The sequence below is a fragment of the Pelophylax lessonae genome (genome assembly GCF_965119305.1).
Source record: "Pelophylax lessonae genome assembly, chromosome: 1".
Taxonomy (NCBI): domain Eukaryota; kingdom Metazoa; phylum Chordata; class Amphibia; order Anura; family Ranidae; genus Pelophylax; species Pelophylax lessonae.
The window spans coordinates 233,698,995-233,838,457 of NC_138768.1; the positions used below are offsets into that span (position 1 = coordinate 233,698,995).

Here is a 139,463-nt window from a genome sequence, read left to right on the forward strand (position 1 = left end):
GTTCAGTCACATTCTTAGGCTTGTACACTGCAACTGCTTTCTTTAAGTCCCACCAGAGGTTCTCAATCGGATTTAAGTCTGGTGACTGTGATGGCCACTCCAAAATGTTCTAGCCTTTAATCTGCAACCATGCTCTAGTGGACTTGGAGGTATGCTTGGGATCATTGTCCTGTTGAAAGGTCCAACGTGTCCCAAGCCTCAGGTTTGTGATGGACTGCATCACATTGTCATCCAATATCTCCTGGTACTGAAGAGAATTCATGGTGCCTTGCACACGTTGAAGCTTCCCTGTACCTGCAGAAGCAAAACAGCCCCAAAGCATGGTTGACCCCCCGCCATGCTTCACAGTAGGCAAGGTGTTCTTTTCTTCATAGGCCTTGTTCTTCCTCCTCCAAACATAGCGTTGATCCATGGGCCCAAACAGTTCTAATTTTGTTTAATCAGTCCACAGAACACTATCCAAAAACTTCTGTGGTTTGTCCACATGACTTTTGGCATACTGCAGTGGACTCTTCTTATTCTTTGGAGACAGCAAGGGGGTGCGCCTGGGAGTTCTGGCATGGAGGCCTTCGTTACGCAGTGTGCGCCATATTGTCTGAGCCGAAACTTCAGTACCCACATCTGACAAATCTTTTCTCAGTTCCTCAGCAGTCACACGGGGACTTTTCTCCACTCTACGCTTCAGGTAGCGCACAGCAGTTGAAGTCAGCATCTTCTTTCTGCCACCACCAGGTAGCGTTTCAACAGTGCCCTTTGCCTTGAATTTGCGAATGATGCTTCCTATGGTGTCTCTTGGTATGTTTAACATCTTTGCAATCTTCTTATAGTCATTGCCCTTCCTGTGAAGAGTAATCACCTCTTCTCTTGACTTCCTGGACCATTCTCTAGACTTCACCATGTTTGTAACCACACCAGTAAATATCTAGAAGGAGCTGAGTATCTCAGTCATTTTAAAGCTGCCTAATTGGTGCTTATTAGGCTTTATTGCTGCTCCCTGACATCCACAGGTGTTTTCAATACCTGATTGAAAACACTTCAATGAACCTCTGTTCTTCAGAGTGATAGTCTTTAAGGGGTTGAATAATTGTGTCAATGAAGAATTCACAAAAGAAACATTTACTACTGTATTACAAAACCAATTGATGTAATTTTAGTTGCATATGGTTCTTTAAGAAGTCCTTGTAGGATTTCATTCTGAATACAATTACAAATGTACACTAAATTCCCTAAAACCCTTTACAGCATTGGGGGTTGAATAATTTTGAACACAACTGTATATAGTGTTATATCTCCTCTAGGTCTGTCCCTTTAAAAGTGCAGCACAATACAGCACTGTTTTTCCTTACACTGTGCTGGGATTTGTAGCTCTGTATTCTCATTTAAGACATTCCCAGAGTAATATTTGTATTTTTATTTAACACCATGCGGTACAGTCCACTGATTCCCTTTCCTTTTTTCCTGTCCAGTGCATATTATTAATCCCAGTCCCAGTGACTCACCCCCGTTCTGCTTTCTCTCCAAGATATGCTCCTATCTCACTTAAGCTGTGGCTGCAGGGTATCCATCTGTGCAGCCCATGCCTACACTGGCGATCAGGAGATCCCGAGGCCGCTCCAGCATGTCTTTCTCCCCACCGGAGGGAACCCGCCACTGACCTCCTCTTCCTCTACTTGCCGTCCGCCAGCCATGGCCTCTCTGGAGACGTGTGTCGGGGGTGAGTCATCACAGGGGAACACAGCTGGACTCACGCCGGGTGAGATGGTTAGCAGAGGTATGCTGTACAAGTCGCTCATAACGGGAATCCTCGGAGCCCCTAGCACACGCTCCCTGCGTGCCATGATCCGGCCCCTCCCCTGACATTTAAGATAATGTTAAATAGGAGTCAGTACACACCTGCCATCATTTAAAGTGCCTCTGATTAACCCCAAATAAAGTTCAGCTGTTCTAGTAGGTCTTTCCTGACATTTTCCATTTTCTTTGTCGCATCCTACAGCAAAAGCCATGGTCTGCAGAGAGCTTCTAAAGCATCAGAGGGATCTCATTGTTAAAGGGTATCAGCAAGAGAACGGTATAAAAGAATTTCCAAGGAATTAGATATACCATGGAACACAGTGAAGACAGTCATCATCAATTGGAGAAAATATGGTACAACAGTGACATTACCAAGAACTGGACATCCCTCCAAAATTGATTAAAAACACGAGAAGAATACTGGTCAGGGAGACTGCCAAGAGGCCTACAGCAACATTAAAGGAGCTGCAGGAATATCTGGAAAGTACTGGCTGTGTGGTACATGTGACAACAAGCTCCCTTATTCTTCATATATCTGAGCTTTGGGGTGGAGTGGCAAGACAGAAGTCTTTTCTTATGACGAAAAACATCCAAGCCCAGCTAAATTTTGCAAAAACACATCTGAAGTCTCCTAGAAGCATGTGGGAAAATGTGTTATGGTCTGATGAAACCAGGGTTGAAATTTTTTGGCCATAATTCCAAAAGATATGTTTGGTGCAAAAACAACACTGCTTATCACCAAAAGAACACCATACCCACAGTGAAGCATGGCGGTGGCAGCATTATGCTTTGGGTCTTTTTTTATCTTTTAGCTGGAACAGGGGCGTTAGTCAATGTAGAGGGAATTATGAACAGTTCCAAATACCAGTCAATATTGGCACAAAACCTTCAGGCTTCTGCTAGAAAGCTGAACATGAACAGGAAACTTTATCTTTCAACATGACAACGATCCAAAGCATACATCCAAATCAACAAAAAAATCAACAAAAAAAATGGCTTCACCAGAAGAAGATTAAAGTTTTGGAATTGCCCAGACCTGAATCCGGTTGAAAATCTGTGGGGTGATCTAAAGAGGGCTGTGCACAGGAGATGCCTTCGCAATATGACAGATTTGGAGTGTTTTTGCAAAGAAGAGTGGGAAAATATTGCCAAGACAAGATGTGCCATGCTGATAGACTCATACCCATAAAGACCGAGTGCTATAATAAAATCAAAGGTGCTTCAACAGTTTAAGGGTGTGCACACTTATGCAACCATATTATTTTAGTTTGAAATCTTTTAGGAGGAGGGAAGTAAACATAAAAATGTGTTGTTCAATTGAGTTGTACAGTTTTATAGGTCACATTAACCACTTTAGGACCGGAGGATTTTCCTGCTTAATGACCAGGCCACTTTTTGCAACTTGGCACTGCGCGACTTTAACTGACAATTGCGTGGCAACACCGTACCCAAATGAAATTTAGGTCCTTTTTTTCCCACAAACAGAGCTTTCTTTTGGTGGTATTTGATCACCCCTGCGCTTTTAATTTTTTGCGATATTAATAAAAAAAAAAAGAGCGAAAAGTATGCAAAAAAATTGACATTTTCTACGCTGACAGATAAATATCCAATATATTCAATTTTTGTCATATATTTAGGCCAAAATGTATTTAGCTGCATGTCTTTGACAAAAAAATTCTCAATGAGTGTATTTTTAACCACTTTAAGGCCAGAAGATTTTACCCCATTCCTGACCAGGCTATATTTTGCTATTCGGCACTGCGTTATTTTAATGGACAATTTTGCGGTCGTGCGACGCTGTATCCAAATTAAATTTATGTCCTTTTTCCCCCCCACAAAAAGAGCTTTCTTTTGGTGGTATTTGATCACCTGTGTGATTTTTAATTTTGGAAAAAAAAAACAATATTTTTCACATTCTGATATATAACATTCCCCCCAAAAAATGTATAAATCAAAATTTTTTAACATATTAGGCCAATTTGTTCTCCGCTATATATTTCTGGTAAAAAAAAATCACAAGCGTATTTTGATTGGTTTGCGCAAAAGTTATATACTAACTACGGGAAAGATTTGTCATTTTTATTGTTTATTTTTTTTTACTAGTATTGACGGCGATCTGCGATTTTTTTTGCGGGACTGAGACATTGCGGCGGACAGATTGGACCCTTAACTGACATTTTTGACACTTTTGGGGGGACCAGTGACGTTACTACAGTCAGGGCCGGCCTTAGGTGTTCAGGCGCCCTGTGCGAGCTAATCCTGTGGCGCCCCCCGCGCATTTTCTTGCACCTTTTTTCCACTTTGACTTTTCTTTTTTATGATCACTAAAAACTTAGCCCCCCTTACATCAGAGACCCCCCACACAGAGCCCCCTTTACATCAGAGACCCCCCACACAAAGTCCCCCCTTAATTTAGAGCCCCCCTACATCAGAGAGCCCCCACACAGAGCCCCCTCACATCAGAGACCCCCACACAAAGCCCCCCTAACATCAGAGACCCCCCACACAGAGCCCCCCTCACATCAGAGACCCCCCACACAAATCCCCCCTCACATCAGAGACCCCCACACAAAGCCCCCCTTACATCAGAGACCCCCACATCAGAAAACCCCCACACAAAGCCCCCCTCACATCAGAGACCCCACACACAGAGCCGCCTTACATCAGAGACCCCCCACACATCAGAGACCCCCCCACACAAAGCCCCCCTAACATCAGAGACCCCCCACACAGAGCCCCCCTCACATCAGAGACCCCCCACACAGAGCCCCCCTCACATCAGAGACCCCACACAAAGGAGCCCCCTTACATCAAAGACCCCCCACACAAAGCCCCCCTAACATCAGAGACCCTCTACACACACCTTTCCCCCCTTACATCAGAGACCCCCCACATCAGAGACCCCCCTTACATCAGAGCTCCCCCACACAGAGCCCCCCTTACATCACAGACCCCCCACACAAAGCCCCCTTACATCAGAGCCCCCCACATCAGAGACCCCCTTACATCAGAGAGCCCCCTTACATCAGAGCTCCCCCCACACAGAGCCCCCCTTACATCACAGACCCCCCCACACAAAGACTCCTTACATCAGAGCCCCCCACATCAGAGAGCCCCCTTACATCAGAGACCCCCCACACAAAGCCCCCTTACATCAGAGCCCCCCTTACATTAGACCCCCACAAAAAGCCCCCTTACTTCAGAGCCCCCCCACACACATAGCCACCCACATCAGAGAGCCCCCCTTACATCACAGACCCCCACACAAAGCCCCCTTACATCAGAGCCCCCCACATCAGAGAGCCCCCCTTACACTAGACCCCCACAAAAAGCCCCCTTACATCAGAGACCCCCCACACAAAGTCCCCCTTAATTTAGAGCCCCCCTACATCAGAGAGCCCCCACACCGAGCCCCCTCACATCAGAGACCCCCCACACAAAGCCCCCCTCACATCAGAGACCCCCCCACACAGAGCCCCCCTCACATCAGAGACCCCCCACACAAATCCCCCCTCACATCAGAGACCCCCACACAAAGCCCCCCTTACATCAGAGACCCCCACATCAGAAAACCCCCACACAAAGCCCCCCTCACATCAGAGACCCCACACACAGAGCCGCCTTACATCAGAGACCCCCCACACATCAGAGACCCCCCCCCCACATCAGAGACCCCCCACACAAAGCCCCCCTAACATCAGAGACCCCCCACACAGAGCCCCCTCACATCAGAGACCCCCCACACAAAGCCCCCCTAACATCAGAGACCCCCCACACAGAGCCCCCCTCACATCAGAGACCCCCCACACAAATCCCCCCTCACATCAGAGACCCCCACACAAAGCCCCCCTTACATCAGAGACCCCCACATCAGAAAACCCCCACACAAAGCCCCCCTCACATCAGAGACCCCACACACAGAGCGCCTTACATCAGAGACCCCCCACACATCAGAGGCCCCCCCACACAAAGCCCCCCTAACATCAGAGACCCCCCACACAGAGCCCCCCTCACATCAGAGACCCCCCACACAGAGCCCCCCTCACATCAGAGACCCCACACAAAGGAGCCCCCTTACATCAGAGACCCCCCACACAAAGCCCCCCTAACATCAGAGACCCTCTACACACACCTTTCCCCCCTTACATCAGAGACCACCCACATCAGAGACCCCCTTACATCAGAGCTCCCCCACAAAGAGCCCCCCTTACATCACAGACCCCCCACACAAAGCCCCCTTACATCAGAGCCCCCCACATCAGAGACCCCCTTACATCAGAGAGCCCCCTTACATCAGAGCTCCCCCCACACAGAGCCCCCCTTACATCACAGACCCCCCCACACAAAGACCCCTTACATCAGAGCCCCCCACATCAGAGAGCCCCCTTACATCAGAGACCCCCCACACAAAGCCCCCTTACATCAGAGCCCCCCTTACATTAGACCCCCACAAAAAGCCCCCTTACTTCAGAGCCCCCCACACACACATAGCCCCCCACATCAGAGAGCCCCCCTTACATCACAGACCCCCCACACAAAGCCCCCTTACATCAGAGCCCCCCCCACACACACAGATCCCCCCACATCAGAGAGCCCCCCTTACATTAGACCCCCCACAAAAAGCCCCCTTACATCAGAGCCCCCCACACACACAGAGCCCCCCAAATCAGAGAGCCCCCTTACATCGCAGACCCCCACACAAAGCCCCCTTACATCAGAGCCCACCCCCACACCAGAGCCCCCCTTACATCACAGACCCCCCCCAAAAAGCCCCCTTACATCAGAGCCCCCCCCACACACAGCCCCCCTTACAAAGCCCCCCTCACACAGAGCCCCCCACATCAGAGAGCCCCCCTCACACAGAGCCCCCCACATCAGAGACCCCTCTAACATTTTTTTGAAGGAGACCTCACTTACCTTACCTCACGCTGTCTGCACTTTTCTTTAAACTTCCCGCCCACACATCCCCGGGGAGTGTGGGCGGGGCGGGAGGAGGAGGAGAAGGGCGGGGCGAGGAGGAGCTGACGATCCCTGCAGGGAGAAGGGATCTGTCACCGTGCGTGGATTTGTTCTCTGCTATATATTTTTGGTAAAAAAAAATCACAAGTGTATTTTGATTGGTTTGCGCAAAAGTTATTGTGTTTACTAACTACAGGAAAGATTTGTCATTTTTATTGTTTATTTTTTTTTACTAGTATTGACGGCGATCTGCGATTTTTTTTTGCGGGACTGCGACATTGCGGCGGACAGATCGGACTCTTAACTGACATTTTTGACACTTTTGGGGGGACCAGTGACGTTACTACAGTCAGGGTCGACCTTAGGTGTTCAGGCGCCCTGTGCGAGCTAATCCTGTGGCGCCCCCCGCGCATTTTCTTGCACCTTTTTTCCACTTTATTTGACTTTTCTTTTTTATGATCACTAAGCCCCCCTTACATCAGAGACCCCCCACACAGAGCCCCCTTTACATCAGAGACCCCCACACAAAGTCCCCCTTAATATAGAGCCCCCCTACATCAGAGAGCCCCCACACAGAGCCCCCTCACATCAGAGACCCCCCACACAAAGCCCCCCTAACATCAGAGACCCCCCACACACAGCCCCCCTCACTTTAGAGACCCCCACACAAAGCCCCCCTTACATCAGAGACCCCCACATCAGAGAACCCCCACACAAAGCCCCCCTCACATCAGAGATCCCACACACAGAGCCGCCTTACATCAGAGACCCCCCACACATCAGAGACCCCCCACACAAAGCCCCCCTAACATCAGAGACCCCCCACACAGAGCCCCCTCACATCAGAGACCCCACACAAAGGAGCCCCCTTACATCAGAGACCCCCCACACAAAGCCCCCCTAACATCAGAGACCCTCTACACACACCTATCCCCCCTTACATCAGAGACCCCCTTACATCAGAGCTCCCCCACACAGAGCCCCCCTTACATCACAGACCCCCCACACAAAGCCCCCTTACATCAGAGCCCCCCACATCAGAGACCCCCTTACATCAGAGCTCCCCCCACACAGAGCCCCCCTTACATCCCCCCACATCAGAGCCCCCCACATCAGAGAGCCCCCTTACATCACAGACCCCCCACACCAAGCCCCCTTACATAAGAGCCCCCCTTACATTAGACCCCCACAAAAAGCCCCCTTACTTCAGAGCCCCCCCCACACATAGCCCCCCCACATCAGAGAGCCCCCCTTACATCACAGACCCCCCACACAAAGCCCCCTTACATCAGAGCCCCCCCCCCACGCAGAGCCCCCCAAATCAGAGAGCCCCCCTTACATCACAGACCCCCCACACAAAGCCCCCTTACATCAGAGCCCCCCCACACACAGAGCCCCCCACATCAGAGAGCCCCCCTTACACTAGACCCCCCACAAAAAGCCCCCTTACATCAGAGCTCCCCCACACAGAGCCCCCCTTACATCACAGACCCCCCACACAAAGCCCCCTTACATCAGAGCCCCCCACATCAGAGACCCCCTTACATCAGAGCTCCCCCCACACAGAGCCCCCCTTACATCACAGACCCCCCACACAGACCCCTTACATCAGAGCCCCCCACATCAGAGAGCCCCCTTACATCACAGACCCCCCACACCAAGCCCCCTTACATAAGAGCCCCCCTTACATTAGACCCCCACAAAAAGCCCCCTTACTTCAGAGCCCCCCCACACATAGCCCCCCCCACATCAGAGAGCCCCCCTTACATCACAGACCCCCCACACAAAGCCCCCTTACATCAGAGCCCCCCCCCACGCAGAGCCCCCCAAATCAGAGAGCCCCCCTTACATCACAGACCCCCCACACAAAGCCCCCTTACATCAGAGCCCCCCCACACACAGAGCCCCCACATCAGAGAGCCCCCTTACACTAGACCCCCCACAAAAAGCCCCCTTACATCAGAGCCCCCCCACACAGAGCCCCCCACATCAGAGAGCCCCCCTTACATCACAGACCCCCCACACAAAGCCCCCTTACATCAGAGCCCCCCCCACACACAGAGCCCCCCACATCAGAGAGCCCCCCTTACATTAGACCCCCCACAAAAAGCCCCCTTACATCAGAGCCCCCCACATACACAGAGCCCCCCAAATCAGAGAGCCCCCTTACATCACAGACCCCCACACAAAGCCCCCTTACATCAGAGCCCACCCCCACACCAGAGCCCCCCTTACATCACAGACCCCCCCACAAAAAGCCCCCTTACATCAGAGCCCCCCCCACACACAGCCCCCCTTACAAAGCTCCCCTCACACAGAGCCCCCCACATCAGAGAGCCCCCCTCACACAGAGCTCCCCCCATCAGAGACCCCTCTAACATTTTTTTGAAGGAGACCTCACTTACCTTACCTCTCGCTGTCTGCACTTTTCTTTAAACTTCCCGCCCACACATCCCCGGGGAGTGTGGGCGGGGCGGGAAAAGGAGGAGAAGGGTGGGGCGAGGAGGAGCTGACGATCCCTACAGGGAGGAGGGATCTGTCACCGTGCGTGGATCGGAGGCTGAGCTGTATGTAATACACAGCTCGCCTCAGACAGGCTGCAGCGGTAGGTGAGGTGACCGAGGCACAGCCGCACAGCGGGAGGTAAGGGGCGGCCGCGGCCTGTGTTAACCCTGTCGAGGCCGCGGTCGCCGCTTACCTCCCCCTGTGCGGCCTGAATCGCCTGATCTTCTGCGAGCTGTGATGGCCGCGCGGCGCCCTTGTTGCCCATGGCGCCCTGTGCGGCCGCACAGCTCTCACACCCCAAAGGCCGGCCCTGACTACAGTAATCAGTGCTATAAATATGCACTGTTACTGTAATAATGACACTGGCAGGGAAGGGGTTAACACTGTTGGTGATTAAGGGGTTAAATGTATGCCTCATGCTTACTGACGTGTGTGGGGGGAGGGGATTGTGTGACACAGACCCAGATCGCAGGTTCAGCTATGCTGAATCCGGTCATCTGTCCCTGCCTGTCACAGAGGAGATCCGCCCGCTTTGTTTACACAAGTGGGCGGATTTCCTCACTCTGTCCCCAACGATCGGAGAAGAGCGGCGGTGATCACCGCTTCTCCTCCCCTGGCCCGACTCCCGCTGTGTCCGAATACAGCGGGAGCGAGCCTCCAGCGGCTCGCGCGCGCCGCCATCAGGGGCAGAGTCCAGCGACATAGGTCTACGTCGCTGGACCCAGGAGAGCCACTCTGCCGCAGTAGTCTCCATGTGAGCGGTCGGCAAGTGGTTAACCACTTGCCGACTTTACCTTGGCCTGGACGTAAAGCAGGAAAATCCTCCAGTGGTAAAGTGGTTAAAGGTGGAAAAAGTTCTGAAATGATTTACCTTTGACTTTTTACATCACAGAAACCTGACATTTTAACAGGGGTGTGTAGGTGTAAATGTTAATAGAAGACCTAAACCAGGCCTTTATTTTCAGGCTGTGTAATGACCACCATAACCCACCCAGCACCTTCCATCCTAGTATGGGCATCATGGAAATGCCGCCCCCTTTAGCTTTCTTTTTGGCTGACACCTTGCTGGATGCTTTGCAAGCAGCTGCACTCATCAATGACATATGTGCCAGAGATCTCCTCTCATAGCTAGACTCTGCTAGACAAGGAAGGAGCCCTGCAACAGTCACATGACTACAACTTTACACACCTAAAAAAAAAAAGTATGTCACAGACCCTCATTTAGGCTCCATGTGCACTAGCATTTTTAAGCTCCTAGAAGCTGTTTTTAGAAGGAACTGTAATAAAACGCTATGACCAGTGTTTTTTATCCAGCGTTTTTTCAGCTTAAAAAAAACTGGAGCCTTTAAAGTGATACTTTAGTAGAAGAGGAGGATAGTGGTTAAAAGGTTTTCATCATAGAGTTGATGGGCTATCCTGCTTTATAGTGCTTTCTTCTGCAAGATCTTCCATACAGAGATATGATTTACTTTTTACAACATAGCTCTTTTTATTTTTTTAAAAACCACAGTCATAAATTTAGGAATTTGTTTTGTAGCCTTGTTTACTGATTTTTTTTTTAAACTCACTTTGTAAACCGCACTAACCCTGCTGCATCACCCACAATGAGGTGCTGACAGGCTCCACTACATCTTGCCAAGATATGAGTTTGGAGTTTTTTTTTTTTTTTTTTACAGCAGAGAGGCTAGATCCTGGAGTGAGAGGCTGATTGTTTATGACAGAATACACATCCTCCAAACATCTGTGTCACTGGAAGTGACTTGGTGTCTTGCTTCAATACTGAGTTACCCTAAATGTTCCCCAGCCGACAAACCAAAAGCAATTCTCGGCAGCAAGAACCCTTCTGTAAATACTTAAAAGTGCTCAGCTCATCCTCTCAGTAACTAAGAAACCGAGAATACGTTAAACACTTTCTTCCTGCCTCTGTGCCAGCTAACTGGAATTTTATTACTAGAAACGTGTAAATTGTGCTATCCTGTCTGCGCTGGGACTCCTTATAGAACTCTATACTCTCATAATAAGTTAAGCGAAGACTTAGAATGAACATAGTACCAGCAGTGGCGGCTGGTGAAGTTTTAAGATGGTGGGGCGCAAGACCCCGCCCTTCCATTTTGACCCCTCCCATTTCTCAGAAGCCCCATCCCTTATAGACTCCACCTGTTTTGTCCCCTGTATTTTGCTTGTGTGAACAAATTCTCCCAATATATCACATATTAAGGGGTCCATCAGTACTAGTATATCCCATAATAGGGAGCAGGGGCACTATTATGGGATATACTGTGAGAGACATCCTATTATGGGATACATGGACTGAGAGTGGCACAAACCCCACAGTAGAGACCCCCTAGCACAAAACCCACAGTACAGACCCCCTAACACAAACCCCACAGTACAGGACCCCTAGCACAAAACCCACAGTACAGTCCCCCTAGCACAAACCTCACAGTACAGACCCCCTAACACAAACCTCACAGTACAGGCCCCCTAGCACAAACCCCACAGCACAGTCCCCCTAGCACAAACCCCACAGTACAGGCCCTCTAGCACAAACCCCACAGTACAGGCCCCCTAGCACAAACCCCACAGTACATGCCCCCTAACACAAACCTCACAGTACAGGCCCTCTAGCACAAACCCCACAGTACAGACCCCCTAGCACTAATCCCACAGTACAGGCCCCCTAGCACAAACCCCACAGTACAGACCCCCTAACACAAACCCCACAGTACAGGCCCCCTAGCACAAACCCCACAGTACAGTCCCCCTAGCACAAACCTCACAGTACAGACCCCCTAACACAAACCCCACAGTACAGGCCCCCTAGCACAAACCCCACAGTACAGACCCCCAAGCACTAATCCCACAGTACAGACCCCCTAGCACTAATCCAACAGTACATGCCCCCTAGCACTAATCCCACAGTACATGCCCCCTAGCACTAATCCCACAGTACAGGCCCCCTAGCACAAACCCCACAGTACAGGCCCCCTAACACAAACCCCACAGTACAGGCCCTCTAGCACAAACCCCACAGTACAGACCCCCAAGCACTAATCCCACAGTACAGGCCCCCTTGCACAAACCCCACAGTACAGGCCCCCTAGCACTAATCCCACAGTACAGGCCCCCTAGCACTAATCCCACAGTACAGGCCCCCTAGCACAAACCCCCCCAGTACAGGCCCCCTTTCAATGCAGTGACAAGTGTACATGCCCCCTCTCAATGCAGTGACCAGCGTACATGCCCCCTTTCAATGCAGTGACCAGCATACATGCCCCCTTTCAATGTAGTGACCAGCATACATGCCCCCTTTCAATGTAGTGACCAGTATACATGCCCCTTTCAATGTAGTGACCAGTATACATGCCCCTTTCAATGTAGTGACCAGCGTACATGCCCCCAATGCAGAGATAAGCGTGCGTGCCCCCAATGCAGTGACCAGCGTACATGCCCCCAATGCAGAGATCAGCGTGCGTGCCCCCTTCAATGCAGTGACCAGTTTACATGCCCCCAATGCAGTGATCAGCGTACATGCCCCCAATGCAGTGACCAGCGTACATGCCCCCAATGCAGTGACCAGCGTACCATGCCCCCAATGCAGTGACCAGCGTACATGCCCCCAATGCAGTGACCAGCATACCATGCCCGCAATGCAGAGATCAGCGTGCGTGCCCCCTTCAATGCAGTGACCAGCGTACATGTCCCCAATGCAGAGATCAGCGTGCATGCCCCCTTCAATGCAGTGACCAGTTTACATGCCCCCAATGCAGTGATCAGCGTACATGCACCCAATGCAGTGACCAGCGTACATGCCCCCAATGCAGTGACCAGCGTACATGCACCCAATGCAGTGACCAGCGTACCATGCCCCCAATGCAGTGACCAGCGTACATGCCCCCAATGCAGTGACCAGCATACCATGCCCCCAATGCAGAGATCAGCGTGCGTGCCCCCTTCAATGCAGTGACCAGCGTACATGTCCCCAATGCAGTGACCAGCGTACATGCCCCCAATGCAGTGACCAGCGTACATGCCCCCAATGCAGTGACCAGCGTACCATGCCCCCAATGCAGTGACCAGCGTACATGCCCCCAATGCAGTGACCAGCATACCATGCCCCCAATGCAGAGATCAGCGTGCGTGCCCCCTTCAATGCAGTGACCAGCGTACATGTCCCCAATGCAGTGACCAGCGTACATGCCCCCAATGCAGTAACCAGCGTACATGCCCCCAATGCAGTGACCAGCATACCATGCCCCCAATGCAGTGACCAGCGTACATGTCCCCAATGCAGAGATCAGCGTGCGTGCCCCCTTCAATGCATTGAACAGTGTACACATGTCCCCAATGCAGAGTTTAGCGTGCGTGCCCCTATCAATGGAATGAACAGTGTACATGTCCCCAATGCAGAGTTTAGCATGCGTGCCTCCATCAATGGAATGAACAGTATACATGTCCCCAATGCAGAGTTTAGTGTGCGTGCCCCCATAAATGGAATGAACAGTGTACATGTCTCCAATGCAGAGTTTAGCGTGCGTGCCCCCATCAATGGAATGAACAGCATACATGTTCCCAATGCAGAGTTTAGCGTGCGTGCCCCCATCAATGGAATGAACAGTGTACATGTCCCCAATGCAGAGTTTAGCGTGCGTGCCCCCATCAATGGAATGAACAGCATACATGTCCCCAATGCAGAGTTTAGCGTGCGTGCCCCCATCAATGGAATGAACAGTGTACATGTCCCCAATGCAGAGTTTAGCGTGCGTGCCCCCATCAATGGAATGAACAGTATACATGTCCCCAATGCAGAGTTTAGCGTGCGTGCCCCCATCAATGGAATGTACAGTATACATGTCCCCAATGCAGAGTTTAGCGTGCGTGCCCGACAGAGCAGTGCATTTACTTGGAGGCCGCTAGAGCCCTGTGAGTCACGGCAGCTTCTCCTCCGACTCCGTCCTCTTCGTTCTGCGGGAACCGGCGGGAAGGTGAGAGCGGCTTCTCCCTCTCCTCTTCTTCGTTCGGCGGCGGGCGGCGGGAAGGTGAGCGGCGCTTCTCCCTCTCGGCCTCTCCACTTCTGCGGCGGGTGGTGGGAAGGTGAGCGGCGCCGGCTTCTTGACTCTTCGGCGGCGGGAAGGTGACCGGGCGGTGACGGTGAGTGACTGATGCACGCACCGGCACCGCCCCCAACGAGGTCAGCATGGATGTCCTGAATCATGATTGGTCCAGGCTGGAGTCTGGACCAATCATGATCCAAGACATCACAAAAGGGGGGTGCTCTGCGCCACAGTTACGCCCCAATCGGCACCTCTACCGGGTGGAAAACCCCACCCCCCCCCCCCCATAGGCACCAATGAGGCGGGCAAAAAAATTGATTTTTTTTCTAATCTTTTTTTTTGGGGGGGGGGGGGCGGCGCCCCTGCGCCCCCCTATCAGCCGGCCGCCACTGAGTACCAGTGATTAGTCATGTAAAAATCATGGCTGGACTAGTACAATAGGACTGAGACTAAAAGAAACCCATCTTATCAAAAATATGCATGCTGGCATGGCCATTTACTGGCAGTCTCTGAATTACTATAATCTTAGGGACTGGCCTGGAACAAGCATACACCATATGAAGTCACAGCTTCTGATCTGCATGTTTTTTCCAGGTCAATGGCAGAGAATTGTTGCTAATGGTTCCACATAAAAGGCAAAAAAACGTTTTTTGTCAGAGAATTCTAGTTTTGTGATATTACTATTACAGAAGCTGTGTGGGGTGGCCATAGACGGTTCGAATCTCGGCCAGTTGGAACCATGTATGGGCGGGCTGAATGTACCAAGTTGATGTATTGATCAACTTGGGTACAACCAGCCTGCCAGATTTTACATATGATTATCGCTAGCAGCTGGTATAACCGCTAGCAATAATCACTGTCTTCTCCCGATGGGGGGCGGCTTCCCCCGTGGTTGCAGGAAAAATAAATTTGCTTTGTGTATGGCCTACCTAAATAAACCTCTGCAGAGCAACAGGTACCAAAAAAGAATAGTTCTTTTACAAAATAATTATATTAATATTCAGTTTAACTAATTAGTCAAACAAAGAGATGGTTACACCATATATTTATTATATAGTGTAAGTGAAAATCCAGACAAAGTAATGCATCAAAACTGTTACATAATTTCCAACTTTAGTATAACGTAAAAAAGAAAACTAAAATCTATAAGTCCTAATGGAAAAAGCCTAAAATTCAGGATTGCAGTATACAGTGGACTAAGGCTCGGTTTCCACTGCTGCGGCTACAGAGTCGCGCTACTTCTAGCGCGACTCTGTAGTGTACACTTGTTCGCGGCTTTCAGTGAGACTTGTCCCTCATTATAGAGGGAAGTCGCACTGAAGTCGGCCCAAAAGTAGTGCACAAATTACTTTTCAAGTCGCCGCAACTCAAGTCGCGGCAGTGAAAACGGGCCAAATAGAAATGAATGGCTTTTGACTTGCTGTGCGACTTGACATGTGTCAAGTCGCACAGCAAGTCGCAATAGTGGAAAACGAGCCTAAAACAAAGTCACCCAAGCAGGATATTGAAGAATACAAAGCATTTAATCTCATAGACAGTGGTTGTAAATTTACAGTATCTCACATAAGTGAGTACACCTCTCACATTTTTAGACATTAATGGCTGCTGTGTGTTGAGTTATTTTGAGGGGACAGCAAACTTACACTGTTATACAAGCTGTACACTCACTACTTTACATTGTAGCAAATTGTCATTTCTTCAGTGTTGTCACATGAAAAAATATAATAAAATATTTACAAAAATGTGAGGGGTGTACTTTTGTGAGATACTGTAGATCGGTCTGGTGGGCAATAAAGGCAGTTATACATTAGAGAAGAACTAGAATGAAAGCTTGAATTAGAAGAGAAAGGAAAAGGAAAAAAGCCAGGAAGAGAAGAAGGGGATGAGTCCTACCGGGTTAGAGACAGGGAATCACTTAAATCAAGAGAAGCTTGTTATCAAATCTAGAAGGTTGGGTATATGTTATAGTTCTGGTGGCCAGAACCTGAGGAATTTATCATGAGTGTCCAAAACCAAAGCCGTCGGTTTCTCATTTACCATGATATAATTCATACGGTTCTTAACTGCCTCAAAGCTAAGTGCAGGGGGTTTCCAAGCCTTTGCTATAGTCAACTTAAAAGATGAAGTAAAAATATGTAAAGCCAATTAGCGTTCTGGATGTAGCAATTCTGCAATTGGTTTACAAAAAATGGCCCTGTACGGGTCCCTTTTAATATTAGTACGAAACATATTACAAAGATGGGTATAAACTGAGAACATCCCGGAAGCAAAGAGGAGAATAAGATGGAATAAATCGGGCCAGCCTACCTGGTGTATAATACCATCTATATCGTACATTGTAGGCGTTCTCCACTATAAGGACATTTTTAGAACTTTTTGAAAGGGCTATGGTCCTGATCTGCTAGTCCTCTGGATCTAGCTGTCTCCCCATATCTTTCTCCTATTGTAGGTGATAAGGCTGCACTGGGGGTTTTCTGAAAGAGATAATCACCCCTTGGGAATGGGGTCGGGCTCTGCAAATGCTCTCTAAAGGGGTTTACGTGTGTAGCACCCTACAGGTAGGTGCTAGGTAAAAGTATAATGGGCCTTGGCTGCCTAACAGCAGGGCCATGATTTCAGCTTGGCTGTCATGTCTCCCAGGTGTGGTTACTGAGAGGGGAGTCTCCCCACTGGCTCTGTGAGAGGATTCTCATTGGGCAGTGGAGGAAATCCAATCAGTGGCCCATTCAGGCTTGTATCTACTCTAGAAGGCAGATTCTGCCACAGAGGTTTCTGGGAGTGGGTATAATTTTGAGGGAAACGCATGACGCAGAGTCCCAGTAGGGAGTACGGCTGTCTCTCCTCCTGTCAGAAGGATCGGGTGTCTTGGGTGGCTGCCTGAGTATCCAGAAGGCAGAGCTGAGCTGCAGAGAGGATCCGGTGTGCCAAGGACCAGTGGAGAAAGAGGGGTTCAGTTCCAGGAAAGCCTTCCAAGGTCGTGAGTACTGTGAACTGCCCCTGGGGTCTGCCTAGTGTAGAGGGGACCACTCCGTTAAAGGTCCCAGGGATCCTAGAGCCTGCAAGTGTAAAGGGGGTTGCCTAGGGAAAGGACCCTGAAGTGTAAAGGGGGTTGCCTAGTGAAAGGACCCCAAAGTGTAGAGGGGGCGCCAGCGAAGAGTTAAGTGTGCAGTGTTAAGAGTTGCAGCAGTACAAGCAGTTACAAGGAGCTACCTCAGTCAGTGAAGGGCTGGAGGGTGTCATACACAGGACTTTTGAGCTAGACAGAGTGTCAAGAGTCAAGGATCATTACAGTCCTGGATCTTCTGAGTTAACCAAGGAGTTAAAATCAAAGTTTTAGCACTTTCAGCAGAACAAGTATTTAAAAGCGTCAGGAAGCGCTGGTCGGCATTTAGCTGGCGTCAGGACAGCGCTAACAGGCATATTTCTACAATGTGTCCCAGTTAACCACTTGCCGACCGCTGCAAGTACATATACTGCGGCGGTCAGCCCCCCCTGGGCAAAGTGACGTTGGGTACGTCACTCGCCTGCGAGCCAATAGGGGCCGAGCGCGTGCCACCGGAGGTGCGCTTCCGCCCCCGCTCGTTCACTGCCATCCCAGCGCGAGTGACCGGCTGCTCCGATGTTCGCCGGTCACTCGCGATCTCCCGCTGGAGAGGGAGAAAGGCAGGCGGCTAATGTAAACAAAGCCACCTGTCATTCTCCCTGGTGAAATTGCAGAGATCATACGATCCTGCAATGTAGGATCATATGTCTCTTTGGTTACATCAAAAGCCACGCCCCTTTACAGTTAGAAGCACACCCCTAGGGACACACTTAACCCCTGGATGTATAATAAAGTGAACCACTTCCCTGCCAGTGTCATTTTTACAGTAACAGTGCATATATATAGCACTGATTACTGTAGTAATGTCACTGGTACCCCCAAAAGTGTCAAAAATGTCAGTCATAGGTCCGATCTGTCCGCCAAAAATGTCAGTCAAGGGTCCGATCTATCCGCCGCAAAGTCGCAGTCCCGCAAAAAAAATTGCAGATCACCGCCATTACTAGTTTAAAAAAAAACAAAACAATAAAAATGACATAAATCTTTCCCTTAGTTAGTAAACGCAATAACTTTTGCGCAAACCAATCAAAATATGCTTATTGCGATTTTTTTTCACCAAAAATATGTAGCAGAAAACAAATTGGCCAAAAATGTTAAAAAATTTGGATTTTTACATTTTTTTGGGGGGAATTTCATGTAAAAAAATGTGAAAAATATTATTTTTTCAAAATTGTCGCTCTTTTTTTTTTTTACAGCGCAAAAAGTAAAAATTGCACAGGTGATCAAATACCACCAAAAGAAAGCTCTGTTTGTGGGAAAAAAAGGACGTCAATTTCATTTGGGTACAGCGTCGCACGACCGCCCAATTGTCCGTTAAAGTCACGCAGTGCCGAATCGCAAAATAGGCCCTGGTCTTTGAGCAGCCAAATCCTCAATAAACAACACAAACCAAAGATGCCGGAATGGTCATCGTCTCAATTCTCACACTTGGGTTTTCAACTTAAATATGTTGGAAGTGTTTCCGGTAACAATGGCAGACCCACCTCAGTCAGGCCCAATGTCTGGAAATATTACTACACGTGTATGGAGTGGGACGTGATTTTATAAGTTGTTAAAGAAAATGCTTGAGTTGTAGGTAACTGTTTTTTTTTTTTTTTAAAGATATGTTTATTAATTTTTTAAAACAGATTACACAACACTAGCACAACGCAGTGTGCAATGTACAAACAAACCACAATTAAAAAAAAAAAAAAAACAGCCCCATCAATAAACAATTTCTCTCTCCGCTCCTCTCACCTGCAAGGTTATCTATGTGCAGTTTATAGTCAGTGATTACACAGAATGTACACAACTTCCCCTACAGTTTCACCATAAGCAAGTATGCCATTTGTCAAAGTGTGACATATAGGTAATGATGTATAAACACATTTTTATACTCGTGGCAATTCAGGAGAAAGGGTCAGAGGAGAGGCAATCCACCGATCCCATATTTTGTGAAATGTTTTATTTCTTTTCCTATTCTCCAAGGTAAGCTTCTACAGCGGAAGTGTCATTGACCAGTTTTAACCACAGACATCTTGTTAAAGATATCGATCCCTTCCATGATAATGGTAGGGACTTCTTTGGATAAAAGTAAAGAATACGGAGCAGTCTTTTAGCACTAGAAGGGATGGCCAGATCCCAAAAGATACCCAGCAGACAGTTTTTAGGGTTCACAATGTTTGGCAGACCCAGTGCAGATGAAATGAAAGAGTTTGTCTCTCCAGAACTCGTGGACTAAAGGACACGTCCAGAAGCAGTGGAGATAGTCGGCATCCCAACCGCAACCCCTAAAACACTCGGCCGACTGAGATAATCCCATCTTAAAAAGTCTAGCAGGAGTGAGATGTGAATGGTGGAAAATTTTAAGATGTATAATGCGATCTCTAGAGGATATCACTGAAGTACCATATGTATCACTGAGGAGAATATCCATCTACACATTTAGCCTGCACAGTTTGGAATCTAGAGTAATGGGCCATACACACTATCCAATTGTCTTTAGATTTTTTTCCTTTAGATTTACCAAAACCATATAATAGGAGGTCAAATCTATACACTTTCAATTTGTATGCAATCCGGCAGGCCCTTGTATTACATAGTTGAAGGTAAATCTAAAGGAAATCTAACAACAAAAGTTGTATAGTGTGTATCCAGCTTTAGAATCAGCAAAAAGAGCAGCATAATACGTAGAAATAAGCTTGGAGGGTCAGGATGTCTCAGCATTTTCTCCATGGGAGGCATCTGAATAGGGTTCTCCAATGCAGTGTTTCTCAACTCCGGTCCTCAGGGCACACTAATGCCCCGTACACACGTACTGATTGTTGGCCGTAAATATTCGGCCGACGACCGATCGGCCGATTGTAGGCTTGTTAGTATGATGCTTCCGACAGCGCATTTTCAGCCGAACAGAATCCGTCGTGCAAGCATTAAAATTTTTGTTGGCCAACACCAGAACGGCCGATTGTTCGCCAGTCAGTACAGATTTCGGCCGACAGACAGCAGATTTGCAAGACTGGGCATGCTCAGAAAAGAAAAAAGACAAGGAAAGTTAACCATCACATGACATCACTTCTGCAGTCGGCTGTTGTTGGCCGACAAAATTCGTGTGCAGTCTTTTGCAGTTTTCAACAGACACAACAGCCCTGGACAAAAGACGGCCGATCGTTTGACCGACGATCGGTACGTGTGTACGGGGCTTAACAGGCCAGGTTTGCAAGAAAACTGAAATACATCACAGATAATATAATTTTCTGCTCAGTGATTGCAGTATTCTACTCTGCATCTCCCCAAGGTAATACTTTAAGGCCTCTTTCACGTGGACATAATGCATGTCAATGGGATTGCGGATGTCAGTGGATGACCATCCGCTGACATCCGATTTGCGTCCTTTCAATTCTGTTCCGTTTTTTGGAACGGAACAGAACCCTATTTTTCTTCCGTTTAAAAAACGGAAAGGACGCAAAATAGGATGTCAGCGGTGTCATCCGCAATCCCATAGACATACATTATGTCCGTATATCATCCACAAACGGATGGGATGATATGCGGACATACGGACCGGATGACACAAGTGTCATCCGCGTCCGTAAAAAAAAAAAAAAAAGTGCCGGAGTGGATCGAAATACGGTCCGCTCCGTGTGAAAGAGGCCAAAATCTGGCCTTTTAGTGTGCCTGAGGACCGGAGTTGAGAAACACTGCTCCAATGAACCAAACTGCGCACGCAATGCATGTCTAATGCCCCATACACACGTGCAGATTATCTGCAGACTTTTGTCTGCAGACTTACCAAAACCATATAATATGAGGTCAAACCTAAACACTTTCAATTTGTATGCAATCCGGCAGGCCCTTGCACTACATAGAAAAGGTAAGTCTGCAGACAAAAGTCTGCAGATAATCTGCACGTGTGTATGGGGCATTAGTTGATAATAATAGAAGAGATATGTGCGGGGTAAATCAAAGTCCGTGCACATCTGGTGAAAGGATTTTAACCCCTGTGAGGTATATGAGGGGCACAGGTATTTAACTCCCCTAGAATACCACCGCTGTGGGTCAGGCAAAACATATAACTCTCTGAGATTGGGAATAAACCATAATGGACTATTGGAGGATCTGGACCATGAGTCTTTGAAAATTGTAGCTAATACATATTGAAACAGGACTAGGGATGTAGATCCAGAGTGCGCCCCCTATATATAATATTATGGAGAGTTTCCATAGAGGAGGCAATAGCCCCCTCTGTAGTAGTACAGGCATTGGCTGAATCTGGGTGCAGCAAATCATTAATGGGAACCAACTGGGATTCCAAATAGTATAGGTAAAAGTTGGGGAATGCCAGTCCCGCCAGCCGGGCAGGGAGTCGCAGTGTCTCCATTGCCACTCTAGGTGAATGGCCACTCCACAGGAATGCTGTGCAGATTATGTCAATACGTTTAAAAATTGATTTGGAAATTTTGCATGTTGAGTTGGTCATAACATAAAGAAGTTTAGGGAGGTAGATCAACTTGATAACATTGGCCCTTCCCATGAGGTCCAAAGGCAGATGCAGCCACCGCTTGGTTTGTAATTGCAGCTGAGTCAGCAGAGGGCAAAAGTTATTGCTAATGTAGGAGGGTAAAGGCAACTGGATCACAACTACCAGGTATCTAAATGAGGAAACAACCTATAGTCTGGAGTCCGGGTGAATTTTGGGAATACCATCCCGATCTAGTGGAAAAAGAATAGACTTATCCCAATTCATTGAAAGCCAGAGTAATCACCAAATGTGTTAATTTCAAGCAACAGATTATTAAGAGAGTCATGAGGATCAGCTAGGTAGACTACTAGTGTATCATCAGCATATAGTGAAATGTTTTCTTCTATGGGTCCAATGGGGAGGCCTTTAATCAAGCGGGAGCTAAGCACACGTATTGCAAGTGGTTCCATTGCAAGTGCAACTAGAAGGGGCGACAATGGGCAACCTTGCCTAGTGCCCCTAGCCATTGAAAAGGAATCGGATATTTGGGAATTAACCTGCATACAGGCTACCGGGGATGTTTAAAAGAGTTGTATCCACCCCAGAATACCGGGACCAAAGCCACACAGCTGTAACACACTAAACAGATATGGCCATTCCACACTATCAAAGGCATTGCGAGTGTCTAAAGAGGCTATAACACGAGTGGGAGGATAGTCGTGTGGACACTGCAAATTGTGAAACAGTCTCCTTATATTCATTCTAGTGGAACGGCAAGGAATGAAACCTCCCTGGCCGCTTTGTACCAATTCCGCAACCACCTTATTCAAATGGCCAGCTAATACTTTAACTAGTATTTTGGTGTCAACATTATTAAGGGAAATGGGACAATAAGATTCACATTTAAGAGGATTACGTGGCTTTAGAAGTAAGATAATGAAGGCTTCACGTATGGTAGGGGGAAGAATTCCTGCCTCAAGGGCTTTGTTATAAGTGCGTAACAGAATTGGGCTCAATAGGTGTTTAAATTGGGCACACCATTCAGCTGGATATCCATCCAGTCCAGGCGTCTTGTGGGCCGGTAACTGTGTAATGGCCAATGCAATTTCCTCCACAGAGAGGGGTGAATCAAGCTCCTTCCTTGTATTATCAACTAGGACGGGGAGAGACACTTGTGACAAGTAGCTGCTCCTCTTTGTATTGGACTCTAGTTCTGTTATGTCCTGTGGAACATCACTAATCTGGCCCTGGTAAGTTAGTATTCTGGGGATAGACATAGGGGTGCGATCTAGTCTGGTCAAGTATGCCAGTAGCCAGGGCCGGACTGGGAATAAAAACCAGCCCTGGAAATAATTTCATACCAGCCCCACAGCATTATTATACCAGCCCCAGTGGCGTAGCATGGGTTGTCAGCACCCAAGGCAAGGCAAGTAATTTGCGCCCCTAACCAACGGACATTTAGCACTCTCTGGCTCCCTACCACTCATACAGAATTAAGGACAGCGCAGCTGGGAGGCCACAGGCTCTAGGAACAGCCCAGCAGGCCCCCCCTTCCCCACTATCTAATACACTACTGGCCCCCTTCCCCACTAGCTAATACACTGCTGACCCCTTCCCCACTATCTAATACACCGCTGGCCCCCTTCCCCACTATCTAATACACCGCTGACCCCCTTCCCCACTATCTAATACACTGCTGACCCCCTTCCCCACTATCTAATACACCGCTGACCCCCTTCCCCACCATCTAATACACCGCTGGCCCCCTTCCCCACTATCTAATACACCGCTGACCCCTTTCCCCACTATCTAATACACTGCTGACCCCCCTCAAAGCTATCTAATACACTGCTGACCCCCCCTCCCCACTATCTAATACACTGCTGACCCCCCTCAACGCTATCTAATACACTGCTGACCCCCCCTCCCCACTATCTAATACATTGCAGACCCCCCTCGCCACTAATACATTGCAGACCCCCCTTCCCACTATCCAATACACTGCTGATCCCCCCCGGCCCCCTCCCCCTAATACAATGCTGACCCCCTAATACAATGCTGACCCCCTAATACAATGCTGATGCGCCACCTCCCCCCCCTCCCCCCAAATGTAGGGGGAGGGGGGGTCAGAATTTTATTAGGGGGAGGGAGGCGGTCAGCATTTTATTAGGGGGAGGGGGCCAGGGGAGCAGCATTGTATTAGGAGGAGGGGCTAGGGGGGAACAGCATTGTATTAGGGGAGGGGGAATCCACATCGTATTAGGGGGAGGGGCAAGGAGGGTCACCATTGCATTAGGTGGAGGGGGCAGGGGGGGTCAGTATTGTATTAGGGGGTCAGCAGTATTAGGGGGTCAGCAGTATTAGAGGGTCAGCATAGTATTAGGGGGTCAGCATTGTATTAGGGGGTCAGCAGTATTAGGGGGTCAGCAGTATATTAGGAGGTTAGCACTGTAATAGGGGGTCAGCATTGTATTAGGGGGTCAGCATTGTATTAGGAGGTCAGCAGTATATTAGGGGGTCAGCAGTGTATTAGGGGGTCAGCTGTATTAGGGGGTCAGCAGTATTAGAGGGTCAGCAGTATTAGAGGGTCAGCAGTATATTAGGGGGTCAGCATAGTATTAGGGGGTCAGCATAGTATTAGGAGGTCAGCATTGTATTAGGGGGTCAGCAGTATTAGAGGGTCAGCAGTATTAGAGGGTCAGCAGTATTAGAGGGTCAGCATTGTATTAGGGGGTCAGCATTGTATTAGGGGCTCAGCAGTATTAGAGGGTCAGCAGTATATTAGGGGGTCAGCATTGTATTAGGGGGTCAGCAGTATTAGGAGGTCAGCATTGTATTAGGAGGTCAGCTGTATTAGGGGGTCAGCATTGTATTAGGGGCTCAGCAGTATTAGAGGGTCAGCAGTATATTAGGGGGTCAGCAGTATTAGGAGGTCAGCATTGTATTAGGGGCTCAGCATAGTATTAGGGGTTCAGCAGTATTAGGAGGTCAGCATTGTATTAGGGGGTCAGCAGTATTAGGGGGTCAGCAGTATATTAGGGGGTCAGCATAGTATTAGGGGTTCAGCAGTATTAGGAGGTCAGCATTGTATTAGGGGGTCAGCATAGTATTAGGGGGTCAGCAGTATTAGGATGTCAGCATAGTATTAGGGGCTCAGCATAGTATTAGGGGTTCAGCAGTATTAGGAGGTCAGCATTGTATTAGGGGGTCAGCAGTATTAGGGGGTCAGCAGTATATTAGGGGGTCAGCAGTATTAGAGGGTCAGCATAGTATTAGGGGTTCAGCAGTATTAGGAGGTCAGCATTGTATTAGGGGGTCAGCAGTATTAGGGGGTCAGCAGTATTAGAGGGTCAGCAGTATATTAGGGGGTCAGCTGTATTAGGGGGTCAGCATTGTATTAGGGGGTCAGCAGTATTAGGGGCTCAGCAGTGTATTAGGGGGTCAGCAGTATTAGGGGGTCAGCATTGTATTATGGGGTCAGCAGTATTAGGAGGTCAGCATTGTATTAGGGGGTCAGCTGTATTAGGGGGTCAGCAGTATTAGGGGCTCAGCATTGTATTAGGGGCTCAGCATTGTATTAGGGGCTCAGCAGTATTAGAGGGTCAGCATTGTATTAGAGGGTCAGCAGTATTAGGGGGTCAGCAGTATTAGGAGGTCAGCATTGTATTAGGGGGGTCAGCTGTATTAGGGGGTCAGCATTGTATTAGGGGCTCAGCAGTATTAGAGGGTCAGCAGTATATTAGGGGGTCAGCATAGTATTAGGGGGTCAGCAGTATTAGCAGGTCAGCATTGTATTAGGGGCTCAGCATAGTATTAGGGGTTCAGCAGTATTAGGAGGTCAGCATTGTATTAGGGGGTCAGCATAGTATTAGGGGTTCAGCAGTGTATTAGGGGGTCAGCAGTATTAGGGGGTCAGCAGTATATTAGGGGGTCAGCATTGTATTAGGGGGTCAGCTGTATTAGGGGGTCAGCTGTATTAGGGGGTCAGCAGTATAAGGGGGTCAGCATTGTATTAGGGGCTCAGCAGTATTAGGGGCTCAGCAGTTTATTAGGGGGTCAGCATAGTATTAGGGGGTCAGCAGTATTAGGAGGTCAGCATTGTATTAGGGGGTCAGCTGTATTAGGGGGTCAGCATTGTATTAGGGGGTCAGCAGTATTAGGAGGTCAGCATTGTATTAGGGGGTCAGCATTGTATTAGGGGGTCAGCTGTATTAGGGGGTCAGCAGTATTAGAGGGTCAGCAGTATTAGGAGGTCAGCATTGTATTAGGGGGTCAGCAGTATTAGGGGGTCAGCAGTATTAGGAGGTCAGCATTGTATTAGGGGGTCAGCTGTATTAGGGGGTCAGCATTGTATTAGGGGCTCAGCAGTATTAGGGGCTCAGCAGTATTAGGGGGTCAGCAGTATTAGGGGGTCAGCAGTATTAGAGGGTCAGCAGTATATTTGGGGGTCAGCATAGTATTAGGGGGTCAGCAGTATTCGGAGGTCAGCATTGTATTAGGGGGTCAGCATTGTATTAGCCCCCCGCCCCAGGCATTTACTCTTACCTGGCTGACGGCTGTTTACATATGGCACTGTTTACATGTGGCAGCTCAGGTTCTGCTGCTCCGCTCAGCCTCACACTGTCCTGTCCTGAGTGTCCTCCTGCGATGATGACGCATTGCTGCTGCTGCTGGGGGAGGGATAGGCGCCATCATTCAGCGATGCAGGTGATGAATGATGATGATGATCCGCCCCCGCCTCCGCCGGATGTGACGTGTGACGCTCACATCGGCTGGCTGGTGTAGAAGAAGATCCGTCGCTGGAGCCTGCCCATCTTAAAGCGGCGGTAGCGGCCGGCCCCATCTTAAAGAGGCGGTAGCGGCCGGCGCCGGCCCCATCTTAAAGCGGCGGTAGCGGCCCCAGGGCCGGCGGCCCACCGGGAAATCTCCCGGTATCCCGGTAGGCCAGTCCGGCCCTGCCAGTAGCCGACCTGCTTTGTTACCATGCTCAAATATTTTTTGTGTTACATGGAGCTCTCATTTTTTAGTGAGGTCCAGCAGGCAGAGCGCATACTTTCTACATTTCTAAAGCCAGGTGACCTGTGTATCAGAGCCAGGTGTAGCAATATAAGCAGATTCTGCTTCCAGCATAGTACCCTCCAACTCCTCAGTATGCCGCTGAGCATTCTTGCGTAGCACTCCCGTGATTGCCACAAAGGTGCCCCGCAGCATAGCCTTAAATGCCTCCCACTCAATAGAGGGGTCAGCAGTACCCATATTCGTATTCCAGAAATTCACTATACCCTCCCTACACTCCCCCCGCACCAACTCATCCTCCAGCCACTGGGGGTTCAAGCGCCAGGGGGCTGTACTGGAGCCAGGGAGAAGAAGGATGTTAACTGAAGGGGAGCATGATCAGACACACCTCTAGGTAAATAGGACACCTGAGACACAAGGGGAAGTGTGGCATCCATGGCAACTGCTAGATCTATATGTGACATGGTGTGGAAAGAATCAGAGTGACAGGAGTACTGATACAGCTCCGGATGCTTCCACCGCCACACCTCATAAATCCGTGCCCAGTCAGTAAATGATGGATATGGTCTGCCCACACCCCCCAAGCGGTCCATGGCAGGGTCTAAAACGGCATTTAAATCACCAATGTAGAGTATGAGATCGGTTATCCTAGAAAGAAGTAATAGTAATAATTTAGAAAGTACGTCCGGTGAAAATGAAGGGCATAGAAATTCACCAGTGTAAATGTCCCCGCTAGAATCCGCAGGGTAAGTATAACAAACCTCCCCTCAGGGTCCGTTTTAACCTGTAGAGTTTCGGCTTCAAGTGACTAGAATAGAAGCTCCTCTGTAATAAGTGGAGTGGGTGGCGTGATAAGGATTTGCTAACCAGGAGCATGTAAGGGCTTGAACCTTCATATCAATAAGATGCGTCTCTTGAAGACAGATTATGTGGGGTTTATATTTTTGAAGAAAAGAAAAGACTAAGGACAGCTTATGAGGTGAGTTCAGCCCCCTGACATTCCACGATTCCACTTGCCGACCGCCGCACGACTATTTACTGCGGAAGTCAGCCCCTACTGGGAAAAACGACGTAGGGCTGTGTCGCTCGCCCACGAGCCTCTAGGGGGCGAGCGCGCGCCGCCAGAGGCGCACTCCCGCCCCCGCTCGTTCACTAACATCCCCGCGCGAGTGACCGGCAGCTCCGACGTCCGCCGGTCACTCGCGATCTCCCGCTGGAGAGGGAGAAAGGCAGGCGGCTAATGTAAACAAAGCCACCTGTCATTCTCCCTGGTGTAACTGCAGAGACTACACAATCCTGCTATGTAGGATCATATGTCTCTGTGGTTACATCACAAGCCACACCCCCCCACAGTTAGAATCACGCCCCTAGGGATACATTTAACCCCTTGATCACAAATAAAGTTAACCCCTTCCCTGCCAGTGTCATTTTTATGGTAACAGTGCATATGTATAGCACTGATTACTGCAGTAATGTCACTGGTACCCCCAAAAGTGTCAAAAATGTCCGTCAAGGGTCTGATCTGTCCGCCGCAATGTCGCAGTCCCGCAAAAAAAAAAAAAAAACGCAGATCGCCGCCATTACTAGTAAAAAAAAAAACAATAAAAATGACATCAATCTTTCCCGTAGTTAGTAAACGCAATAACTTTTGCGCAAACCAATCAAAATACGCCTATTGCAATTTTTTTTTACCAAACATATGTACCAGAAAACCAATTGGCCTAAAATGTTAAAAAATTTAGATTTTTACTTTTTTTTTTTTGGGAATTTCATATAAAAAAAATTTGATAAATATTGTTATTTTTTCAAAATTGTCGCTCTTTTTTTGTTTATAGCACAAAAAGTAAAAATCGCACAGGTGATCAAATACCACCAAAAGAAAGCTCTGTTTGTGGGAAAAAAAGGACGTCAATTTCATTTGGGTACAGTGTTGCATGTATAATTTGTATAATATTGGTATAATTTGGCTTTTTCTTTGGTTCCCTGATCACAACTTGCTTTAAAAGGGAAAAATCCATATGCAGGATTTCTATCTGAGCAGCGAGAGAAACTTTGCAATCCTGTATAGCCATCATAATATGTGCCAGTGTAGGTTCAGGATGAGGAGAGTCAGACACAGGGCCATTCATGGTATTCAAAAGGAAGGCCTGGGGTGAGAGAGGATAAGCAGGAGAGGGGGAGATAGCCATAGTATTTGCACTCACCCTGGAGTTAGATGGTAACGCAGAGAAGGATGGCTGGAACTTGTCATCAGGCCTGGTGGAGGGATCGGCACCATCTTGCCTGCGGAATCGAGCGAGCTGCTCCGCCATGGATATGGATGTAGGCGGCCTGAATTGCACCATCATATCGGTAAATATCGCTGCCCAGTGTGGTGAGGAAAGGCACAGTGCCTTTAGGGCGAAGATAGGACACAGGATGCCTGCAGGATAGAATTGATAGAGCCTGGAGCCTCTGGCCTACACGTCTGCTCGCTCCGACATCAAGCCACACCTACCAGTTGTAGGTAACTGTAATGTTCACGTAGGGTTATATCATGAGAAGATCTAAGAGCTTCAAAGGGTATTTTTTATTGTGGGGGTGAATAGGGAATTAATATCAATGATCCATTATCGATCCGCCAAGAAAATTGCTTAGGATTTTCATAGCTAGGGGGACACAATGGGCAATAGGTAAAGCGAAGTAAGGGCAGGTGAGGGGAAATCAAGCCCGCCCAAAATATAATTGAGTCCCACAAACGAAGAGAATGAGTTAAGCATGGTTCGAACGTAGTCGGGTGGTGTATAGGGGGGAGCAAAGGCAAGGAGGAAATGGGGATAGGGTGAAAATTCACCAGGTCAATAGTGGCCCACAATGGTAATTGGTATGTTTCATGAAGGTGAGATAATGGGGCTATAATTCACTATAATAAAAATTAGGGACCAAGAAGCCGCTGTTCATCATACAAGCATATAGAACCTACTTAATAATTCGGGGATGCGTAGAACCCCAAATACATTTCAAAAGCTTGTGCTGGTGTGTGCACATAATATACAATGGGATTGAGACTGGCAATACTTGAAAGAATTATAGAAGTTTCAGGAGATAAGACACACGAACTGCAGCGATTTTGCCAAACCACGATAATGGGAAATGAGACCAGGAGGAGAGCATGTCAGTCAATTTTCTAAATAGGGGTGGGAAGTCGGTCTGATATAATCCATCATACCTGGGGGTCAGCCGGATTCCTAAGTATGGTAAGGAAGAAAGCCATTGAAACGGAAAAGCTGTTTTCAAAGCAGGTAGTTCAGGGGGTGAAAGATTAGCTGACAGTGCTTTAGACTTGGTAGGGTTAACATGCAAACCAGAAAGGGATGCAAATGTGTCTAGAAGCGATAGTAAATTAGGCAAAGAAACTTTAGGTGTTGTAAGAGTCATCAAAATATCGTTGACGAATAAGGAGATCTTATGAGCTGAGCTTGCAGCTTCGATGCGCCTTATATCTTGATGGGACCGAACTGCCTCCACCAAGGGTTGCAAGGCTAAGATAAATGGGAGCAGTGAGAGTGGGCAGCCCTGACGTGTACCCCTCCTAATGAGAAAGAGAGAAGATTCAAACCCATAACATTTGATTGTAGCCTGGGGGGGAATCGTATAGCGCCGCTAACCAACTTAAATATTAAAGTACCAAAGCCATAGTGCCATAGAGCACAGACAAAGGGTAAGGCCACGACAGGGTGTCAAATGCCTTGGTCACATCAAGTGATAAGAGCAGCTGTATGATTCGTCTGATAGCGTCCCCTGCCTGCTGTTGTGGAACAAAACCGACCTGGTTTTCTTTGATTAATCGAGGAAGGAATGAGTTTAGATGATTGGCCAGTGAGAATTTTCATATGAATATTGATAAGAAACATGGGCCTAAAATTGGTCCATGAGGAGTGATCTTTTGATAGCATGACTATGTTAGAAGATTAGGCGAAAAGTTCTGACCATTTTTACCTGAGCTGTACATAGACGTCAAATGGGGGGCTAAAACATTCGCCAATTTTCTATAATAAGGTCCCGTGAAGCCACCCGGACCCAGACTTTTGCCAACTTTTTAGTTCCTTGGTCCAAGTCAAGTACCGTCTCATTGGGGGAGCAGTGGTCCACGGGAACCCGGTTAGCTATTTTATACAATATAGATAACAGTAAGGAATTGAAGCACTGAACATAAAGTACTATAAAAAGGCACATACAACAAGATACAGAAAAAGTATTATACAGTTTTGGGGAGGTTAGGTTGCCCCCCTTCCAAGGCCACCCATCCCAAATCACAGAACTCGGGGTGGGGAACTGACTGTGAGACAGATCACTCTGCAACGGCAACCAGGCCATCCGAAAAGGGTGATAATAATGAAAACGGTAAGGGCTCTTTCACACAGGCGGACCGTTCAGATCTGCCTGTCCGTTTTTTTTGGCGGATCTGAACGGTCCCCCCATGCATCCCGATGGGGCATCGGATGTCAACTGAGACATGTCCGCTGTCATCCGATCCGATCTGTCAAATCTGGAAGGATGGAAACCCTATTTTCCATCCGTCCAGTGGATCAGATGACAACGGAATGACGGTCCGTTCCCATCCGATTACCCCATAGAGATGTATGGGGAACTGACAGCTGTGTTTCTCCGCACACAGCGCAGAGACACACCTGTCATCCTCCTGCTCAGCGGGGGATAAACGGAGTCCATCCGACAGACGGACAGTGTGAAAGGGGCCTAAGAGTGCAAAATGGTATAGTTCAGACATTGCTGACTGTGGCTCAAGGGCAAAAAAAACATAAAGGGTAGAGAGGATGTGCCCAGAAATGAGTGCCAAGCCCCATCGGAGAAGCAATCTGGATAGAAAATCCATCATGCTTATACCCATCCCATACACGTAATGTGGGTGAGTGACTTGCCCCTTTCTGTGACGGGGGAGGCTTTTGGCTGGGAGCAGTATTTCTGTTTATGTTTCAGTGTGCGGTGCACACCCCCAGATGCCTAGCAGTTTCCACAACAGCCGTTTGATTCCGAGGTTCGGGGGCGCGGAGCACGGAATCTAGTCGGCCAGTTTCCGCGATCGTGCCATCCAATGAGAATAGACTAGTTCTATCAGTATTCAGATAATCCTTCATCCAATTTTCTCATAGTACGTACTAGGCTTAATTCACACACACACCTAGAATAAAGGTCTGTCTGAGGTCACTTGTCCTGAGAGGTGTGACTGTTAAGCTGGCCGTAGCTGGAGAGAATTTTGAGGAAAAATTATTGGGGAAAGAAGGTTCTAAGAAAGTTCATTTGCTTTTCTAATCAGTGGGTAAAAATCAAAGGTCATTTTAAACCGCACTGATGAGAAAACTTGAAGGACAGGATGGAAAATTGTTCTCAAACAAATTTGTAACCCGAATGCGATTTTCGTTTGGTAAAATCCATTAATTCCAAAATCAAATGTTCTGAGAATTTTCATACGATTTTTTCTAAGACATTTCCTTTAAATTTGCATTTGAAATTCTATCCATCTATGGCCAGCTTTACTCAGCCCTGTCAGCAAAGAGCACTGGAAGGAAGGGGGGGCACTACAGGAGTTTATATATTAACCACTTAGCGACCGCCCACCTCAGTTTTACTGCGGCAGGCAGCCACTCCTGGGCAAAGTGACATAGTATTACATCGCTCTCTCAGGAGGCTCTAGGGGGCGAGCCCCCACTCGTCAGCTGGGGAGCCAGTGCGTGTGACCGGCGGCTCCGATGGCCGCCGGCCACTCGCGATTTCCCGCCGCTGACAGAGAAGGACAGCTGTCTGTCATTCTCCCTTAGATGTTTACAGAGGCTATGTGATCCTGCTATATCGCATGTCTCTGTGATGATCTCACAAGCCACGTCCCTCTACAGTTAGAATCACGCCCCTAGGGTCACATTTAACCCCTTGATCACCAGTACAGTTAACCCCTTCCCTGCCAGTGTCATTTTTACAGTAACAGTACATATTTTTAGCACTGATTACTGTAGTAATGTCACTGGTACCCCACGAAAAGTGTCAAAATTGTCAGTTAGGGGTCTGATCTGTGCACCGCAATGTCGCAGTCTCGCAAAAAATCGCAGATCGCTACTATTACTAGTAAAAAAAAAAACAATAAAAATGACATAAATCCTCCCGTAGTTAGTAGACGCAATAACATTTGCGTAAACCAATCAAAATACGCTTATTGCAATTTTTTTACCAAAAATATGTAGCAGAAAACAAATTGGCCTAAAATGTTAAAAAGTTTTGATTTTTACTTTTTCTTTTGAGAATTTCATGTAAAAGAATGTGAAAAATATTGTTATTTTTTCAAAACTGTCGCTCTTTTTTTGTTTATAGCGCAAAAAATAAAAATCGCACAGGTGATCAAATACCACCAAAAGAAAGCTTTGTTTGTGGGAAAAAAAGGACGTCAATTTTGTTTCGGTACAGTGTCGCACAACCGTGCAATTGTCCGTTAAATTAACACAGTGCCGAATCGCAAAATAGGGCCTGGTCATTGAGCAGCCAAATCCTCCAGTCTTAAAGTGGTTAAAAACGAAAAAAAGGCACAAAACCATTATACTATCTCTCTAAACCAGTGTTCCCCAACCCCCGGGCCGCAAACCGGTACCGGTCCGTGGATCAAACGGTACCGGGCCGCCTGAGGAACTATAAATTATTTTACTGTGGCGGCCAGGGCACAGAACACTCTGCACCACAAGCCCGCCCATTGTGTGACAATAGCGAATGAAAATTCGCTATTGTCACACGGAATCCTCCTCCTGGCCAATCAGGGAGCGGGTCCTCCCGCTTCCTGATTGGCCGAAAGGCAAAACTCATGCCATTGGCCGAGGAGGAGGCGGGAGGACTGAAGAGAAGCTGCTGTGAGGTAAGTGCACTGGTCTCGCGGGGGAACACTGGCGTCTCTGCATTGAAAGTGGGGAACGCTGGTCTCTCTGCATTGAATGGGGGCACACTGGCATCTCTGCATTCATTGAGGGCATGCTGTGGGCACTGTGCATTGATTGGGGGCATGCTGTGGCCACTGTGCATTGATTGGGGGCATGCTGTGGCCACTGTGCATTGATTGGGGGCATGCTGTGGCCACTGTGCCTTGAATGGGGGCATGCTGTGGGCACTGTGCCTTGAATGGGGGCATGCTGTGGGCACTGTGCATTGATTGGGGGCATGCTGTGGGCACTGTGCATTGATTGGGGACATGCTGTGGGCAATGTGCATTGATTGGGGGCACGCTGTGGGCATTCTGCATTGACGTCGCCTCCCCCCCCTCAGCGGGCCACAGAAAAATTATCAAACGTTGACCGGTCCGCGGCGATAAAAAGGTTGAGGAGCACTGCTCTAAACTACCTACCACCTCTACATGTTCAAAGAGTAAGGGTCATTTATGCTGGATGCATGCATTTTAAATATAGTCACTTGGCATGGAGGGAAAAATTTACTTCTAATGGGACCTGCTCACAACAGCAGTGCATTGGGGAAAATTCTCACATGATGCATTTGGGTGCTTTGAAATGACTTGAATGGCAAAACGCAGATCAAACAGAGTCTTTCAAAAATGCCACACATTGTAAAGAATGTCAGCACTCAAACTATGAATCCAATACCTATATAAAATAACACAATCCACTGATTTTTTTTTCACATCTGTTTATTTTTATATACACAGTATAATATAACCCTGCCAATTAATTTCCATCAGAAAAATAAAAAAATTAAGTTACTTTTCCATGATAATACCATAGATTCATGACATCAAGCCCAGTAGTCCAGTAAGAAGAATTTGAACATCAGCCTGCCTTCACCACAAAGACTGAGGATGGAAATTCTTTAAGCCATTAGAGTATCCCAGACCTCATTTGGAAAGTCAGCCCATCGTTTGCTGTAGCTTGCTGTAGGAAAGGATACAATAAACGTATTCACAGGCAATGTTTAATCTATCACTGTATAAGAGGTAAAGTCAGATGTGTACTCTGACTACATTTGATTTTTGCATTTAGATTAAAAATTCCCTTTAAACTCAAAAATAGTAGTTCCCAAACCTGTCCTCAGATCCCCACAATAATACATGCCATACCTGCAACCTCACACTTGTCCTACTCGGTTTGCATAATGTAATATAAGTGGAGCCTGAGGACAAGTTTGGAAAAGCAATCCTCAAAAGCTCAAAGTTTAAAAAAACACCCTTAAAAAATAAACATGACAATCTGGTACCACAGGTTCAGAGACAATTAGACCCAGTTGATAGTTTACTTTTTATGCTAAACATCCAGGCATTTGACATGCCTCATTTTTAGGGGATACTGGGGTGCCTCCTGCAGTATTTTATGGCAGTCGGCCTGTACATCACTGTTTGTGCTCACTCCAGCTTTCCCCAATTTAATTAATTAGGGCACTTATAAAGCAATTGGTTCCCTACTATTTCTTGAGTTCTTTTCCAACATTAGGAATGGCTATCAGACATATCCTGATGCTTAACAAATGCAAACAAAGTGATTTTAGCATTTGTTAAGCAGTTGATCTGACAGTAAGTTCCAAGAAACATAGTGGTCCCATGCATTTTACTTCCACCCACACGTATAAGGATTTCAATCTTTAATCTTGGATGTGGCCACATCTATTTCACATGATATACCATTGCCATTCCGAATGGAAGCAAGCCAATCTGCTTTTTTTTAAACTGTACTGTCAAGTGCAGTATAAAGTAGGAAAATGTGTCTCTATATGAGATATTCTATGAATCATCAGGTGAAGAGACATCTGCCATATGCTGTCCAAGTCTCTATTAGACACTAAACTTAAGCAGATCTAGTGCAATTTTTCAAAGGAATTCCAATATACATACCTTATTGATCTCTCTGTGCCTGTCCCTGCTCACAATTTCTTCCAGTACTTCACCATCTCCTTTAATAAGCCTGGATTAGACACAAATAACATACTGAACATTAATTTTACCTGCTATGCATGAAAGATCTTTATTCTTGATATAGGCTCCAATGAAGTACATACGTTCACTTTAATACAGCTGCCTCTTATATTTGGGGTACAAGCCCTTACACCGCAGCGTGTGACAGATGTTTAGCGTACATGTGTACATGATGTGTTCATCTGGAAAGAAGGCGGTTTTTAATGAGCATACAGAAACCTTGGGATGAAGAGAGAGAGGGGAGTAGAGGACACATTTAATGAATGAGAATGGTTGATTGGTCTTTGCCCTTTAGATCAGAATGTGCCACAATCCTGCCAAGTTCTGCTCTATTTTAGGATCCTGCTTGTGCTATCTAATTTTCATTAGTCTGATATTTCCTGCTGAAAGTGGGTCATTTCTTCTGAGTAGAATCTACACCTATCACACACACACACATTCATCAAGTGTAGTCTTCACATTACTCAGTGACACCATTCCTTACACATCTATCTATCTGTCAGTCAGCTCTGTGTGACTAACTGCAGCTTCTCCCAATTAATATGAGTAAACGCGGGAGAGGATGCGTTATGTTAGATTTGCTTTCTTTTGCTGCTTGATATATAATGTCCTGGAAGTCCACAAGACCCCAATCCAGGTTAGTGCAGTGTAAAGTAATGAGCACAGTGTAATCATAGTAACTCCAAACAACCAATCAGAATTCGGCAATCTGACTTCAGTAAACTGAACACAGGCAGCATAAAACATGAAAAGGAATTTACCAAGACTTACAATAATATATTAGCAAGATCATCAGCATCCTTACAAAGCATCAAAACCAAAACCAAACATGTCTGCATTGACAACATCAGCACTGTGCCACTACACAATCTGTACTGTACTGACACAACCAGAAACCTCAGTACTGTGCCACTACACAATCCGTACTGTACCGACACAACCAGAAACATCAGTACTGTGCCACTACACAATCCGTACTGTACCGACACAACCAGAAACATCAGTACTGTGCTACTACACAATCCGTACTGTACCGACACAACCAGAAACATCAGTAATGTGCCACTACACAATCCGTACTGTACCGACACAACCAGAAACATCAGTACTGTGCCACTACACAATCCGTACTGTACCGACACAACCAGAAACATCAGTAATGTGCCACTACACAATCCGTACTGTACCGACCAACCAGAAACATCAGTACTGTGCCACTACACAATCCGTACTGTACCGACACAACCAGAAACATCAGTAATGTGCCACTACACAATCCGTACTGTACCGACACAACCAGAAACATCACTACTGTGCCACTACACAATCCGTACTGTACCGACACAACCAGAAACATCAGTAATGTGCCACTACACAATCCGTACTGTACCGACACAACCAGAAACATCAGTACTGTGCCACTACACAATCCGTACTGTACCGACACAACCAGAAACATCAGTACTGTGCCACTACACAATCCGTACTGTATCGACACAACCAGAAACATCATTACTGTGCCACTACACAATCCGTACTGTACTGACACAACTATAAACATCAGTACTGTGCCACTACACAATCTGTACTGTACCAACACAACCAGAAACATCAGTACTGTGCCACTACACAATCCGTACTGTACGACACAACCAGAAACATCAGCACTGTGCCACTACACAATCTGTACTAGGGATCGACCGATATCGTTTTCTCATTGCCGATACTGATATTTTGGTCATCGCGTATCTGTATCGGCCAATATAAATTAGTTTTTTTTTTTTTTTTACTTGCACTTAAAGCATTCAAAGCGCCAAGTTTGGCTGATTTGAATGCTGTCATTTTTTAAAATCTGGCGCCGAGTACCCAGAAGGGATGTCATGACATCCCTTCCGGCTTTTTGCATGGAGACCCGATCAGAGCCAAATCCGGCTTTGATCGGGTCTTTTCAGTCGGCCGTGCAGGCTGGTTGCCCGGGTTTCCCAGTGGGACTGGAGACCCGGCGAGCGGCGGGAGCAGCCGCATCGGTTGTCATTACAAGACAGCCGACCGTGGGCTTTGGAGGCCGGTACCGGGTTGATGCCTCTGGCTGCAGGCATCACTCCGGTATAAGCACCTTCCGAAATATCGGGGAATATCGGGGGAAACTGTGTACTGTACACAATCTGTAGTGTACCAGCACAACTATAAACATCAGTACTCTGCCACTACACAATCTGTACTGTACCGACACAGCCAAAAACATCAGTATGGTGCCACTTCACAACACTTAGTGTACGGACAGCCAGATATATTAGTACTGTGCCACTACACAATCTGTACTGTACCGACACAGCCAAAAACATCAGTACTCTGCTACTACACAATTTGTGCTGTACCAACACAACCAGAAACATCAGTACTCTGCAAGTACACAATCTGTACTGTACCAATAAAACCAGAAACATCAGTACTGAACTCAGGGCTCAAAATTTGAAGTCCTGGCCTTAAAAAGAGTTACTCGCCACCAGTTGCATCACCCAACCGCTACCCTGCCTGCCCCTAATTCCGCCTCTAAACATGCCCTCGTAAATTATCTCACTAAATGATACAGTACAGAGGGTTTACAGGACAAAGTACAAGATGGGCAGGAGGGCCAAGTACAGAGTGGTTAAAGAACAAAGTACAGGGCAGGCAGGAGGGCACAGTATAGGGTGGGAAGGAGGGCACAGTCCAGGGAGGGCAGGAGGGCACAGCACAGGACGGGTAGGATGGTAGAGTACAGTACAGGAATCATTGTGAATGATCGCCCAATTTTCCTCATTTCACAGCAAATTGGAACCAATGAAAAAAAAATTCTCATACGTCAAAAGCTTTTTTTTTATTGTTTCTGATCACGCACAGTCTTTCGTTTGATTTTTCTCACAGAAAATTGGTACACATTAACCTTCCTAGCGGTATTCCTGAGCTTGGCTCGGGGTTAAATTTCAGTGCCAAAAGCGGTAACCCTGAGCCACACTCGGGGTACCGCTAGGAAGATTGCTAGATCCTGGTAGAGGGGTTACTTACCTTGTCACCGGGATCCAGCGATGTATCCCGGCGATGTGCGATATGTATATATGTATACATACATACATACATACTTTAACTTATTTATAGTTTTTTATTATATTATAATTTATGATTTTTTGTTTCAAACTTTATCATACCCGAGATGTTATAAAGAAGAACGCACAGTAAAAAAATCATATGTAAATAGTTGGTTTGGGCTGCTCATTCTTAAGAATTACATGCAAAATAATGGTACCGCTTTCAGCACCTAAAATCCGAAAGAATCATACCTCCAGGGAGGAAAATCGTTCATTCTGTTCCCGTGTGAGAAAAATTTTGGAGCTGGCCTCTTCAGAAATTTGCGCTTAGAAGGTCGGAATTGGCTGTAGAAAGTTGTGTACACACTATACGAAAATCTTACAAAAGTTCTTTGGATGAAAATTCTCTCCCAATTTTCTTATAGTGTACAAGCCTTAAGATCTCCTGCTCCCCACACAGCACACCCTGGAGCCTAAATCCGATTCCCTTACACAGACAAGATGTGCACAGTGTAGCAATAGCTAGCTGGCCTCTGTGTTACAATTCTGACCTGTGAAATTCCCTAGTCAGACTTGAAACGGTAGCTCAATTTGCAGTAGCCTGCTATACACTGTGAATATCGTAGCTGATGGGGAGGAGAAGCTCTCACTGCCTGTGCTCAAGCAAGTACCATGCAGGGATGGGAGACTGCCAGCGCAGTGTCAGCGGTGGTGGAGGGCTTTCGGAAGTGCAACTGACATCTGGGGGGGTCAAGCCCACCCCAGCAACCCCCTAGATCCAGCCACGATCTTACCACTGCTACTTGTGTAGGCGGATACGTGTTTTGCTCCGATCCCCATTGGCCCCATTCTCCTATTCATCCCATAAATCGAAGCAGTACACCGATCCTGCCCACACAAGCAGCAGTACTGAGATGCTCTGCCTTGGGGGGGTTCCCATACTCGCCCTCACCTTGTTTCCACTTGCCTAATGCGAGCAGGCGAGTGGAAATTTCGAGGACTGCTGTACTGACATAACCAGAAACATCAGTACCATGTCATTACACAATACGTACTGTACTGACACAACCAAAAAACATCAGTACTGTGCCACTACACAACACTACACAATCTGTACTGTACTGACACAACCAGAAATATCAGTACTGTGCCACTACACAACACTACACAATCTGTACTGTACTGACACAACCAGAAACATCAGTACTGTGCCACTACACAACACTACACAATCTGTACTGTACTGACACAACCAGAAATATCTGTACTGTACTTACACAGATATGTTCAGAAAGACACAATTGGTACTGTACTGGCACAAGAAGAAACAAGTCTGCAAAGATTAGAATTAATACAGAAACAATTTAAAACTGAACATTATTTTTTTTTTACTAACATCCAAATTTTTATCACAAGCTTTTGGGATGTACCCCCTTCTTCAAGGTCCAAACAGTACTAAATAAATAAAAAAAGGTATCACGGACAGTCCTCAGTTTTTGTTAAAAGTGCACTAATAGGGCTACAATCATCTCAAGCAATCAGTACTAAAGTGACACAAGCAATCAAAGCAACACCCGGCTGCTATGGTTGCACCTTACACAAAACAGTTGCTTGTGTTACTTGAATTAGAAAACTTTGCAGTGGCAAATGTACAGAAAGCACTGGTCAGCATACAGTGTTCAGCTGTTTACAGTATGTTTCAATTAAAGAAATGTTGCCCTGACATCATAAAACATAAACTTGAATCCACTACAAAAATGACAACTACCACAATGAAGTAAATTGTACTAAATATAAAATACATATACTAGGCGTGTCCAGAATAAAATGAGAATGAAGTTCCTATGTTTGAGAGGGGCTCTGTGAAGGAAGTAGCTGGCTAAGGTCACTTAAGGTGAGGTGCCAGGTATACATTACACAACACTGATCAGTTGCATTCCACTCCTGTCAGAATCAAGACATTCTTTTTTGTGACATCCTGTTCAAGTGCCTTGTATTAAGAAAAATGCGTGTTTGGAACAGCGGTACACAATAAAATGTTGTGTAAAATGAAGTAAAAGTGCATCATTTTGGAAATGGTGAGGAAAGCTTATGGAGAAGCTGCGTTATCATCTGCATAAGTATACTGATGGCACAAGGCTTTCAGGGAAGGACGAGAAGGTGCTAAAGACAAACAAAGATCAGGATGCCCGCTTAGTCAAAAACGGAACAGAATGTGAATTCAGTGAGGTCTGTTCTCAACCATGACAAATGCCTCACTATCAGAATGATTGCAGGGGAAACCGGAATAACTAAGTCAATTGTTCATGAAATCGTGACTCAGGATTTGAACGTGAGAAAAGTGTGTGCAAAACTTGTTCCAAAGAACTTGCCACCTGAACTTGCCACCTGATTAAAGGGAACACCGTAAACTTGCTTGCCAAGACCTGTTGGCCCGTTTGGAAAGAGAGCCTTATTTTTTTGTCTAGTGATCATAGGACATGAATCCTGGGTGTTTGAGTAGGATCCCGAAAAGAAGAAACAAAGTTCAGAATGGCATACACCCACGTTACCTCGCCCCAAGAAAGCTCAAACAGGCAAATCAAAAGTCAAACTATGCAGGCTCTGAATGCCATCCCACTTGAAGACTTCCAGGAATGCTATGAAGAATGGAAAAATCACTGGGAGCGTTGTGTACACTCACAAGGTGCATACTTTAAAGGAGACAATGTTCAATTGTAAAACTTTGTCAATAAAATAGGTTTTAGAATATCATTTTCATTACTTTCTGGACACACCTTGTAAAGCGTCCATATGAAAAAATTGCTTATTCAAACCACAGTGCTGTGTATCAAAATGTGATCACAAACCTCATATAAAAAAACTTTAATCAAGTGTCCATTATTCAGTGTTATCACCACATTAAAAATAAAGTGTCCAAAATTCTTTAAATATCCAATCTTTCGCCAGAGAAAAACTGCTATAAATTGTATCCCAGTGAGAACCTCTACCAACCCCTGTGGGCACTCTCTCACCTTCTTAGACCTTGTCAATATAAGGTCAATATAAGACCATGAGAGAGTGGTCATCAGTGTAGTGCTCCAGAATTTGTAATGCGCAGTATGATGTACAGAACCCAGCAGTCATAATTCACATATTCGTGACCCAAGAAATAAGGCAAAAAAGCAGCAGCCAGTAGGAGGAAAAAATGCTCCAAAGCCAGTGGTCATTGAGAGGTAAAAAATAATCTGGTCTCTGTGGTCAGTAAGAAGGAAAATCCAGATGGCGCCCCCATACTCAAATCCCCATAGCACTGTGAAGCCATCTTCCGGTCCCTCCAGCTTTTCCAATACCTTTGGGTTTTCTTCAAGCTCCCTTATCACCTTCCACCTTTTTGCTTTCACCCTGTACATTTCCTCCAACCCCAGCTCAACACCTCTTCCCGGTACACACATGTACCCTATACTTAGGGGTCACCTAGACCCCCAACACCACCTGTTTGGTGTACCTGAAAGGAAAATACCCAGGCATTGGTGATCAGTAAGAGGACAAAAAAAATGCCCTAGTATTTGTGGTCAGCAAGAGAAAAAATATCCTGGCATTAGTGGTAAGTGGTAGGAAGAATGTTCCAACATTTTTTGGAGGTAAAAAATAATGCCTAGACAACCAGGAATGTCACCGAACTTTGTCAATAACCAAAAGGTTCCAATCTCGACTCTGAGTCTATCAACATTTTGGATGGGAGACAGAATGGCAATGGGGTTAAAGTACACAAAAACTGAACCAATTTTAGGGGGTCATATCTGCAAATAAGACATTTTCTGACCAATCACACGCTGCCAATTCAAAATGCATGACCCCAGAGTGGTTGTGAACCCATTTGACCCCCCACCCCCCAAAGATGTTTGATCTCATATTTTACACTATCATGTTCTCTACTTACGCCCACACATGTCAGATAAGTTCTCCAGAATTTCTCACCTTCTCCACTTGATAGATGTTGGAGTTGCAATAAAGGTGAAGGTATTTTACTTCATATAAGGTGGCGCCGCCCCTATCTTATAGCTTCTTAGACAACGGTACACCACACTGTACAACACTACACTGTACAACACCATAGTGTTGGGAACACGCCGGATTTTAAAACAGCTCAATATCTCCTTTGTAGCCAAAAAGCATTACAGAAAATTACTCTCTATGCACATGATCAATGCTGCCAGGTAATATATTCCCATCCACTGGTGGTAACTCCAATATTCAAGCCAGAAAGAATGGTACATCAGGTTGAACAAAATAGCCGACATGGAAGAGCTTTGTCATATTGCAAAAGAACAGTTAAAAAAAAAAAAATCAAAAGAGCTGGATGCACCCGAAGTCCACTGAACTATGAGTAGGGCCTTGATAGAGGCTGATACACGTTAGTGTTGGCTCTGTTTGGAACATGTGTACTCCTTGGACGAAATAAATAGAAATTTTAAAGTGGGAGTAAACGCCCATGTATGATGCCTTTTTTTGTTTTTATGCGGTTTAGTACCACTTTAATAATCCTCACCTCGACTTTATCTACATGGAAGAACACAAGTTCACTGATGCCCATAATTAGGTAATGTCATCTGATGCAAGCATGGCAGAACCTTGCCAGTTGGGGGCACTCATCTTTGACTGCAATAGCTTCTCCACTTTGTTTATAACACTGGAATTTCAGCCACCTCTAGATGGCACCCCCATTCTCTAATCCAGGGCTCAAAATTTAAAATCCTGAGCTACTAGCCAGGCCTTAAGGGTTACTCGCCATCAGCTGACCCACCCAACCCCTACCCTGCCCCTAACCCCCCCCCCCCTAAACGCCCTAATAAATTATCTAAAAAATTACAATGTTAAATGTTTTTGTATGAATGCAGAAGTTACAAAAATAAGTATTAATAATAACTTTATCAGTGCCCATCAGTGCAGCCTCATCAGTGCCTACCAATGCAGCCTATCAATGCCCATCAGTGCAACATTAACAGTAAAGCTTATCAGTGCCGCCTCATGAGTGCCCATCGGTGCAACCTCACCAGTGCCCATCAGTGAAGCCTCATCAGTGCAGCCTGATCAGTGCCCATCAATGCAGCCTCACCAGTGCCCATCAATGCAGTCTGATCAGTGCCCATCTATGCAGCCTCCCCTGTGCCCATCAATGCTGCCTCACCTGTGTCCATCAATGCAGCCTCACCTGCGTCCATCATTGCAGCCTCACCTGTGCCCATCAATGCAGCCTGATCAGTGCCCATCAATGCAGCCTCATTTGTGCCCATCAATGAAGCCTCACCTGTGTCCATCAATGCACCCTCTCCAGTGCCCATCAATGTAATCTCAACTGTGCCCATCAATGCAGCCTGATCAGTGCCCATCAATGCCACCTCTCCTGTGCCTATTAACCTTCCTAGCGGTATTCCCGAGTGTGACTCGGGGTAAGATTTTAGTGCCAAAAGCGGTAACCCCGAGTCACACTCGGGGTAGCGCTAAGAAGATCGCTGGATGCTGGAGGAGGTTTTACTTACCTTTTCTCCGGGATCCAGCGAAGACTGCGAGCGGTGTGCGGCGGCGGAGCTCTCTCCCGATCGTCTGCGAGCCCCGGCTTCCGTCTCCGGCGACGTGACGTCTGCCGGGGGGTGGAACCGGCGGCAAATTCGAATGTAAAATGCACCAAACACACTGATATCTTTCAAAATAAAATAAAATCACATTACATTACCCCCCAGTGCCCTTTCCTGCAGTTTTACTGTACTTTTTATGTAAATATATGTAGATATATATACATATATATATACAGTATATATATATATATATATGCGTATATATATACACATATACATATATATATATATATATATATACACACACATATTTTATATATATATATATATATATATATATATATATATATATATATATATATATACACACGTAATTCTTGTGAATGAGCAGCCCAAACCAACTGTATACATTATATATATATATATATATAATATATATATAATATATGTATACATACATATATATATATATATAATATGTATAATAAATGTATACAGTTGGTTTGGGCTGCTCATTCACAAGAATTACATGCTTTCAGCACCTAAAATAATGGTACCGCTTTCAGCACCTAAAATCCAAAAGAATCATACCGCCAGGGAGGTTAATGCAACCTAATGTGTGCTCCTCAATGCAACCTCACCTGTGCCCGTCAAGGCAGCCTCACCTTTGCCCGTCAATGCAGCCTCACCTGTGCAGGGGAGGCTCCGCTGTAACAGCTTTCATTTGAATTGCCGGGCCCTCGCTGTCACACACAGCACTGCCTCCTTTGATAGACAGAACACTGGTCCAATGCTGGGACGTGTGACGTCTATAATAGGAGCCGATCCAAGAGGCAGGACTGTGTGTGACGGCGAGCCCCAGCAATTAAAATGAAAGCTGTTACAGCGGGGCGATCCCCGCTCTGTGATGATCCGGCCGGCTTTCCTCTTCCTCTCCTCTGTCTTCCCCAGGGCGAACGCTGGGAAAATGGCTCCCGAGGCAGCCCCACACTTTGAGGGCTGTTCTAATCACTGTACCATTGTGGAGCTCTCTTTAAGTCCTTCTCCCCTCTTCTAATACCTTTGATTTTTCTTCAAATCCCCTTTCCACCTACATTCTTCACACATTCCCAAACTGGTTTGTTTCCTTACCCTGCACATTTCCACAAACCCCTTCAGCACCACCTTCCGGTTCACCATCTAGTAGCAACTGGAGCAAGACCTTATGGTTGTCAACTCGGCTTCCTCTGCCACACACCTCAACACCCTTGAGACACTCTGCAAGCTATTGGATGACCACTGATACCACTCCTTACACACACATTCATCCTTTCTTTCTGCACAGCCCAATGAAGAGCTCATGAAAACCCAACTCTGCAACAAGATTACTATATGTATACAAAAAGGGGGCATGGGGATAGCGGGGCTTTAAATGAGGTAGGTTGCTGTTACAAATCTCCAAATGGAAATAAAGTAGTTTCAATATATTCATTTATTTTTTGCTGCACGGTAAAAATAAATCCTGCAGCAATAGTCCGTAAATAAAATAAATAAAATCTACATATTCATAGTACAAATACAGACAATCCAGGTATGGACATATAAAAGATAAGGAATTGTTTTGCTAGGCATATAACCATAATAAATAGATATATAATAGCAGATAAAAATATCATACAACGGCTTATATATATATCATCAAATACATAGCAGGGATACATCCAGTGGCTCAAGGGCTCTTTCATAGGTTATACATAATCCATATCCTGATAAATCTTCAGGATAAGAAGCAACCGTGCTACAGGGATAGTCCTTTCCTGCTATGACTGCACTAGGACTATCCCTGTAGCACGGTTGCTTCTTGTTTCACATCTCTTTGTTATTGATTACTTGGTCACTGATGTGATGAAATCACTGGTTCCTCCATTTCCTTTGTGGGATTTTTGTCTTCCTCTTTCCCCCACCCCCACTTTTTTGGACCATCTGGCGTTTACCCACCTCAGCCCCGGATCAGGCGTATACCCACACAGTGCACCCAGCGACGGGAGATGATGCGATTTTTTTCTGCGACTTTTTGTGTTTTTAATATAAAATGTACACCAAGCTCCTGAAGAGTGGATGATAATCCCACGAAACGCGTAGAGCCATTAAATATGAAATATGAAGATTTATCAGGATATGGATTATGTATTACCTATGAAAGAGCCCTTGAGCCACTGGATGTATCCCTGCTATGTATTTGATGATATATATATATAAGCCGTTGTATGATATTTTTATCTGCTATTATATATCTATTTATTATGGTTATATGCCTAGCAAAACAATTCCTTATCTTTTATATGTCCATACCTGGATTGTCTGTATTTGTACTATGAATATGTAGATTTTATTTATTTTATTTACGGACTATTGCTGCAGGATTTATTTTTACCGTGCAGCAAAAAATAAATGAATATATTGAAACTACTTTATTTCCATTTGGAGATTTGTAACAGCAACCTACCTCATTTAAAGTCCCGCTATCCCCATGCCCCCTTTTTGTATACAATATTAGGGATGGAGATGGTTGCTGTGATGCTTCAGATCATTTCCTATTTATTCTTTACCAAGATTACTATATGTGTTTGTAGTACTAAAGGAATGTTATATGAATGCCAAATGTATGCCTATCAGGCTATACACTGCTGAAAAAGTCTAATAGCCACTCTCGTGTCATACTGGGAACAGTTCTCTATCTTCTTGGCTCATGTTTCAAAACAAGTTCTTCTGCATTCTCAAGTACTGGAATTTTTTTTTCTTGTTCTATTTTATTTATTTTTTGTCATTTGAAAACATCAATAAAAACTATTATGCAGAAAAACATTGGTGTCAGTGGGACAAAAAACATTGGGTTTACTAAGGTGTGCAAGAGGCTTTGCTGGAACCTAATGGGGTGATCTGGGAGTTATTAGAGAAGCAATGTGGTGAGTAAAGGCTTAGGAGAAGGCTGGGAGCTCTGAATCAAGCTTGGAGGCTCTGTAGAAGGCTGTCTGGAGGATTGTGGGAGATTGGGGGTGCTTTGCAGGAGGGCAGACGGGGAACTTGCATAGGGCTGTGTCTAGTAGAGATACCCCCCTTCCTTCTAAATACTTTTCAGACCTACCAGCACAGATGCCTACTGAAACCTGTTACTTCCCATTCTTCTTCTCTCTAGTGACAGGGAAAGAAGACAAGCTGAAATAACCAAATAAAGGTGCAGCGCTAAACCAAAAAAACTGAAAGTGCAAAAACCAAATTGTGCAACCTCTTTTGGATTTTGCACTTTATTATGGTTTATTGTTTTTAAGTGCTGCTCCTTTATTTGAATGTTTCAGGTCGCTATTATAACCCATATGGACTATAAATTAGGTGTTCCGCTGCTGAGGTATTTTATATAGTGATACATAAAGTGATACACCATAAGCGAAGAGTAGCTCCCATCCCATCAGGGGAAGAAGAACCAAAACTTTACTCCCCAGCAAGCGCCCTTTCTGGTTGATGTTCTGCTATGTGGCAGGGAAGGCACTAATATGCAATGCCTCCCCATGATGCCAGCTGGAACAGAGCTCATAGGACATCCACTGATGCTCTGCAAAATGATCCTGCAAAATGCTTGGAGTTTACCTCTATGCCACCCTCAGTAGTAATGGTGCCCTAGGCCAAGGGTCCATGGTCTGACCCCAATAGTAACGGCTTCCAAACAAAGGCTTTGTTAAAGTGGAACTTCATCCTAATGGGGAATATTCAATTCATTAGCTGAAAACCAACCTCTGTAAAACCATCCCAAGATAGATATGCGAGGGAAATTTTCATTGATGTGTCTGATTAGTACAGTTACATATCACTGCAACTTTCTTGACATGTCAGAGAAATGCTTAGCGTTTTTAGTAAGCACAAACACCCTGCTAAAACACTACGATTTTTGACGACAATCCACCGGCTAAATTGTAACAAACGTCTTACATTTTGGACTAAGGCTTAGAATTCCACTAATACAAATGTAGGCTTAGAATTCCACTAATACAAATGTAAAAAGTTAGGGAAGCACAGTATTATACTTGTTGGGAAATCTTACTGCAAGCAGGTCCCCATCCTTTGAGAGGAAAAAGCAGCTTTGCTGTTGGATGGGCACTGTGGCATGTTCCAGCACCCCTCCATGTAACAGCAGGATAAATAATCCCCTGTGTGCTCATCTATATCCAACCAAAAAATAAGAGCAGAGTGAATCATTTCAGCTTAATCCTTGATGTGCAATTTGCTCTTCTTTTTTAATAAGAATTTAAAAAAAAAGTCCTTTTTGCCTACTCACAACAGTGTGCCAGTATGAGGCCACCCTGCTACGTGAATACCACCCAGGTGCTACAAGAAGGAGGGAGGAAAATAAAAGAAAAAAAATAGCTTACTTGCTTCAAGAAAGGTGTCAGAAATCAAAGGAGGGGGTGTGCAAACACCAGTAGTGGTGCTAATCATGTGGAAGATCCAAATGACCATAAGCCCCAGGCTAAACGGTGAATGATGATGAATCCTCACTGAAACTATCTGATCTAATATTAAAGTGGTAGTAAACCCTTACATACTGTATATCCAGTGAAGTGACTGGCCTCTGATGATACACAGAGATAAAAAAAAACCTCCAACATAAGTTGTACCATATTATCTGCAGCCCTCTTTTATCCTGAGCTGCTCAAAGTACAGAATTTATACAGCTTTTCTGAGCTTTCAGACAGGGGGCACAGAGCTGAAGTTACACTCTGCAAAGCTCAGTGAGTGCTGATTGGAGGGAAGTGACACACCCTCCTTCACACAGCACACATCAACAGAGTTGAGGCTATCAATCACAGGCTGTGTGCTGGAGCTTCCTTCCCTGTCACCTCTTGGTGTCAGGAAAACTTGTCAGAAGTGACTCACGCTGATAGCAGAGGAACAAGGCAGGAGACAGAAATCACACTCAGTGCTCTGGATTAAGACAAGTACACATAGAGGGATATGCTTTGTTCATATTTCATGTCTGACGTTTACAACCACTTTAACAGAGCACACTCATAACCATTCACTAAACCCAAGTTCAATTCTATGTGGGTTGTTCCGCTTGGGGGTCCGCACCTGTTCCCGCAGCGGCAACCGCTCACACAGAAAAATACCCTGGATGCGTGCGGGTGCCATTAATCCAAAAAGGAACGCAACACGGGTTGCGATTCCAGAAATGGTTCAGGGACCTTTTACCTGTGTTGATGCCCGTGCAAAACATGCATTAATGTGATCCTAGCCTTAGAGGGTATCAGCATATATGACTCGTGTACTAGATTAGTTTCAATGGTAAAGGAGAAGTCCCCCCATTTCACATTTTTTCCTGATTAAAACGTGGATCTGAACCCAGTTAAAACTGCTGCATTCATCTCTACTAGAATACAACTTACTACAGTACAAAGATGAAAATTACATAAGCCCCATACCTTGTTCTACCGGTTTCAGGATCCACGACTTTTCGGATAACACTCTGCCGTGCATCCCACTCCTCCTTCGTCATTGGCTTCATTGCTTGAATACGGCTCTTCTGCACATCGGTCAACGCTGTTAATTAAAGAGTTACAATTGTACAACCAATCATAAGGTATCAATTCAGGTAAACAATCTGACAGAAAGGCCGAGCACAAAACACTCTACATTCATTGCAGCTCTTAAGGCTGGCCATACACTATACAATTTTCTTATTCAATTTCCTTTAGATTTACCTTAAACTATGTAGTGCATGGGCCTGCCTGACTGCATACAAATTGAAAGTGTTTAGGTTTGACCCTATATTACATGGTTTTGGTAAATCTAAAGGAAAGTTGAACAAGAAAATTGTATAGTGTATGGCCAGCCTAAGAGCCATTGAACATACTAATAGCTAACAATACAGATAAGATTGCAGATGTGGAAAAAAAGGGGCAACTTAAGAAACAGCAACCAAAGGTCAATTAGTTTCAGTATAAATCACAGAAATAAGAAGCACAAGGTGAATACAAGGACACCTAATTTTAAAAAAGAGTCAACTTCCCTAAACTGTGCTCTTTGCTAGACAATATTAAATGGGATAAAAGCCTAGGAACAAAGAACACGGAGGAAAATGGGAGAGCTATAAGAGCATACTAAATAAAGGTATTGGCCGGTGCATTTCAAGTATAAAAGAGCTCAAATTAATCCAGGGTGGCCAAACTCTAATGTAAAAATGCATATGAAAGCAAAAGAAAAGGCCTCCAAAAAATACAAGGCTGAGGGGTCATTGTCAGCATTCAAACAATACAAAGAATACAAAAAGAAATGTAAGAGCGCAATCAGGGCAGCACAAAAGGCACATAGCAGAGGAGAGTAAAAAAAAAAAAAAAAAACAAACCCAAGAAATACTTCAAATATATACACAGTAAGAAAGTAGGGGAATAAAATGGTGGTCATTACAACTTTTTATGTCACACGGTATTTGCGCAGAAATATTTCAAATGCATTTTTTTGGGAAAAAAAAAATCATTTTTTTAAATTAAAAAAACCCAAAACACTAAAGTTAGCCCACATTTTTTTGTATAAATGTGAAATATGATGTTACGTCGAGTAAATAGATACCTAACAAGTCACGCTTTAAAATTGCGCACACTCGTGGAATGACACCAAACTTCGGTACCTAAAAATCTCCAAAGGCAATGCTTTAAAAGTTTTTACAGGTTATCTGTTTAGAGTTACAGTGGAGGTCTTGTGCTACAATTGTTGCTCTCGCTCTAACGTTCGGGGCGATACCTCACATGTATGGATTGAACACCATTTACATATGTGGCCATGACATAAGCATGCGTTCGCTTCTGCGTGTGAGCATGCGAGGACGGGGGCACGTTACATTTTTTTATTGTTTATTTAAATTTTTTTATTTTTACATTTTCCCTTTATTCTATTTTTTTTCAATCACTTTTATTCCTATTACAAGAAATGTAAACATCCCTTGTAATAGGAATATTGCTTGACAGGTCCTCTTTATGGAGAGATCTTGGGTCAATAAGACCTCAGATCTCTCCTACAGACTAGAAAACCTGAAATAAAAAAAATAAAAAACAAAAAAAAGATTTTGGCTATGCAGCCAAGATCACGGCAGTATTGACAACTGCCAGGCCGAATGTGATAACATAACGTCGTGCACGTGTCTCCGAGAGCCATAGATACTGCCAGGGACCATCTAGTCTCTATGACTCTCAGGGCAGTCTCTATAGTGTACTTCTGCCGCTGGCGGATTCCTTCTCCGGCTCACCAATCGCATGGGTGAGCTGGTAGAAGCACCAGAGGGCAGCGGGAAGGGTCCCCTGGGAGGGGTCCCCTCCCGCCCCCTGTTAGAATGATCAAGCGGCTGAACATCCCCACTTAAAGCCCTGGATGTCATAGGACGTCAAGCGGTAAGGAGGTGGTTAAGGACTCCTCTTGCACAACTGGCACTTTTGAGGAGTGGGCGGGACAGGCACTCCTCCCTCCCTCCCCCCTGCAGTCTTCTAGGACAGTGGTCCTCAACCCTGGTCCTCAGGGCCCACTAACAGGCCAGGTTTGCAAGATAACTGAAATACATCCCAGGTGATATAATTTGCTGCTCAGTGATTGCAGTATTCTAGTCTGCATCTCCCCAAGATAATACTTAAAATCTGGCCTGTTAGTGGGGAGGACCGGAGTGGAGGACCACTGTTCTAGGACATTGACAGGTCCCAGAGGACTGCATCCACCATTCAGGATGTGTAGCGTGACTCGCGCATGCGCAGTGGGCACCCGGCTGTGAAGACGCAAACTGTCACAGCCAGGTGCCCATAGTGAAGATGACGGCGCTGCTGAGGGGGGACAGGGCATAAAGACGGCTATGGTGAGCTCACCGCTGGACCATGGGACAGGTGAGTGGCTGTTTTTTAAAAGTCAGCAGGTACACTTTTTGTAGCTGCTGACTTTTATTTTTTTGATAGGTGCCTGGAGCTCCTCTTTAACAAGCACAACATACAGGGATATACAATGTACTATTGACATAAACACATACACACACACCATAGTTTAACTGGATTGACTGGTGTCTTTTTTTAACCTCACCAATTATTTACCATGTAAAGATTTAACCTTGATGCCGGTTGTAATATTTTTAAGTATGTTACTTTGCTGGCATTTACAGTGTGGTAGCCATAAAGAGTCAACTGTTGACTTATCATAATAAAGTGTATGTACATTTTTTTTTGTTTTGGATAGAGCAGGGTAAAGGTTAAAACACCCTGCCAGGTTATTTTTTGCTGTCTGTGTACCAGTGGGGAAATTACTTTTCACTTCCTTTAACAGAAAGTGACTTCTGCTGTGATTACTCACAGCAGAAGTCGATCTGTGGGTGTCAGGCACTGGATGTCCGCCACCATCCGCTAACCATCAGGGAGACACACAGAACGGAGATCTGCCTATGTAAACAAGGCCGATCTCCGTTCTGACAGGGGGGGGGGGGGGAGGGATGGATTTTGTGTCCCTAGAAAGCAGGCAATAAAATCCATCACTTCCCTGCGTAAAAGCAGCACACATATTACAGTAAAACACTGGCTAGGCACACAGTTAACCCTTTAATTGCCTAGATGTTTAACCCCTTTCCAGCCAGTGTCCTTAATACAGTGACAGTGCATATTTTTCGCACTAATCCCTGTATTAATGCACTGGTTCCCACGAAGTGTCAGTTAGTGTCCGACTGTCCGCCAAAATATTGCAGTCCCACTATAAGTCGCTGATCGCCGCCATTACTAGTATAAAAAAAAATTTAATTCCAACATATATATATATATATATATATATATATATATATATATATATATATATACACACACACACACACACACACACACACACACATATACCATACACACATATACATGCATACATACACACACACACACACCACAGTTTGTATACGCTATAACTTTTGCACAAACCAATTAATATACGCTTATTGGGATTTTTTTTTTTACCAAAAATATGTAGCAGAATAGATATTGGCCTAAATTTATGAAGAAATTTGATTTTTTTTTCAATTTTTTTTATTGTATTTTTTTTTTTTTTATTGGCTATGCTTTATAGCAGAAAGTAAATAATATATATATAATTTTTTCCTTTTTCAAAACTGTCGGTGTATTTTTGTTTATGTAGTGTAAAAAAATAAAAAAACGCAGTGGTGATCAAATACAACCAAAAAAGCTCTTTTTGTGGAAAACAAATTATATCATTTTTTTTTTGGGTACAACGTTGCATGACCGCACGATTGTCAGTTAAAATAATGCAGTTAAATCTTCCGGAGGTCAAATGGTTAATTTAATGGGCTTTCTCAGACATACACCATGCTGTCTAAAAATATTATGCCACCACAAGCTGATGAGGAACTGGTGACCATGTCACTACAGAATCTACTCAGATTCTCCTTAAGGCTCTATTCACACTTGTGTGTCTTGTCATGCGACTTTGGACATCACAGTTGCATGACAAGTCACAGACCATTCTTTTCAATGGCAACCGTTCAAATTAGTGCGCCCTTAAGCTGTAGCAACTTTAAAAAGGTGCCTGCACTGCTCTGATACAACTTTGATCCAGAGAGTGTAGAGTTGGATCAAAGTCACATTCAAAGTCGAAATCGTGGAAATCGTGCAACTTTGGAGGAGCGTTAGTGTTAATAGAGCCTAAAAATCATTAATAAACTGATTTATTTACACGCCCATTCTTACAAATCCCCACATTGCATTGCATTACTCTCAGCTGCAGGACAATTGAAAAAAAGAGGCTGAACTGAATTGTGTAGAGAAGCTCTGCAATTATTAGAGAAAAATTTAGGAGTGTTCCGCACAGATGGTTTATTGAGTGCTGTAGTAGGAGCTGCTGCCTCCACTAAGACAACTACCTAGGTAGAGTCTATATAAAAAAAGATTAAAGAGATAGTGGGTATGGCGTTGCTCTTTTCATGTGATGGGTGTGTGTTTCAATTAGTTGTTAAAAGTGCTTTGTGCTACTCCATAAACCAACATGTTAAAGCGGAATTCCGGGCACAAAAACATTTTTTCAATGAACATACCGTGACAGTGAGGGCTAGTACATTCCACAATGGCTAGCCTCTGATCTGTCCCAGTTCGCACTTACCTGCAAGAAGAAATACTCACTTATAAAATTTCTTCTCCAGCGTTGCCATCTCTGTTGTGGGCAGCTGAAGCCAGTGCGATCCTCTTCTACGTCCTCTTCCGTGTCGTCTTCTCCCAGATTGCGCCTGCACCCGCCCCTCTCGTCACTTCCGGTGCGGTGCCGCATTCCTACACAGCTTCTGGGCATGCCCAGAAGCTGTTTAGTAGGGAATGCGGCGTCGCACCGGAAGTGACGAGCGGGGCCGGTGCCGTCTCATTGATTCATGGGAGCGATGACGTCCATTTTAAGAAAAAAAAAATGAAAATTAGTAATAAGTTGATGTGGTGACTGGTGTTCGGTTAAACCAAAAAGTGAGCAAACATTAATTTCATAATATGTGCAAAAAATCAACAATTGAATACATTGACAGTTAATAAAGTGACAGGTGCTTTTGTGGACCAAATATAGTAAGCCTTGAACTCTGTAGTGGCAAATGAGACCAATTAATGAACAGCAAATATAATAACCACTAAACTCTATAGTGGTAAAAGTGACCAATCTATAAGCAATCAAGTCCTGGTATCGTTAATCAGTCCATATATATTAAAAGACAAGGATTCAAGAATGAAGGCGACAGTTGCTCTTTATTTGTGCTTTTAACAAATATATATTAGTGCAGGTGTTCCACTCTGTGCTCCCCTTATGCCACTGCACTCACCAGAGAGCTCTCCCCTCAAGGGGTATCTTGCATTCACAGCTATGCTGCTGTATGACAGGACACAGATCCACGTTGGTATATATCCTTTCTCCTTCCCACAGTTAGCCCATTAAGCTGTAATTCAGTGAGCTTTGAAAAGCAGGAAGTCCAGGATGCTCATTTGCTCCATGGACCAAACAGGAAGTGACACAATGACGCTGGAAGCTCCGTCCTAGGCGTTTCATCAGTACGACGTAAATCAGGAGCGGCTCGTACATCTTGCTTTCAAAGCTCACTGAATTCCAACTAAATGGGCTAACTGTGAAGGAGAAAGGATATATACCAATGTGGATCTGTGTAATGTCATACAGGACTTAATTGCTTATAGATTGGTCACTTTTACCACAATAGAGTTTAGTGGTTATTATATTTGCTGTTCATAAATTGGTAATATTTACCACTATACAGAGTTTAATGCTTACTATATTTGGTTTACAAAAGCACACCTGTCACTTTATTAATTTGAATAACTGTATACGTATTCAGCTGTTGATTTTTTCACATGTTATGAAATTATTTGCTCACTTTTTGGTTTAGGCTCCGTTCACATGTAGGCGTTTTGGGGCGTTTTTGGGGAGTTTTTCTGCTCTAGGATCAGCTCTCAAATCGCCCAACAAGACAAATCCTATTCATTTCAATGGCCCCTGTTCACATCTGAGCGTTTTGACGCTGTGGGCAAAACGCCCAACGCTCAAAAAAGTACATGAGCTTCTTTTTGGGCAGATTACAGGCGTTTTCCATTGGTCTCTATTCAATCTAAAAACGCCTGCACAAAAAACGCCTGTAAATCCCGGTAAAAATCGCAGTAAAAAGCACGCGAAAACGCTACGCTCAGGTGTGAATGTAGCCTTAACAGAACACCAGCCAACACATCAACTTATTATTAAGTGTATTTTTTAATTTACTTAACATGTTGTTTTATGGAGTAGCACAAAGCACTAAGCACTTTTTAACAACTAATTGAAACACACACCCATCACATGAAAAGAGCAACGCCATACCCACTATCTCTAATCTCTGCAATCATGTTGGAGCCCTTTAGAGAGGTTACTGTATTATGTTCTTCAAACAACATCCTTTGATCCTCACTCCTACAAAGCATTTTCTGAGCACAGGTGACTACAGCTCAACAGAAATGTATAAACTATGCCTGTGTGCACATAATCATTTCACCTGGACCAATTTCTTCCAAAGACTCCTGATGCAACTCTAACATTGGTCCCTGATGGGGTTCTTCTGTTCGGCTCTTGGACTCCTGAGCTTTCACTTTAGACAAGCTCTTCTTTATGGCTTTTTTGCTTTTCTTTTTCAACTTCTTTTTCTTTTTACCCTTCCTGTGCTTTTTCTTTTTGTGATGTCTCTTGTGTTTAGAACTGTCACTAGATTCATCTGAAGAGGAAGATGATGAGCTGGAGCTATCTGAAGAAGTAGATGATGATGAAGATGACGATGACGATGATGACAATGATTTTGCATCCTTCTTTTTCTTCTTCTTTCTTTTTGGTGAGGAGGAGGAGGATGAAGAAGATGATATACTCAACTTCCTCTTTCCACGCTTCCTTTCTACCAAAATAAAGAGGAAAGAGCAGATTAAAGGTCAACGAAACTATAAAACAATTTTTACACATCAGATTTTGTACTTTATCCCTAGTACAGGTTAAGGTCACCCTGCTCAGGGTAGTTGTGTGACAAACCTTTCCTCAAAACCTCGGGATTGTATTTGGAGAGGGTTGACCGCCTTCTTGTAGGTGAAGGACTGCTGCTATCACCCCTGTGCCTTGATGCAGATTTCTTTTTCACTGACTTGTGGTGAGATAGATGAGGATTCCTACTACGATATTTCTTCTTTGTCCCAGTGTCATCCATGATCGATGCAAACAAATCTGCATTCAAATATATTTATTTATGAATTACAATAGAATCTGTCACTATGGCTTAGAGATTCCAGAATTAATGCCAGTTCACAAATAAACAAACTGGCGGATATTTATTATTTATTTATTACAGATACTTATATAGGGATGTCAATTTAGGCAGCACTTTACACATATATATTGTACATTCATATCAGTCCCTTACCCTACTAGGGCTAATTTAGACAGTAGCCAATTAACCTATGCAAAAAAAGACCAGAGAAATTCCCAGCCCAACTTACTGACCAGCCTGCAACCAACTGAATTGACCTGTCTAAGGGCTCTTTCAGACGGCCGCTCCGCTGCTTTTCTCCGCTGCGGGACCTTTTTTTTTCAGGGAGCGGATGACATTTGTGTCATCCGCTCCGTGTGCCCGCATATCATCCCATCCGTTTGCGGATGATATGCGGACATAATGTAAGTCTATGGGCATTGCGGATGTCAGCGGATGACACCGCTGACATCCGATTTTCCTTCCTTTCCGTTTTTTACACGGATGAAAAAATAGGGTTCTGTTCCATTCCAAAAAACGGAACAGAACTGAAAGGAGGAAAATCGGGTGTCAGCGGATGGTATTCCGCTGACATCTTCAATGCCATAGACTTGCATTATGTCCGCAAATCATCCGCAAAAAAATAGGATGATTTGCGGACAAGCGAAACGGCCATGTGAAAGAGCCCTAACAGTATGCGTTAAAAACAGGGGTTTAATCTGCACACATCTGCAAATACATGCGTAAGCTACAGAACCCTGTCAAGCCACCCCGGTATCTGTAGTCCTAACTCTAGATTTCAAGAGCAAGCACAAGCATTATAATGGATAGGTAGAGGGCAGGTGAGCCTACCCCTCCTTAACCACTTGCCGACCGCCGCACGACTATCTACGTCGGCGGTCAGCCCCTCACAGGCAAAGTGACGTAGGGCTACGTCACTAGCTTGTGAGGGTCTAGGGAGCGAGCGCGCGCCCCCGGAGGCGCGCTCCCGCTCCCGAGTGGTCACGGACCCCCCCCGCGCGTGTGACCGGCGGACCCGATGTCCGCCGGCCACTCGGCGATCGGCGGGGGAGAGGGAGAAAGTCAGGCAGCTTGTGTAAACAAGCTGCCTGTCATTCTCCTCGCTGTATGAGAGCTGATCATCTGGATCTACTATGTAGATCCGTTGATCACTCTGCATACAGCTGAAGCCCCAGCCAATCACAGTTAGAATCACGCCCCTAGGGACACACACAGCCCCTCCCTCTCAAATAAAGTTAACCCCTTCACTACCAGTGTATTTTTACAGTAACAGTGCATATGTATAGCACTGATTACTGTAGAAATGTCACTGGTAACCCCAAAATTGTCAAAAATGTCAGTCAAGGGTCCGATCTGTCCGCCGCAATGTCGCAGTACCGCAAAAAAAATCGCAGATCGCCGCCATTACGCGTTAAAAAAAAAAACAACAAAAATGACAAAAATCTTTCCCTTAGTTAGTAAACGCAATAACTTTTGCGCAAACCAATCAAAATACGCTTTTTCCGATTTTTTTTACCAAACATAGGTAGCATAAAACAAATTGGCCGAAAATTTTAAAAAATTTTGATTTTTACATTTTTTTTTGGGGGAATTTCATATAAAAAAAAGGGAAAAATATTGCTATTTTTGCAAAATGAACGCTCTTTTTTTGTTTATAGCGCGTGATCAAAAAATCGCACAGGTGATCAAATACCGCCAAAAGAAAGCTCTGTTTGTGGGAAAAAAAGGACGCCAAATTCGTTTAGGTACAGCGTCGCACGACCGCGCAATTCTCCGTTAAAGTCACGCAGTGCCGAATCGCAAAATACCCCCTGGTCGGAATGGGGGTAAAATCTTCCGGGGCTTAAGTGGTTAAAGGCACAGGGGCGCACTGGACACCCAGCACATAGCACTCACTCACATTTCAACAGAAATGTCTCTGGTTTTGTTTTGCATGCGTTGCCCTTTCATGTGCTCCTTGCTGAAAAGGCCAGTTATAGATAGGGGCAGTGGACATTTGTTTGTAATGTTAAAATATTGGTGGGGGGATGCATTGAACACCTTTGCTGCCATTGTGCTATGTGCTGGGGGGGGTCCAGTGTGGCCCTGTGCCTTTAAGGAGGGGTGGGTTCCCTCCAGGCTCACCTGCTCTCTGCCTATCGATTATAATACATGTTCTACCACTGTGCAGGCTCTCACAATTTAGAGTTAGGACTGCAGATAATACCGGGGTGCCTTGATGGGGCATTGTAGCTTATGCGTGTATTTGCAAATGTGTGCAAACTAAACCTGTTAGGATAATTCGGTTGATTGAAAGCTGGTCGGTAAGTTGAGCAGGGACTTTGTCTGGTTTTGTTTTGCATGCGTTGCCCTTCTATGTGCTCCTTGCTGCAAATGCCGGTTATAGGTGGGGGCAGTGGCCATTTGTTTGTATAGCCAATGAAACCTACCAGCATGTCTTTGGAGTGTGGGAAGAAACAGGAGTACCCAGGGGTAACCCACACAAGCACAGGAAGAACATGCAAACTCCAGACAGGTAGTGCCCTGGTTGTGATTTGAACCAATGACCCTAGTGCTTTCAGGTGGAAGTACTAACCACTTGTGCTGTGTAATTAAGACCAACTCAAAGTCAGTGAACACAGGGAGGGGGTGTCATGTGTTCTTCACTTTATTATTATGTTTCAATGTGTTTTAGATTTACTTCATTGGTTGCTAAGATGAAGACCGCTCATGGTCTAGCAACTATTGAGGAAAGTCACACTAAATTGACAGCTTGTGGAACCTGCTGGGGCACTCTGAGAGACGTGTTCCCCATCAGGTCCTCCTTGCCTGTGATTGACAGTGGGCGAATCAATAGCAGCTGTTCAATCCAATAGTGGCTTTGGAATGTGCCCACTAAGATCAGCTGTCAATCACACACAAGGCAGACCTGACACTGAACTACTCTCAGTCCGCCCACCCGACAACTCGAATTCAGGTCCACTGCGCCTGTTGGGAGAATGGAGCCTGATGTGGAACACTTAGATTTGCCTTGCCTGTGATTGAAGGTGCACAACAGTGGGCGGATTCCGAAGCAGTTATTGGACTAAATAGCGGCCATGGATCTGTCCACTGCAGTGTGCTGTCAATTAAAGGTAAAGTGTACCTGATGTGGAACTCGAAACGCAACGTTCCCCACACACATTCAAGATAACCGTCAGTTCAGTGATGCTGTAATGACTATAGGTTGGAAACCATGAATAATCAAAGTGAAGAAATGTCACCAGCACACCAAGGATTCCTCGAAGAGGTCCAAAGCTTTATTCCGTGGTCACACATCATATATGTAGCGATGTTTCAGGGGCGACGCAGGACCCCTTCATCAGGCAAGTGACCACCCCAATACAAAACTCCTGGGCCATGCCCCTGTCAGTGTGAGGGCACCCCGAGGAGGAAGGTTTAGTGTGGACACTTTCATGTACCAGCCTGTGCCAGTGTCAGGAATTGGACACAGCCAACGACACGTTCAGTGCCGCTCCCTGACAGAATTCAAAATGGTGTCTGTGAGCCCCTGTGTGATTTCCTCAGATAATGTACCAATACTGTGTGTGAGGACCAGACACTGCTTTATCCCACTTGTTGCACATGGAGGCTTGTGGCGTGCAGTGTGTGTCACTATATACATTATCACAGGCACTTCACTGGACCCCTTCTTCCCTTTCTGCTCTGGTAAGCAGCACCGCGCATGCGTATCACTCTGCCAGCTCCGACCACGCAGCGCTCTAATCGGAGAGCTGCTCGGGAATTGCACTCATAATTCATTTCACTCTCCCTCTCCCCCTGCGAACACTGAGTCTGCGGTCAGCATGCGATGCGGCATGAGAACCCACAGACACTACGAGCTTTTTGTATGCTCACATTATTTACCTGTTCTATCCGCGGTGCAACTCTTATATGCGTCCGTCTGCAACAGTTCCTGTGTCTTTAGTTCCGGGTCTTTATTGGAGGGCCTTTGGACAAGTGTGTAGGCGGCTGTTCATACAACTAGCAATATAAAGTCAGCCCGCAGAGGGATTTATTTTATTGTTTTATCTGCATTAACACCTCATATACTGTTAACGTGACACTAAAATCTGGAAGAAAAGGCTAACATTGATTAGCCACGTGCCCTCCGGAAGATTTACCCCCCCTTCATGACCAGCCCATTTTTTCTTTTTGGCACTGCGTTACTTTAACTGACGATTGCATCTCCTGCACCATGCCCGCAGACCCTGCATCTCTTGCACCATGCCCACGGCCCCTGCATCTCCTGCACCAGGCCCGCAGCCCCTGCATCATGCCCGCAGCCCCTGCATCTCCTGCGCCATGCCTGCAGCCCCTGCATCTCCTGAACCATGCCCACAGCCATAGGCGGCTCTCTAATTAGGCAAATTAGGCGGTCGCCTAAGGCCTCGCACCTACAGGGGCCTCACAACCAGTGGCGGAGCGACAACATTTAGAAGGGCACAGTCAGGGAAATCTCCCAAATAAAAGATTGTTTTAAATCCTCAGATATAAAAGTTGCAGCAGTGTGCTGCAGTCCCTTCACTGCGGCTGCCAGGTGTCTGTTGTCCGCTGGCACTTACCCTGCCATCTCTGCCTGGGGATTGGCCATCTGATCATGTAATCCTAAAATGTGGAGGAATCGCAGGGCGTGTACCTGCATCAGTAGGCAGTGACTGCCCGGTCAGCTCACTCTGCTATCATCAGTTGTTGCTCTGGGAGGAGAGCTCTACCCTGGCCCAGGAACATACAGGTAATCAGGCCCCGACTTGTCACTCTGCAGGCTGGTCATAGATTTGTGGTGTCTACTATGCAAAGGGGGTGAGTAGCCCCAGGGAAGTTGGAAGAGTCTTAGAATGGTTGGTGGAGGAAGAGGAGAAGAAGAAGGAACTGGGTGGCTGGGGGAGGAGAGGGTGGCTGGAAGAGAAGGAGAGGGTTCCTGGGTGGCTAGGGAAAAAGGAGAGGGTCCCTGGGTGGCTGGGGGAGAAGGAGAGGGCCCCTGGGTGGCTGGGGGAGAAGGACCCTGGGTGGCTGGGGGAGAAGGACCCTGGGTGGCTGGGGGAGAAGGACCCTGGGTGGCTGGGGGAGAAGGACCCTGGGTGGCTGGAGGAGAAGGAGAGGGACCCTGGGTGGCTGGAGGAGGAGAAGGAGAGGGACCCTGGGTGGCTGGAGGAGAAGAAGGAGAGGGCCTCTGAGTGGCTGGAGGAGAAGAAGAGGGCCCCTGGGTGGCTGGGGGAGAAGGAAAAGGCCCCTGGGTGGCTGGGGGAGGAGGAGAGGCCCCCCTTGATGCCAGAGTCAGTTGCCAGGGAAGAGAGTGGAGCTGAGCCAGTCCTGCATATCTGACATCAAAGCCAAACATGGTGGAACTGGAGCCCTTTGCCCTACACAATGACAGCACCTGAAGTGGAAGGTGAGGGTTAGCGGGGATGTGACATTACATAGCATACGTATGGACTCTGTACATTATTGGTAGTTTTGGTTGGAGTTGTCCTTTAGATGTTTAACTCTGTTGTTCCCCCCCCCCCCCAGCTATGAGGGGAGGGACTAAGGAATGACAGCCTACTATGCTGGGACTTATAGTGCCCTAGAATGTGGAGGACTGAGGAATCCTCAGTCCCTTTACAGAGGGCACTACAAGTTCCAGAATAGCAGGCTGCCATGCCTTAGTCCCCATAGAGGGCACTACAAGTCTTAGCATAGCAGGAAGTAGTTCCTCAGTCCCCTACAGAGAGCAGCATGAGTCCAAGCATAGCAGGCTTCCATTCCTCAGGGAGGAATGGCAGTGCAATATACTGGAATTTACAGTGTCCTCTGTGGGGACTCAGGTATGGCAGCCTTCTGCAGTGGGACTTGTCGTGCCCTAGACTGTGGCGGATTAAGGAAGGGAAGTGTAAGGGGGTCTCTGGAAACTCTGATGCAAGGGGAAGCTTTGGTGACCACAGAGTTCCCTTCTACACCAGAGTCCCCTCATATCAACTCCCCTTACTTCAGAGTCTTCAAAGTTCCCTCTTACAGTGTAAGGGGGAAACTCTGGAGACTCTGATGTAAAGGGGACTCTATGAAATTTGATTTAAGAGGGGGACTCTAATGTAAAGAGGAATTCTGTGGACTCTAATGTAAGGAGGAGATGCTGGGGGGAATCTGATTTAAAGGAGAACTCTTATGTAAGGGGGGGACACTGAACTCTGATGTAAGGAGGGACTCAGGGAACCATGACCTATAGGGAAATGCTGGGGACTGTGATGTAAGAGCAGACATATATATATGCATATATATATATACATATACATACATACCCAATGTTTAATGATCTTTGATTAAAGAAGAATTGGTTAGAGAAAATTCTAGAAACTGTGAATTCATAGTACAAAAGGTTAAGGCTCTTAATATATGCAATTTATACAGTTAATTTTTATCGCTTGAATTATTTTTCCCATTTTGGGCATGAGTGGGGCCTCATGTCCAAGTTTTGCCTTAGGCCTCACTAAGCCTAGAGCCGCCTCTGCCCGCAGCCCCTGCATCTCTGGCACCATGCCCACGGCCCCTGCATCTCCTACACCCTGCCCGCAGCCCCTGTACCATGGCCGCAGCCCCTGCATCTCCTGTACCAAGGCCCACAGCCCCTGTACCATGCCAGCAGCCCCTGCATCTCTTGCACCATGCCCGCAGCCCCTGCATCTCTTGCACCATGCCCACGGCCCCTGCATCTCCTGCACCAGGCCCGCAGCCCCTGCATCATGCCCGCAGCCCCTGCATCTCCTGCGCCATGCCTGCAGCCCCTGCATCTCCTGCACCATGCCCGCAGCCCCTGCATCTCTGGCACCATGCCCACGGCCCCTGCATCTCCTACACCATGCCCGCAGCCCCTGCATCTCTGGCACCATGCCCACGGCCCCTGCATCTCCTGCACCATGCCTGCAGCCCCTGCATCTCCTGCACCAGGCCCGCAGCCCCTGTACCATGGCCGCAGCCCCTGCATCTCCTGTACCAAGGCCCACAGCCCCTGTACCATGCCTGCAGCCCCTGCATCTCCTGTACTATGGCCGCAGCCCCTGCATCTCCTGCACAAGGCCCACAGCCCCTGTACCATGCCTGCAGCCCCTGCATCTCTTGCACCATGCCCACGGCCCCTGCATCTCCTGCACCATGCCTGTAGCCCCTGCATCTCCTGCACCAGGCCCGCAGCCCCTGTACCATGGCCGCAGCCCCTGCATCTCCTGCACAAGGCCCACAGCCCCTGTACCATGCCTGCAGCCCCTGCATCTCTTGCACTATGCCCACGGCCCCTGCATCTCCTGCACCATGCCTGCAGCCCCTGCATCTCCTGCACCAGGCCCGCAGCCCCTGTACCATGGCCACAGCCCCTGCATCTCCTGTACCAAGGCCCACAGCCCCTGTACCATGCCTGCAGCCCCTGCATTTCCTGCACCATGCCTGCAGCCCCTGCACCATGCCCACAGCCCCTGCATCTCTTGCACCATGCCCACGGCCCCTGCATCTCCTGCACCATGCCTGCAGCCCCTGCATCTCCTGCACAAGGCCCACAGCCCCTGTACCATGCCTGCAGCCCCTGCATCTCTTGCACCATGCCCACGGCCCCTGCATCTCCTGCACCATGCCTGCAGCCCCTGCATCTCCTTCACCAGGCCCGCAGCCCCTGTACCATGGCCACAGCCCCTGCATCTCCTGTACCAAGGCCCACAGCCCCTGTACCATGCCTGCAGCCCCTGCATCTCCTGCACCATGCCTGCAGCCCCTGCACCATGCTCTCAGCCCCTGCATCTCTTGCACCATGCCCACGGCCCCTGCATCTCCTGCACAATGCCTGCAGCCCCTGCATCTCCTGCACCAGGCCCGCAGCCCCTGTACCATGGCCGCAGCCCCTGCATCTCCTGTACCAAGGCCCACAGCCCCTGTACCATGCCTGCAGCCCCTGCATCTCCTGTACCATGGCCGCAGCCCCTGCATCTCCTGCACAAGGCCCACAGCCCCTGTACCATGGCCGCAGCCCCTGCATCTCCTGTACCATGGCCGCAGCCCCTGCATCTCCTGTACCATGGCCGCAGCCCCTGCATCTCCTGCACAAGGCCCGCAGCCCCTGCATCTCCTGCACAAGGCCCGCAGCCCCTGCATCTCCTGCACAAGGCCCGCAGCCCCTGCATCTCCTGTACCATGGCCACAGCCCCTGTACCATACATGCAGCCCATGCATCTCCTGTACCATGGCCGCAGCCCCTGCATCTCCTGCACAAGGCCCGCAGCCCCTGTATCATGCCTGCAGCCCCTGCACCATGGCCGCAGCCCCTGCATCTCCTGCACAAGGCCCGCAGCCCCTGTACCATGCCTGCAGCCCCTGCATCTCCTGTACCATGCATCTCTCTCTTATTTGTTACAATTTTTTTTTCCTCTTTGTGTATGTTTAGGTGACCAGGGGGCGAGGGTTGAGGATGAGGGCGCCACAAGATTGGCTCGCACAGGGCGTCTGAACACCTAAGGCCAGCCCTGGTTTATTGGGAGGTGCTTTCACTAAGGGATGTGATGGTTTTTATTCCCTGCTTTACAGAGAAGCAAAAACTGCCACATCCCCACTGACAAGACAGAACTCTGTATTGATTGCATACACAAGCTCTCTCCAGTCTTCCTCCTCGCCGATCAGCATGTGCCGACGATCATCCATTGGCTGGCACCCACTGATTGGCTTGTGCTGTGTCTAATCTACACTACCCAGAAGTGCTGGATCACATACTAGGTACATGATCCGGCACAGGAGAGCCACTCTGTGGCTGTATTTATACGTAAGGCGGTCAGCAAGTGGTTGGTATTAAAAAAAATTCCTCCTACCTATCCTTTCTAACCTGTATAAAAAAGATGTGTGTACTTACCTATTTCAAAACCACTCCAGTCCGGTCATGTAATCCAGCAGCTCCGCCTCCCCTGTGTCAGTGAACAGCTGCTGCAGGGGAGAGGAGTAAGCGCCATCAAAGGCTAGGACTTTGAAGCTTATAGGAATTCACAGCTGTTGTCAAGTTCATAGTACAAAAGGTTAAGGCTCTTAATATATGCAATTTATACAGTTAATTTTTATCGCTTGAATTATTTTTCCCATTTTGGGCATGAGTGGGGCCTCATGTCCAAGTTTTGCCTTAGGCCTCACTGAGCCTAGAGCCGCCTCTGCCCGCAGCCCCTGCATCTCTGGCACCATGCCCACGGCCCCTGCATCTCCTACACCCTGCCCGCAGCCCCTGTACCATGGCCGCAGCCCCTGCATCTCCTGTACCAAGGCCCACAGCCCCTGTACCATGCCTGCAGCCCCTGCATCTCCTGCACCATGCCCGCAGCCCCTACATCTCTTGCACCATGCCCACGGCCCCTGCATCTCCTGCACCAGGCCCGCAGCCCCTGCATCATGCCCGCAGCCCCTGCATCTCCTGCGCCATGCCTGCAGCCCCTGCATCTCCTGCACCATGCCCGCAGCCCCTGCATCTCTGGCACCATGCCCACGGCCCCTGCATCTCCTACACCATGCCCGCAGCCCCTGCATCTCCTGCACCAGGCCAGCAGCCCCTGTACCATGGCCGCAGCCCCTGCATCTCCTGTACCAAGGCCCACAGCCCCTGTACCATGCCTGCAGCCCCTGCATCTCCTGTACCATGGCCGCAGCCCCTGCATCTCCTGCACAAGGCCCACAGCCCCTGTACCATGCCTGCAGCCCCTGCATCTCTTGCACCATGCCCACGGCCCCTGCATCTCCTGCACCATGCCTGCAGCCCCTGCATCTCCTGCACCAGGCCCGCAGCCCCTGTACCATGGCCGCAGCCCCTGCATCTCCTGCACAAGGCCCACAGCCCCTGTACCATGCCTGCAGCCCCTGCATCTCTTGCGCCATGCCCACGGCCCCTGCATCTCCTGCACCATGCCTGCAGCCCCTGCATCTCCTGCACCAGGCCCGCAGCCCCTGTACCATGGCCGCAGCCCCTGCATCTCCTGTACCAAGGCCCACAGCCCCTGTACCATGCCTGCAGCCCCTGCATCTCCTGTACCATGGCCGCAGCCCCTGCATCTCCTGCACAAGGCCCACAGCCCCTGTACCATGCCTGCAGCCCCTGCATCTCCTGTACCATGGCGCAGCCCCTGCATCTCCTGTACCATGGCCGCAGCCCCTGCATCTCCTGTACCATGGCCGCAGCCCCTGCATCTCCTGCACAAGGCCCGCAGCCCCTGCATCTCCTGCACAAGGCACGCAGCCCCTGCATCTCCTGCACAAGGCACGCAGCCCCTGCATCTCCTGTACCATGGCCACAGCCCCTGTACCATACCTGCAGCCCATGCATCTCCTGTACCATGGCCGCAGCCCCTGCATCTCCTGCACAAGGCCCGCAGCCCCTGTATCATGCCTGCAGCCCCTGCACCATGGCCGCAGCCCCTGCATCTCCTGCACAAGGCCTGCAGCCCCTGTACCATGCCTGCAGCCCCTGCATCTCCTGTACCATGCATCTCTCTCTTATTTGTTACAATTTTTTTTTTCCTCTTTGTGTATGTTTAGGTGACCAGGGGGCGAGGGTTGAGGATGAGGGCGCCACAAGATTGGCTCGCACAGGGCGTCTGAACACCTAAGGCCAGCCCTGGTTTATTGTGAGGTGCTTTCACTAAGGGATGTGATGGTTTTTATTCCCTGCTTTACAGAGAAGCAAAAACTGCCACATCCCCACTGACAAGACAGAACTCTGTATTGATTACATACACGAGCTCTCTCTAGTCTTCCTCCTCGCCGATCAGCATGTGCCGACGATCATCCATTGGCTGGCACCCACTGATTGGCTTGTGCTGTGTCTAATCTACACTACCCAGAAGTGCTGGATCACATACTAGGTACATGATCCGGCACAGGAGAGCCACTCTGCGGCTGTATTTATACGTAAGGCGGTCAGCAAGTGGTTGGTATTAAAAAAAATTCCTCCTACCTATCCTTTCTAACCTGTATAAAAAAGATGTGTGTACTTACCTATTTCAAAACCACTCCAGTCCGGTCATGTAATCCAGCAGCTCCGCCTCCCCTGTGTCAGTGAACAGCTGCTGCAGGGGAGAGGAGTAAGCGCCATCAAAGGCTAGGACTTTGAAGCTTATAGGAATTCACAGCTGTTGTCAAGTTCTCCCTTTCAAAAGGGACCTAGCTGCAGGATCACATTCCCAGACCGGAGCTGCTTAAAAATAGGTAAGTACACATATCTTTTTTATATAGGGTATGCAGGATAGGTAGGAGGAGGGGGAGGGAATGTTTTTAGAAGGAGTCCAAGTTAGCTTTTGATAACACTTTAACTTAAAAAAAAGTAGCTTCATTGCTCTCAGCCTTCTCCAAATCCCTTTTTAAAACTGAACCTAAAGCGGGGTTAAAGGTAGCTGAAATAAGGACAGAAGCAGTTACTTATATTAGGATGTAAAAATATTATATTTCTTGACAGACTCCATGGCAGCCTACGTGTGGGTTAACCCTGCCTCCTCTCCTAGGTTATAGGACCCTCCCATAGATTTCAGCCTTTGGACCGTGACTGTGTTCTTTTTTTGTCCTCCTCCAATGAATGTTGTAATACCTTTTAAAGATTAGCGTCCTGCCCGCTCCAGATTGGATTTCGGTGTCTGTGTCTGCCAGGGCCCAGCCATGGGCAGGTGAGTTGCAATGGCATCCCCTGGCTCTGCGTGGTGTGCAGGACGCTGTATTGTGCGTAAGCCCTGGCAGGGTCTGAAGATTCTGCCCCCACTCCATAGCAGTCCTCTATGTCTTATCATCTGTTTGTCTTTTTTCACTGGCTCTAGTGTTTTTCTGGCCTCTCATGGCGGCTGGAATGCTTCTGCGTTCCAGGCCGCCGCCGCTTCTTCCTGCTCCGTTGGCCGGGGTGCACGCGCGGGACCACGGACGAGAAAAAGGCCTGGTTTCGCGCATGCGCAGGTGCCGCGGGCAGAACCAAACCTTGACTCGCGCATGAGTGGTCGCTCGGCCCCGCGATCGCGGCCGTTACAGCACCTGTGCAGGGATGATGTCACTCATGCAGAAGATTTATCAGCCTCAGTTCCCTCAGGGAGTCCTGTGGGCACTGCGACAGCTTCCCCAAGCCTGCTGCTTCTCTCCCCAGGTATATGGAGGGGTGGCATGGGAGGGCTAGCTGTGGTTCACCCTAGAATGACCCTCTGTTGCCCTTTCCTTCCCCAGTCCTCGGCTACTGACCCTGCGTCACCGCCCTCTTGTGGCCAGCCCTCTCGTAACAGGTGGGTGCCGGTTCAGTCCTGGGAGGTTTATCGTCACTCTGCATGCTGTTCATTTTCCCCTCCGCTTTCTCTTCTTCCCAAAGCTCTTCTAGGTCTGCTACGCATTAGGATAGGGACCCTGCCAGGCCTGCAACGTCACTCGTCATCTAGATCCAGACGCCGCGAGTCTCCCTCCAGGAGCAGGCATCCGAGGAGACGCTCCAATTCCTCCTCCAGACACCGCGACCACCACCACAGTAGCCACCTGGCCCAGAGAGCCAATTATGTTATTTCTCACACACGTTAATATAAGCATTTTTTTGCTAGAAAAGTACTTAGAAGCCCCAAGCTATATATATTTTCTGAAAGCAGAGGCCCTGGACAATAAAATGATGATCATTGCAGTTTTTGTTATGTTGCACAGTATTTGCACAGAGTGTATGAAATGCAAATGTTCAGGACAAAATGCACTTTAATGAATTTTAGTGCACACAAAAACACAATATAATACTTGTTTTTGAAAAACTATAAAAAATGATGTTGTGCTGGGTAAACAGATACCAAATGATGTCAAGATTTAAAATTTTGCATGCCTGTGAAATGGCAACAGACTACTGTACCTAAAAAATCTCCATAGGTGACACTTTAAAATCTTTTACAGGTTACCTGTGAAGAGTTAAACGTGATCTCTGGCACTAGAATTATTGCTCTCACCATGATGATACCTCACATGTATGTTGCAATCACTGTTTACATATGTGTGTGGGAACCTATGTGCGCATTTTCGTGACTGGCTCTTAATGGAGCCAAGTCACACAGAGCTCTGAGGAAACCAGCGATTGGCTGGTGAAACGCGTCAGCACCGCATCATTCTGACTGTACAATCTGGGATTCCGGTGAACACTTGCCCTATGGCCGCTGTGAACACAAGCCGCCACCCACGTCCGGAGTAACGTTGGGCCGCAAGCCCGCCCCCTCCGAGACACGCTCGTCTGAGCCAAGGAGAAAGTAAGGGAGCGTTCGGCCGGGCAGCATCCACCGCTATTCTGCAGCAGCACTTCGGGATTTCTTACTACCTGACAGCAAAACGGGACAGCCCCCACCATCTTATGAGGTACTGTGCCCCTACTCTCATCAAACAGAGCTGTCTGTGCCTTCTCACATTGCCTTCCTAATATGGAGTAACCAGCTTTTAAGCTCAGGACTGCCATACCTTTGCTTCACCATACAATTATTTGGACTGCCGCCACTGAGGCGCCCCCATTGGTCAGCCCCAGCACTCCAGCCACTATACCACCTTTCCTGCTCCACATTATACCATCTTCAGCTGTACCTCTTTAGTTGTGGGATTCACCTTAACCTACATTCCTTTACTTAATCAGTGCAAGATATTTTTTTTCTCTCTGGGACTGGTTAATGTTTTGGAGAACGGCTTGTTCCCCCTTTTATACATCTATACCCCTAGATTTGCACTTTATACATACCCGATTTGCTGCAGCAAATCCCATTGTGTTTTTATCTTCTATGTCTTTTAATATCATGGTATGTGTTATACTCTGAGTCATCTGAGTGTATTTTTGTTCCAATTAATAAAGTTTATACATCATTATCTTTAGAGCCCATTCAGACTAGCGCGACTTGTCAGCCTGACAAGTCGCGGTCGGTCGCGGTCCATTGAGTAGTACAGGACCCGTTCTAATAGGAGCGACACAAGTCACTCCGACTTAGAAAAAGGGTCCTGTACTACTTTGGGGCTACCTGGGAGCGACTTGCATAGACTTCCATCATGTGAAGTCCCTGCAAGTCGCGGTGCACGCGACTTCACAGGTCGCCCCCCGAAGTCGGATCGCCTAAATGTGCATGGGCTCTAAGTGTCCCTATTTGACTCTTTTAGGAGAATTACTGTTTCTCCTGCCTGTGGTACTCATCAAGTCACACAGGTTAGGGGCAGCCGCGGTCCTCATTGAAAAAGAGTCCTGTGTGTCTTCTGGTCCGATTCAGGTGCAAATTCAGTAAAAAATTCGGACCTGATTCACACCTGAACAGGGACACAGCAGACCCCAGCCATGAACCTGTAACCATGATTAAAGCTTACAATGTTCAGATAAAAATATTTTATTTTGTACAATAACTTTACAATACAGCACACACATCTACGTTCTCCACCTTGATTTCTTCTTCTTTCACTGTAAATCCATCTCCTTGTCCAACAGTCTCTATAAGCTTAGGTTCCTTGTCACACATGGGACATCGTTTGTTACGTACTGATGACGCTCTCATCCATAAAATAAGATTCCAACGTTCTCCTGAAGTAATCGGGAGGGCTCCATGAATCTGCTGCCCCCTGTGCAAAATTCCCTGACCAATAAGATGCTCAACTTCTGTATATCTTCTTTCATTGACTGGGACCTGAATGGAAGACAAATGATTTTTACTATAGTCAATTTAGGGATTTAGCATTCAGAACTGGTAACCTAATATTGAAAAGAAGAATTAAGAAATGACCTATATGAGCCAATCATCTTTAGCAGTTTGATCAATAGAAAACTGATCTCTATCTGCCTCCAATTAGCAGTACAAAAAAACGTCTTCATCTGTTTACCAGGGTCATTAGAATGAAAACTGATATTTAATTTCAAACAGCAGGCTATAATGTTTTTTATTTTTCTTCGGTTGTGTCCCCACTAGGGGGATTTTTCCTCCCATCTTTTCCTGGTCTGAAATTAGCAGCTTGAATCCAGTAAAACTGGCCACGTATGTTACAACCTTATTAAACTATTAAAAAATCTGGTGGAAGAATATTTTAATGAGCTAATATAGGACCAAAGTATTCCTCACTTTTGGATGAGTTTGTATGCAGCATTTGAAAAATTTGAATATTTTTGCGTTAGACCTAAGCAGATTGAAAAGACTGCCATGCATTTTATGACTTAAATACAATATTATTTATAGAGTATACCCCCGCTCCATCGCGGTTCAGTTTTTGCGGTCCCGGTATATTGCGTTTTTTTTTGTAATGTTATTTTACTATATAAATCATTCAAAATGAAATATTTTTGTGTTTTCCATAGCTCTTGCTATGTCTCTCAGTATCTTTTATGTGTTTAAATGAGTTTCTATTGTTTTAAAAGTGTGTTTAAAGACCTTAAAATGCTTTTACGCATACAGTGACAATAAAAAAAACATGCCTACAATGCATTTTAATAGGCTTTTTCTATTTCGCGGATTTTCACTTTTCGCAGCTGGAACGTAACCCCCGCAATGGAGGGGGGTTTACTGTATACAAATTAACCTTTTCGCTGCCCGAGCTATTTCTGCATTTTTTGCACAGATGTTTAAAAAATCATTTAGGCCTGAAGATTACTATAAACTCCCAAACATTATATATTTTCTGAAATCAGACACCATAGAGAATAAAATAGTGGTAGTTCCTATTTTTTAAGTCACACAATATTACCGCAATGGTCTAGGTCTAGCAAATTTTCAGTCAAAACACACACTAAAGTGAATTTTAGGGCAAACATACGCAATAAATTACTCCGATTTTTTGGTAAAATGTAAAAGACGAGGTTGTAGCAAGTAAATAGATACCCAACATGCCAAACTTTAAATTTGCGTGGGCCCGTGAAATGGCAACAAACTTCAATACCCTGTTTTTTCTATAGGTGACGCTTCAAAAGCCCCCTATAGCTTATCAGTTTATTGTTACAGAGGAGGTCTTGTGCTAGAATTATTCCTCTCACTCTGGCATGCGCAGCGATATTTAACATGGGTATTGCAATCAGCGATTTCACGCGTAGGTGCCCCTAACGAGTGCGTTTACCTTTGTATGTGCGTATATGTAGGGGTGGGGGGCCTCAACATTTTTTGGGGGTGGAAATTTATGTGCTTGAGTGTAACTTTATTGTTTTCCAATAAAAAACATTTTTTTTTTTTGCTTAGCTTTTTTTTCCATCACATAGGGGACAAAGAGTCCCCTATTTAATGATTTTTTGGTGACAGGTTCTTTTAATGAGACATGCAGAGTCTAAAAGACCCTGCATGTCTCCTTTGGGCTCCACTGAATGTATTGCAATGCAGATCGCATTACAATACATTCCTTCCCGGCTATGTTAGCCAGGGAAAGTGATGTCATACACGTTGCTTTCCGTGTCACCAACAAGGAGGAGAGAGGACTGTGTCCGCTCTTCTCCCTCCCCTCCACCTGCCGGCACCCGCCATGTCAGTCACAGGCCCGCAGATGGGCAAGCGGAGCCCAGGATACATGGCGAAGGCACGTGCGTGGGGGGGGGGGGGGGGCGTGTGGAAGCAATTGGGTAGTAGCACAGCCACCTGAATGCTTCCACCTGACAGGCAGGAGTCTGCTTGTCAGTTTTACACATGACCCCAGTGCTGTAGCCATCAGACGCATGGACCTAGCAGTGAAAGGGTTGAAGCTATGATCTTCATTGCACACTAATATTGGTCGCAAGGACACTTCTACCAGGTGGTATCAAAAAGTTTTGAGACTATTTTGTAACGCGCCAACAGATGGCAGCACAAGGCTACATGCACAGTCATAGGGAGCACCAACCTTCCTAAGTCAGTGTGCCAAAAGACATCACCCTGTGTACATCAAAAGCTGTCAACTGGTGCTTTTCTGACCATGTGCGTTACCACGTCTGCTATTTCCATAGTTGCCAACATTTGAAAAAAATTTCCAGGGACACTTTGCAGCACAGCTATCAATTACTTACCACACCCACTTCCCCGAAGCTCCGCCCACTCCGCATAATTAATCTCTGCCTACTTATCAGATTATAGGGTCTACTTCATAAAGAGAATTACAGGAAATTGAAAACTTAAGGCCAAAGTAGCAGAGTTGGAATAATTCTCCCATTCTACTGCACTACTTCTGCCTAAAGTTTAAAATTCTCATCACAATTCCCTGCAATTCTAAAGTGTGAAATGTGCTCAGGTGTGACCATACAAAAAATGTAATATGGAAATATAAATAAAGTGCAAGGTGTAAATAAGTATGATTATACTATCTGGTATAATTAGGTTTTATTGTACTTATTTACACCTAATACTTTATTTAGATTTACATATTCCATTTTTTGTATGGTCACACCTGAGCACATTTCACACTTTATTCACCTGTCTTTGAATTCAGCCCTCTGTAGGGTGATAATTTTCATTTACATAAAACAATGTAGCATCCTTTCCTTCCTAACACATTACCCAGTCCATACCAGTATAGATCCTAACACATTACCCAGTCCATACCAGTATAGATTCTAACACATTACCCAGTCCATACCAGTATAGATCCTAACACATTACCCAGTCCATACCAGTATAGATCCTAACACATTACCCAGTCCATACCAGTATAGATTCTAACACATTACCCAGTCCATACCAGTATAGATCCTAACACATTACCCAGTCCATACCAGTATAGATCCTAACACATTACCCAGTCCATACCAGTATAGATCCTAACACATTACCCAGTCCATACCATCCTAACACATTACACAGTCAATACCAGTATAGTCCATACCAGTATAGATCCTAACACATTACCCAGTCCATATTATCCTAACACATACCAAGTATAGATATCCAGCATGAGATTTTTCCCATTGAGGATTGAGGTCTGTTTTCATTTTTTTGAGCAATATATATATATACATATATATATATATATATATGCACACACATACACATACACGGATATGTACACACATTTATCTAGAGCTAGAAAACTATATATATGTATCAATTAACAGGCCTCCAGCTTGTCGGAAGGTGCTCTGCCTCCCCCTGCTGGCGGATTTTGGAAAGTGCACCATGCTGACACCCTGCCTTCGGTGACACGTTAAATTTGCAACAGGCGGGAAGAGTGAGCGGGCACAGAGAGAGAGACAACCTGCTGCCAGAACTACAACTCCTAGCTGGGGTGAGAGCGACACTGTGTGGCACAAATTTTTTTTTTTTTGTGATTTACATTGTCTCTGATTAACAGGGACACTGTAAAATACCCGGGACAGGCTCCTATTTGCCGGGATTGTCCCGGGAAAAACGGGACAGTTGGCAGGTATGTATTTCATGGATAGCAAGTTAGAACAAAAAGCAAATGTGAAATTCTGCATGAAACTGGGCAAAGCTGCCACAGAGACGTTTGACATGATTCGGCATGTTTACGGCGATCCTGCAATGAGTCGTTCATGTTGTTTTGAGTGGCACACACACTTCAAGTGCGGGAGAACATCAGTGGAAGATGGCAAGAGATCAGAAAGACCTTCAACAAGCTCAATCCCCAAAAATGTTGAAACCATTCAGCAACTTGCATGCTAATCGTCAGAGAACAATTCAGTTTTAACAACTATGTAGTGTAAGTCTATTATTATTATTAGGTCTATTTGTCAGGAATTTTTTTTAGGTAGACACTCATACTACATCTAAAATAAATTGCACATACATTGTACAATCAGATCATATTTTTTATGTGGGTCCTGTTTAAAACTCAATACACTCATTACAATTTCTACGATCTTACAATCACCTTGTAAAACAACCCATTCCGTTTAAAATAGAAATGAAAGGCAAAACCTATTTGTATAGATTTAAAAAACATTTTAATTACCTTTTTTTCCCTTTTTTTATAAATAATCACATTCCCTTTGTTCTCCATTACATAAGAGCTGGGGAGAGGAGAAACAACAGCACACCGAGATTCCCAGTGAATGGCTGTGCCGCGGGGGCATGTCAGGGCAAGTCTAATCATTGGAGGAGAGAAGGCTGAGTTCCAAGCAAAGCTAGAGAACTGACCATTGTGTGCTCTCCTGCTTAGTGAGGTCAGTTTTAATTGAAAAGCAGGACTGGCAGTAAATATATTTCTAAAGGTGCTATTGACAAAAAATGTCACTACATGTCGATTACAACCCATGCAATCCATACATACAAAGAAACCAAAACAAATACGTTCAGAAATAAAGTTATGTGTAATAAAAAGGAATGACACAGGGAAAAAGTATTAAACACGCTAACTGATCTTTATTTAATACTTTGTACAAAATCCTTTGTTGGTAATGACAGCTTTAAGATGCCTCCTGTATGGAGAAACTAGTCACATGCATTGCTCAGGTGTGATTTTGGCCCATTCTTCCACCCAAAAACTTCAAATCTTGAAGGTTCTGTGGGCCTCTGCTATGAACTCTGATCTTTAGTTCTTTCCATAGATTTTCTATTAGATTCAAGTCAGGTGATTGGGTGGGAAATTCTAGCAGCTTTATTTTACTTGAAACCAATTGAGAATTTCCTTGGCTTTGTGTTCGGGATCATAGTCTTGCTGAAATGTCCACCCTCGTTTCATCTTCATCATCCTGGTAGATGGCAACACATTTTTATCAAGAATGTCTTGGTACTTTCACCCTTCCTACAATGACATGAAGTTTGCCAGTACCATATGCTGAAAACAGACCCACACCATGATGTTACCACCTTCAAACTTCACTGTTGGTATGGTGTTTTTGGGGTGATGTGTAGTGCCATTTGAACTCCAAAGATGGTGTGTTTTATGGCATCCAAACAGTTCTATTTTGGTCTCATCTGACCAGACTATATTCTCCCAGTATTTCAAAGGCTTGTCTAAATGTTGTGCAGCAAACTTTAAAAAAAAGTTTCAACATGCTTTTTTCTTCAGCAATGGAGTCTTGCGTGGTTGTATTGTTTTCTTTGAAACAATTGTACCTGCAAATTCCAGGTATTTCTGAAGCTCTCCACAAGTGGTCCTTGGCTCTTGGACAACTCTTCTGATAATTCTTTTTACTCCTCTGTCAGAAACCTTGCAAGGAGCACCTGGTCGTGGCTGGTTTATGGTTATGAAATTGTGTTCTTTCCACTTCTAGATTATGGTCCCAACAGTGCTCACTTTAGTTTAGAAATTCTGAAACCAATTCCATCAGTATGCTTTGCAACAATAAGTTTGCAAAGGTCTTGAGAGAGCTCTTTGCTTTTACCCATCATGAGATGCTTGTTGTGTGACACCTTGGTAATGAGACACCTTTTTATAGGCAATCAGTTGGGACTGAACCAACTGGTATCACTTGCAATGACAAGGGCCAGGATTGCTTTCTAATTAATAATTGATTTCCGCTGGTGTCTTGGCTTTCCATGCCTTTTTTTGCACCCCCGTCTCTTCATGTGTTCAATACTTTTTCCTTGTGTCATTCCATTTTATTACACATAACTTAAGTTCTGAACTTATTTGTTTTGATTTCTTTGTGTGTATGGATTGCATGGGTTGTTACCGACCTGTGGTGAACGTTTCATGTCAATAGCACCTTTAGAAACATATTTACCTAGAAAAATGGTGACACGTTCAATACTTATTTTACCTGCTGTATATCACTCAGCATACAAGATGATTATAGCTGGTTTTACTCCTACAATTGTGTGACAGTAGTAGTACTGCAAACATGTGACATAACTGGCGAGTACCATCCTAATAGAGAACAGTGCCAGTGCTGCTGTTTGCAAAAAAGCACCATACACACAGTGTAACACACAGGTGTCAAACACAAGGCCCGCGGGTCGAATCCGGCCCTTCAGGCCATTTCATGTGGCCCTCACACCTTTCCTGCAGCTGCAGGAGAGTTCCAGCCCTCTTTTGGTCCTCCTCTATAGACCCTGCACTCTCTGCTTCCCCCACAATGCCCCAGCATCTTCCCAGCAGCAGCACAAGGTAAGTTGGGGTGTACTGTGCTGTAAGGGAGGGTGGGGAACTCTTGACTTCTGATGGTGGGGGGCTCTTGACATCTGATGTAAGAGGGGGTGGGGTTCGCTGGACAACTAGTCTTACAAATTCAACCGGCCCTTTGAATGCAATCATAATGCTGATGCGGCCCGAGAAGAATTTTAGTTTGACACCCCTGGTAACACAACACAGCCCTGAGAGAAGGAAAGCTACAATGACCAGGAAAAAAAAGTCAATCACACAGTGACAAGTCTATCTCTGCCTGGGGGCATGTCTAAAGGATTAGGGATATACACCTTCTAAACTGTTCTGTATAAAAAAAAAAAAAAAAGTATGAACTGCAAAGATAGTTTAGCAGGAGTTTTACCTGTCTCATTTCTGAAAAATAAAGGTTTCCATCAGTGAACTCTTTTCCCAGGGAAACATTTAGAGTAACCTCAGAGTTGTCGTAGTGACAGCTGAGATCTAAGTCTTTATCCAAGGAGTACTGTACTACAAAGGCTTTGTGGCTGTCCAGGCAGCTGCCTCCCCAGTCTGGATACAAGACAGAGACCAAAGGCCGGAGGTATTTCTCACGCAAGGGAGTAATGAACGAATCATCTAAGCCAAGCTCATCCAGAAGGACCTATGGGCAGAAAAAAACAATTAAATCCACTGCACACACAGATAAAAGGCTTAATGCACACAGATGTATGAAAAAAAAAAAAATTTCACATAAGCCAAGGGCGTTTTGGGTTGCACGTTTTCCACACGTTTTGTCACGTGGAAATCACATGGCAAAGCATGCAACTGCTACCCGTGTTTGGGGTGCCTTTAAGAAATAATGGCACTGCAAGTGAGTTGCAGCACTGTTTTCCTGCATTTGCAGAAACGCAGGCAGAAACGTGCATTTCTGCCCGCATTTCCACTATGCCCACCTAGCTCTTAAAGAACAAGTAGTACTTTCTTCGTTGTTACAGTATTCAGTTCCCAATAAGATAAAGTACATGTAAGTCTCATCATCCTAGGTGCCCTGTAACAAAGTGTGCGTGCCCCTCACCACGCCGCCCTCAGCACAAGGTCATTTAACATCACAACTAGCAAGGAGATGGTTGCTTTGCTAGCTGACATGCATCTTCTCCCTCTGCTTTCCTCTGATCGGTGCTTGCCTAGTGCAAGTGATGGGAGCCAGAGACAGGTTCTCCCTAGCGAAGCAGCTTTCATGTTTCTGCTTGCTAGTTGCAGTGTTAGACAGGCTTGCGCCGAGGTGGGAGCACCTGTCTGACATCACAACTACCGTTACAGGGCACCTGGGAAGATGGGAAAAAGAATTACATCAAGAACTGAATACTGTAAAAAAGTGATACTTCTTCTTTAAAAGAGAAGTCAAATGTGTTACAACTGGTGACTGGAGGTGAGACTGAAACATGAACATCATCAGCTTTATAGTTTTGGATAGCATAGGGAAGGGGTAATTAAAGTGGTATTAAACCCAAAACAAAAAAAAATTAATGTACAGTATAACAGCTTACCAACCTTTAGATGTGGTGGCTGCATTAGTTGTCTTTTTTAGGCTTTCTTCTAGTGATCGACCGATATCATTTTTCCCCAGTCGTCTTCCAGGACAGCCCTTGAGAGATGGAGCTCCTCCTACTGGACCGGAAACACATTGCCATCAGCTCTTTAAAAGGTGGTCCCTCAGGCACCTGGTCAGTTTTTTGTGTTTCCTCACTCCGGAGGAGACATGTTGCCAGGAGAAACCAACTTTTAGAGGGCTGGATGAGCTCCATATCTCAGGGCTGGCAGGAGAGTACACTACCAGGCAGCCTTGGGTCCCTCACCTTCGGCTAGGAAGCCTCAGCAGGAGCAGCATGGCCTTGGGTTCCCTCCACAGGCGTTGGAGTTCCCCGTCCCCCCTCTCTCCAGTGCCCGGCAAGGGAGAGGGCAGCGATGACCGCACACCAAGCGGTGAATGCAGCGGAGCCGGCCGGCGGCCTTGCTGTATGCAAAAGTTAACCGGAAGACGCAGGGGGTCACTTCCGGCGGCGGTGTCGTCATCGATGTGCGCCGGAGGTCACGGTTCCGGCTTCCTGGCGCAGAGAGGAAGGGGAGGGCCGGAGCCGGTGTAAAAGGCGAACAGCAGGGGCTGCAAGATGCCTACAGCAGAGCGCGATCCAACGCAAGGATGGAAGCTCCACACACCGCAGGGGAGACAGTCACCGGCTCATCACAGGTAGGCTGGCACTTGCCAGTATCTTTTTCCTGTGAATTGTAAGCAGCATAGTGGTTGGTTGGAGAGGGGTGAAGCACTGAAGAGTCCTTAAGGCCTTTTCAGTGAAGCAGGGAGGCACAGAAAAGTTTTTATTTTTGAATTATGGCTAAAGCAGCTGCAGGAACACCTGACGGCAGGTACCTCTAGGGAAGAACTGCTAAAATCCTTCCCTATGCTCTTTAAGGCAGTATCTCTGATGCTTCAGCAGAAGCAGTAAAGCTGTCAGCCAGATCAGCTGCACTTTCTGTCTCAGCCAGAAGAGCACTATGGCTCAAGACCTGGTCTGGAGACACAGCCTCAAAGCTACGGTTATGCAGCTTCCCTTTTTCGGGAAAATTCCTTTTGGGTCCACAATTGGACGAAGCCCTGGAACGGACGGCAGATAGAAAGAAAACCTTTCCATTCAAGAAGAAGTCCTTTCAGAGAAAGACTTTTCGTCCCTATAGGGGACAAGCCAGGGAGGACCGAGGTCAACCGGATAGGGGAAGACCGAAAACGCACTGGACAGGCCAGAAAGGGAAACCAAGGGCAAATGTGCTCTTTAACCCTCCTGGCCAAAATCCCAAAATCACAATTTTCAAAGATCCTAGCAGAGGCTCTGGCCCCCCTTAATCAGGCCATAACCTTAATCCCTTATCTAGACGACCTACTGTTCATGGCTCCTACCAAGAAGAAACTGATCAAGGATCTAGTAGTGGCTCAAGAATGGCTTACCCATCTAGGTTGGATAGTCAGTGTCGAGAAGTCAAGCCTCATACCCTCACAGGAGATAGTGTTCCTGGGATATATCATCCGCTCCAGAGAACAAGTGATGATGCTTCCAGAGGAGAAGATCAGGCGCATAGACCAAAGGACAGCAGAAATGCAAACCAACCTTCCAAAATCGATAAGAGAAATTATGTCGGTCCTAGGACTCATGATCGCTTCCATTCCAGCAGTAAAGTGGGCCAGATTCCATCAGAGACCACTTCAGTCTTTTCTCCTACAGAACCTCGGGAAGAGAGACCTAGAGGAAAAGGTTCTTCTCCCAGCAGGGGTAAAACAAGAGACAAACAAGAGCTATGGTGGTGGAGAAACCAGAACAACCTAAACAAGGGACTGTCATGGACAGTTCAGATTTCATGCATCCTGACAACGGATGCCAGCAGCTGGGGATGGGGAGCCCATTTAGGGAGTCAGTGGACACAGGGAGTCTGGTCTTGTTCAGAGAGACACAATTCGTCCAATTTCAAGGAATTGAAGGCCGTAGCGAGGGGAATCGCAGCCTTCCAGGAGCAACTCAAGGGCCAGCATGTACAAGTGAGGTCAGACAATATAACTTCCGTGGCATACCTAAACAAGCAGGGAGGGACCAGAAGTCCCACCTTGATGAAGGTAGCACAGGAAATCTTTCACTGGGCAGAGCAGAATTTGGAGTCCCTCTCAGCTGTACACCTCAAGGACACTCAGAACAATCTTGCGGATTTTTTGAGCAGACAACTGATCTCACAGGAGGAGTGGTCTTTAGACCCTGGAGTCTTCTCACAGATAACATCCAGATGGGGTTATCCAGAGATCGATTTATTTGCCAACAGAGCGAACACCAAGCTACCAGATTTTTGCTCGCTCAATCCTCGAGATCAGCTGATGGCAGTAGATGCGTTTCAGACCGCATGGACTTTGAGGCTATGCTACGCCTTCCCCCCTCTTTTTCTAATCCCAAGAATCCTAGCAAAATTCAGGACAGAGCACACTGCCTTAATCCTGATCGCCCCATTTTGGCTGAAAAGGGCCTGGTTCTCACTGCTACTATCCCTGATGGATCAACAACCCTGGATGTTAACCCCCAACCGGAACCTGCTATCGCAGAGACCAGTACTTCATCCCAAGCCAGCCATGCTAAACTTGGCAGCTTGGTATCTGAATCAGAGATCTTAAGATCAAAAGGGCTCTCTGACAAGGTAATCAAGACCTTGCTACAGAGCCGAAAGCCAGTCACAAGAGCTATTTACCAGAAAGTCTGGAGGAGGTTCAACTTGTGGCTAGCACAATTTAAAAAAGAAGAGTCAGACTCACCTACAATTTTAGAATTTTTACAGGAGGGTATTGACAAGGGCCTGTCCTTAAGTACTATTAAGGTACAGATTGCTGCCCTATCAGTTTATTTACCAGTTTTCCTTACAACAGGATCCCCTCATTAGCAGATTCTGCAAAGCAGTCTCTAGACTTAGACCAGTACCTTGTCGTAAGTTTCCGACTTAGGACTTGTCTACCGTATTAAGGGCGCTCATTAAGGAACCCTTTGAGCCATTATCAGAGGCCTCCTTAAGATTGATTACCCTAAAAACCGTTTTTCTTGTCGCTATAACTTCTGCTCGAAGAATTAGCGAACTACAAGCCCTTTCAGTTAGAGAGCCCTTCCTACAGATTCTTGAGGATAGGGTCATTCTCAGGACCGACCAGACTTTTATACCCAAGGTCGCCTCTACCTTTCACAGAAGCCAAGACATAATACTACACTCCTTCTGCAATAGACCATCCAATGAAAAAGAAGAACAACTACACCATTTGGATGTCAGAAGGTGCCTTATAGCCTACCTAGAAGCAACAAGAAGCTTCAGAACATCAGCGACCCTGTTTATCCTGTTCTCAGGAAAACGGAAGGGGAAGCAGGCTTCGAAGGGGACTATAGCCAGATGGATTAAGATGGCTATTTCAGAGGGATACAAAGTCTTGCACTTGAATCCACCAGAGGGACTTAAAGCGCACTCCACAAGGGCATTAGCCACATCTTGGACAGAAAGAGCCGGTGCTACCCCTGAACAGATTTACAAGGCCGCAACGTGGTCAAGCATCTCAACATTCATCCGACACTACCGTCTGGATATTTTGGGTAGCCAGGATCAGGTGTTTGGAAGGAAGATCCTCCAAGCAGTGGTCCCCCCTAAAAGGAACTGGGTGAGTACTTGTTAATCCTCCCAAGGGCTGTCCTGGAAGACGAGAAAAATCAGAGTTAAAACTTACCGGTAACTCTGTTTCCAGGAGTCTTCCAGGACAGCAGGTTCTCACCCTTTTTTCTACATTAATTAAAATGAATTGATGTACTGTTCCATACTATGTTTTTTTTTAACTATTTTTCAGCTCCGTCCTTCGGTTCTTGGATAAAACTGACCAGGTGCCTGAGGGACCGCCTTTTAAAGAGCTGATGGCAATGTGTTTCCGGTCCAGTAGGAGGAGTTCCATCTCTCAAGGGCTGTCCTGGAAGACTCCTGGAAACAGAGTTACCGGTAAGTTCTAACTCTGATTTTTTTATTGCCGATACCGATATTTTGGTCATCGCATATCGGTATCGGCCGATATCTGCCAATATTTAAAAAAATACATATTTTTTATTTTTACAGGTACTCTTGTGGAGGGATCTGGGGGTCTAAAAGACCCCAAATCCCTCCTCTGCACTTAAAAGCATTCAAGACGCCAAGTTTGGCTGTTTTGAATGCTGTCATTTTTTGGAATTTGGCGCAGAGTACCCGGAAGTGATGTTACGACGTCACTTCTAGGTTTTTACATGGAAACTGGATCAGAGCCAAATGCGGCTTCGATTGGGTCTTCAGCGGCCATGCAGGTAGGATGCCCGGGTCTCCTGGTGGGATGGGAGACCCGGGCGAGCGCGGAAGGTGGCGGGAGGGGGGCGTCCCCTCCCGCTCCTTGTAATGACAGCCGAGCGGCTTCTCAGCCGCATTGATTGTCATTACAAGACAGCCAACCGTCGGCTATGAACGCCGGTACTGGGGCGATGCCCCTAGCTGCAGGCATCACTCTGGTACATGCACTTTTCCGAAATATCGGCAATATCGGTAACCTCAGGGGCTGATTCTGATATATCAGGGAAAGTGCAGATCGGCCCTCGATATATCGGCTTTGCCGATAATCAGTCAATCCCTACTTTTTTCCCCTCTGTTTTCACCTAGTGATCTGGCCAGTAACCCACCTCCTGTATTCGAGTACCTCCACTCTGGATGAAAGAGCAGAGGGAGCTTTGGACAGCATAATTGTTAATCTGGGGGGAGGGGAGGGGAGTGTTACAAGTACTAGCAGAGTTAGATACACTAACAAACTGAAGTCAAACTCCAGCTAACACTTAATAATCAGTTACGGCAATAGTTATTTTTCCTTTTGGGATAAAATACATAAAAGCTAATCATTGTAAGCACTGCTGTCAGTGGTAACTGGCTTATCCCATCCCTCTAACTGCTACATCTGCAAGTGAACTTGTTTTTTTGAAAAACATCACACTTACTAGACCAGAACACCAGGTGAAAATAAAGGAAAGAAAGCCTAAAAAAAAAACAACCAAAGACAGCCACAACATCTAAGAACTGCTTTAAACCCCAGTTAGGTTATTTTTTTTACTTTCTATGTAGCGTTAGGGAGATTTCCATTCACTTCCTGTCCCAGAGATGCAGCAGGAAGTTAGGAGGAAATCTCCCAAAGTGAGAGGAATTTCCGTCTTTTCAAGCTGTCCCTTGAACAGGTGTCTCAATTGGAAGATTTGCTCTTCCTTTTTGTTCTGGACACACTTCTATATTTTTGGATTTCCCCTCGCTTTGTTTCTGGGAAAATGGTCACCAAGACAAATAAGGTGGTGACAAAAGGTCTAAACCTTCCCAACTGCAAATATCACCCCCCTGGTGGTTCACTGACTGTGCCCTCTTGGTCTTCACATTTGACAGTCCAGTAACCCTATAGTACAGTAACTCACAAAAGTGAGTACACCTCTCACATTTTTGTAAATATTTTATTATATCTTTTTATGTGACAACACTGAAGAAATGACACTTTGCTACAAGTAAAGTAGTGCTGTAAAGTAGTGAGAGTACCCTCAAAATAACTCAACACACAGCCTTTAATGTCTAAACCACTGGCAACAAAAGTGAGTACACCGCTAATTGAAAATGTACAAATTGGGCCCAATGTGTCAATATTTTGTGTGGCCACCTTTATTTTCCAGCATTGCCTTAACCCTCTTGGACATGGAGTTCACCAGAGCTTCGCATGTGGCCACTGGAGTCCTCTTCTACTCCTCCATGGCGAAATCACGAAGCTGGTGTATGTTAGAGACATTGCGCTCCTCCACCTTTCATTTGAGGATGCCCCACAGATGCTCAATAGGGTTTAGGTCTGGAGGCATGCTTGGCCAGTCCATCACCTTTACCCTCAGCTTCGTTAGCAAGGCAGTGGTGGTCTTGGAGGTGTTTGGGGTTGTTATGTTGGAACACTGCCCTGAGGCCCAGTTTCCAAAGGGAGGGATCATTCTCTGCTTCAGTATGTCACAGTACATGTTGGCACTCATGATTCCCTCAATGTAGCTCCCCAGTGTCGGCAGCACTCATGTAGCCCCAGACGAGGACACTCCCACCACCATGCTTGACTGTAGGCAAGACACACTTGTCTTTGTACTCCTCACCTGGTTGCTGCCACACATGCACACGCTTGACACCATCTGAACAAAATAAGTTTATCTTGGTCTCATCAGACCACAGGACATGGTTCGGATAATCAATTTCCTTAGTCTGCTTGTCTTCAGCAAATTGTTTGCGGGCTTTCTTGTGCATCATCTTTGGAAGAGGCTTCCTTCTGGGACGACAGCCATGTAGACCAGTTTGATGTAGTATGTGGCGTATGGTCTGAGTGCTGACAGACTGACCCCCCCACCCCTTAAACCTCTGCAGCAATGCTGACAGCACTCCTACATCTATTTCCCAAAGACATCCTCTGGATATAACGCTGAGCACGTGCAGCCAACTTGTCGACCATGGCGTGGCCTGTTCTGAGTGGAACTGTAACGCTCCTGCGTTTTATGTATGATGTGGATTTTCAGCTGCAGAAATATTCCACTTCAGTAGTCATGTAGAGAAACGCTGAGACACCAATCCAAACTCCCAATGACTCATGTGTGGATGATCTCAATTCAGCAAGTAAATACACACACTCAATAAGATGTTTCCTAGAGTGACTTATGTATATAGTAACACAGTGATGATAGGCTGAAGAGACAGGTTGGGTAGAGATGGTAGATGACAGACACTTGAAAGGAAATGTTCTTGAAAGTGAGATAGTAGCAGATGGGATGCAGATAGGTTTAGCAATCATGTATGGTAGCAGATGACAGAGTAGCAGGTGGACATACAGGAGAGATCAACCCAGTGCAAGAACAGGTGGTAGTAGGCTCAAGAGCTAGCAATCTTAGATAATGCAGATGTAGTAATAGTCCTTAGTATGCAGAGCTAGATAGTGTAAGCTTTAGTATGAAGGTTATAGAGGTTTCCCCTGTGGGGTACTTATCACTAATAGCAATGTGGCAGAGGAGAGGTTCGGCAAGAGCGGATGATCCGGTAGCGGGATATAGGGATCAGCGCAGCGTGGTTCCGACAGCGAGGTATGCTTGCAAGCATGAGAGCTTCAAGACAGGTTAGCATCAAGGCACAAAGCAGTTTGAACGAACACATGTGAGTGAGAGCCGGCGATCTAAATAGCCATCCAGTCCGGCGCTCAGTGATGACAGCATCAGTCTTAAAGGTGTATGCGCACCTTACCAAAAGAGAATGGTGGGGCGCATACACTTATGAAAGAGTAATTAGGGTACCCAAAAGGTACCAGAACATTACAGTACCCCCCCCCCCTTAAGGCCGGCTCCTGAAGGCCTCTGGAGCTGGTTTGTCTGGGTACTTTGCATGAAAATTGCGGATTAATCTAGAGGCATGTATGTCAGAGGTGTTTAGCCAGGTGTCGTCTTGGGGCCCATAGTTCTTCCATCGAACCAAGTACTGAAGTCTTCCTCTGTGGATACGAGAATCCAGAATCTCTTTTATCTCATATATTCTTCTCCACCTTCAACTTGTGCAGGAGGAGGAGGTGGGATAGTAGGCCTTATTCCTTGGTCAGGAACATGGGGCTTCAGTAGCGACACATGGAAAATGGGATGTATTTTGAGGTCTATTGGCAATGTAAGCTGTACTGCAGCTTTTCCAATAAGTTTCTTGATTGGGAAAGGTCCCAAGAACAGAGGTCCAAGCTTTTTGCTAGGGATTTTCAGTCTTAAATTTTTTGTTGAGAGCCAAACGAGGTCCCCGATAGCGTACTGAGGAGAAGGTCTTCTGCGAAGATCATAGTACTTCTTTTGTTGACTATGAGCGTGTGCAATGGTAGTATTAAGCAAACCCAGAGAGTCCTTTATTTGGGTAAGATAGTCTGAAGCTACTGGGTTATTTGAAGGAAGGATGCGTGGTGGAAGAATAGAGGGATGAAACCCATAGTTCAAGTAGAACGGAGTCTGCTTGGTCGTACTGTGGGTTGCGTTGTTGTAGGCAAATTCTGCCAGAGGGAGAAGATCCACCCAATTATCCTGTTGGTAAGAAGTGTAACAACGTAAATATTGCTCGATGCATTGGTTGACTCTTTCAGTCTGTCCGTTGGTCTGCGGATGGTAAGGAGAAGTGAGCTTCCGCTCGATCCGTAGTATGTGACATAGTTCTTGCCAGAACTTGGAAATAAATTGTGATCCACGGTCAGACAGAAGAGTTTTTGGGATACCATGTAACTTAAAGACATGTTTCATCAGGAGTTCTGCCGTTTGTTTGGACGAAGGTAGTCTGCGAATAGCAATGAAATGTGCCATTTTTGTCAGATGGTCCACTGACACTAAGATGGTATTAAATCCTTTGGAAGGAGGCAATTCCACTATAAAGTCCAAGGACACAAATTCCCATGGAGTTTGGGGTATTGGTAGACTGCATAGTAGACCGGATGGTCTCGTAGTGTCAATTTTGGACCTGGCACAGACATTGCATGAAGAGACGAATTTTTGTATAGATGTTTTCATGTCAGGCCACCAGAATTGCCTGGTAATCAGATTAAGAGTCTTTGTCATACCCATATGTCCTGCCATAGGCACATCATGCGATAATTCCAAGATCTTGGTGCGTATGGTAGGTGGTATGTAAAGTTTGTCGTTGTAGTAGAGGAAGCCTTCTGCATCAGTATTTAGTTGTGGTGGGGGTGAATCCAAACTTATACCATGCAAAACCTCTTCCTTCAAGGAACGGACAACTCCAATAATGCGTTTGTGAGGTATTATAGGAACGGAAGGGATTTCGAAGTAGTTTTCTTCAGTTAGTCGTGATAGTGCATCCGCCTTTTTGTTCTTATCTGCAGGTGTGTAGGTCACTAGGAAGTTAAACCTTAGAAAGAATAGTGACCATCGTACCTGTCGGTGCGAGAGAGTTTTGTTAGTCTGAAGATATTGGAGATTTTTATGGTCCGTGTATATAAGTATTGGTAATTGGGTGCCTTCGAGTAGATGTCGCCAATTCTCCAGAGCCAATTTTATAGCAAGCAGTTCCTTTTCACCCACGGGGTAATTTATCTCTGGACTGCTTAGGGATTTAGAAAAAAAGGCGACTGGATGAAGTGGTGAAGTGTGAGTTGGTCGTTGGGAGAGTATTGCTCCTACTGCCATGTTTGACGCATCTACTTCCAGAATGTATTGGAGGGATGGGTCTGGATGGCGTAGTATGGGAGCAGAAGTAAACCTTGTCTTTAACAGGTGAAAAGCTTTATTTGCTTCATCTGACCATTTGAATGTTTTTTTAATGCTAGTGAGCTGTGTGAGGGGTCTCACAATGGCAGAGAAGTTTCTAATGAACTTCCTGTAGAAATTCGAAAATCCAAGGAATCGCTGTAGCGCCTTGCGTGTGGTTGGTGTAGGCCAATCCTGAATGCAGGATATCTTACTCATGTCCATCTCGATTCCTGTTTTGGATATGATGTAGTCTAGAAACAGTACCTCTTCTTTATGAAACAAGCATTTTTTCAGTTTCACATAAAGGTTGTGTGCAAGCAATCTCGATAATACTAGTCTTACATGTCTTATGTGTTCAGACAGGGATCGTGAATATATAAGTATATCGTCCAGATATACCACAACACAGACATCTAGTAAGTCTCTGAAAATATCGTTTATAAATCGTTGAAAAACTGCAGGGGCGTTGCATAGCCCGAATGGCATTACAAGATATTCAAACAATCCGTATCTGGTTCTGAATGCAGTCTTCCACTCGTGTCCATCACGGATTCGAATGAGATTGTATGCTCCTTTCAGGTCCAATTTTGAAAAATAGGTAGCTCCACGCACCTGCTCAATGAGCTCAGGGATAAGCGGTAGAGGATAGCGATCTTTTATTGTAATAGCATTCAATTGCCTATAGTCGATGATAGGCCTGAGACTTGAGTCCTTATTGCGGACAAAAAAGAGTCCTGCTGCTGTGGAAGAAGTGGAAGGTCTAATAAAACCTTTTTCCAAATTCTCATCCAAATATTTTTTGAGATGGGAAAGTTCATCCTGTGAAAGAGGATAAACATGACCGAACGGCAATTTGCTATTTGGGAGTAGATCAATGCTACAATCATAGTCTCGATGGGGAGGTAGTGCTTGAGCATTTTTCTCAAGAAAAACCTCAGAGAGATCCTGATAACATAGTGGTGCAATCTCATCTGTCACCACCGACAGGATCTTCCCGAAAGACGGGAGGTTACACGTACCCTCGCAATAGCAAGAGAGGAAGGTCAGGGTCCGTTCCTTCCAATCTATGGTTGGTTGATGTGTGTGCAACCAGGGAAGTCCCAAAACAATGGGAAAGTGGGGTGAAGGTATTAGATCGAAGGTAGTGGTCTCCATATGAGACCCGTTAGTAGTGACTAGGAGTGCCTGTGTCTGATCAGTGATCGGACCAGAGGATAAAGGAACACCGTTGATAAGACTCACTGAGACAGGTTTAAGTTTAGAAATAATAGGAACTTTATTTAAAGCAGCAAAACGTATGTCAATATAATTTCCACAAGATCCTGTGTCAATCATGGCCTTAGTAGTAATCCTGTTCTGGTCCCACTGTAATGTTAAGCAAACAGAAAGGTAAGGGTTAGTGATTGAAGTTGTCAATCCCCCTAGGAGGACATGTGAACACTCACCCTTCTTTTTGTAGACTAGGGGACAGACGTTTATCTTGTGATCCGGGGATGCACAGTACAAGCAGAGATTACCAGATCGTCTTCTGGCTCTTTCCATAGTTGATAGAGGTGGGCGTATGGTTCCTACCTCCATAGGAACGGGGTCAACGGCCGAAATCCGAGAAGAACTGGATAATGGCATTCCCATTTTCTCAGCCTTTCTTTCTCGTAGTCTTCTATCTATGGTGATACTGAGTTGTATCAATGCATCCAGGGTTTTTGGCAGATCCGCTCGGGCGAGCTCGTCTTTAACGGCCTCTGATAGGCCAAGCCTAAATTGGGTTTTCAGAGGTGCATCATTCCATTCTGAATCAAGGGTCCATCTCTTGAATTCTGCGACAAAGTCTTCTACAGGTCTCCCACCTTGTTTCAAGGATCTTAATTGAAGATCGGCAGTACTCTGCCTATTGGGATCATCATATAGGCTAGTGAGTTCTGCTAGGAACAAGGCATAGGAGTTGAGAAGCTGATCGCTTTTCTCAAAAAGAGAGTCTGCCCAGGCCCGAGGATCGCCTGTTAGGTAAGAAATAATAGTACAAACCTTAATGTGATCAGTAAGGTAGGTACGGGGTTTTAGCAAGAAAAGTAACTCACATGCGTTTTTAAATTCGCGAAATTTTTTGCGATCGCCTGTAAATACCAAAGGAGGATTTATTTTGGGTTCAGGGGACTGAGCAGTGGTAAGTTGTGTCAGTCTAATTACCTGCTGCGACAGAGCCTGATTGTCTTCTTTTAATTCAGCAAGTGCGTGTATTAACGCAGTTACTTACTGTTTTAATTGTGTCATCTGAGTGGTTATTTCTACTGAATCCATTTGGTGTTCGTTCAATCTGTAACGCTCCTGCGTTTTATGTATGATGTGGATTTTCAGCTGCAGAAATATTCCACTTCAGTAGTCATGTAGAGAAACGCTGAGACACCAATCCCAACTCCCAATGACTCATCATGTGTGGATGATCTCAATTCAGCAAGTAAATACACACACTCAATAAGATGTTTCCTAGAGTGACTTATGTATATAGTAACACAGTGATGATAGGCTGAAGAGACAGGTTGGGTAGAGATGGTAGATGACAGACACTTGAAAGGAAATGTTCTTGAAAGTGAGATAGTAGCAGATGGGATGCAGATAGGTTTAGCAATCATGTATGGTAGCAGATGACAGAGTAGCAGGTGGACATACAGGAGAGATCAACCCAGTGCAAGAACAGGTGGTAGTAGGCTCAAGAGCTAGCAATCTTAGATAATCCAGATGTAGTAATAGTCCTTAGTATGCAGAGCTAGATAGTGTAAGCTTTAGTATGAAGGTTATAGAGGTTTCCCCTGTGGGGTACTTATCACTAATAGCAATGTGGCAGAGGAGAGGTTCGGCAAGAGCGGATGATCCGGTAGCGGGATACAGGGATCAGCGCAGCGTGGTTCTGACAGCGAGGTATGCTTGCAAGCATGAGAGCTTCAAGACAGGTTAGCATCAAGGCACAAAGCAGTTTGAATGAACACATGTGAGTGAGAGCCGGCGATCTAAATAGCCATCCAGTCCGGCGCTCAGTGATGACAGCATCAGTCTTAAAGGTGAATGCGCACCTTACCAAAAGAGAATGGTGGGGCGCATACACTTATGAAAGAGTAATTAGGGTACCCAAAGGTACCAGAACATTACAGGAACCTGTCCTGTTAAACTGCTGTTTGGTCTTGGCCACCATGCTGCAGCTCAGTTTTAGGGTCTTGGCAATCTTTTTATAGCCTAGGGCATCTTTATGTAGAGCAATGATTCTTTTTTTCAGATCCTCAGAGAGTTCTTTGCCATGAGGTGCCAGAATGAAATATTTACAAAAATGTGAGGGGTGTACTTACTTTTGTGAAATACTGTACTTCCCCAAGTCCTTTCCTGAAGGTCGAACTCTGTACACTCCCTTGGCAAATAGCCCTTCTATATCCCTATTTTTAGTACCATTCTACCAGCTACCTTTTCGGTCCCAAAGATTCGCCTTTACCTTGTTTCTCTTTCCTATGTCTTTAGCTCTTTTCTTTTTTTTCCTTCTCTTCCTGACCACCTTTGGTCTCTCTTCTCTTGCTCCCCATTGTATTTTACTAGGCCACATCAATATTCCTTTTACCATAGGTTCGGGCAATTTGTTCCATGTTGCTCTGTACACCTGTTATTCACACTTCACCATGTGAATTATTTGTCCTTCTCAGTCAATTTTTTTTAGATATACATTTTGTTTAGTCTTTTTCAATGGTACGACTTCCCCGCTGTGATTGTACGCTCTGCATCTGACCTATATTTAGCAGGGGGCTTGATCCTTGATTCTAGTTAACTGTATTTTTTCTTATAGATATTGTAAAACAAAGGTATTTTCATCTCTAAACCTTCACAATTTCATCCAAAACTAGAGATACAATTTATAGTTTCTGTTGCACCAAACCTACATTTTGAAGTTTTTGAGGTCCTGGCCTGCTAAATTTGAATAAATCCTTCTGTCTATGGCAAGTGTCAGGGAAAACGAATGCAACAAGAAAAGTAGCTTGGAAATTATAACCAATGTTTAAAGACTGAATGCATAAAAATTCTGCAACAAGTGTACATGACTACAGTAAATGCCACTTACTTTAGCACTTAGTCATCACCATATGTATAATAATCTAAACGCTTGGTACCTGCCAGTTGCTGTAACTAAGTTTTTTTATTTTTTTCAGAAGTATGGAAGTGCATTTATAGTTACAAGTCCAAATATGGTTCATTAAATAAATAGGAGGAATAGTGACAGTCTCTTGTGTGCTTTTGCTATATACATAAATTCCAAAATAAGTTGCCAAGAGGTTGTTATAACCGTAAGGCTGGGGAGCTTACCCCAAACTTAAGGCGAAAGTAGAGTTACAACATAGGTCCCAAATTTTATGGAATTTTGGGGGACAGTTTCTATTCACATATATAGCTTTATCATAAGGTTATCTCTAATCACTGGGCTACAGTAGTAAAGGTTGGACAGGTTGGACATTTAATAGCTATGGCTTTATGAGCCATAAACAAACTTCCTCATAAGAATATTCTAGTATATTGTGGTGAATATTCTTCATCTTGTATACCAAATAAACAAATGTCAGGTATACAGGAAAGAGGGAGTTGCAGTAAGCTAGTGAGCACAGTTTAGCTTTCTGACAAAAGTTATATATAATCTGATAACCCCAAACCATGTGCATGAAATCTGTCTGGGGTTCATTACATTGTATACAGTTTGGGTGAAGCCATACATTCCATTTGTATAGTCAAACAGGAGATAGGTATTGTGATGGCAGTCACTTTGGGCAGAGGGCTTGTGGCACCCAGATTATCTTAGAGAGGTCAGAAAAACTCCTTGTCAATCTTCCCCGGCCCCTCCTATGTGTAAGTCACCCTGTGTATATTAGGGGTACAGGGTGACCAAGAACCCCAGTTGGGTCTTCACTAATCAGACTCACTGTACAACCACACCGGACTCAGCATTTCGTTTTACCCCTGTTATCTTGGTTCTATATGTGTGGTTTGGGTTGAAAGAATATTGTAGGCGTGTCTCATAGACCATGACTAGTTTGAGGTGGGATGGGGTTTGGTATTGTTAAGTGTCTGTATCCCATTGTTCTATTGTTTCTGTCTGCATTGGGATCTACCTATTTCGGGATGTATATGTGTATGTGGATTGGCTGCTAAAGGGGAGGGGGGATTGTCCCAGAGTGTATATTGTGTCAGTATTTGAATAAAAAGTCTTATGCGTCTTACCACCCTACACTGATGTCCCGACAAGTGATTGGGTGGGCTAAGGAATCTTGAATTGTGCTGGTATCAGGCAAGGGAAGCTTATACGGCGGACATACTCTTCCTAAGTACCGGGTCCGTTACAGGTATGTTTGGTGTATAATATACAATTGAATACATTTCTTACTAACCACTGGTGAAATCATATGTGAGGAGCATATATCATCCCATTCCTCTGTAGACATATTAGGTAGCCGAGTCTGTCATTTAGGGTAAAGTACATTCACACCACATGCAATGGGACTTTGTTGGGCGGCTATACCAGCGCAGTCCAACCGCATGACAAAGCAAATGCCTTGTCTCCCTATCTGCTCAGTTCACATCACATGCGGTGGTGTGCAGTGAAAAAGAGTACTGTACAGTGCAAGGCAATCCACTGCCTCGCATTGGGTGGCTGGCAATTGAACGTTATGAGATGTCTGTGTAACAACTCTATAAAGTTTGTTTTAAAAAAAGGGAACAGTGCAATGCACCAAGATTGGCGCATCAGCACTGCATGGATCTGTAGAGCCACACAACATACCAGCTGCAGCATTGAATATTCCCCCTGGTGAATATTAACCCTCTGGGGCCCTTGCTACTTGTTATATATTAATAAACGTTAGTTGTACAGCACATATAGTATTTTAAGGACACTTCTACTCTTTTAAAAGAGGTCATTCGATTTCTGACCCCTATTTGAAAGGCAAGGACCAGCTCAATGATGAGAGGTGGCAGGTGCTTGACAAGGCAGCACTCGTTCAATAGGCTCAATGCAAACCATAAGATGGATCGTGAAATATAAAAACTGTAAGTACCCCATAATTATTCATAGTGTTTGGGCGTCCTTTCGCCAGTGGTGATCTTTCAAAATGTTCAAGCTCTTCCACAAAGTCTTTACAAAACTGTGGAACAAATACAGGGAGTCGATATATCCTTTTATCTATGAAAAAATACAACAGTTTAATGTATAGGAGGCATATTTTAATTTCAGAAACACTGCAAGGATTTTACAAAACCTAAAGTGGTATTAATTCCAAAACTAAAAATGTTAAATATTGCAGCTTACCAATCATTAGATGTGATGGTTGCATTAGTTTTCTTTTTTTAGGCTTTTTCCCCTCTCTTTTTACCTGGTGATCTGGCCAGTAACACGCCTCCTGTATCAGGGTGCCTGCACTCTGGATGAAGGAGCAACAGAGAGACCCTTGGACAGCAGCATTGTCAGTCTTGGGGGAGGGTAATGCTAGATGAACTAGCAGATTTATATTCACTAAAAAACTCAGGACAAGCTTCAGGGAACACTTTAGGATCTGTTGTCACATTAAAAAGCAGCTTTGCAGTGCGACAAAGGCACATGAAAAATAGTCCCTTTGAAATCCTATGTAACTGTTCACATCACTGCGCTTCAGGTGCACTGCATTTTAAAAAATCCTCCATTATGCATCCTTGTAAGTCAATAGGAACGCATCAAAAACACACTGAGGTGTGTGTTTTTGGTGCATTTTTTTAAATTACATTCTCATGTTTCATAGGTGCAGTCTGGGAGTAAGGAAACCAGAAAATGCACCAAGAACACATTAAAAACGCATACCGTCTTTTTAAGGGCACAGTAACAGTTTTCTTTTGGGATAAAGGTTTTACATAAACAAATAAAAGCTGATCATCATAAGCACCCCTGTCATTGTTAAATGGTTTGTCCCAACCCTCCAACTGCTACATCTGCAGGACAGCTTGTTCTGTTGAAAAACAACAGACTTTCTGGCTAGACCACTGGGTGAAAATAAAGGGGAAAAAAAGCCTAAAAAAGAAAACTAATGCAACCATCACATCTAAGAATTGGAATGCTGCACTATAATAAATGTTTTCTGTTGGTTTGGTTGCATGATAGAATAAAGCTTTGAAGTATAACTAAAGGCAAAAGTTGTTTTTTAGTTTTGTATAGAGTGCAGATGGATTAGAACACCTGTCAGTTTTTATTGCTGGGTGTGCCCCCATTGAAGGGGATTCACCCTCTCTATTTTTCCTTTTTACAATTATCATCAAAAGTAAAAGAAAATCCAAAATTTTGGGTTGTCCCCAGAAAAGTGCTAGAGGGTAAATCTTCCGATGGGGACACTCGTTCTAGTGACCTGGGGTCTGTTAAGAAATTCCATTAATTTGCAGGGATTGAAAATGAAAGACAGAAGCTGTTTGGTTGCCATGGACAAATGCTCCAGATTCTGGCTGTTTTTAGTAAATTCCCCTCTATGTGTAATTATTCCTCTGTTTTAGACTGTGATCTGTAGTAGTTCTTCAATGAGCACCGAAGATCTCCCAATATCAGCTAACAGGAACTACCTCTAAAGCCAAAGAAGCCTAAAGAGTTTGATGACACAACGCGTAGGCGGAGCACTGAGACCTGTCACTTTTCTTTTCCAGACGAGAGAAGGAAAGCAGAAGCCAGTTTTTAGACAATAGATCTCAGGCAGTGTTTACACATAAATGGCGAGAGGTGAAAGCTGTCACTGCTCTTTGGTATAATCAGTGTAAAGTATGACTTGATTTTAAAATGTGAGTGCATTTTGATAAAAGTTTTTATGGTTGCTTTTATACAAATGGAGAACAATATGGATTTCCTATTTTTTTCTTTTTCAGCTTCATTTATGAATCTGTGGTGAACCATTCGGTGGAGTAAATTGTCATTCTCAGATACAGCCTGTCCCGCCCATAAAGGGGACCATGCGTGTCTGACATTTAATGATTTAAAGCTCTAGCGATTAAGGTGAGCATTGGTCTACAAGTGCGAAGGTGGCTGTTGCACACACAGACTCGTCATTCGCTAACACTTATGGACATTTTTTCACAAGCACTGATATTTTGAGATATTTTCATTAAACATTTTGAGCACTGTAAGCACTTTGGGTCTATTGCTTTTATAATTGTACTATAGCATGTTGACCCCTTTATATATATATATATATATATATATATATATATACCCATACATCTAAAGTAAGTTTGTGGGGGAGGATGTGGTTTTGAATATACATCAACCTTGCTGCTATACTATTTTCAGCCCAAGAAGGCGGCCTGCAATCTGAGATGTGCTCCATTTCCTTCTACAGGACAAAAGCTTATTACAAGATGATTTATCCTTACAAATGGTGCATTCAAAGATAAATCCAGACAGAAGTATATAGCGCTTACATATTATTACTGAGTTATCTGGATGCCTCTTTTAAAGGCATCTCAAGGCAATTTAGTTCATATCCATTGAATCGACTGCTGGCATGAGGAATGCAGCAATTTGTACTACTAGACATGTTTTGTATTCTTTTTGAAAATGTGAAGAAGAAATGCATAAGACACTGGGTATGTTTTCAAGTAATGTTTTAATGTTAGTTTCTTGCCACAAATGCTTACGTCATCTGGTCGTATCATTACTGGCTCTTTGAAATCCTGTACATATGATGATATGTCATCAATAAACAGATTTTTTTTAAAAGGGTCCTTGTCAGCCTAGGAAACTGAGTGTGTTACTGGCAGGATCATCAGGTAAAAAAAAAAAGGATGATTCAGTAACATGCACAAATCCAGAATATTGCTGCCCTCCTTGGTATCTTTATTGAAGTTTTAAAATGACATCTAAACAACAGATGCAACTCTGAACAGGGGAACCTCTGAATAAAATTCATAGATGGGATCCACAGATGGGTGCTCTGGCTTCGATGTCCTTCAGACAATAAGTGAGCAAACAAATCCAGTAAATGATCCGGCAACTCCAAATCCATATAGCTGTGATCAAGGCGGTTTGCCGAAACATGTTAGCTTTCCTGTATACTCTTTTCATGCAACAAATATATTTTCTATATGGATTTGGAGTTGCCAACTCACTTACTGGATTTGTTTAAAATGACATCACAGGTATGATGGCAACACTAAAAGGCGATGTGTTTCGCGCTAATTTCAGCGCTTACTCAAACCTCCCATGAGGTTTGAGTAAGCACTGATTTTAACACGAAACGTGTCACCTTTTAATGTCCCTGTCGTACCTCTGATATAATTTTAATGCTTCAATAAAGATACCAAGGAGGGCAGCAATATTCCGGATTTGTGCATGTTACTGAATCTCACAGATGGGATGTGCAGCACCTTGGGTTCCAGTTCACAACATGTAAGAGCCCATCACTCACCTAGAGTAGCATTACTTTGGCTTTAAAAACAAAGGGAAAAAAAGCCTGAAAAAAAAATGAAAATGAGTGCAGCCACTACATATAAGGACTGATGAACTGCAACATATAAAAAATGTGTTTCTGCGTTTAGATATGGGTTTCTGTTGGAGCAAACTGATCTATTCATCAAACTACTCCATTTTTAATAAGTGCAAGCAGCAATTTTTTGAAGCGGAACTAAAGAAAGAGATACCCATCTTTCCAACGGTCCCTCCAGTGTCAGCATTTTCTCCTGTGTGCCAGTTTTCTGGCCTCTTTATTGAATGACATTACACCTGCGCAAGCCCAACAACTAGTCATCCCACCACACAGAACCAGCCCGGCAGCTGTAAGCTGAGCTGTGCATGGGATCGCTATGATCAGGCAGGTATGTGTAGCTTATAGCAGAAAAGGTATTGCATGTCTCTTCTGCAAATAACTGCAATATAAAGCATGCCTGCTCACAGCAAATTAAAGCCAAACTTTAGTTCCACTTTAAATCAGCAAGGCCGGGAGCAAGTCTTGCATCTTCACTCCGTTGCTTGGCATTATGTCTTTCCTAACACTTTTGCAAACTTCTGGGGGCGAAACATCTTCTGCCCATATGCCTCTGTTATTTTTACTACATACAATCGGTCTATGGAGATTTAGATTTAACAATACCTGGAATGGAATCAAGGAGGTTTAATAGACCGTCCAGACTAGCATGGGGAGCCTGGCAAAAACGGACAGCTTCCAAAAAGTCTGCAGATAAAAAGGACTCCTTTAAAAAGCAAAGGTGAGAAAGAGACAATTAACCACAATTTAAAAATGTGCATTTGCTTTTAACACTTTATGAGCCCTTTTTAAAATGTCATTTATTGGGATGCTAAGATTTGTTCCCTCTCTCTCCACCCCTGTTCATTACTGGATTCACACCTGAAAATGGTTATGTGATTCGTGAGCATTTTTTGTGCATTTACCAGGAGGCACAGATGTTTGTTAGGCAGGAAATTGCCCACTTTTTACATATTCCCACTAAAATCTATTGGGACCGAACAATGTGTGTGATAATGACCAAAAGAAGCTCATGTGCTTTTCTGGGCATTTAGTGACATGGATTTACGTGAATATATGGTGTCGAGCATTGAAGCACTTCTGGAAACATACTACAAATTTATATTCAGACTTACCTGCAAGACATACAACTCTGGATGCAATGGTTTATAATGGAGTGCAATGTCTGATTTTCTTTGCATTAACTCCTCAGCTAATTTCATTCTTCTTTCAACTTCTTTCTTTACCTGGGGAAATAGTAATTCTATAAAACAACACAAGTCATATGTCAAAAAGCAAAATACCTGCCTGAAAAGCCTCAAGACTTGTTTTTTTTTTTTTTATTTAATTCCGGGCTACATACCAGTCCCTGGCCTGAACCTATTCAATGAATATGACTGCACTAGAACTGCTAATATAAAGCCAAGGAGTCAACAACGTATACTGTAGCTAAACCTTTAATTAAATATCCTACCTAATAGCAGAATGGACTTACTACAATGGCATGAGTGCAAAAACATTTACAAGAGGGCTAATCTGACCAGGAAAAAGTCGTTTAATAGAAATGCAGGCATGTTGTCAATATAAACTTCTTTATGCCGTTTAAAACAATATTTTTTTAAATTTTAGCCTGAATTATGTTTTATGTCACATCCCTGACAAAAATAAAACTGAAATTCCTGTGGTACTAAGCATCATTGCTTTGCAATTTTATTGCCTTTTAAAAATTCTCCCAGTCCCACAACCCTCATGTTGCTTTTCCCTGGCCTGGAGCTCCGCCTGATGGTGAGCTTTAGTATTGCAGTTCCACCAGGCAACTATAACAATGATGCCCAAACAGACCGTAACTAGGAAGGCAAACTTAGCTCTCCGTGTGATTGTAAGTGACAGTAAGCTGCGGGTCATGCTCTTTCTCATAAAGAGGGTGGGGAAGGGGGGATTCCTTTCTTGACACAAAGGTCCAAAGATTTGGAAGCATTTCATTTTCCATGGTTGTCACCTAGGCAATGCATAATATAGTAAACATGTAAAGAAAGAAATTTAGAGCCAGCAATTGCTCACTTTCTTCAGAAAATGCTAGCTGCCTGACGTTCTTTGGCTTGGCTTCAAGAATTTCTGTGTAACTGACCAGAACAAACATGCAGCTAATGAAGCCAGAAGAAAGTCAGAACTGACAGCCACACTTTTTCCAGGTCACTGACAAAAGTATTGAAGTATTCGAATCCACATGGCCAGGCAACTAGCATTTTCAGAGAGTACAGTGATAGCGGCCTGCATATATTCTCAGCACAGGTTTCCTTCAATTGTATATGTACCAATGTGGCTCAGCTGCTAAACTATACATATATGAACCCTGTGATCACGTAGATACAGCCCTCTATGCCACAGGTGTCAAACACAAGGCCCGCGGGCCGAATCCGGCCCTCCAGGCCTTTTCATGTGGCCTTCACACCTCTCCTGCAGCTGCAGGAGAGTTCCAGCCCTCTTTTGGTCCTCCTCTAGACCCTGCACTCTCTGCTTCCCCCGCAATGCCCCAGCTTCTTCCCAGCAGCAGCACAAGGTAAGTGGGGATGTACTGTGCTGTAAGGGAGGGTGGGGAACTCTTGACTTCTGATGGTGGGGTGCTCTGGACAACTAGTCTTACAGATTCAACCAGCCCTTTGAAGGCAATCATAATGCTGATGCGGCCCGAGAAGAATTTTAGTTTGACACCCCTGCTCTATGCAATCCCTTGTGGCCTTCTTGGTATACACTGATTAACCATAACATTATGACCACTGACAGGTAAAGGGAATATCTTGTTACACAGGCATCTGAAAATTGGTGGGATATATTAGGCAGAAAGTGAACATGTTGTCCATAAAGTTGATGTGGTGAAAGCAGAAAAAAAATGGGCATCACAGTGTGTTGTGTATGGGGCTGCAAAGCCCATGGTGACCCGTGTCCACAGCCAAAAGCTTCTACAATGGTCCATGATCATCAGAACTGGACTATGGAGCAGTGGAAGAAGGTGGCCTGGTCTGATGAATCCCGGATGCACCAGGATGCGTTAAAAGAAGGCAAGTCGGCAGAAGCAGTGTGATGCTTTGGGCAATGTACTGCTGGTAAACCTTGGGTCCTGCCATTCATGTGGATGTTACTTTGGTGTCCATGCCTCAATGGGTCAGGGCTGTTTTAGCAAAATGGGCGCCATGCTCATTATTAGGTGGGCGGTCATAATGTTATGGCTGATCGGTGTAACTTTGCATTAGTGAGCATAAATAGACAAAACGTATTTGTCAGTAACAATAATACTATATGTTCTACCCTGTTATTTTATTTAAAACATAAGCATGTCACATAGGGCATCTGTTTAAGCCCCTCTGATTGCCAGATCTCCTGGTAGGAAAAAGCTGCTTAAAAACTCGATAAAAGCTGCTAACTGCACACGTTTAGGTGCGTCTAGAGTTTGAGCTTTTAGGCCTCTTACACACGATACTCCTGTTTGAGCATCTCCCTTTTCAGCCGTAATTTTTGTCTTATTGAAAAGTACGCATTTGAGCGCACATGCGTTCGCGCAAATTCGTTTCTCTGAATATGAAAACTTTTTTTCAGATCAACAGTATGATCGTGTGCGTTCATTTGATCACATTTGCATGTATTTGCGTGCAAATGCGTCTATTAGGCATAAATTACTGTCCAAAAATGCAGATTTTTCTATTTTGTTCTTACTGAAGAATACGTGGCGCTCATTAACGCGCCTGTGTGCATAGGCACATTAAGAATGAATGGGCTCTATTTTAGCTCATAAAAAAAACTGAATTTTTGTAAAATCTTACCTGTAAAATTCCTTTCTCTGAGTCCTCCGACAGTCGCCGCCATCTTCATATTCGTCACAATGGGTATTAGACTTTGCTCCGTAGGAGTAGCTAGGCAACAGAATATGTCAATATTAAAGCTTTTAACATATCCCCACCCCAGGGGGTGGTCCCCTCAGTCTATACCCTCCTGCTTCCTGTTTCCTACTTCAGTTTCAGTGGAATAGCAGTAGAGTACCTAAACCCCAAAAGAGGGGCGGGGGCGGCGACTGTCGGAGGACTCAGAGAAAGGAATTTTACAGGTAAGATTTTACAAAAATTCAGTTTTCTCTTACGTCCTCCGACAGTCGCCGCCATCTTCATATTCGTCACAATGGGGACGTCCCAAAGCAGTGCAAACATGAGGGGTGGGAAACGCAGCCGCGCCTAAAGGCAACGCAGTTTCCACATCAAAGAAAGTAACCTTACCAAAGTAAGGAAACCAGCTGGGCAACATGAGAAAAAACTTGCTCAACGGGAGCAATAACCCAGGAAAAAAACAAATAACCCAGGGATAAAAAGAAATCCCAAACAGCCCAAAGGTCCAAAACAAGGGACCCTAAGGAACCGCCGCACTAAGAACCTTGCGGCCAAAGGAAGCATCTGCCGATGCTTGAACATCCACTCCGTAGAATAGAGTGAAGGTGTGCACGGTCGACCAAGTCGCCGCCTTACACACCCGGGCCACAGAAGCCCCATGACGACAGGCCCAAGACGTACTCAGAGATCTGGCAGAGTGCGCCTTCACAGGCATAGGGGAAACTTTTCCCTGCAAAGCATAGGCCTGTTCAATGGCCTGTCTGAACCAATTGGCGACGGCAGAAGCCGACGCCGCTACGCCCTTCCGAGGACCCCCGGAAGGACAAACAAGAATCCGACTTGCGAAAAGATTCAGACGATTTTAGGTAAATCCTAATCGCCCGAACAACATCCAAGGAGTGCAACTCCACCTCCATCGGATGTTTAGACTTCGCGCAAGACGAAGGCAAGACAATGTCCTCATTGAGGTGAAATTCCGAAACCCTCTTCGGAAAAAAAGAAGGGTTAGGTCGCAAGACCACCTCAACCAAGTGAGTGACCAGATACGGACATTTGCAGGACAAGCTGCCAGCTCCGACACTCTGCGAGCCGAAGTGATCGCCACCAAAAAAAGGTGACCTTCTTGGACAACCTAGACAACGAGATCTACCTGATCTGTTCAAAAGGACCATGTTGTAACACGGACAGAACAAGATTCCAGTCCCAAGGAGGCAGAGGCACCCTCCTAGGAGGGACCAGATGCCCCTGAACAAAAGTGCCAACCAAGGAGTTAGATGCCAAGAGAACGGCCATCGCAGACACCTGACCCTTGATCGTAGCCAGCGCCAAACGCTGGCAACAACCTTTCGAAGGAAGGACAACACCCTAGACACCGAGTACGGGCGAGGTGAAAACCCCCTGGACTCACACCAGGCAAAATAGGCCTTCCAAGTACGGTAATAGACCTTCCCCGAGGAAAATTTCCTCGCGTCGATCGAAGTGTGAATGACCTCAGGGGAGAGACCCCTATCCCTCAGGACCTCGGTTTCAACAGCCAGGCCGTCAAAGCCAGTGACTGTAAAGCAGGATGGAATATCAGCCCTTGAGACCGGAGATCTTCTCGAAGAGGCAGACGCCACGGGGCGTCGATCGCCAAATGCACGAGGTCTGCGCACCAGGACCGGCGAGGCCAGTCCGGTGCCACAAGAATCACTGTGTTCTGGTTCCGAGTTCAACCTGCGAAGGAACCTGGACAGCCATTGAAACGGTGAAAACGCATACATCAGTCGGTACTGATGCCACGGAGCTACCAACGCGTCTGACGCGTCTGCCCGAGGATCGCGCGGCCTTGCCACGAATCTTTTCACCTTGCTGTTCAGACGAGACGCGAACAGGTCTACCTCCGGAAAACCCCACTTCGGGCACCACATCTGGAAGACATCCGGGTGGAAGGACCATTCCCCCTGGTCCAGGGACTGGCGGCTTCAGATAATCCGCCTGCCAGTTCTCCACCCCCGGAATGTGAACCGCCGATATCGCCGGGACGTGTGTCTCGGCCCAAGACAGAATGTCGGCCACTTCCCGAGCCGCTCGGGCTCTCTTGGTGCCCCCTTGGCGATTGACGTAAGCCACCGCCGTGGCATTGTCCGTCTGCACCCGAACCGGACAGCCCTGTAGCCCGTCCAGCCAACGTTGAAGGCAGAGATTCACCGCACGCAATTCCAGAATGTTGATCGGAAGGGAGGAAACCTCCTCCGACCAAGTTCCCTGGGCAGACAGAACGCCCAGAACACCACCCCAGCCCAACAGGCTGGCATCCGAGGTGACCACCGTCCATGAGAGAGGACGAAAAGACTTGCCCCCCGACACCGCCGGGGACTGGAGCCACCACAGAAGATCTCTTCTGGTGCGATGGCCCAACGAAATCTGGAGATCCAGAGATTGCGGTCGCCCGTCCCACCTGGACAGGATCTCCGCTTGGAGACCCCGCGTGTGAAACTGGGCGAAGGGAATCGCCTCGAAAGCCGAGACCATCAATCCCAGACATCTCAAGCACGTCCGGAGTGACGAGCACGGAACGTCCCTAAGGGACCTGACTTCTTCCTGAAGAGTCCTGAGTTTGTTGTCTGGTAGGAAGATCTTCGCCCGGACCGAGTCCAGAATCATTCCCAGGTAGGGAAGACGAATCGACGGACACAGCGTCGACTTTGGAAAATCATCGTCCAACCAAACTCCTGTAGAGTCAGCATCGTGATGGACAGGTCCTCCTCCAGACCCTGGCTGGTCGCAGACCGAACCAGAATATCTTCCAGATACCCCAGGACATAGATGCCCTGGGCTTTCAACAAACCAGAAACCGGTGCAAGCACCCTGGCGAAAAACCGTGGAGCCGAAGCGAGACCAAAAGGTAACGCCACGAATTGGAGTGATCCTCCGCAATGGCGAATCGAAGGTACCTCTGGCGACCCTCGAAAAACGGGATGTGAAGGCACGCATCCTTCAAGTCGATGGAAGCCATGAATTCCCCCGGAACCAGGGCAGCCACCACCGACCGCAGGGATTCCATGCGGAACTTGCGAACCCGCAAAAAGCGGTTCAGAGCCTGCAAGTCCAGAATTGGACGTACCCTGCCCTCCTTCCTGGGCACAGTGAACAGAGTGGAAGAGAAACCCCCGAAATCTGTCCCGAGGAGGCACCGGAACCACCTGAGGAAAAAATCTGCTCTCCGGCCGAGAGAGAAAACTCGATCTTGTAGCCAGAACGAACAATTTCCTGAACCCACCTGTCCCGAAAACGGGCCAACCAGGGTTGAAGAAAAACCGAGCAAGCATCCCCCCACCCCAGAACTGGGTGAGGACGCCCCTGCAGGCCGCATTGTTATGGGCAGCGGGTCCGGACTGGCTGGACTTCTGGTAACCTGACCACGGGTTCTTTTGGGAGCCTTGACCATTGAACAGCTTGCCCTTATAGTGCGCCCGAAAGGCACGAAAGGACCCCCGAGAGGGCCCAAAAGAAGCATGCTTCTTACCATGAGCAACCTTAGCCTTGCGGGATCGGGGCAAGAGCGTGCTCTTACCACCCGTGATCCCCTTTATCAGTGTATCCAAGGATTCTCCAAAAAGGCGAGATCCATCATAGGGCAGATTGGCGGCGAGACAACACCGCCACACTGTGTACACGTGCAGCCAACGGTACTATATCCAAGTCCGCATCACACAAATACATGACACCCTGATGGATTTGATCCACCAAATCCAATGTCGCCGGTGAGGCTGAATCAGCCACCAGGACGCGCCTGAGTACCTGCGTCCAATTCGCTACAGCCTGGGCTGTCATAAGCGAAGCAAATAGAGCCTTTAGCATAGAACCCGTAATAGAGTAAGTATGACGGGCAAGAGACTCCAGCCTCCTGTCCGCAGCATCCCGGAACACCGGGGTGTCCTCTGCAGGAATCGCAGTGGACTTATTCAAAACCGCCACCGCGTGATCCACCGGTGGTGGCGCACACCACCGCTCATCAGTAGCGGGCGTGAAAGGATACCGCAGCCTGAACCTACTTGGTACAGCAAAGGGCTCGCGTATATTGCGCCATTGTCCCTTAACAGCGCGCTGAAAATCATCAGTGCAAGAAAAGACCTGCGATGTCATGCGTCTTTTCTGCGTTCCATAAGCTGCCAGGGCAGCAGGAGGACATGGTCCATCCTGTAAACGCAGTGTTTGCTTGATAAAAGCAATCAATTCATCCATGAGTGCAAGCTCTTCAGGCGAGCCAGGGGGAGAATTATCCATCCCTTCTACCTCAGCCTCCACCTCGGACCCCACAAGATCCAGGGAGGAACGGGACCCCGATAAGGAGACCCCAGCTATAGCAGCCCCATCACCATCACCCTCTGATCAGAGGAGATTGAAACTCTGGGTCGTTTTGTGGATCGAGCAGCCACAAGCATTTGCACCTGAGCAGCAATGTTAGCCACAACCGCAGCCAAAATCCCCCCCTGGGGGGGAAACAGCAGTCCCTTGGTCACCCACCAAAGTGGCAGGAAATTTGCTTTCCTGAGAATCCATTGCCCCAATACCATGCTGGAGAATAAAGGGTTAACAGCCCCTTAAACAAGCGCGGCGAGCACTGCCCACCGCACACACACACTAACACAATTTTAAACCCCCCACAGGGAGAAAAAACTCAACTCAGGCAAGGAAATAGGGACAGGGAGGTAAAAACCTGTAAAAACCACCGCTGCTGCTGCTGCTGCCTCGATCGGTGCGCCCAGGGAAAGGAAGCGATGCAACACAGGGCGCTCTATGAAAGCCTATGGAAGGCTACAAGAAAATGGCCGCCAGCAGTGAGACCATGCGGCCGGAATGAGCGCTGCCAAAATGGCGCCGTTTGGCGCCGAAAACGCCGCTCCTCCACCTCAGTGAAGTGGAGAAAACACACCACAGTATTAAAACATGGCGGACCGCCGCAGCGGTCGCTGTAATGTGCCCCAAACATGAAATAAACATGCCCCACAGCACACAGCCGTTCACACATTCACAGTCTGACACAGATAGTGCAGCACATCCCCCCCCCCTCCTCGCAGCCCACAGCATGCAGCCAGAGAGATAGGGAACTTAACAGTGTGAACACAGGCAGGGTAACACAGTCCCAGACTGACACCCCCCAGACAGACAGGTCCCCACACAGATACACTTACCTCCTAGATGGCGTGGGGGACCCGCACAAGCGAACAAGCCACTGCACATGTGACAGGGAGAGTCGCATCCAGGACGCAGCAAAAAATGGGGTTGAGAAACCGCACAGCGTCCAGTGAGGTAGCCACCTCACCATAGCATCCCTGCACCGAACAGGGATGGGTCGTTCATTGCGCCAGGAGCGTTACCTGGCTGAACGCTCGATGGCAGGCTGGGAAGTCACTGACCCACAACCTGCGACCAGGGGGATCAGCCCGAGACCCAGCCCGCATGAATCCTCTTCATCAGAAGAACTAACTAATGCTGACAAAAATAACAGCTAAGTAAAGAGAGAGAAAAAACTCAAACAAAAATCAAAAAAGAAGAGAGAGGCTGAGACAAAATGCCCCAGCATAGAGACATCCAGCTACTCCTGACAAGCTAGACATTGAAACTGAAGTAGGAAACAGGAAGCAGGAGGGTATAGACTGAGGGGACCACCCCCTGGGGTGGGGATATGTTAAAAGCTTTAATATTGACATATTCTGTTGCCTAGCTACTCCTACGGAGCAAAGTCTAATACCCATTGTGACGAATATGAAGATGGCGGCGACTGTCGGAGGACGTAAGAGAAAAAAAGCTGTACTGAGCATTTTTAGGGTGCAGTGTGCAAGAGGCCTAATGCATTCTATTGGTCAATTCTAATTTATTCTGGCCTTTGGAATTAATAAATGCTTAAACTCTAGTGTTTATGTGCATTTAAATGCTTTCCGCAATTTTTTTTGCTCTTCAGCTCCTCACCTGAATGCGCCTTCGGTAGGATTTTTATAAGCCTGTAAGGGCTCTTTCACACAGGCGGACCATTTAGATCCGCCTATCCGTTTTTTTTGCGGATCTGAACGGTCCCCCCCATGCATCCCTATGAGGCATCGGATGTCAGCGGAGACATGTCCGCTGACATCCGATCCGTCAAATCTGGACGGATGGAAACACTATTTACCATCTGTCCAGCGGATCGGATGAGAACGGACCGACGTTCCGTTCCCATCAAATTCCCCCATTGAGATGCATGGGGAACTGACAGCTGTCATCCTCCTGCTCAGTGGGGGATCAGCGGATCGATCCCCCCCTGAGAAAAACGGGCCCCCTGTGTGAAAGGGGCCTAAACCTTCCTCTTCTAATACATTTTACATAGAAGGGTTTTTGCAGGCTGAAAAACAAAATACTCAATGCCTGTTACAATAGCATTTTTTTTAAGCTCAGTGTGCATGAGGCCTAAATAGTAAATAAATGCACTGAGATAGGTCACAGAGTCTGATGTGTTCTGAAACAGAAATGTCCCTGCTTTTAGGGCCAGTTCACACTGGGATCGCACAGGAGCGCAAATCGCTCTCCCGTGCAATTCCCCATGTGTTCCTGTGTGGTGTGATTTTGCAGCCCATTCATTTGAAAAAGCTGCAAATCGCACCAGAAAAGTAGTGCCTACAATACCTTTTAAAAGCTGCGCCACCTTAACTGCGTGGTACTGCGGAATCATGCAATTTGGCGCCCGCAAAACAAACTGTGTTTGGGGTACCGTTAATATTATTAGGCACTTGCATGCAGTTTACAAGGGCAGTGCCTTCTTATGGTAACCAGTCCTCACTACAGAGAAATAGGAAACTACATTCTTGGGCTTCCTTGCGTTCTAGACTGTGAGACATTCTACTTGTTACAATCTGCAGATTGATACATAGAAATAGGAATATCTGCCAGATCTTTTGTTTTACTTTGTAACTATTGTGTCAGCAAAGGACCTGAGAGTATCTGGTGTATGTGAGCCACTGAGATGTGCTTTCCTCAGTGTGCACTGCAATTTATTATTTATTTCAGGTTCTTATATAGCGCTGTCAATTTACACAGCGCTTTACATATACATTGTACATTCACATCAGTCCCTACCCTCAAGGAGCTTATAATCTAAGGTCCCTAACTCACATTCATACATACACAGTAGTGCCAATTTTTTTTTTTTTTTATACAGGATCCAATTAACCTACCAGCATGTCTTTGGAGTGTGGGAGGAAACCGGAGTACCCGGAGGAAACCCACGCAGGCACAGGGAAAACATGCAAACTCCAGGCAGGTAGTGTCGTGGTTGGGATTCGAACCAGCGACCCTCTTGCTGCTAGGTGAAAGTGCTAACCACTACACCACTGTGCCGCCCGCAATCAGCTAAATCCTTGGTATTGGTTCATTCAGATATGTTTGTATATGGGTATATATGTGTATTTTTATTATTACGTTGCTTTTGAACTACATCTTTGAGCTCCATAGGTAAAAAAGCAGTGTAATAGTTTATCTGGGCTCTGTTTGTTAAGCCTCGCACACACGGGCCGAATGTCAGACGGCATTGGCCAGTTCAATAGAAACCAGACGACATTTGGCCCATGTGTACTGCAGCCAGTCTGACAAAAGCCGGCCGAACTAGGATGACCAAGAGAGGTCTGCCGACCGGCCAATAGCTGAGAGTGCTGACTGGAAAGGGGGGGGGGGGCATCCCCCTGTCAGAACACATTACACAGCAGGGGAGATCGCTGTACTAACATTGCAAAGTTAGTACAGCAACTTCTCCTGAGCTGCCAGTTTTTTTAGAATGAAAAAAAAACTAGTAGTGTGTACGAGGCTTTATGGTATTGGAGAGAGGAGGAGTGTTGCAATCATTAGGTAACCTTCCAATGAAAAGGAAAAAAACAGAGGAGTTGCTCCTTAAAGTCGAACTTTAGGCCAGAATTAAAGATGAGGAAACACGCAGGAATTTTAATGCTTTTTCTCTTCTGCATTTAAGTTATTTACCTGCCTGTCCACCCTTGTACAGTAATCTGCAAACGTACAGCTCACTGTACAAAATGTCGCATTTCTGGGTCATCTCCGTCCAGGTTGCTCGGGGACACCGCATGGCTGGAGCCAAGGTGAGTATAGTTACCCCCCCCCCCCACCCCCCATTCCTGTTCTCGCCATTTTTGGTGCTGTTGTAGCTTGAATGACAATGACTCGGTACTGAAACACTGTATTCAAAATAATTTATTTATTTATTTTTTTTTTATTTTTTTTTTAGAAAGATATAGCTTTCTGTTGGTGGATTTTCTAACCATAAACCAATTATCAAATTTTGCAAAGAGTTCTCTGATTTGTAGAGGTGAGGAGAGCATCATTACCGCTCTGGCTCTCCACCACATCCAATCAGAGAAAACTTTGAATTCATTCAGAAAGTGCAAAGCATTCTCTGAAGGCGCCGTGCTGTGCTGCCAACCTCCTGTGTTCACAATCTATCTGCATGGGACCCCAAAGCAAGCAGAGGTGTCTACTACAAGTGATTTTCACCTTTCAGGGGCATCAGCTAGATATGGAATATATATATATATATATTTACATTGGCACAAGCTGCTCTAATGTAAATATGTAAAAATGTACCATGCCTGGAGTTCATCTTTAACCTAAACTGAAATTATATAGTTCGCCCCTTTGAAAGAGCTGGGGCCTATTCACACCAAAAGCGATTCAATGCAGTTTGCTGTGTTCTAATCTGCATTCATAATGTATATAAAAGATAGAAAAATTTCCGCGCTAATATGATAAATAAATGATAAATAAATATCAGCAGCCAACACAAAATCAACCAACAGTGACTCAAATTAACAAACATAAAAGTGTAGCGCTAAAAATATTGATGATCACAATAATGATAAATAGTGTCCAAATGAATGGAAAAAACTACTAATCACAATAATGTGTATAAAGGAAAAAAAAGGGGGAGAAAAAAAAAAAAGGGAAGTGTCCAAATGAATGAGTCCCAATATAAATGGTGTAAAATGAAGTCATAAATCCACGTGCACAATATTCCAAAAAGTGATTCAACCGTGACACCCCGGGTATGTGAAGGAAGGGAACACCTCGGTGATGGAATATGTTAAGCAGCTTACCAGATTTCCTTGGCTGCTCAGACGCAACGTCCACACGCCCCCTGGAAATTAGCCGGCCTTCATTATCCTTTGCTACTTGGGACTGTTCGCGGGACGCCGCACCTTCATCCCCTGTTCTAGCGATTTGACAAGCCTGTTCATTCTTGATATATTGTGAGTAATATTTTTTAATAAAGTAGAATAATATTTTTTAAACGGGATTACGCTATGGGCTTCGCCTTCTTTTCTTCCTACATATTCATTTATGCTTGATGAAAAATATTGAGGAGCACCAATCCCATACTGATCCCTTACATACTTCTTGAGAGGTGGTCTACTTGCATCGATAAAGTATTCATCTAACACCAGATCTTCAGTGGTCTTGATTAACAGCTGGGAGAGGCTGACTCATTAAGCTGAGCAGCCAAGGAAATCTGGTAAACTGCTTAACATATTCCATCACCGAGGTGTTCCCTTCCTTCACATACCCGGGGTGTCACGGTTGAATCACTTCTTGGAATATTGTGCACGTGGATTTATGACTTCATTTTACACCATTTATATTGGGACTCATTCATTTGGACACTTCCTTTTTTTTTTTTCTCCCCCTTTTTTTTCCTTTATACACATTATTGTGATTAGTAGTTTTTTCCATTCATTTGGACACTATTTATCATTATTGTGATCATCAATATTTTTAGCGCTACACTTTTATGTTTATTCATAATGTATAGTAGATTGAAAAGCTCTTCTGTTTCTAGAGCTCCAGTTTAGGGTAGAACTGACCTATGGATTTCCATTCAAATCAAAAATGGAGAAATCTTATTTACAAAAAAAAAAACAAAAAACAAGTTAAGTCAAGCAAAGTCACATACAATACTACATACATTGGGACGAATAGATCGGACCCCTAACTGATGTTTTTGACACTTTTGGGAGGGACCAGTGACATTACTACAGTAAACAGTGCTAAAAATATGCACTGTTACTGTACTAATGACACTGACAGGGAAGGGGTTAACCGAGGGGCGATCAAAGGGTTAAATATATGCCTAGGGGGTGTTTCTAACTGTGGGGGGATGGGCTTAAGGAATCATTACATGAACATGTGTTCCTAAATAGGAGGAACACAGGAGTCCTGTGATGATTACTGAGAGAACAATGGTCTGCTGTGTTTACAACAGCAGACTGCCGTTCTCTCGCTACAGGGAGCGATCGCGGGTGCCCGGCGGCAATTGCAGCTGCTGGCCCCGTGCTTCAGCCTCCCCGCTGGTGAATAAGCGCGCATGGATGCCCCAAGGATTGCTCCTGCGAACCGCCGTACAGGTACACTGATTTGTGGGAACATGCCGCTGTATATAGGTGGCGGCTGGTCGGCAAGTGGTCTTTTTTGGGTATGGGTCTATCAGCATGGCACATCTTGACTTGCCAATATTTGCCCACTCTTCTTTGTAAAAACACTCCAAATCTGTCAGATTGCGAGGGCATCTCCTGTGCACAGCCCTCTTCAGATCACCCCACAGATTTTCAATCAGATTCAGGTCTGGGCCATTCCAAAACTTTAATCTCTTTCTGTTGAAGCCATTACTTTGTTGATTTGGATGTATGCTTTGGGTCGTTGTCAGGCTAAAAGATAAAGATTCTCTTCATGTTCAGCTTTCTCGCAGCTGAAGGTTTTGTGCCAATATTGACTGGTATCTGGAACTGTTCATAATTCCCTCTACCTTGACTAAGGCCCTGTTCCAGCTAAAGAAAAACAGACCCAAAGCATGAGGCTGCCTCCACCATGCTTCACTGTTGGTATGGTGTTCTTTTGGTGATGTGCAGTGTTGTTTTTGCGCCAAACATATATTTTGGAATTATGGCCAAAAAGTTAGGTCAACCTTGGTTTCATCAGACCATAACCCATTTTCCCACATGTTTTTCGGTGACTTCAGATGTGTTTTAGCCGGGCTTGGATGTTTTTCGTCATAACAAAACGTCTGTCTTGCCACTATACCCCATAGCCCAGACATATGAAGAATATGGGGGATTTTGTACCACACAGCCAGTACTTGCCAGATATTCCTGCAGCTCCTTTAATGTTTCTGTAGGCCTCTTGGCAGCCTCCCTGACCAGTTTTCTTCTCGTCTTTTCATCCATTTTGGAGGGACGTCCAGTTCTTGGTAATGTCACTGTTGTGCCATATTTTTTCCATTTGATGACTGTCTTTACTGTCTTCCATGGTATATCTATGCCTTAGAAATTATTTTGTACCCTTCTCCTGACTGTTACCTTTTAGCAATGAGATCCCTCTGATGCTTTGGAAGCTCTCTTGCATGGCTTTTGCTGTAGGATGTGACTAAGAAAATGTCAGGAAAGACCTACTAGAACAGCTAAACTTTATTTGGGGTTAATCAGAGGCACTTTAAATGATGGCAGGTGTGCACTGACTCCTATTTAACGTGAGTTTGAATGTGATTGCTTAAATTTGAACACAGCTACATCCAGTTATAAGAGGGTGTGCACACTTATGCAACCGCATTATTTTCATTTTTTATTTATATCCCCCCCCCCCTTCCCCAAAAGATTTCAAGATTAAAGGTGGAAAAAGTTCTGAAATGATTCATCTATGTCTCATTTTTTTACATCACAGAAACCTGACATTTTCCCAGGGGTGTGTAGACTTTTTATATCCACTGCACATGCAGTATATACATATGTAGTATATAGGCTATATATATAGTATATCAATAATTTTATACATTTTTGCTTTGCCATACCGTTTTCAGAACTTCTGCAAGCTTCTCAGGAGTACGACATCCTCTGCTCAGCAATGCCTGTGTGACACAGTGGAGTATTAATAGGAATTGCCAACCCTCTTTGCCATAATAACATGACTCATCCTTCATACAAAGCATTCTTCAGAAAAAATAGATTTTCACTTAACATACCAATTGTATGAAACTGTAAATTGTAAAGTAGACCACTAGTCCATGGGGAAGAGAATCCTATCATTCCCCAGCCCCCACTCCTATTAACCCTGCATTGTATGTGGAGTGGAGGAGGCAGATGTGTGATCGTAGCTGGAAGCGCATTAACCACTTAAGCCCCGGAAGATTTTACCCCCATTCCGACCAGGGGGTATTTTGCGATTCGGCACTGCGTGAATTTAACGCACAATTGCGCGGTCGTGCGACGCTGTACCTAAACGAATTTGACGTCCTTTTTTTCCCACAAACAGAGCTTTCTTTTGGTGGTATTTGATCACCTGTGCGATTTTTTGATCACGCGCTATAAACAAAAAAAGAGCGTCAATTTTGCAAAAATAGCAATATTTTTCACATTTTTTTATATGAAATTCCCCCAAAAAAAAATGTAAAAATCAAAATTTTTAAAAATTTTCGGCCAATTTATTTTATGCTACCTATGTTTGGTAAAAAAAATCGCAAAAAGCGTATTTTGATTGGTTTGCGCAAAAGTTATCGCGTTTACTAACAAAGGGAAAGATTTTTGTCATTTTTGTTGTTTTTTTTTTTAACGCGTAATGGCGGCGATCTGCGATTTTTTTTGCGGTACTGCGACATTGCGGCGGACAGATCGGACCCTTGACTGACATTTTTGGCACTTTTGGGGTTACCAGTGACATTTCTACAGTAATCAGTGCTATACATATGCACTGTTACTGTAAAAATACACTGGTAGTGAAGGGGTTAACTTTATTTGGAAGGGAGGGGCTGTGTGTGTCCCTAGGGGCGTGGTTTCTACTGTGATTGGCTGTGGCTCTAGCTGTAAGGACACTGATCAACGGATCTACATACCAGATCCGTTTTATCAGTGTCTTTGCAGCGAGGAGAATGACAGGCAGTTTGTTTACACAAGCTGCCTGACATTCTCCCTCTCCCCCGCCGATCGCCGAGTGACCGGCGGACATCGGGTCCGCTGGTCACACGCGCGGGGGGGTCCGTGACCACGCGGGAGCGGGAGCGCGCCCCGGGGGGCGCGCGCTCGCTCCCTAGACCCTCACAAGCAAACAACGTAGCCCTACGTTAGTTTGCCTGTGAGGGGCTGACCGCCGACGTAGATAGTCGTGCGGCGGTCGGCAAGTGGTTAAGGGGAGGCTTTGCGGGATCAGTCACATAGCTAGCGGTACTTCAGGTATTTCTCCTAATTCCTGTACCCCCTAGACTTAACAAGGCTGCAAGGGTAGATTTTGTCTAATTCCTGGAGTTGGGCTTTAAAGAAAACGTTTCCTTAGACTGGCCATACACTATACAATCTGATTGCACAATCTTCATGTGATCTATTTAGTTTGCATTAAATCCGAAAGACCCTTGTACTACTAGTTGATGGTAGATCTAATTGAGATTGAGATTGCACAATCTGAAAACAAACTGCATGGACAGTTTAACCTTCCTAGCGGTATTCCCGAGCGTGACTCGGGGTTAGATTTTAGAGCCAAAAGCGGTAACCCTGAGTCACACTCGGGGTAGCGCTAGGAAGATCGCTGGATTCTGGAAGAGGTTTTACTTACCTTTTCTCCGGGATCCAGCGAAGAATGCAGGCGGTATGCGGCGGCGGAGCTTCCTCCCGATCGTCTGCGAGCCCCGGCTTCCGTCTCCGACGACGTGACGTCCGCCGGGGGGTGGAACCGGCAGCAAATTCGAATGTAAAACACACCAAACACACTGATTTCATTCAAAATAAAAAAAAAAAAACACATTACATTGCCCCCCAGTGCCCTTTCCTGCAGTTTTACTGTACTTTTTATGTAAATTATATATATATATATATATATATATATATATATATACACAGTATAGCCAGTAGCCAGCCATACCCGCCTGGGGGACAGCAGCAGCCAGCCATACCCGCCTGGGGGACAGCAGTAGCCAGTCATACCCGCCTGGAGGACAGCAGCAGCCAGCCATACCCGCCTGGGGGACAGCAGTAGCCAGCTATACCCACCTGGGGGACAGCAGCAGCCAGCCATACCCGCCTGGGGGACAGCAGCAGCCAGCCATACCCGCCTGGGGGACAGCAGCAGCCAGCCATACCCGCCTGGGGGACAGCAGCAGCCAGCCATACCCGCCTGGGGGACAGCAGCAGCCAGCCATACCCGCCTGGGGGACAGCAGCAGCCAGCCATACCCACCTGGGGGACAGCAGCAGCCAGCCATACCCGCCTGGGGTCAACAGCAGCCAGCCATGCCTGCCTGGGGGACAGTAGCAGCCAGCCATACCCAGCTGGGGACAGCAGCAGCCAGCCATACCTGCCTGGGGGACAGCAGCAGCCAGCCATACCCGCCTGGGGGACAGCAGTAGCCAGCCATACCCGCCTGGGGGACAGCAGTAGCCAGCCATACCCGCCTGGGGGACAGCAGCAGCCAGCAATACCCGCCTGGGGGACAGCAGTAGCCAGTCATACCTGCCTGGGGGACAGTAGCAGCCAGCCATACCCGCCTGGGAGACAGTAGTAGCCAGCCATACCCGCCTGGGGGACAGCAGTAGCCAGCCATACCCGCCTGGGAGACAGCAGTAGCCAGCCATACCTGCCTGGGGGACAGCAGCAGCCAGCCATACCCGCCTGGGGGACAGCAGTAGACAGCCATACCCACCTGGTAGGGTGGGTATGGCTGGTAGGGCACTATTCATCACACGGATACCAATGATGAGGCACTATTCCTTACACTGACACCAATGATGGGGCACTATACCTCTCACTGACACCAATGATGGGGCACTATACCTCTCACTGACACCAATGGTAGGGCACTATTCCTTACACTGACACCAATGATGGGGCACTATTCCTCGCACTGACACCAATGATGGGGCACTATTCCTCGCACTGACACCAATGATGGGGCACTATTCCTTGCACTGACACCAATGATGGGGCACTATTCCCCCCACTGTCACCAACAATGGGGCACTATTCCTCTCACTGATACCAATATGATGGGGCACTATTCCTCCCATTGACACCAATGATGGGGCACTATTTGCACTATTTCTCCCACTGACACCAATGATGGAGAACTATTCTTTACACTGACATCAATGGCAGGGCACTATTCTTTGCACTGACACCAATGATGGGGCACCATTTCTTCCCCTGATACCAACAATGGGGCACTCTCCATCCCACTGACACCAATGATGGGGGAACCATTTCTTCCCCTGATACCAACAATGGGGCATTATTCCTCCCACTGACACCAATGATGGGGCACTATTCCTTGCACTGATATCAACAATGGGGCACCATTTCTTCCTGATACCAACAATAGGGCACTATTCCTCCCACTGATACCAATGATGCGGCACTATTCCTTGCACTGACACCAATAATGGGGTACTTTTTTATTGCACTGACACCAATGATGGGGCACTGTTCCTCCCATTGATACCAATGATGGGGCACTATTCCTCCCACTAATACAAATTATGGGCATTATTCCTCCCATTGACACCAATGATAGGGAGCTATTCTTTGCACTGACATCAATGACAGGGCACTATTCTTTGCACTGACACAAATGATGGGGCACCATTTCCTCCCCTGATACCAATGGGGCACCATTCCTCCCACTGACACCAATGATGGGACACTATTCCTTGCACTAACACCAATGATGGGGCACTCTTCATCCCACTGACACCAATGATGGGGCACCATTTCTTACCCTGATACAACAATGGGGCATGATTCCTCCCACTGACACCAATGATGGGACACTATTCCTCCCACTGACAACAATGATGCAGCACTATTTCTTGCACTGACATCAATGATGAGGCACTATTTCTCCCACTGACACCAATGATTGGCACACCATTTCTTCCCCTGATACCAACAATGGGGCACTATTGCTCCCACTGATACCAACAATGGGGCACTATTCCTCCCACTGATACTAATGATGCAGCATTATTTCTTGCATTGACATCAATGATGGCACTCCACTTCTTCTCCTGGTACCAACAATGGGGCACTATTCCTCCTACTGATAATAATGATGTGGCACTATTCTTTGCACTAACACCAATGATGGGGCACTATTGTCTGCACTGATATAAATGATGGGGCACTATTCCCTGCAATGATATCAACAATGGGGCACCATTTCTTCCGGATACCAACAATAGGGCACTATTCCTCCCACTGATACCAATGATGCGGCATTATTCCTCCCACTGATACCAATGATGCGGCATTATTTCTTGCATTGACATCAATGATGGCACTCCACTTCTTCTCCTGGTACCAACAATGGGGCACTATTCCTCCTACTGATAATAATGATGTGGCACTATTCTTTGCACTAACACCAATGATGGGGCACTATTGTCTGCACTGATATAAATGATGGGGCACTATTCCCTGCAATGATATCAACAATGGGGCACCATTTCTTCCGGATACCAACAATAGGGCACTATTCCTCCCACTGATACCAATGATGCGGCATTATTCCTCCCACTGATACCAATGATGCGGCATTATTCCTCCCACTGATACCAATGATGCGGCATTATTCCTCCCACTGATACCAATGATGCGGCATTATTCCTCCCACTGACACCAATGATGCGGCATTATTCCTCCCACTGACACCAATGATGCGGCATTATTCCTCCCACTGATACCAATGATGGGGCACTAATCCTTCTTATGACACCAATGATGGGGCACCATTTCTTCCCTTAATACCAACAATGGGGCACTATTCCTCCCACTGATACAAATATGATGGGGCACTATTTCTCCACTGATATCAATGATGGGGTACTATTCATTGCACTGACACCAATGATGGGGCACTATTCTTTTCACTGACACCAATGATGGGACACCATTTCTTCACCTGATACCAATAATTGGGAACTATTCCTCCCACTGATACCAATGATGGGGCACCATTTCTTCCCCTGATACCAATAATGGGACATTATTCCTCCCACTGATACCAATGATGCGGCATTATTCCTCCCACTGATACCAATGATGCGGCATTATTCCTCCCACTGATACCAATGATGCGGCATTATTCCTCCCACTGACACCAATGATGCGGCATTATTCCTCCCACTGACACCAATGATGCGGCATTATTCCTCCCACTGATACCAATGATGGGGCATTGTTCTTTGCACTGACACCAATAATGGGGCACTATTCCTCCCACTGATGGGGCATTATTCCATCCACTGATGCCAGTGATGGGACACTATTCCTCACACTGACACTAATGATCGGGCACCATTTCTTTCCCTGATACCCATAATGGGGCATTATTCCTCCCACTGACACCAATGATGGGGCACTATTCCTTCCACTAATACCAATGATGGGGCATTTTTACTGCCATTGATGCCAGGGCATTTTCTACTCTCACTGGCCATTCCGTCCCTCTCACAAATTGTGAAGGACAGTAAACTGGCCCTTTGTTTAGAAAGTTTGGAGACCCCTGCTCTCAACTGATGACCTGTAGGGGCGTTTTTTAAGCTGGCTATAGAAAATGTAGGATAAATAGCATTGTCGCCATTTCACCAGCTAAGGTGATTGTAAGGTTGGACATGTTGTGTATCTATTTATTCGGTGTGACCTCACCTTTAATATTTTACTAAAAAAATAGGTAATATATTGCATTTGTGTGCCCTAAAATTAAGATAAGTGCACTAAAACATTGCTCCAATATCATGTGCCATAAAGCAATGTCACTATGACTATTTTATTCTCCAGGGTGTCTGCTTTGAGAAGAAAGGGTTAAATCAGCGGTAGGTAATAGGAGGAGAATACCTTGTGATATTCCTGGGTGAATTGCTCCTCATCTGTGAAGCTGACATGCATTTGGTATTGATGTATGAAAATGTTGTCAGTGTAGAAGCAGGCACAGGAATAGGAGACTCCTCTGGAGCCGTGTGCCATGGCACAGAGCTGTCACTGGACGGAGTCCACACAACTGCCCAATCAGAACTCCTCCAGACACACAGCTCTCTCTACTTCCGGCCACGTGATAGACGCGTCCCTCTACGTTTAGGGATCGTCTGTAAATACAGGCGCTGTCCTGCGGCAGCAGTGTACTGTAGTGCTGTGTACACTGTATTGAAGTTTGGAAGTGTGACACGGACCCTTAGCTTGTGTCACAGTTAATCAAGTCCCCAGGAAACTGTTCCCACTGTGTGGATTGGGGCAGGCTGTACAGGACTATGGAGTCTTTCAGTTGATACATTTTCTATCGTAGGTATTGAGTTCCTGGAGCTGGCATGATGGAGGATCAGGGGGTGCTATAGCAGTCAGCTGTCCATCTCCAGGTTCTCATGTCACAGCTACACCAGGCTGACCATGGAGCCCCTACAGGTGGCAGAGGAGGTGGTGGAGTCCAGTCCCAATAAACTGGAAGATATTTACAGACTGCTGGCTGAAGGCTCATTTCCATCTTCTTTCTGCTCCATCAAGAAGAAAAACCTGAAAAGATATGCCCGCAAGTTTATCCTAGAAGGTCAGATGATATTATTTCTATGTCTGGGGGCAATGCCCCCCCCCCCCCAGAATAGGCGTATTACCAATCACAAACAGCTCATAGATGCTTTAACATCTTCATTTCATTTTAAATCTGCAGCTTAAAATAAAGGAATGACTTTCATGAGGTCCTTGTTCAGACGCTTCCTATTATAGAGTGACAACAAGCTTTCAGTTGTGCAACTGCGTTGTCACTGGGGATGAGCTCAGATGTGTATATGGATCCTAGTCTACACCCACCAAAATTACCCTACCAGGAAATAATAAATGTATTGTAATTAATCTGCACTGTGATAACACGTTTGGCTGCTGGCAAACAAAGTTTGATATACCCAAACCTAAAGACTAGAGATCAACTCGGGCGTGTTTGATATCCCACCTGCCCGATCCTGCCAGGAAGCCGACACTGCACACCGCTAAACACAGGCAGTGAGACGTTTCCCGATCTGTGCAGCTGCGGACCGGGAAATGTCTGTGATTAGCTGTATGCAGTGTCAGCTTCATGGCAGGATCGGGCAGGTGGGATCTCGAATGCGCCCGAGCCCATGCCTACTAAAGACTTAGGCCCCTTTCACACAGCTGGATGAATGGGGTCCACCTTTCAGTTTTTTAGGTGGACATGATCGGACCACCCATTGCCCTCTATGGGAGCAGACATCCAATCCCATCCTGTCCACTAAAAACCTATGGATGGGGATAACTTCTCCATTCGTCTGGTGGATTGGATGACAGTCGGATGGAAACAGACAGGCCGTTGTCTGTTTCTATCTGGCATCCCATATAGAACAGCGGGCTGTGTCTGTATCCACTATGCATCAGCAGAGCAGACAGGGACCTGTCATCTGCCTTCTCAGCGGAGATCAGTGGAGAGATCCCCCACTGAGCTGACAGACTCCGCCAGTGTGAAAGGGGCTTTACAATATCATGTAATGATGCAGGCGCTGCATCATTATACAATATTGTAATACCCTGCCGGGAGTCTGTCATTGTACAAAAGCAATCATAAGCAGCTGGGGCCCGTGTATACACGGCCCTTTTATATTTGCAGCTGCGGGGCCCAGTACAGTTCCAGCTTCCTGGCGGTATCACTTAGGTGGGTTCAGACTAGGACATATTTGAGCTAATCCCTAGTTGTCACCTTGTCTCCATGCACTTATGCCTCGTACACACGCAACGATTATCGGCCGACCGATCGTCCGACTTTTATCCAGAGTGGTGTTTTGTTGGTTGGAATGTGCCTAGACTGCACACGAATTTTCTCGGCCAACAAAAATCTACTTCAGAAGTGATGTCATGTGCTGGTTTACTTTCCGTGTGTTTTTTCTTCTCTGAGCATGCCCAGTCTTGCTCATCAGATTTTTGTCTGCCGAAATCTGTACTGACTGACGGAAAATCGGCAGTTGTGTTGACGGCCAACAAAAATTTTATAGCCTGCACACCAGATTTTTTTCGGCCGAAAAAATCGGAGTCGGAAGCATCATACTAACAAGCCGAAAATCGGCCGATCGGACGTTGGCCGAAAATTCTCGGCCAATTATCGGCGCGTGTGTACGGGGCTTTAGTCCCCCAAGAGATTCCACAAAGGATTTAAAAACTCTGGTGATAATTCTTCTCTAACTCCAGCCAGAATTCTTTAGATTTTAAAGATTTACAACCTCTGCCAGGTTTTTATTGCTGTCTGTTCTCATTAGGAAGATAAGACTATGTATGCAATATAAAAAAAAAAACTAGAGGTGCACCGAATGGAAATTTTGGTATCCAAATCAAAAATGCAGGATGCACTTGGCTGGAAACCGTAAATGACAGTTTTTAAAAAATATATATATTTTTTTATGTATAATTGTATTATATTCAACTTTTTAATCGATATCATGAATTTAAATTAATATGAATTTTTTGCCGGCCATTATTGGCATCTTTAGCACAAGAAAAGCTCAAGAAAAATGGATACCTATAAATTCTACAGATGCATCTTATAAAATTTAGAATATCATCAAAAAGGTAATTTATTTTAGTTTTAATTTTGATGATTATGGCTTACAGCTAGTGAGAACCCAAAATTCAGTATCTCAGAAAATTAGAATATTACATAAGACTAATAACAAAAAAATACAGAAATGTTGGCTTACTGAAAAGTATGTCCATATACAGTATAGTATGCACTCAATACTTCGAGGCTCCTTTTGCATGAATTACTGCATCAATGCGGCATTACATGGAGGTGATCAGCCTGTGGCACTGCTGAGGTGTTATAGAAGCCCAGGTTGTTTTGATAGAGGCCTTCAGCTCGTCTGCATTGTTGGGTCTGGTGTCTCTCATCTTCCTCTTGACAATACCCCACAGATTCTCTTTGGCCAATCATGCGCGGTGATAACATGATCATTAAACCAGGTATTGGTACTTTTGGCAGTGTGGGGTGGTGCCAAGTCCTGCTGGAAAATGAAATCAGCTTTTCCATAAAGTTGGTCAGCAGAGGGAAGCATGAAGTGCTCTAGAATTTCCTGGTAGAGAGCTGCACTGACTTTGGACTTAATAAAACAAAGTGGACCAAAACCAGCAGATGACATGGCTCCCCAAATCATCACTGACCGTGGAAAATTTTGCATTTTATTTGGAAATCACAGTCCCGGAGTCTGGAGGAAGAGTGAAGGGACACAGAATCCAAGTTGCATGAGGTCCAGTGTGAAGTTTCCACAGTCAGTGATGACTTGGGGAGCCATGTCATCTGCTGGTGTTGGCCCACTGTGTTTTATTAAGTCCAAAGTCAGTGCAGCTCTCTACCAGGGAATTCTAGAGCACTTCATGCTTCTCTCTGCTGACCAGCTTTATGGGGATACTGATTTCATTTTCCAGCAGGACTTGGCACCTTCCCACACTGCCAAAAGTACCAATACCTGGTTTAATGATCATGGTATCACTGCGCTTGATTGGCCAGAAAACTCACCTGACCTAAACCCCATAGAGAATCTGTGGGGTATTGTTAAGAGGACAATGAAATACACCAGACCCAACAATGCAGATGAGCTGAAAGCCACTATTAAAGCAACCTGGGCTTCCATAACACCTCAGCAGTGCCACAGGCTGATCGCCTTCATGTCACGCCGCATTGATGCAGTAATTCATGCAAAAGGAGCTCTGACCAAGTATTGAGTGCATTCTTTACTGTACATGTACATACTTTTCAGTAAGCCAACATTTCTGTATTCAAAATCTTTTTTTGTAATTGGTCTTATGTAATATTCAAATTTTCCGAGATACTGAATTTTGGGTTTTCATTAGCTGTAAGCCATAATCATCAAAATTAAAAGAAAGAAATGCTTGAAATATATCACTCTGTGTGTAAAACATCTATATAAAATAAATGAGTTAGACCCCTTTCACACAGGCGGACCGTTCAGATCCGCCTGTCCGTTTTTTTGGCGGATCTGAACGGTCCCCCCATGCATTCCTATGGGGCATCAGATGGCAGTGGAGACATGTCCACTGACATCCGATCCGTCAAATCTGGACGGATGTAAACCCTATTTTCCATTTGTCCAGCGGATCGGATCGGATGGCATCAGATGAGAACGGACCGATGGTCCGTTCCCATCCGATTTTCCCCATAGAGATGCATGGGGAACTGACAGCTGTGTCTCCGCACACAGCACGGAGACACAGCTGTCATCCTTCTGCTCAGCGGGGGATCGGCGGCTCGATCCCCCGCTGAGAAAAACGGACGCCGTCCAACGGACGGAGTGTGTGAAAGGAGCCTTATACTTTTTGAATTGAATTACTGAAAAAAATGAACTTTTTGATGATATTCTAATTTTATGAGATGCACCTGTATGGATGTCTTCACACTGGTCCATTGCACTTCCATTGTGCTGTTAAAAATCCTGCTTGCTGCATTTTTGGTCAGTTTGAAAACCGCACCAAAAATGCACCTCCTCATTGAAATGCATTGAAAACGCACCAATGTTACGTTTTTGATGCGGTTTTTGAGTAAAATGACCTGTGAAAAACACACCATAAGCACAGTAAAATTGTGGTAAAATCGTGTGCATTTTCAGTGCCATTATCGGCACCTTTTTCTCTTATCGGCAAAATGCAGATAACACCACTTTCTCCTGATATGTTTTGGTGCATATCTAAAAAAAAAAAAAAAAAAACTTTTTTTTTTTTTTTTTAAACCTGAAATGTGGACACACTTTTTTCAGACAGTTTGTGGTGGGTCCCCCTAATCAACCTCATTTTATTTGCACAATGCATACAAACAAAGTTACTAGCTACAGATTTTTTGGGATGTCAGCATGTTACATGCAAAGCAATATCCAGTCATTTGTAATGTAAAGATGGTACAGCGCCACTAAATTGAGTAACTAACTAATTAAATATACAGAGGTGAGCCAAAGTCCATAATTCCATGTAGAGGAAAGATTCAGATGCTGAAAATGTGGCCGCAAATCCAACAACAATCTTGCAAATGGAGTTTCTGGCAGAAATCACACAAACAATAAAGGGTGTACCCTTACCGGACAGTTGGACCCCCTGTTACGGAAGGTCAAACAGGCGTGCGAAGTCAGTCACCAGGAACAAGTAAAGCGTCCAAATTCCTCTCCGAACAACCACAGAACATCCGGGTAGGACCATGGAACCGGTAGACCTCAATGGACCCCAGGTGTGCATAAGGGATGACCGGTACCCGGTTGCCCCCAGGTCTTATACAGAATGCTATAGTGTCTGGCCACCATGCCAGGACAGGTGCAAAAAAAAATTTTTTTTTTGCTGGGGAGGAAGGAAGGCGGTCGGGGGCACGGCCACAGCAGCTGCCAACTAACTGTAGGCAGAGGCTGCCTCGGAAGGGATCATCCTCTAGTTGTGTTAAATTAGTGCTGGGGGGGGGGGGGGGCACGGCAGCGTGGGAAGGGCGCGGCTGCGTTTTATTACTCATATACCTTAACTATAGTTAATATTTTATATGCGGCCCGAGAAAATTTCTCTACACTCAATGTGGCCCAGAGAAGCCAAAAGGTTGGACACCCATGGTCTAGACAGACTGTCTATCACAAAATATACCACAAAGTTCACAGATGAATGGTGGCTGCATGGAGAGCATTTATCTGTGAACTTTGTGGTATATTCTGCAATAGGCAGTCAGTTAACGTATATCTCAGAATGTACTATGAATGGTAAATGGCATGTGTAATGGAATACTGTAATACTGGAAAAAGACATGTACCATGTTTGAGGAGCCTAAGTTTATCTAAAATAAAAAATCAGCACAAAGGACATTGCTTACCTTTAGTGAGATGTGTGCAGTCCCTCGTGGTGATGTGTCCTTTTCCCAAAATCTTCTTCCCACCCACCGCTGTAAAATTACAGTGTGATGGGTGTTAATAGAACTATGGGAGCTGCCACAGGTTCTCAATCAATATGCCTTTTCTTTCCGTCCAGCTCCTCCATTCATAGAAGCCATACTGCAGCATCTAAAAATAAAACTCATTCTATGAATGGAGGGGGACCTTTCAATCATCCACTCATCCTTCATTCATAGATTGTGTTTCATTCATGGACCCTGTAATACGTATTCTATGAATGGAGCAGCAGCTAGGATCACATAAGGAAGATTTTTCGTCAAAAGGAGGACTCCTCTTCACAAGGAACATATCTCTCTGAAGATAAGTAATGCCCTTTGTGCTGTTTTTTTTTGTTTTGTTTTAGATACCTTTAGACCCCGTTCACACTGGGGCGATGCTACTTGCCGGGGCGACCTCACAGGTCGCGGGGCGCAGCTCGGAGCGGCCGGCGCGGACTTCATAACATTGAAGTCAATGCAGGTCGCCCCAAAGAAGCTCCGGACCCTTTTTCTAAGTCGGAGCGACTTCTGTCGCTCCTATTAGAACGGGTCCACAGCTTCTCTATGGCAGGCGACCTACGGCAACCTGTCGTGCGACCAGGTCGCCCCAGTGTGAACGGGGTCTTAGGCTTTAACCTGTTATTTGATGATGGTTTTATAATAATATAAATAAATGATCTATGTTAAGGACAAATGGGCAGATATTGCTTTGGATGTAACATACTGATACCTCAAAAATCCTGTCTTTAATAACTACAAAAAATAATTATCATAATTATTAACCAGCTGCTGCACCTGCAGGGCTCTAATGAGGAAAATTGCAAGGTCTGCATCCCTTTAGATGTGATTTCCTACTGGGAGTATCTTACAAAAAATGACATTTTTGTTGTAGGGGACGCCTGGAATTTGATTTGTAACTTAGTGCAGACTTCTGGGAAAATCAGTAAGCCAATCACACTAGCAGGAAATTCTGTTTCTGGGGGGAATTTTGAACACATTCAGGTAGCCATATTGCATTGCACTTTACAGAAAATCACAGTGCTGCAAAATGAAAAGGAAAGGTACTGACACCTCAGAAATCCTGTATCTAATAAATACATAGTCCTCTCTGTTTCTCCCAGGACCTCCTACTCTCTCGCTCCCTTGTTACTTCCTCCCACGCTCGCCTCGAGGACTTCTCCAGAGCCTCTCCCATCCTCTGGAACTCCCTGCCCCAGTATGTCTGGTCAGCTATTACCCTGTCCGCCTTTAGGCGATCCTTGAAAACACACTTATTCAGGGAATCCTCTACCTAGGATCTGTAATGGAGTACCCTCCATCAGATAATACCCCTCAGCCACTACCTTTTGTACCACCTCCCCCTCCCTTTCGATTGTAAGCTCCATGAGCAGGGCCCTCCTATTCCTTTTGTATTGAACTATATTGTAAATTATTATGCTGTCCCTCTTTAGATTGAAAATGCTGCGTAAACCGTTGGCACTATATAAAATCTGTATAATAATAAAAAATAATAAATGAGAAAGACAGAACAAATACATGAAGTAGGTAGATATTTTTGTAGAATTGTTGGAGGGTATAAAAAGACAGAGTTGAACATTGACCCTCAACTGTAAGTTTAAAGCGGTGCTCCACCCCCCCCCCCCCCCCATGGAAAAATTCTCCGGAGCTGCTGACTTTTAATATTGTGTCACTTACCTGTCCTGAAATCCAGCAATGTCGGCACCCCAGCAAATGTTTCCATCGGCTCTCGGGTGCTGCCACTGGCATAGCCTGTAAGGTGAAACCTTGCAGCTTTACAGTCGATTCCCTACTGCGCATGCGCGAAGTGCACTACACTCTCTGAATCACCCGGCGGCGGTCAGAAACAGGTACCCACTCCCCGCCGAAAGTTGCCAAATGTGGCACCGAAGGGGGGGGGGGTTGGGGAGACAGATAAGCATAGCTTCCACTTTTGGGTGGAACTCCGCTTTCAGTAGTTGAGGGGACTGGATGCTTTTCAAGACAAACAATCCTCTGCAAATGAAGCTAGGACTTTGAGGTGATCCAGCAGTTACATGACAGACCTGAAAAGGAATACCCCAGCCCATGGGTAGTTAAAACAGTCATTTGGCCCTCATTGAACCAGAACACATGGATAGTACTGTTTCCACTTTTGGACCCCATTAGCTCAGGTCTGGTGGTTCTGGCATGCCAAGTACCGCAAAAGTGACTTTACTTGGTAATTGCCTATAGTAGGAAATACATATATGTTTACTGTTTTACTTGCAAAAGTATTCATGACTCTGTTCAGTTCTTATTGGGGTTGGGTAAACTGCTCTTTTTTTTTGTTCAGGTGGCTGCTTGTACTATGTTGGCCCAAAAAAGGAAGAAAAGAGAGAAGTAGTTGTGGATCCAGAAAAAAGACATCATATCTTCCTAGAGAGCCATCTAACAGAGTCTGGGCATCACTTAGGTCAGAAGAAAACTGTGAACAGGATTCAAAGCAGATATTACTGGCTTGGTGTAGTAAAGGATGTAATAGATTGGGTAAGTAAGTATGTGCTTTGAATTGGAAATGGTCATACACAGGCAAGCCATTCTATCTGTCAAAAGAGGTTTTTTTTTTAAGCTAGAGTTCAAGTGGAACTAAACCCATCAAATTTAACGGTTTCCCAAAACTGTTACATTCAAGGTATGCTATTAATGATATCTGCCACAGGTGTTTGTGCTCTTAAACCAACTGTCAAGCCATCAAATTGCTGGTGTCTTGACTGATCACATGTGGAGCACCATGGCAACTGCAGTTTAAACTAGTGATCGACCGATATCATTTTTTTACCGCCGATACCGATATTTTGGTCATCGGGTATCGGTATACCTCTAGCTGCAGGCATCACCCCGGTACAAGCACTTTCCCTGAAATATCAGCAATATCGGTAAATAAAAAGCCGATTCCGATATATCGGGCAAAGTCTATATCGGCCCTCGATATATATCGGCTTTGCCGATAATCGGTCGATCTCTAGTTTAAACAAATACTAATATTGCAGATTCTTCCCACATGGAAGAAAAAATATATTTAAAATATATTTATAAAAAAAATGTATTTATTTTTCCCAAATATATTGGAAATATATTTGAAATGCTACAATTTTGGCCATATTCAATATATTTCTAAATTTTTTTCCCTAAATATATTGGAAATATTTTTCTTCCATATGGGTTTGGCTGTTAGGAGGGTTTGATTCTGCTTTAACCCCTTGGAGCCGGTGTCTCCCAGCCCTTTAAGGGGTTTAGGATACTGGGAGACGGTGTTAACATCACGTGACTGCCATGATTGGCCGTCACAGCAGTCACATGATCGGAAAGCTCCTTATCGCAAGCACCCATTGGGAGCCTACCGTTAGCCTCCAGTAACAAGAAAAAACAGGAGGCGCCCCGGCCTAGTGCATTACCTGAAAATAAATCGGCTTTATTAAAAGTAAGTGCAAATTCATCCTCACAAACGAAGATAATATAAAAGCATATCAACATTATTGTTGCACCATCTGGGATGTTGCGTTACAGTAATGAAGTCCTTGCAGCGACTGGCTAATGCTTTTCGAGGACCTGCCTCTTCCTCAGAGCCCCTGAGGAAGAGACAGGTCCTTGAAACGCGTTAGCCAGTCTCTGCAAGGACTTCATTACTGTGACGCGACAACCCAGATGCTGCAACAATATTGTTGATATGCTTTTATATTATCTTTGTTTGTGAGTATGAATTTGCACTTACTTTTAATAAACAATAAAAATAAAAATTCAGCGCTTAAAATCAAATGGATGGGTAAGCAGCTGTACACCAGGATAGGTCAAACCTACCAAAACCTATAATATGCAGTAAAAGAAAATAAAGTGCAGCGCTATAAAATTACAAATAGTGCATAAAATCATTCACATTAAAATGTATAAAATGCACAATAAAAAGCATGTGGATCATAAATCATAAAGTCCTTAAAAGCTGATTTCCAAAGTGAAAAACAGGTATATTTAAAACGACACTGCAAACGTGACTCCTCCACCACAGATAATACAGCCTCTCACCTCCTGTATTCGACCACTAGGGGTCACAACACTTTGTATCAGTAAGCAGCCAGAAGATCTGAATATCCAGGATCCAACAGGTTCACAGAAACTCGTGTATGGCAATCCGGAAAAGATAAATAAAACGATCTAATGCTCTCCGCTTAATTAAGGACATTTATTAAAGTAAAAAATATGCTTTATTTTTTACTTTAATAAATGTCCTTAATTAAGCGGAGAGCATTAGATCGTTTTATTTATCTTTTCCGGATTGCCATACACGAGTTTCTGTGAACCTGTTGGATCCTGGATATTCAGATCTTCTGGCTGCTTACTGATACTTTTAATAAAGCCGTTTTATTTTTGAGGTAATGCGCTAGGCTGGTGTACCCTGTGTTTTTTCTTGTTCCTAGCCTATCCGGAAAACCCCAGTCTTGGGAGGGCAGCAAAGCAAGCGCTATCTTGGATAACTAACATCAAAGCCCTGAGGCCCACATTCAAGCACAGGAGAGTGGAGTGTTGGTTTGGAGTTAGCCTCCAGTAACTGTGCCGGGAGCGCGCAGGACGCGTGCTCTTGGCACAGCTGTTTTTGAAATATTGCATGCTAATAGGCCAATCCGTCGAGAGGCCGAATATTTGCGTGTGGTCAGTGCCAAGAGGTTAAAAAGTTGATAATGAGAATAGTCACATGATCTGTATTACATATACTGTGATACGAGACCTTGCCATGGTGAAAATGTAGGAGAATATGACACAGAATTGGCATGTAGGGTTAATGTGAAGGTCCAGACTATCATTTCTGAGAGAAGAAAGCTGTGTTTTTTTCTTTTCTCTGGATTCTGTATTTCTAGATCGGAGCCTGGAGCTTGAAGGTTCCAGAGTGTATTGAGTGGGACAGAATTGTAAATCTTGTGTCCAGATTTTACCACGTGCTTGCAGCCTGTCTGAGTACATAGGTGTGCAAGGTCATTATATACTCAAGCCTAGGGATAGCTCAGAGCTCCCAGTTGGAAGACAGAAGTCCTCACCCAGGGGTCAGAGGAGCCCCAGACAGAAGGTCTTGTTCCAGGAGTTAGGTGGGCTCTTATTGGGGTGTCAGGAGAACCCCTATCCAGAGACTCTGGAGAAGGGGCTATGCATCAGGGCACTGCGACTAAATGTTAAGGAGTAGCTACACTTTTGTTGTGAAAAGAAACACTCCCCTCTGGGCGATCTATGTACATTGCAGGGATTTTAACAAACTTTGTTGCAGATTTCTACCTTTTTGTTATTCTGAAGAACTCCCTGCGTGGTTTTCTGTGTCCATGTGGAAAGTGGATCTAATGGGAGTGGTGTTATAAAAATATAATTTAGCTGCTGCACCTGCTGGGCTCTATTGAGCAAGTTGCTGGGTCTGCATCCCTTTAGAAGTGATTTCTTACTGGGAGTATCTCACCAAAAATTAATTTTTTGTTGCAGGGGATGCCTAAAATCTGACTTGTATCTTAGTGCAGACTTCTGGGAAAATCAGAAAGCCAATCACACAAGCAGGAAATGATGTCTCTGGGGGGCGTTCTGTACACATTCTGTGTACAGAACACCTTCAGGTAGCCGTATTGAATTGCACTTTACAGAAAATCACAAAGGTACAGATTGAAAAGGAAAGGTTTTTTTTTTTTTTAATTTGCTATTTTTTTTTCCCCACGAAAGTTGAGTTACCCTTTAACCACTTATGCCCCGGAAGATTTTACCCCCTTCCTGACCAGTGGGTATTTTGTGATTCGGCCCTGCGTGACTTTAACGGACAATTGCGCGGTCGTGCGACGCTGTACCTAAACGAATTTGACGTCCTTTTTTTCCCACAAACAGAGCTTTCTTTTGGTGGTATTTGATCACCTGTGCGATTTTTTTGATCATGCGCTATAAACAAAAAAAGAGAGTAAATTTTGCAAAAATAACAATATTTTTCACATTTTTTTTATATGAAATTCCCCAAAAAAAATTTAAAAATCAAAATTTTTTAACATTTTCGGCCAATTTGTTTTATACTACATATGTTTGGTAAAAAAAATCGCAAAAAGCGTATTTTGATTGGTTTGCGCAAAAGTTATCGCTTTTACTAACAAAGGGAAAGATTTTTGTTGTTTTTTTTTTTTTTTACGCGTAATGGCGGCGATCTGCGATTTTTTTTGCAGGACTGCGACATTGGGGCGGACAGATCAGACCCTTGACTGACATTTTTGACACTTTTGGGGTTACCAGTGACATTACTACAGTAATCAATGCTATACATATGCACTGTTACTGTAAAATGACATTGGTAGTGAAGGGGTTAACTTTATTTGAGAGGGAGGGTGGGTGTATGTCCCTAGGGGCGTGATTCTAACTGTGATTGGCTGTGGCTTGAGCTGTAGGAACAGTGATCAACGGTCCTACATAGTAGAACCGTATGATCACTATTCCTACACAGGGGAGAATGACAGGCGGCTTGTTTACATCAGCCGCCTGCCTTTCTCCCGCTGTCACGGACGATCGGGAGTGCCCGGTGGACATCGGGTCCGCTAGGCACACGCGCAGGGGGGTCCGTGACCGAGCGGGAGCGCGCCTCCGGCGGCGCGCGCTCGCTTCCCAGAGCCTCACAGGCTAGTGACGTATCCATACGTCAATTTGCCTGTGAGGGGCTGACTGCCGCAGTATATGTACTTGCGGCGGTCGGCAAGTGGTTAAGCAAGCCAAATGACCCAGAAGAGCTGGGCAATACATTGAGAGGGCCTAGTAAGAAGAGCAGCGACGCTTCAAATAAGGGAGCTAGGTGGCTTGGCATTTTCAATTGTCTTTTCATGTTGATGGTGGAAACTCCTGCATGGGCAACTGATATTTGTGAACTTTCTGTTTGTTTAATAAAAGTGGGCTGCAAATACAGTTTGGATTGGTGCAACTCATTGGAAAAGCACCTACCGCATGAGGATAAATACCCCAATACTTACCTTCATTTTGCACCCCTGCTGTTTCTATTGTCTTTTCTTGGATCAAGGAGAGGAAGTCCTATGTAACCCCAAGTCACAACTCGAAGCTTACACAGGACTGGAGGACTCACTACCTGTCCCTGTGATTGAGTTGTGTGAGTCCCCAAGCACCAGTTCTAGCAGGTAGCAGGAAGAGCAGTAAATTACACCCCCCCCCCATACCCACAAGTATCCAGAATTTTCTGGTACTTATGATAAGGGAGCAAAGGAAAGAATATGCTATCACTAAATCGACTCTGTTGCTTTGCTCTGCTTGGACAAAGTACAGGTTCACTTTAATATATACACTCAGGGCCGGCCCTACCATGGGTCCCACTGGGTCCATTGGACCCAGGCAGCACTTTGAGAGTGGCAGCAAATTGATGCCCAAGATTTTTTTTTTTCCCAGCAGTTTTGTGTGTCATCAGTTTGCGCTCGCGTTACGGGCGGCATTTCCCCATCTCATACTGCTGCCCATAGTACAAACTGATGAGTATGTGGTTTGGAATTGAACATAATGGTAAGTCATATAATTGTGCATATAGACAAGGTGCTGTTGCATATAAATCTGACCTCCTGATAAATGTAATTTTAGTTTTAATTATCATGATGTAAAATAAAATTGTGTGGACCTTTTGGTGGCAGTGATTTTTTTTTTTTTTGGAGGGGCGGCATTTATTTTTAGACCCAGGCAGCACAATGTCTTGGGCCTGCCCTGTATACACTTCTAAAAATTATCGATTTCTGTCCTCTCTGGAGGATTAAATTCTGCAGAAATTTACATGCCTGTAAGTTTTTACATCCCGTGAAAAAAAAGTAGGTGGAGGTGGACCGCTCATTCAGAAGATGCATAAGATGAATGCCAGGTTGGAAAGTAGAAAAGTTCAGCAGGTGGGCTGTTTCCCCTGAATCAATATAAGTACAAAACATGTTTGTCCGAAATCTACCTTTTTAAATCCAAGAATCGTAGTACAGTGTTAAGTTTATTTATATGCATTTCTGTGTTTTCTGGTGCAGATCAAAGTATGTGAAACTTGTCAGAACGCCGAATATCACAAGTACCCCTGTAAAAAATTGAAACCTGTGAAAGTGGAGTATCCATGGGAAGTCCTAGGAGTAACATTCCATGGTATGAATTTCTCCTGGCCTCTGGAATTGCATGGAAGGAACTTTTGAATTGTTTTTCTGTTTCAATAATTTTTACTCGGTTTAACAAGTAGTTAACATGCTATCGTCCCGCCCACGCAGGGGCTAGCGTTGACAGTGGTAACAAAAGTTAGTTTACAAAAATAGACAAAATGCAGCAATATGAAAAAAAGAACAACTGATGAACAACAGGAGATGTGCCTTTTCATAATGCCAGGAGGGTCAAGGAATCCTAGGGAGGTCCCCTACAACAACAGGGTATCCGCTAGGCCCATCAAAAACCATACAATGGTGCAATTTACAGTCTATACAGAGCTAAGAAGAAGGAATAGTTCAGAAAGCTGGAGGAAGGTAGGCAGAAAGATTGCGCTAAGAAAAGAGAGAAGGTGCACCTGACGGGTAGGGAGCCAGGGAGAGGATAAGGAAAGCTAGAGAGGAAGAGGGGCTCAGTTTAAAGGCCTAGAGGGGGGGGGGGGAGAGGTAAGGGTCTGGGAACATCGAGGTCGTCCGTCAAAGGCGACCCAAGCTGGTTTAGGGGGAAAGTAGGAAAGGCATTAGACAGCCATGGTTCCCAAACTTTCAGGACCATAGCATGAGTGTAGTTGCGGATGCTAGACATCTGTTCGTTAGACATCAACGCGGTAATGCGATCTCTTACCCCCTGAAAGGGAACAAATGGTTTCTTTTGAATTGTTTTTATTTAATTTTTTATTTATTTTTTTTACAAAAATACAACTTTTGCCAATTGAAATGGCAAAGTAATTTCTAATAACCTGTTAAACAGGAAAATGGTTTCTATAGAAATAATGTGTATTTTTTAGCTCTTTCCGTAAGTGCCCATTGATGCATAAACAACTTAAAGCGTTAATGCACATGTAATAATGTGTGCTTGTGTTAAGGCAGCCCATTCACTATGAATAGGCTAACAACACACCACAACAGATATATAAACGGTGGGGGGTACTGCGCTTCTGGGTAGGTGAACAATATTAAATAAATAAACTATATCTGGTGTGTGTGCCTATCACAATATATATAGAAGAGAACTATACCATATAAATTAAGTCCATATTCATAGTAAACAATTTAAAATAAAAATAAAAGTGCAATACTCTAAAAACCACTTAATGTGCTGATGATGCTTTAGTGACAAATAAGGTGCTCGGGTGCATATATATAAAACCAAAGTGTCCTCAGTGCTTCACAAACATATTATATAACGGTCTGGGTGTAAACAAAGTCCAAAATAAATAAAAAAATGAATAAACAGACCCCTGCAGAAGCCACGTGACGCAGAAGTGGCGTAACGCGTAGGGACGTTCGGACCGGAAGTGACGCACATCGCGGAAGTGAGGACTGCGATCCCACTCCGACGCTATCCTTTTTGCGCTTTGTGTACTCAGCAAATGTGAGTAGTTTTAATGATATTTTAATAAAGTACCCGTTATCCAGACATACTGCACTATTTTGAGTATTCTGTTTTGAGAGCCATTGTGACTGTGGAGAGTCTGGAGAGGGAGAGGGAGCCAAATCATCCGCAGCAGCCCAGATATCTGACCCTAGTGGAGTACGGCATATAATTGGAGAGGAGCCCCCTGGATTAGTGATGAGGCTTTTTACCCTTAGTCTTTAAGGTGAGCGGCTAGAACACCCTGAGGGGATAAGGAGAAGCACCCCACTATTTGCAGCACGGTGTTTGGTGAAGGAGTAGCACCTGTGGACTTAACTTACCCACTTGAACACATTTGTTTATTCATTTTTTTATTTATTTTGGACTTTGTTTACACCCAGACCGTTATATAATATGTTTGTGAAGCACTGAGGACACTTTGGTTTTATATATATGCACCCGAGCACCTTATTTGTCACTAAAGCATCATCAGCACATTAAGTGGTTTTTAGAGTATTGCACTTTTATTTTTATTTTAAATTGTTTACTATGAATATGGACTTAATTTATATGGTATAGTTCTCTTCTATATATATTGTGATAGGCACACACACCAGATATAGTTTATTTATTTATTTAATATTGTTCACCTACCCAGAAGCGCAGTACCCCCCACCGTTTATATATCTTACACTGTTTGGTCACCAGTTCCGGTACTAGCAGCATCTGGGGTCTCCTTTAAACCCCTGCTATCGCTCTAGTTTAGACAGCGCAGGACTCACTACACCATACACCACAACAGATGTTTGACCCAAAGCAGTGCACCACAATACACAGTATATGTGGTGTTTGTTGGGCTCTACAGTAAAAATGCTTTGGGGTACCATTTACAATAAATGGTGTTGCACATAAACAGGTGTCTTGCTATACATTGTGGCAACACGTTTTTTCCCCACGTTGCCACAATGCACCCCACAATGCCCAATAGGCCCTTAACCACTTCTGGACCGGAAGGATTTACCCCCTTAATGACCAGGCCATTTTTTGCGATTTGGCACTGCGTTACTTTAACGGAAAATTTTGCGGTCATGCAACGCTGTACCCAAATACAATTGATGTCCTTTTTTTTCCCACAAATAGAGCTTTCTTTTGGTGGTATTTGATCACCTCTGCGGTTTTTAAATTTGCGCTATAAACAAAAAAAGAGCGACAATTTTGAAAAAAACGCCATATTTTTTACTTTCTGCTATAAAACATTCCCAATAAAAAAATGTAAAAAAATTTATTTTTTTTATCAGTTTAGGCCAATTTGTATTCTGATACATATTCTTGGTAAAAAATACCAAAAAGCGTATTTTAGTTGGTTTGCGCAAAAGTTATAGCGTTTAGAAACTACGGGATAGATTTTTGGACTTTTTATTTATTTATTTGTTTATTAGTAATGGCGGCGATCTGCGATTTTTAGCGGGACTACGACATTGCGGCGGACAGATTGGACCCCTAACTGACATTTTTGACACTTTTTGGGGACCAGTGACCCTAATACAGTAATCAGTGCTAAATAATATGCACGGTTACTGTATAAATTACACTGGCAGGGAAGGGGTTAATACTGGGGGTGATCAAAGGGGTTAAATGTATGCCTAATATGCTTACTTACTGTGTGGGGGGGTTCTGTGATAGGCACAGGCAGATCGCAGCTTTAGCTTAGCTGAAACTGCAGATCTGTCCATGCCTGTCTGACAGAAGATCCGCCTGCTTTGTTTACATAAGCAGGCGGGTCTTCTCTCGTTTTCTCGGATGATCGCGGGAGGGCAGCGGCAATCGCCGCTGCTCCTCCCGTGGCCCGCCTCCTGCTGTGTCTAAACACAGCAGGAGAGAGGCTCTGGCAGCGTGCTCGCGCCGCCAAAACCACATGCACTCCAGTCACGTAGTACTATGTGACTGGACGCAGCCGAGCCTCCCTGCTTCAGTAAAAAGGCGGTGGGCGGTCAGCAAGTGGTTAAAGATATGCAATCAAGGACCAAACACTTTGTAAATATGTACGTCTTGCCCAGTACATAGACTGAACTCAGTAGCTCCTCCTGTTGTGCTCTTTAATATAATGGGGATTGAGTTTTCATGATTCAGACCCGCTCAACTGAAGGAACACAAGAAGTGACCACACATTAATTATTTTTAGTTTTTTATATATATATATATATATATATATATATATATATATATATATATATATATATATGTGCATAATCATCACAGTGAAAAACATGCAGTTTCTCTTTCTACACAAAGGTTTGTTTTTGAAGAAGCTACATTGGGCTTACTGTATGTGGTCAATTAAAGATACAAATGGTGCCCAGTGTTCTTGGTAATTGAAATGAAATCTACACTTTGTTATATAGATAATATAGGGAAATACTATAGACTTCATCAGTCTCCTCACGCATCACTAATTTACAAACAGACATATCAGCTTGGTTGTCACACTACTTCCTGAAACTCAATCTATCCAAAACCAAGCTCATAATATTTCCTCCCCCACGTGCCTCTTCCCCTGATTTCTCTGTCAAAATCAGCGCCTCAAATATTAATCCGTCCCCGCATGCTTAGGTTCTAGGTATAATCCTGAACTCTGAACTATCCTTTCGGCCAACGTCCAATTACTGTCCAAAGCTTGCCACCTCAACCCCCACAACATCTCCAAGATGTGCCCTTTCCTAGCCAATGACACCACAAAGCTTCTAATTCACTCCCTGGTCTTCTCTTGCCTCAACTACTGCAACTCCCTTCTCATTGGCTTACGCTTACATTGGTTATCCTCCCTTCAGTCTGTTATGAATGCTGCTGCCAGGCTCTTCCACCTTTCCAACTGCTCAGTGTCTGCTACCCCCTCTGCCAATCCCCCCACTGGCTTCCACTTACCCAACAAATAAAATAACAAATAAAATTCAAAATACTAACAACAATTTACAAAGCCATCCACAACTCAGCCCCCAGCTACATAACTAGCCTAGTCTCAAAATACCAACCTAATCGTTCTCTTTGTTCCTCCCAAGACGTCCTGCTTTCTAGCTTTGTTTTTCCTCCTACCATGCCCGCCTTCAGGACTTCTCCAGAGCCTGTTTCTTCATCTGGAACTCCCTACCCAAATCTGTCGGACTATCTCCTACACTGTCTACTTTTAGACAATCCCTGAAAACTCATCTCCTCAGAGAGGCCTATCTGGCCCCAACCTAAAAACTGTACATTTATTTTCTCCACCAGCCAATCGCCCACAGTTATCACCTTTTTGTATCTCTTGACCTCTTGATTGTAAGCTCTAACGGGCAGGGCCCTCCGATTCCTCCTGTATTAGACTGTATTGTAAATGTAATGTCTGCCCTTATATTGTAAAGTGCTGCGTAAACTGTCGGCGTAGAGCTGCACTATTATTCGTTAAAAAATCACAATTTCAATTCATCCCCCTCACGATCTTAATTCGGCATTTCCACAATTCATACAGAGCTGTTCTCTGCTTACTCACAGCTGTCAAAGAAAAAAAAAGAGCCTCCAGCAAATGTAT

The 139,463-nt window shown here is 45.5% G+C and overlaps 2 protein-coding genes across 2 annotated transcripts; both read right to left on the reverse strand.

Moving 5' to 3' along the window:
- Window positions 1–34,538: 34,538 nt before the first annotated feature.
- ARL6IP4 (ARF like GTPase 6 interacting protein 4) lies at window positions 34,539–61,178 on the reverse strand. Its single transcript, XM_082262155.1, has 6 exons — window positions 61,133–61,178; window positions 57,016–57,204; window positions 56,495–56,884; window positions 49,890–50,007; window positions 35,730–35,799; window positions 34,539–34,776 (listed from the first exon to the last, which is right to left on the reverse strand). Exons 2-6 carry the CDS (start codon window positions 57,185–57,187, stop codon window positions 34,723–34,725), a joined length of 804 nt encoding a protein of 267 aa, XP_082118281.1. The 5' UTR covers window positions 57,188–57,204; window positions 61,133–61,178; the 3' UTR covers window positions 34,539–34,722.
- Window positions 61,179–71,463: 10,285 nt separating this feature from the next.
- On the reverse strand, window positions 71,464–120,486 carry OGFOD2 (2-oxoglutarate and iron dependent oxygenase domain containing 2). The gene is made up of 7 exons (XM_082243355.1): window positions 120,283–120,486; window positions 114,261–114,317; window positions 99,665–99,775; window positions 99,156–99,255; window positions 95,118–95,242; window positions 78,600–78,857; window positions 71,464–71,895 (listed from the first exon to the last, which is right to left on the reverse strand). Exons 1-7 carry the CDS (start codon window positions 120,409–120,411, stop codon window positions 71,620–71,622), a joined length of 1,056 nt encoding a protein of 351 aa, XP_082099481.1. The 5' UTR covers window positions 120,412–120,486; the 3' UTR covers window positions 71,464–71,619.
- Between the last annotated feature and the right edge of the window lie 18,977 nt (window positions 120,487–139,463).

Excerpts from the sequence above, each read along its gene's own strand:
- ARL6IP4 (XM_082262155.1), bottom strand. The coding sequence starts at position 57,187 with ATGGATGACACTGGGACAAAGAAGAAATATCGTAGTAGGAATCCTCAT. Across the intron at positions 56,885-57,015 it reads TCCCGAGGTTTTGAGGAAAG|AAAGGAAGCGTGGAAAGAGG; the intron begins GTTTGTCACACA and ends TTATTTTGGTAG. Across the intron at positions 34,777-35,729 it reads GGCACAGAGAGATCAATAAG|CAAGCTACAGCAAACGATGG; the intron begins GTATGTATATTG and ends CCTTTCCTACAG.
- OGFOD2 (XM_082243355.1), bottom strand. The coding sequence starts at position 120,411 with ATGGCACACGGCTCCAGAGGAGTCTCCTATTCCTGTGCCTGCTTCTAC. Across the intron at positions 99,776-114,260 it reads TTGCAGAAGTTCTGAAAACG|GTAAAGAAAGAAGTTGAAAG; the intron begins GTATGGCAAAGC and ends CTATTTCCCCAG. Across the intron at positions 95,243-99,155 it reads CCTCCTTGATTCCATTCCAG|ATAAAAGGATATATCGACTC; the intron begins GTATTGTTAAAT and ends ATTTTTTCATAG.